This window comes from Hyperoodon ampullatus (genome assembly GCF_949752795.1).
Source record: "Hyperoodon ampullatus genome assembly, chromosome: 3".
In the NCBI taxonomy this organism is placed as follows: Eukaryota; Metazoa; Chordata; class Mammalia; order Artiodactyla; family Ziphiidae; genus Hyperoodon; species Hyperoodon ampullatus.
In genome coordinates, this window is record NC_136916.1 from 36,844,809 (window position 1) to 36,966,704 (window position 121,896).

The following is a 121,896-nucleotide window of genomic DNA, read 5'->3' on the forward strand; positions in this document are numbered from 1 at the left end:
TCTGAGAATCTGGCACTGGATTAATGTGAAATGTCCTAGAAGAGTGTCCTGCAAGAAGGAGTCAGTTAGAGGACATGGAGGGACACAAAAGCTGCATTATTAGCACAAGCAGGCATAACCCTCACCCCAGCTAGGAATGTGATGTGTGCTCATGGTCTGTGAGCAACTAGATTTAGGAGGCAGGGTGTGGAAGCAGCACAGAACCAAGGGTCTGAAGAGCCAGCCTCTGGCTTTGGTGAGGTTATTTACTAGCCAACTGGTTTGGACATGTCAGTTGATCACTCTAGGCTTCAGCCTATCTGAGAAATCAGAAAAAACATCTTTGTCTCTAACACTTTACAAATTTGGGGCTCTCACAGACCCTAGGATCGTCCACATTGAGAGCAAGTGCTTCCACATGGGCACCTTCAAGCTCTGAGAGGATAAAAGCAGGTCGTCGATAGCCTGGCTCCGTCTCTCTCTCTCACTCCTCAGCCCTCCCCAGGCTCCGGCTCCTCCTATGCCAACTTCCTAGTAGTATTTAACAGACAGCTCACTGGCTTATAACATAAATGGTCTTTTTCTTTCACCCTGTTTCTCATATTGTACAGATGTGTCTACCTTATAAGATGTGAGCTCTTGAGGGGCGATCCATGACTTGCTTTGCGGTTCTGCTACCTGCCCCCTACCCCGCGTCCCCCAGCCATGAGCAGGGAATATTTAAATGGTATTGGCAAGAGTCAAGATGACTGACTTTTCATAGTTCCCTTTGTTTCTACCCTATGACTGGGCTTCTTGCACATTCTCCACACCTCCTCTCTCCCTCACTTCAGAATCCACATCATCACCAAGCCCTATCAGCTTTACCTCCCAGATTCCTCTCAACCCTATCTGTCAGCCATCCCATCTCCAACCACCAAGCTCTAGTCCCAGGGGACCACCATCTCTTGTCTGAATTTCTGCAGAGGCCTCCCAACTGACGTTGCAGATTTTTTTTTTTTTTTTTTTCTGGTACGCGGGCCTCTCACTGCTGTGGCCTCTCCCGTTGCGGAGCACAGGCTCCGGACGCACAGGCCCAGCGGCCATGGCCCACGGGCCTAGCCTCTCCGCGGCATGCGGGATCCTCCCGGACATGAACCCGTGTCCCCCGCATCGGCAGGCGGACTCTCAACCACTGCGCCACCAGGGAAGCCCTGACGTTGCAGATTTGATTTGATTTTATATGTTTATTTTTATGTATTTATTTTTGACCACACCTGGCTGCATGCAGAACTTCCCTGACCAGGGATCGAACTGCAGTGGACGCGTGGAAACTTAACCACTGGACCACTAGGGAAGCCCCTCCCAGATTTTTGCTCTGATTTCTTCTCACAGAAGCCAGAATTAGATTTAAAATCCTAAATCTAATCATATCACCCATATGCTTAAAACTGGCAGCTTCCCATTGCTTTTCGGATAAAGGCCTGAAACTTTATCCAGGCCTACAAGGCGCCCCCCTCAGTTTGACACACCCTCCAGCCTCTTCTGATATCACCTTCCCTCTCACTCACTTGCGTTCTCTCTGTTCCTTGATCACAGCAAGGTCGGCACACCTCAGAGCCTTGGTATTAACTGTTCCCTCTGCCCAGAATGTTCCTTGTCCAGATCTTTGCTTAGGCTTCTATTTATCAACCAGGTTTCAGCATAAAACTTACCTCCTAACAGAGGCTTTCCCTGACTATCCATCTAAATTAGTCCTCTTCCCCAACAGCCACTCTCTATCACATTATCCTCTTTTATTTTCATCAAAGGCCTTACACCTTCCTGATCTTTTCTTGTTTATTTATTTGTTTTGGTAAACTTCATGGGGGGGAGGGAGCCATTTCTCCTATTTGCCATTCTTTCCCTGGCACCTAAAACCGTGCCTGCTATGTAGTAGGTGCTCAGTAAATGTTCATTGGATGAATTAATGAAGGCATGCTCACAGGCAAGGAACTCGTGCTAGAAAAGCAGCAGTGTGAGACAAAGCGGGACAGGTGAGGGAGGGTCACACCAAGAAGGCTCTTAGTTGCCAAACTGAGTTTGGATATTATTCTCTGGGGAATGGAGTGCCTGTCACTGATGGTTTTCCAGTAGAGGAGAAGCATGGTCAGCATTTGAGGAAGTTTGATGTGGCAGCCATGTGTAAGTCATATTCAAGAGAGAAAAATTAAAGACATTGCTTCAACCCATGACATAAAGAGCTTAGTGTCTGGCCCATAGTGAGTCTCCCGTAAATGAATGTTATCACCAAGCACTGTGGCAGGCAATGGGAGATACAGAACAAAAAGGCAAGATCAGTAAACCTTTCTACCTCAAAAGAATTCTTCCTAAACCCTAGTGTCACATTCCTTCCCTTCCCTTTTTGTCAAACTTCCATTAATATTAATATATATTATATTCTCAGGGCTGTCATGTCTAGGCTCTTTTAATCAGGCTTCCCACCTCCAGCGTGCCTCTGGCTTAGATTTCGCTTTCCCCCTGTTTCCTGTATTTTGCTGGTACCAAGTCACGTAGCTTCTGCCTCCACACTGCCCCCACCCCCTTAATTGTAGAAGCACCACGTGCTTTCTGTAAAAATTTCCAAAAAATACAGAAGCGCCCAAAGTAAAAAAATGGAAATGCCTTGTCTTTTCCTCATTCCTTCCCACAACCTCACTCCCCGGATTTCAACTCTGTGATAATCTGGCATCCCAAATCTCATTCCTAGCTCCTCTTTTCCATCCTCACTCCAGTATCTGAACTAAAGGGATGGTTTTCCACCTCTTCTCTTTGATTTTTCCCTTCAGTTCAGCTCGAAAAACATTTATTGAGTGCTATGTACAAAGTCCTACACCAGACACTGGAAGTACAAAGACAAAACAGTGAAAGAGGTCCACATTTAAAAAGCTGTTATACTTGGGCAAGTTACTTACTCTCTTTGACACTTACTTCCTTATCCGTAAAATGGGGATAAGCTCAGTACATTCTTTACGGGGTTGGGTGAGGATTAATGAAATGATACATAGAAAACTCTTTGCATATTACCTGGTACATTGTATCTGCTCTATAAATGTCAATGACAACAATGATAATGATGATAATCTTTGCCTTGGAGGAGTTTATAGTTTAATGAGGAAACTTGAATAAGAATTACCTAGGTGAAGAAAGATGGGAAAATATTTTTGGAAAAGCAGAGACAAGCAGTTTAAATGAAATTAAAAGATAGAGGTAGAGAGCTGGAAGAATAAAAAGTAGCAGCTTGGACTTATCCTCTAAGAATATTTCTCAAAACTACCTGCATTAGTCCTACTCAGGGGTGCTTGTTTAAAATGCAGATTTAGTGGCCCCACCTCCAGCAAATTTGGTAAATTCACACAGTGGAAATGTTGAATACATCAGGAGAAATGAACAAGCTACAGTTATAAGCATTAACACAGATAAACCTCAATAACTCAATATTAAGCACAAAAAATAAGACACAGAAAATACATACAGTAAATGTCAAAATACAACAAAGACTAAAACAGGCAAAACCAAATACTATATTGCTTAAGTAATAAGGACACACAAACTGCAGTGAAAAAATGATTTATTAATATAAAATTCAGGGTAGAGGTTAACTGGAATGGGGAAGAAGGGTGCTAAGTTTCTATTTCTTAAGCTGGGTGCTGAGCACACAGAGTTTCTTTTTATTATAATTCTTTAATATGCATTATTTATATACTTTTTATTTACAAGATATTTCACAAGAAAAAAGCAAATAGGAAAACAGAATAGTCTTCCAGAGACTGACCTTTTCCACTTTTCTTTTTTTTTTAAATATTTATTTATTTATTTGGCTGCACCGGGTCTTAATTGCCACATGTGGCCTTGTGAGATCTTTAGTTGCAGCATGTGGGATCTAGTTTCCTGACCAGGGATTGAACCTGGACCCCCTGCATTGGGAGCGCAGAGTCTTAACCACTGGACCACCAGGGAAGTCCCTGACCTTCTCCACTTAAACCTCATAGAGTTGAGTTACACTAAGAAAGAAGAGAAAAAAAAAAAAAAAGACCATCCAAAATGCCTGGGTCTGAACAGACACCAGGCCAATCTCCTCCATTTTTTCTCAATCACACACTCACAATTTCTCACTTTTCCTTCAGCTAAAAAACAAACCCTCCCTGTATGTATATCAATTAGTGCAAACGACCATTCAGAAGATTACAAGCCCACCCTCCTATAAACAGCCAAACTCGTACCGCCTGTCTGAATGGAGGATGCCCTGCTATATTAATAATGCTCTTGTGAACATCCTTTTTTATTCCTCTCAGAAAAAAATGTTTCCACATTTTAGATTATTTTCACAGGGTGTGAACATTTTACAGCTCTCGTTACTTGCTGCCAAATCGTCTTCCGAGTGAATTGTACCAATTTACAATGCTACCAGCAATAAATGACTACCAGTTTCACCACACCCTCATCCTCAAAAAACATTTTTGCTAATTTAATAGATTCTTACATCTTGTTTTAATGTACATTTCTTTATCAGTGAAGTTGAACGTTTTTTCCTGTGTTAGCTTCTTTATTTCTTCTGTTGTTTGTCATTCTTGTATTTAGGGTATAGGAGCAGAATCAAAGAACTCCACTATTTGAGGAAGTTACTTTTTTCCTGCTCCCTTCCCTTCCCCTCCCTGCTTTATTACTTTTTTACTTCATAAATTACACATGTTCATTTTAGAAATATCAGAAAATATAATTAAGCAAACAAGAAAGGTAAAATCACCTATTACCCCACCTTCCAGAGATAATCACTACTGTTTATTGTACATCCTTTTAAACTTTTTCTCTAACAAAGATATTCACAAACATATCACATAACCTTTCTGAGCCTGTTTCCCCATCTATAAAATGAGAATACTTTTCTTCAAGTTGATAATTAAATGAGCTGGTGTATGTGAAAATGATTTATACACTGCAGGATGTTATATAAGTATAAATGCAAGTTGCTGTGCTTATTCCATAAAACACCCTTTATTCTGCCAAACAGAATGGTGACACTTTGTTCCCTGAATGTAGCCTGCCCTCTCCAGAACATTCTTCTCTCTAGAATGACTTTCTGCCTCAATTCTTCAGACTAAACAAGTATTCACTTATTTTTTTTTAATTCAATATGTAAGATATACAAAAGGGGGAATTCCCTGGTGGTCCAGTGGTTAGGACTCAGCACTTTCACTGTCATGGGCCAGGGTTCAATCCCTGGTCGGGGAATTAGGTTCCCACATGCCATGTGGTGTGGTCAGAAAAAAAAAGATATACAAAAGGTATAAAGAGTAGAGCAAGAGCAACCATGTACCTACCACGCAGCTTAAGAAATTTCAAAAAAGAAGGAGAGAAAGAAAGACGATTTTATACTTAAAGTTTACACCAATACACTAAAGTTTCCTGTGAACCCCTCCCCAAATATAGCCCTTCTTTCACTATAACCCATATTCCACTCTCCTGAATTTGGTATTTCTCACTCTTATGCCTTTATATTTATTTATGCTCTCTGTCTCTCTATATATATTTGTATGGAGATATTGATATAGATCCCTAAGCAATGTATAATATTGTTTTGCATAAACTTGTTTATATGGTTTATGAATGAGTATCAAGGTAAGTATCCTGTACCACCCCAAATATTACATTTGTGTTGGTACGTATACTTAATTCATGTTGGTACATATACTTAATTTCCTTGCTTTAATATTCAGTGTATAATCACAGCACAATTCATCTGTTTTCCTGATGATAGCTATTAGGTCATTTCTGGTTTTTGCTGTCACAGGTATTTCTGTGTATTTTGGTATGTCTCCTTGCATACATGTGTAGGAGTTTCTCTGGGTATACATACCTAGAAGTGAAATTCTGAAGTCACAGGGTGAGTGCATCTTTAGCTAGATATTGTCAAATTATTCTCCAAAGTGGTCATACTAATTTCCATTCTCACCAGAAGTATATAAATATTTCCGTTACTATTCTTTCTTGTCAATCCTTAGTTTTGTCAGACTTTTGAATTTTTGCAATCTGATGGGTATGAAATAACATTTCATTGTGGTTTTAACGTGCATTTCCCTGATTAGTAGGGAAGTTGAACAACTTTTACAGGTTTATTGGCTGTTGAGTGAATTCTATGTTCATAAAGTACCCATTCTTTTTTTTTTTTTTTTTTTTTTTTTTTTTTTTTTTTTGCGGTATGTGGGCCTCTCACTGTTGTGGCCTCTCCCATTGCAGAGCACAGGCTCCAGACGCGCAGGCTCAACGGCCATGGCCCACAGGCCCAGCCGCTCTGCGGCATGTGGGATCTTCCCAGACCGGGGCACGAACCCGTATCCCCTGCATCGGCAGGCGGACTCTCAACCACTGCGCCACCAGGGAAGCCCAGTACCCATTCTTTAAATCCCCTTTAAAACATTCCCTCTCCAGGAAATATTTCCACATCTCTTCCATCAAGCAGATGGGTTCTCCTTTGGATCTCTATAACCCTTTCCATATCTTGGGTTTCACCCACTTTTTATTCCATCTTGTACTCTCATTTGTATACTTGTCTAAAGGGCAGAGACTATGTTTAACTCAACTTCATGACCACATTAGTACCTAAGTACAACATTTCATAAATCTTTGTTGAATCAAATCATACTCCTTCCCAGCTTATAAAATCTTAGTTTCCTATTGTCTATAGGGGAGAGTTGAATCTCCTTAGTATAGAATTTAAGACCCTTACGTGGGCTCTGGCAACAACTTTCCTTTCCTGACTCTTCTCCTGGTATGACCCTGCCTTCTGCCCCAGATACTGGGTTCTTTGTCCACAATGAGGTCCCAGTACTCAAATGTTTGGCTTCTCTCCTTGCACTCAGGATGGCAGGTTGATCCCACCTGTTTTAGCTGCCCATCAGATTATAAGAGAAAATCTAGGGATCCTGAAGTTAGAAGCTTGCTTTTATTAATGAGCAGGGATTTTGCCCTGAATCTGTCATTTGTGTACTAAGAGTACATACATTTCTTTATCTAGGTGGCTTGGGTTCAACTGAAGAAAACCCAAAGCACTTAACTTCAGCACCTTAGCCTAGAGTCTAGGCCTGGATGCAGCCCGTCCTACCTCTTCAGAGTCAGAGGCATATCACAAACAGAATATATGAATACATGCCCAACCCACATTGTATTTTCCCAACTGATTCATTTTAATTCAGTAAACACTTATTATTTACCTATTACATCCAGGCTCAGTCCAAGGTGCTAGGGATACAGATATAAACATGACAGTTCTCTCGAGGAGCACATAGAGTAGTTGAAGGAGACAGACATAACAGATACATATTTTCAATACAAAGAAGAATATGGGAGCCACAGAAGGGCTATCTTGAGAGTCAAGGAAGACTTCCTGGAAGAGACGTCACTTAGAGCAATTAGTATATGAATGAGTAGATGAATACAAGGCACGATCTTGAAATTAAACTTTCTTTAAGCTTCACGCATGAATTCTGCCACATAAGACACTCTGATTCATGGGATGTTGCCAGTGATTCCTGAACTGAACAATGTGATTGGTACTTCTGATTTGGAAAGCCCATCTCTGTATTGTGAGGAGGCAGTTCCAACTTGGCCATTTTCCTACCAGACTGGACATGGGTCAGTTAACTGACTGTTGTCTTAGGAAGAAACATGGCTACATATGTGTGTCTCTCTCATTTTTTTTTTTTTTTGTGATAGTTTACATATATTTGGAGTCTCACAGTATTCTACATTGCCCTATTCTGGAAATAAAAATGGTAGTAGAAATGTCCCCAGTTTGCCTGTAATCTTATGAGAGGCCCAGGAAGATTTTTCCATACTCCACTTCTGGAGGAACCCATAGGAAAGTGGAATTCCACAAAGGAGGTGAGCATTCTGCCATCTGAATACCAATCAAAGGGAATGAGGAGTGACAAAGGAAGAGAGTATTTATAATCCCTCTCACCAAAAGGGTCTACCCATTCCCCAACCAAAAATCCGTGGTACCCAAGGAAAGAGAAAGTCATACCCTCTGCAAGGATGGGGTGTCTTTCCAAAGAGGTTCCACCTGATCATTTTTTTTTTAAGATTTTTTGATGTGGACCATTTTTAAAGTCTTTGTTGAATTTGTTACAATATTGCTTCTGTTTTATTTTTGGTTTTTTGGCCACGAGGTATGTGGGATCTTAGCTCCCTGACCAGGGATCGAACCCACACCCCCTGCATTGGAAGGCGACGTCTTAACCACTGCACCGCCGGGGAAGGCCCCACTTGGACTTTTTGAAGCATCATGTGGCTTCAGCTCTTTGAGGAGGCTGCAGTGAAGTGAGTTAGGAAGTAAGCAGGCCACATACACACATGCACATGCACCATACACCATACATTTCCACAATTTCCTGACTTTGTTTACATTGTTTCCCCAACTTGTGCTTTCTCATCCTTTCCACTGGCCTTCCCTGGAAGCCTTGCTTACATGACACCTCTTCTAGGAAATCTTCTTATATCACCTAGTAAAAACCAACTGTTCTCTGATCTGTACTCCCTAATCTGTCTTGATGTCTAAAAGTTCCTTGGGAGTGCTTTGCCATGTCTGGGCATCATGTTCTTGGCAAATGGGACCTCACAAATCTTTCAACTCAGCTCACTAGGTAGCCCCTACCATGAACAAGGATTGGCACATCAGCACACAATAGTGTTCATATACATGGGTTTTTTTAAAATTTTTATTGGAATATAGTTGATTTACAATGTTGTGTTAGTTTCTGCTGTACAGCAAAGTGAATCAGTACACATCTGCATATATCCACTCTTTTTTAGATTCTTTTCCCTTATAGGTCATTACAGAGTATTGAGTAGAGTTACCTGTGCTGTACAGTAGGTTCTTATTAGTTATCTATTTTATATATAGTATATATGGGTTTTGGGTCAAACGCATTTCGAATCCTGCCTATGTCACTAATTAGGTGTGTAATCTTTGGAAAATTAGTTAACCTTTCTGAGTCTCAGTTTCCTCATCCTTAAATTGGAGAATTCTACTATAGTTGACCCTTTAACAACTCCTAGATTAATCTTCATGTAATGTATAGTCAGCCCTCAGTATCTGCAGTTCCTCAGCGTCCAAGGATTCAACCAACCACCAACCATGTAGTTCTATAGTATTTACTATTGAAAAATATCTGCATATAAGTGGACTTGTGCAGTTCAAACCCATGCTGTTCAAGGGCCAACTGTAGTTTCTGACTCACAGGCCAGTTGTGAAGATCAAAAAGGTAGTGCATATCAAACATTTAGAAGTGGACCTGGAGGGCACTCATTACAAGTTAGCTATTGTTACTAGTAACTCATGGTCATCCTTGTAGATGTGTAAGAGGCTTGCCATGAGGGAACCCTGCTCATGCAGGCTTGTCTCAGTATCCAGTCCCATGGAAGAGTCCCGTATTCTTTGCCCCATTTATCTCTCTTTTCTCCATACCTTGATCTGGCTACCTCCTGAGCTCATGGATCCTAATATATCTCTTGATAGGTCCTTGTATTGTCCTTTGTCTATAGCCTTGAGACCGCAGTAATGTCTTGTGGCTTATTTTAACCCCAGCCCGGAAGCCAATGCCAATTCTAGGCCGACTTCCTGGCTTCCTCCTGCAACTTCTGAGCCTGTTGTTGTCAGCTGTCCCTAGACCAGGACCTGGGTGTTCAGAAATGTTTGTTGAAAGGTTTCCAGAGGCAATTAGGCATGTGCAAGAAGTGAATGAACACCTTCTCATTGATATGCTGTCTAAAAACTGTGAGCTGGTGTTGAATGGTGATTCGCCAGAGATTTTAGAACCAGAAAGAAAGACCTAGGCTTGATTCCCAATTCTGAATCTTATGACCTTGGGCAAATAACCTTTTTGTTATATTTTGTTATAAAGTGAGAGTAACTATATCTCTCTCATAGGATTATTGTAAAGATTAAATGAGACAATATAAAGCACCTAGCCTGTTCTAGAACATGGTAAATAGTTAGTAAATGGTTGCAATTATAAACATATAGTTAAAAAATTTTGCTCCTTTCTGAAAAACCGTGAGGTTGAAGAAGTGTCAAAAGTCAAAATACCTGGCAGGAGGTAAGCTCAGACACAAGGTCCAGGATATCTAAATACCTGAAATACAAGGCAAACTAGATTTTCTTCCAATGAAGAGACAAAGGAGAGTTAAACAGTGATAGATAATACAAGGTTTAATGAAGATGAAAACTGGCTTTCAATAGAGACCCACTTCATTGTATTCTATAATTTGCTATGTGTTATCCCCTTTGTTCTGGTGCTAGCCTTAGTTTACTTACCCAAGTTGTTCAGTCTATAGGAATACAGAGAAATGAGATCAGAGATTGCATAGGTCAAATGGAGTACTCGCTTTATTACTGGCTACTTCTGCTCAAAAGACTCATTGAATATATGGAGACAGACTTGTCAGAGAGGAACAGGGTGCCCAACTAGCTCATAATTCTTTTTTCTTTTTTTTTTTTTGCGGTACGCGGGCCTCTCACCGTTGTGGCCTCTCCCGCTGCGGAGCACAGGCTCCGGACGCGCAGGCTCAGGGACCATGGCTCAGCCGCTCCGTGGATCAGGGCACAAACCCGTGTCCCCTGCATTGGCAGGCGGACTCTCAACCACTGCGCCACCAGGGAAGCCCTCATAGTTCTTTTAATGCAAAATTTTATCATCAGCATATTTGGCAATACTACCTTTGAACAACCTTATTCCCCTCTCCATACACCCAAATGTCCTAGGACATATGTATTAGTTTTCTATTGAAGTCTGAGCAAGCTTGACTGGATTTTTTGCTCAAGTCTTATAAGACCAAAGTAAAAATGTTCTCTGAACTGGGCTGTTATCTTGAGGATCTGGGGAAGAATCTGCTCCCAAGCTCATTTAAATTGTTGACAGAATCAAAATTCCTTGCATTTGTAGATCTGAAGTCCTTGTTTCCTTGCTGGCTGTTGGTCAGGGGTCACTCTCAGCTCTCCAAGGCTGCTCTCAGGTCCTTTCAATGTGGCCCCCTCCATCTTTTTTTTTTTTTTTTTTTTTTTTTTTTTTTTGCGGTATGCGGGCCTCTCACTGCTGTGGCCACTCCCGTTGCAGAGCACAGGCTCCGGATGCGCAGGCTCAGCGGCCATGGCTCACGGGCCCAGCCGCTCCGCGGCACGTGGGATCCTCCCAGACCGGGGCACGAACCCGTATCCCCTGCATCGGCAGGCGGACTCTCAACCACTGCGCCACCAGGGAAGCCCCCCCTCCATCTTTAAAACTGGCAATTGCCCATCAAATCCTTCCTGTGCTTTGAGCCTCTTTGACTTCTTCTGCTACCACCTAAAGAAACTCTGCTTTTAAAGGGCTCATGTGATTAACTGGATAATCTCCCTACCTTAAGATCAGCTGATTAGTAACCTTAATTACATCAGCAAGAGCCCTTCAAAACAGTACCTAGATTAGTGTTTGAATGGATAACCAAGGATGGAATCTTGGGCATCATATTAAAATTCTGCCTACCCCAGCATAGCTACAACCTCCTGAAAAGCTATCCCTCAAATTAATTCCTTAACATTTTATCTTTAAGAGTGTTGAGAAGCTATAACCTCAGATTTTCCAGCCTCTTATAAAAGAGGCTATATGTATCCAAAACCCTATATGTATTCATACAAGACAAAGAACCAAAGCAGTCCAAAGTGTTGCCATCTGTCCTAAGGAATCCATCCTTCTGGAGATTTTCTATATGAACCATATAAAAAGCAAATCTTAAAACTCCAACAGTAAGGATGCTACATTTGTTAACTATTCACACGGGGTTTATTTACCCAAATTTCTGTCTTTGAGAAGTTAATGATCTCTCTGGGAAGATTGACAGGTAAATAACTAATTGTAATTCTATGAGTTAAGTGCTATAATAGAGCCATATAAAGGTACACACTTTCTGGAATTGAAGATAATTTTGATTGTGGGGTACACCATCAAATTCCAACAGCTTTTTGGGACATTGAGAATATCTTATCAAATGTATATGTTTTTAAAAACTTGATTGACAGTAGTGTACATTTATCACTGGGATTACTTACTAGCCTCTTCTCTAAATCAAAGTTGGAGCCAAGCTTTCTGTGAAGAGTCTAACTCTATTTGGATCCACTTAGCCATTCCTAAAGCATGAATCTGTCATCGATTCCAGCTCTGAAAATTCTCTGATCTTTTCTGAGAAATTAGTTAAATTAACACATCTACAATGACAATTACGGTACTTTCCCGTCTACTTCTCTACCTGGCAGCTGGCTAGTTTTTTTTTGTTTGTTTGTTTGTTTTCAGTACGCGGGCCTCTCACTGCCGTGGCCTCTCCCACTGCAGAGCACAGGCTCCGGACGCGCAGGCTCAGCGGCCATGGCTCTGCGGCCATGGCTCTGCGGCCATGTCTCACGGGCCCAGCCGCTCCGCGGCATGTGGGATCCTCCCAGACTGGGGAATGAACCCTTGTCCCCTGCATCGGCAGGCGGACTCTCAACCACTGCGCCACCAGGCAAGCCCTGGCTAGTTTCTTTTAATACTGGTTGTAAGACTATCCTGATTTCAGAAGTATTAAAAATGTGAAATGGGACATTTTTTTGGAAGACATATGCTTTCTAAGTGTTATGGGAAATAAATGAGGAAGTGGTTAATTTTGCTTGGGGAGGAGGTGACATTTGAGTTGAGTCTGGGAAGTTGAGTAGGAGTTTCCCAGGCAGATAAGAGGCTAAAAGTTGTCCCAGGCCAAGAGAAATCTCTATTATGGTGCTTATCTGAAGCTATTCTGTTAATATTGCTCCACTCCCATGAATCTGTAAATTCCTTGAGGTCATGAATGAATTCTATCTCCAAAGCAACCCATTAGTTCATTATTTTGCCATTTAATTTTTGTTTATTTATTCATTTCGTATTCACTAACTTTATTCATATATATACTTACTGACAAAATAATATTTTGAGTAGCTCATTTAGAAAATTTGGTAAATATAAAGAAGCAAATAAACAAATCCCATACACAAAGCCACAAATCCATTGTAATTCCCCATTTGGAGAAACCACTGTTACTATACTGGTGTATGTGCTTCAAGCCTTTTTTCTATTTATATGTACATCTATATCTATCTATCTATATTTTTAAAGCAAAAGTGGTATCATAATATATTTATTAGTTCATAATGTTATTTTCACTTAACCATCATATTAAAAATACTGATCATTGTTTGCCTACCCAGTCTCCCATTGAAGGAAATAATGCCAGCTCACAGTTTTCTATTCTTAACTGGCTGATTCCCTGACCCCAGCTAACTGAACTAAAGGATTGGCATCGGATCCAAGGACAGCCCACCTGTAGGTGGTCAGAGACATACTCATTGGGTGGAAAGATGAGCTAATCCAATCAGATGCCCCTGGATTATGAAATTGGGCAACTGATATCCTCAATGGAGGTGATAGTGTAAGGATGCCATGGCCTTCCATCAAATAGAAGCCAGAGTTGTGAGGGAGCACAAAATATTAGAATGGAGGAAGCTGGTTGTCAAAGAGAGGAGGGTAGAGTAGACCTGTGGAGAAGCCGAGAGGCCCAGAGGGACAGAGCCATGCCTTCAGGCTTCTGTTAGTTCTGTTTTCTCTTGCTCCAGTTCTAGTCCATATATAGCTTTATTATAAGTACCTCCCTTCCAGCCTATTTTCCTCTAGAGGTAAAAAAGTGCATCTCTGGAATTCCCTGGCTATCCAGTGGTTAGGAGTCCGTGCTTCCACTATAGGGGGCACAGGTTTGTTCCCTGGTGGGGGAACTAAGATCCCCCATGCCGTGCAGGGCAGCAAAAAAAAAAAAAAAAAAAGAAAAGTGGGTCTCTATTCCTTGTAGCCATTCAAGCCTGACCAGAACCATAAATGATGACTTTTATGGCTGTATAGAATTCCATTGTGTGGAGTTGCCATCACTGAGTAAAAAACAAAGAAACAAAAACAATCCAGTGGCAGGCATTTAAGATATTTCCAAAGAGCATCTTCATCACTAATTTTTGCACACTAAAAAATAACTTCTTTACGATATATTCCAAGAAGTAAAATTTGTTGTTTGAAGGATGGCTGCATAACACAAAGTTGGACTTCAGAAAGATTATACCAGTTTACAGCCAAACCAGCAGTGCATGAGAAAGGTTACTTTTTCACCCCTTTGCCAATAGTATCAATTAAAAAAACAAAAGAAAACATTGCTACTCTGATGTCAGTTATGACCTTAATGTGAATTTCTATGAAACTTGTATTTATTGACCAGGCATGTGGGTTTTGTCATTAGACACACCTGGGTTTGAGTTCCAGCTCTGCCTCCTGCTGTGTGGCTTCAGTTGAATTATGTAGTTCTCCATTTTCTCATCTGTAAATTGGAGATAATAATAGTTCTTTGTTGGATTATTACAAGGCTCAGATTATAAAATAAATACAAAACACAGAGTCCAGTAAAGCCTCAGTACATTTCAGTTATTATAGTTATGAAGAATGACTTAACTTGTGACCATCAGATAAAGCTATTTGAGATATCTGAAACTCAATGGGATATTAGTTTAAATACCTGTTAGAATTGTATGGTTCTAGGAATAAGAAAGAATGCAAGAGCCCATTAGTTTCATAACCTTTATGATTAGAGAGGAAATGCATTTACACATTTGAATTTCATCCATTACAAATGTCTTTAGAATTAAAATTAAAATATGTATATATCTTAAAAGCCAAGAAATATAAAACAAAATCAAAAGGTAAACTGGGTAGTATTTGCAGATTTCTAAGAGTAGTCAGAGGATGAGGTAATGAGTTTTAAAGTCTATAACAGAATTTTAAAAGGGGCTCAAAATATCAGTTGGCATAGTGAGAAGAATGGCTCTGAAAGTCTGTAGCTCCAGAACTTATGTTAGGTAGAAAACCTCTGATCAGGGAATTCGCTGGCAGTCCAGTGGTTAGGACTCAGTGCTCTCACTGGTCAGGGAACTGAGATCCCACAGGCCGCTCAGTGTGGAGTGGTGGTGGGGGAATGACACAAACAAACAAAAAAATGTCTGATCAAAAGTAATCTTAATTAACTAGGCTGAAACTGTCTTTCTTAGCAATTCTGTGTCTTTCAACTCAGAAGCTTTAGAATTAAGCACAAAAAGGCTTTAATGGGGGTAAAAACTATGTGATTAATATGTTGGGGTTTAGAAGAAATATGTGCATATTTCACTTTTTAGGCACTTGCAATGTTTAAGAAAATTTGGCTTATTAGAGTGATGGTCTTATAACTCTTATTTTTTATTTATTTATTTTTTTGCGGTACGTGGGCCTCTCACTGTTGTGGCCTCTCCCGTTGCGGAGCACAGGCTCCGGACGCGCAAGCTCAGCGGCCATGGCTCACGGGCCCAGCCGCTCCGCGACATGTGGGATCTTCCCGGACCGGGGCACGAACCTGTGTCCCCTGCATCAGCAGGCGGACTCTCAACCACTGCGCCACCAGGGAAGCCCATGACTCTTATTTAAAATGTATAATTGAGTTAGTTTTAGACTTAAGGTTTTGAGTTGAAATTTTACTGCTTACACATGGAACTGGGTCATCTAAGAAAACTTTAAATTCATTATATTTGTAAGTATATTTGATTTATAAGGATTACTAAGCTTTGAGAAGATTCCAGGCTAAACAACTGAAGAAATTAAAAAGAAAATCTAATAGATTAAGTTTATAGACAATTTTAAATGTTGGAAGATGTTGAATTAACTAACTTTGTGAATGGGACCAAAAATTATTCTAAGTTTCTGCAAAGTGATTGTTAAAATATGCTAGACTTATAAATAGAATAATAAAATTTGCAAGCTAAACTTAAAAGCTTAAGAAAGAACTAATTTCTGAATTTGTAACAAATTAAATCTTTGACCATTTTTTAATGGGGGTGTTTTGTTTTTACAGGTTTTCAAGTATTTCACTTTACTATTTTGAAGGAAGAATGGATAAACTGAAAATTGCTAGAGCAAACAGCCTGGAGTCAGGTTGTGAAGTGGCTTATTTGGCATGGTAAGGAATGTGGACCATATCCTGAAGGAAATATTAGGAAAAGACTTTGAAAAGGAAGAACACGACCGTATTTGCACTTTAGAAAGAACATGTGGGTGACTGCGGGGAGTTGGTTGGCAGAAGGGAGAACGGAGATGATGTAATCACAGTGGAGACAGACACAAAAGCTAGACACTTCAGTAATAATACCGATTGCATGTAGGCCATGAGGCAAGGAGCCTAGTGTGTCCCAACTGCGAACTGAGCACTATATAAAAACGGGAACAGGGTCAGTGTTCGACACGTTAACTTTAATGTGTCTGCGGAATTCACAGGTTTAAAATGTCCATTACACGGCTGAAAATAATGAGTTGGGGCTTCTAGAAAGTCTGGTCTGAGATATATATTTAGGGCTCTTCAGCAGTTTAAGGTGAGTGTGGATAAAGTTATTCAGAAAGAGTGGGCAAAGAAAAAACAGAAGACGGCTGAGGACAGAATTCCATTGAGTACCAATATTTTAAGGGCAGGCCACAAGTTGCAAGGGGAAGACGCATCCCTAAAAGGGGCAAAGAGTCCTCTAAAAAGAAGAACTTGCAAAGAATAGTGGCAAGGAATCTAAGGGAAGGAAGTTTGGACAAACACAATTCTCCTGCTTTAGCATATCCACTTCTCAAATGCTAGAGGGGTTAAGCAGTTCAACTCTGGCGACTGCTGGCGGATCTGGGAGAAGGCTGAGTCCAGACTGCCAGGCTGTGCGGCCCCTTACGGGAGTTTGGGTCCTGCATGTGTCCCCAAGAACACACTGGGCCACTTCAAAAGAGGACTTCCTTGAGCCCTTTGGTGCAGAAGAGTTTGGCTAGGCAGGCAGGGGAAGGTAAAGTGCCCACGTTTTTTATTTCAAGCTACGGACACTGGCGGTCTTTCGGAAGAGGTGCGGATGGGACGGCCGCCGGCTAGGAAAAGGATCCAGGACCGGGGCGGGTCTCGCCGTCGGGCGGCGCTGACAGCGAGTACAACTGGCGGGCCGGCTCCACCTTCCTTCTTCCGCCTCCTGAGGGCGTTGCGGGCGCAGGGCGGGGCTAGGGGCGGGGTCGGGAGGCCCAGGCCCCGCCTCCTTCCGTCCGCTTAGGTCGGCGCGGCAGGGCGGGGCCGCTGGGGTGGGGTCTGAGGGTGGGGCCTGCGGCGCGGGGCGGGGCCACAGGGACCGGGGCAGCTCGAGCAGTCTGCAGGAGCTGTAGCAGCCGCCGCCCGCGCTTCCAAGGTTTTGCGGCTTCCTGAGCTGAGACCCGGGCTCGGCCGCCATGTCCGCAGCGGATGAGGTTGACGGACTGGGTGTGGCTCGGCCACACTATGGCTGTGAGTGTGGGCTCCGCGGCGCTGGGGTCTCGGGGCGGGCTCGCTGCCTCTGAGGCGCCGTTTTCCCGGGGGCTCGCCGGGCGGGTGGGGCAGGGCGGCTGTGGGCCGCGCGGACCCGGAAGAGCCGGTGCGGCGATTTGGCGGGCGCTGAGGCCCGCAGCCCGCGCCCTCTCTGTCTCCGAGGCGGCAGGGAGAACCCAGGCGGCCTCCCCGCCTTGTCCCGGGCGCGGCGGCTGGAGGGCCCCATCCAGCGCCTCCCGACTCCCAGCTCGACCGAGATTGGGGAGACGGCCTAGGGTGAGGTGGCAGGAGGACGGTGCAGGGCGTGTCCCGGGGACCGGAGACCCGAGACGCGGGCTCTGCTCGGGCTTCCTGGGAAGGTGCTGCCCGAGTGCTGCCTGCGAGGTAGACCCAGGGTCCAGACCTCCCCGGCCCCAGGCTAGCTGAGAGGTGCGGCCCTGGACAAGTCACTTCAGCTTTCTCGGTCTTAGTTCCCTCGTCAGGATCTCAAAAGTGAAAAACAAAAAACAAAAACAAAACCCAATCCTCTGACTTCCTCATTTTCCGAACCTCATTTTCTGTCCCTGTCCTGGGACATCACTGAACTGCAGGCGGGATAGTTACCACTGGCCAAAGGAGCGTCCTTTAGAGTCTTGAGGTTTTCCATTTTATTTTATATTCTCGCGAATAATGTTATGTTTTAGGATAATTTCACTCAACAGTTACATGCGAGGTATTGTGTCACGTTTGTGACATTAAAGATTAGTAAGAGCAGGTCCGCTTTCAAAGAACGTTTTAATCAGAGAGGCGGGCAGGTGTATTATCTAATGATAATGAGGGATAGAAATAAAGATGCCATGTGAACTAACTCGGCTTAAACAGTAATGTGGGTGAGGAGGAGGGGCTTGGGGAAGGCAGTAGGAACACAGATAGGACCTTTGATCAGAGCCTTGCAGGATGCTGTGTAGTTTGACAGGGCAGGGTGGGGCAAGAGACAGGACGTGGAGAGAAGAGCAGGAACTAAGGTATTGAAGAGTAGAAGAGCACTGTGTGTGTGTTGGGAGCTGAGTGGTGTGGAGTGCACAGTGGTGGGAGGGGGAGGAGAGAGAGGGAGAAGAGTTACCAAAAGTAGTTGGGGCTAAATTGGGAAAGGCATTGAATGCCAACTCCAGGAGTTAGGAATATATTCCATATCCTGGGTGCCCACTAAAGGAAGCAGATTGCTTTGAAGTTAATCTTATAGGCTCTTGAGACAGACTGCCTGGGTTTGAATCCAGACCCCACCATTTATTTATTAGCCGTGGGGCAAAGGTCAACCAGCCTCAGCTTCCTCATTTGTAAAACAGGAGTGATAATCACAGGATTGTTGTGGGACTTCCATGAAAGAATGCATGTAAAATGCATAGTACAATTACTGCCACTTAGTTCTCAATGACTGCTGGCTTTAGTGATTCATAAAAGAGTGGGGAAAAAAAGACCATGAACAGCTCTGGATTTAGAGAGAGTCTGGCAGATAGACCAGCACAAATTTGGACCAGAATCTCAAGTCAGTATTTTTCAAGTCACACTGAAATTTAGTACATGTTCATAGTATTGTACTTTTTAACAAAGATTAGGATGAATATAGTTGAAACCCCATGGTTCCTGTCTTAGGAAAGTCATTGTATTGATAGTACCGCCAGCTGTCCACATGTTACCCTGACTCTCTAGGTGACTAGCAGGAATTTGATGCTATGGCATTCTTTTATCGCTCAGGAAGGGTACAGATTCCTGTGCTTACATTCTTTCTTTCATGTTTTAGCGGTCCTGGATAATGAGAGACTTACTGCAGAGGAGATGGATGAAAGGAGACGTCAGAATGTGGCTTATGAGTACCTTTGTCATTTGGAAGAAGCAAAGAGGTAAAGGTTGGCTGGAGAGAAGATTGGGAGAAGGGAGCTGATCTGGTGTCAACACAGATAAAGATCTCTGAGTATGTTGTAGGTGTGACTGTGAGAGGCAGGTAGTTTGAAGGAATAAGTAAGTACAGGTAGGATATTTTTTTCATGGGAGCAAGTAGCCTTGATAGCAGTTCATCATGACACAGTCTGATGGGCACCTACGCATACTGAAAAATTTCCAGATTTGTGATGTTCAGTTTTATGCTTATGGTGCATGTTCTGGGCACAACCAGCTATAGTGAAGAAAAGCAATTTTAAGGTTTGACGTTTTTGGCCTTAATGTTTCACCGGTTCTTCACTGGTTTTGATTTATATATGAATTGGGTCCATTCTCCTCTTGGTAGTGCTCTGGGTATGGATCCATCCATTCGGCAATATTCAAAGTCTGTTTACCAAAGGCAGCGTCCTCTGCATTCTTTGTGAAGTGAATGTACAACTGCTGTTTTCATTTTTCAGATGCTCCAAGACCTTGTGGTCTTATTCTTAGAGTGTCGATTTGCTATCAGTAGTTCATTGCTTTTGTTCTGGTGCTTGTGTTGTTTTGCAAAGTCCCAGGGTAGATAGATGTAATTACAGATCATGTATCCTATAAGTGAGCTTTGGTGGAAAAGGCCAGCAAGGGATAATGCGAGATTTTGTTGTTAAAGTCTAATGAAAATCAAGGATGTTTCAAATGGTGCTAATAAACAAGAGTGTTTTTTGTCTTGTTTTGTCTTTTTAGTTTTGAAAATCTTAAACGCTACAGGAAAGTCCAGAGAACAATACAATAAACATCCATGTACTCCAAACTAGCAAATGTTAGCCCTTCCGATTTTTTCCCTTTTCTCTCAGAAGACACAGTTGGAGTCCCCTTTGTGCACCTCCCTGGTCCCATTCTCCTTTCCATTCCTGGGGCTACCACTAACATGCATTTGGTGCATCTTCTTGAATCCAGGCTTCTTTTCTGAGCTTAAAGCCCTTCCATTAGATTGGGAGAGGGTTGTGAGGGGATTAGTGATGATTTAGGGGGAGAGAATGGTAATAACACTTGTTTTTCTAAATGGAAGGTTAGACCGAAGGAGGTGAATGTGTTAGTAGAAAGGGGGATGTTTCTCATACAAAGTTTGTAAGGATCCCGTGAACAAAAATATTAAGTCCTCTGCTACTTAAATTATGGACTAGATCTAGTTTTGGAAGGTAAACAATTTGAAAGCTGTAGCTGGTGTGAGAGACCATGTTGGGCTCTGTGAAGTCTTGGTGTCTTTGTTGGGGTGATCTAGGGGTGAGAGAAAAGGGCTTCAACCTACCTTCCTCCCCCTGTCAAAAGCTTTCCTGCTTTTAATATTGGGTTTCCGCAGTAAAATTCCCTTTTTTAAAGAGGGTATCTTGGCTAACATCCCCTTGCTACCACTAATGCAGTTTCACTGTTATTATTATGATTATGATTATTTTTAATTTGGCCACTCCACGCGGCTTGTGGGATCTTAGTTCCATGACCAGAGATCAAGCCCATGCCCTCGGCAGTGAAAGCACAGAGTCCTAACCAGTGGACCACCAGGGAATTCCCCAGTTCCACTACTAATCTAGTTCAACCATCTCATTTCAGTGAGGAAACTGAGGCCTGAGTGTCCACGGTCTACTTGTAGTTTTCTTGATTGAAGAATAGTTTTCAGCATTTTATACGATGGTTTTTAACCAGGTGTGTACATTAGAATCATCTGGGGAACTTTAAAAAAAAAAAAAGGCTATCTGGGCCTTACCACAGAGATTCTGATTCAATAGATCTAGGCTGGAAGGTCCAGATACCTGTATATTTTAAATGCTTCTAGCGGTTCTGATGGTCCCCCCGAGTAGAGAAATGAGATTGAAAACATTTTAGAACTCTACCTTATGCTAGGTTATGATAGCCTGAACAGGATGATGTCCTTTATCACATTTCCTTCTTCAAGCACTGCACTACAAGAGCACTTCATTTCCGTCTACTCCAGAGCATATTCTTTTCTGTCAGGTGTTTTTTCCCCAGAATAGAAGAACATCCCATTTCCTTTAAAATCCATCCAGGGACCATGATCCCCTGGGACGTTTTTTAGTTGGGTGCTTGTGCATACTTAGGAAGTGACTAAGGCAGTGAGACATTTGTGATAGTCTTTATTTTCCATGCTTTTGGTTATAAGGGAGAGCATAGTAGCGGCATATTGTCCTACTACACTCTGTGCTTTGGCCTCACATTGAGGAAATGTGCCTGGTTTATTTTATGGAGGCAATCATATAAAATCTGGATGCAGTGATTTTTTTGTTTGTTTTTGTTTAAAGCTTTGATTAGAAAATCAACTTTGGAAGCACCTATTTAGACTTTACAACTAGAGAGGGCTAGGAAAAGAAGCCCGGGAATGTCATACTGAAAAAAGAAGACCGGGGTCCCTCCTGGCCACCTGATGTGGCTGCTGCCACCCCTAAAAAGTGTTCAAGGTGCACCGCAGACAAATCACATGCTCTTCCTTATTAGCTGCAACTTCAGCTCCCAGTTGTGTCTTCTACCCTGGTGAGCTGGGTTGTACCTTGTGTGCTACTGAGGCCCCTCTTTACCCTCTAGCACAAGTCCATTTTGCCTTTTTGGATTGGCCCCATCCTGTTTCCTTCATAACCTCCACCCCTCCCAAGTTGGAGGAGTCCCAAGGTCTGGAATTTACACCCACTCCAAGGCCAGGAAGAAAGATCGCAGAGATCCAAGGGAGAAAAGGTTCCCCTCTTTAGTTCTATTTATAATACTGCTACTCCTCCCACTAAAAGCTCCACCTTATAGCACAGTGGCCCCATTGTGTATCCTAGGGCACTCCATTTTCTCCTGTACCTGTAACAGCTCTTTTGTGGGAAGAGAGGAGAGTGTGTAGAGAGGGAGAGCATATAAATGTGTGCAGACAGGGAGTATAAGTAAGAGTGTATGTAGAGAAATGAGAACGTGTTGTGAATTTGTTTCCCTAAGAGGTTAAGCGGGAAAATTTAGGAGTGATTCTATAAAAGTATGCACTTTGGGAATGCTTGCGAAATAGAAAATATAGAGATTCTGCTTTTCTTTATTGTTTGGAGAGTAGTTTAAATATGGAAATTAAGTTATTGGTCTAATGAAATATCATCTAAGGATTCAGGGTTTTATGCTAAGGGCTGCAGAGCAGACCAAGGACTTTATAAAGCAAGACATCTTAAATTATGTATTTATGCTTAAATGTGGGTTTAGTTTTATCCTTTTGCCTGTTCTGATTGGACTTTACGTTTGTTTTTGCTAAGGAGCAGTTGTATAGTAGAGGTAAATAGCATTTTCACTCAATTGAGAGAGGTGAGGTTTAAGTATGTGAGATATGGTAGGTGCTCAGGTCTTAGACAGGAAGAAGTAACAGAAAGATCAGGGACTTCCCTGGTGGTGCAGTGGTTAAGAATCCTCCTGCCAGTGCAGAGGACACGGGTTCAAGCCCTGGTCCGGGAAGATCCCACATGCTGTGGAACAACTGAGCCCATGCACCACAACTACTGAGCCTGTGCTCTAGAGCCCGCAAGCTACAACTACTGAAGCCCGCGCATCTAGAGCCCGTGCTCCCCAACAAGAGAAGCCACTGCAGTGAGAGGCCCGCGCACTGCAATGAAGAGTAGCCCCTGCTTGCTGCAACTAGAGAAAGCCCAGGAGCAGCAACAAAGAACCAACACAGCCAAAAATAAATAAATAAGTAAATAAATAAAGAGAGAAAGAGAGAAAAGAAAAAAAGAAAGATTAGAAGGTTCAGGTGAAAAGAACCAAGAAGAGAACGTAACAGGCAGGGCAGAAGAGGGCAGTCTGCAGAGGAGGAGAATGTATGAGTAGTCCTAGAAATGGGAGAAAATTGAGTTAGGTTAAAGGTCACAGGAGGAAGGTTAATTCCAGCACTTCCCGAGTTTAACAATTTAGGAATCCTTCTTTCAGAGGCTTGCTGGTATGTCCTTGTGAGCCTGTCATGGGCCACCTTCCTCCTGCTCAGTGTCCATACCCCAGCTCACAGAGCAGGGCACACCCCTCCCCCCACAAGGGGTGGAAAGTGAAGGCTGTGGCTGGCTGGAGACTGTCAAAAACCATGTGATGTTAACAAGAGCTTAACACTAAGTAGAGGCACTTTACCTTCTGTAATTTAGGGGAATTGAAAAAGTATCTTGGAAAGAAATCAGCTCTTGAGAACAAATTCTCTTTTGTGCGTATGCCTTTGTTGTTGGCCTCGAACATTTTCCAGGATGGGCTCATCAGATCTCCTCTCCTCTAAGTGGAATCAGAATTCCAGTAACATCTGGATATATCTAGGCTGGCACACTGTGACCATGAAAAGAGAAATTAAAGACGTTTAACTAGAAGCTTGCCCACTAGCTTCTAGAATTCTCAAATGAAGGAATATCAGTAAGATATTGAGGAGAATCATTTTTAGATTGACCCAAGCTTTCCTTTTGCAGATGAAAAAACTAATCGCTTCATGAGACCCAGTATGATTAAGGGGCCACAAAAAACGTAGCTTTTTAATGGTACTTTGGGACTACAAGCTGGATACATTCATGTATTTATGATTATCAAGGAGAAGTATGGGGTGGGATTTATTCTTAACTCTTAAAATGGTGACATAGATGAAAATCTCTTTTTTTTTAATTTTTGAACTTTATTTTATTTTTTTATACAGCAGGTTCTTATAGTCATCCATTTTATACACATCAGTGTATACATGTCAATCCCAATCTCCCAATTCATCACACCGCCACCACCACCACCCCCTGCCGCTTTCCCCCCTTGGTGTCCATACGTTTGTTCTCTACATCTGTGTCTCAATTTCTGTCCTGCAAACGGGTTCATCTGTACCATTTTTCTGGGTTCCACATATATGCATTAATATACGATATTTGTTTTTCTCTTTCTGACTTACTTCACTCTGTATGACAGTCTCTAGATCCAGCCACGTCTCTACAAATGACCGAATTTCGTTCCTTCTTATGGTTGAGGTATATTCCATTGTATATCTGTACCACATCTTCTTTATCCATTTATCTTTATCCATTCGTCTGTCGATGGGCATTTAGGTGGCTTCATGGCTATTGTAAATAGTGCTGCAATGACCATTGGGGTGCATGTCTCTTTTTGAATTATGGTTTTCTCTGGGTATATGTCCAGTAGTGGGATTGCTGGGTCGTATTGTAGTTCTATTTTTAGTTTTTTAAGGAACCTTAGTGGCTGTATCAATTTACATTCCCACCAACAATGCAAGAGGGTTCCCTTTTCTCCACACCCTCTCCAGCATTTGTTGTTTGTAGATTTTCTGATGATGCCCATTCTAACTGGTGTGAGGTGATACCTCGTTGTATACCTCATTGATTTGCATCTCTCTAATAATTAGTGATGTTGAGCAGCTTTTCATGTGCTTTTCGGCCATCTGTATGTCTTCTTTGGAGAAATGTCTATTTAGGTCTTCTGCCCATTTTTCGATTGGGTTGTTTGTTTTTTTAATATTGAGCTGCATGAGCTGTTTATATATTTTGGAGATTAATCCTTTGTCCGTTGATTCGTTTGCAAATATTTTCTCCCATTCTGAGGGTTGTCTTTTTGTCTTGTTTATGGTTTCCTTTGCTGTGCAAAAGCTTTTAAGTTTCATTAGATTCCATTTGTTTATTTTTGTTTTTATTTCCATTACTCTAAGAAGTGGATCAAAAAAGATCTTGCTGTGATTTATGTCAAAGAGTGTTCTGCCTATGTTTTCCTCTAAGAGTTTTCTGGTGTCTGGTCTTACATTTAGGTCTCTAATCCATTTTGAGTTTATTTTTGTGCATGGTGTTAGGGAGTGTTCTAATTTCATTCTTTTACATGTAGCTGTCCAGTTTTCGCAGCACCACTTATTGAAGAGACTGTCTTTTCTCCATTGTATATCTTTGCCTCCTTTGTCATAGATTAGTTGACCATAGGTGTGTGGGTTTTCTCTGGGCTTTCTATCGTGTTCCATTGATCTATATTTCTGTTTTTGTGCCAGTACCATATTGTCTTGATTACTGTAGCTTTGTAGTATAGTCTGAAGTCAGGGAGTCTGATTCCTCCAGCTCTGTTTTTTTCCCTCAAGACTGCTTTGGCTATTCGGGGTCTTTTGTGTCTCCATACAAATTTTAAGATATTTTGTTCTAGTACTGTAAAAAATGCCATTGGTAATTTGATAGGGATTGCATTGAATCTGTAGATTGCTTTGGGTAGTATAGTCATTTTCACAATATTGATTCTTCCAATCCAAGAACATGGTATATCTCTCCATCTGTTGGTATCATCTTTAATTTCTTTCATCAGTGTCTTATAGTTTTCTGCATACAGGTCTTTTGTCTCCCTAGGTAGGTTTATTCCTAGGTATTTTATTCTTTTTGTTGCAATGGCAAATGGGAGTGTTTCCTTAATTTTTCTTTCAGATTTTTCATCATTAGTGTATAGGAATGCAAGAGATTTCTGTGCATTAATTTTGTATCCTGCAACTTTACCAAATTCATTGATTAGCTCTAGTAGTTTTCTGGTGGCATCTTTAGGATTCTCTATTGTAGTATCATGTCATCTGCAAACAGTGACAGTTTGACTTCTTCTTTTCCAATTGTGTTCCTTGTATTTCTTTTTCTTCTTTGATTGCTGTGGCTAGGACTTCCAAAACTATGTTGAATAATAGAAAATCTCTTTTTTGTGAAACTTAGTGCAACTGCCTTGGACAGACTCTATGGTAAGCAGTGGGTTGTCTTTAAAAGTGATTCAAACCAAGAGTGCTTTTTCATATTATTACAATGTTACAAATGGGGGGATGTGTTCCTAGTAGCCAGGAAAAGCGACTACAGTGTAGCTGAGACACTTAGCAAAATTTACAGTTGAGAAAGGTGGGCAGTTTCTGGTATATATTAGGCAGTCAACTAGTTAGTAGCTGCTGTGATAACTAAGAAAAGTCATATTACTGTAATCTCATAACACTTATAATGAAGTCAAACATTTTAAAAGCCTGAATAAAACGTCATTGAAAATCTTGACTGTTGAGATACGCAAAGTGAAAAGAACGAGGACTTTCAGTTTTGGCAGGTGTAAGTTCTGATTCTGGTTTTGCAAGTTACTTAACCTTAGGGAGTAGAGCCTAAGCTTGTACTTTACAGAATGGAGATACTGTGCATCTTAGGGAGTTGCTGTGAGGGCTAAGTGCCTGGCACAGTGTCTGAAATACAGTAGGCACTTGATAAATGTATTCGTTATCCTGGTCCTTGGGGCAAAAGCAGATTTAATATGAAGATGAAGAGGCATTCATAAACTTTTCTGGGGAATTTTCTGGGCATTTTCAAGGTTCTAAATGTTGGTAGCTCTTAGTTTTTCCACTTCATACTTAAGCTGTTGTCTGAAGGGAAACACCAGAAACAGAGGATACCTCTAGGGATTGGAGGGTATGAGAAGACTTTTCCTTTTTACTTAATGCTTTTCCGTATATTTAAAATGCTTTTTACGATGATCATGAATTTTATAATAAAAAAGGAATGGATTAAGAAAAAGGAGAAACTGAGTATGTAATTTTTAGATAATGATTATCACGAATTTAGATTTTTAAATTGCTGTATTGTCATCTTAATTACTATTTTCAGTGGATACATAATGTCCATAATTTATTTAGGCTTATTCCAAAAGTTGTATTGCTTTGATTTCTGGAAAGAGTAAACATTTTCCCATATATTTCTTTACCATCTTTATTTTATGCAAGTTGTTGATGACGTTTGTCTGTCTTCTAGGGTCATGATGTTGACTTTTGTGAGCTCTCTTATAATATGGGTGTCAACCTGTGGTATTGCTACAAACATTTTCTCTTGATTTTCCATTTTATTCTTTCACTGTATGGAAGTTTTAAATTTTATGCAGTTTAAGTGTTAATCTTTCTCTTGGTAATTTCTTCTATTTAGATAGTTTAATTTCTGTAAGGCCTTGCTAAAATTTGAAGTTTTATATTCTGTTAACTTTCCTATGATACAGTTATTTAATTTTTTAAACATCTAAGTCTTTAAATTTCATGGTGTTTCTAAATTATTCTGATATTACTTAAAAATAATCTTTTACTACCTATTAGCAACTGACATCTAGTATGTCAAATATTAAATTACATAAAGTTCTGTTTCTAGACTTTTTATTCTTTTATGGTGAACTGTATTTCTTTTTGGGTGGCGGGGTAGGGAGTGCTGTACCACGAAGCCTGTGGGATCTTAGTTCCCGGACCAGGGATTGAACCTGGTCCCACGGCAATGAAAGCACTTAAAGCACTCTTAAAGCTTAGAGTCCTAAGCACTGGCCCACCGGGGAATTCCCTTCATTTTTCTTGAAGAAATGTGTGACTTCATTTTCTTGTACTTATTAATGAGAAACAACATTTGAAACTAGCTTGATTTTTACTTCCAGGAAAAGTAACATTTTTATAATACTTTTTCACAATTTGAAACTTGTAAAAATTCTTATTTCTTAAAGTTTCCCCATGTTACATATTAGAGTTGATACCGGTTTAGTAATTTAGCCTGTACTGTGAAGACTCTTCTTGACTTGTATCTTTTTTTTTTAAGGGATTATTAATACTGCTTGACTTTTATTTATTTTTATTTTATTTTTTGACATATCTTTTTTGTTTGTTTATTTTAGCTCTAGGAAATTGTTATATCTTTAATAATTGGTTCTAATTCAGTAGTTCTGTCTTGGGGGTGCCTATTGGTAGGTTAGATCTGCACAGTGTTTTTTAATTTTTTTGCCGTACGCGGGCCTCTCACTGTTGTGGCCTCTCCCGTTGCGGAGCACAGGCTCTGGATGCGCAGGCTCAGCGGCAATGGCTCACGGGCCCAGCCGCGCCGCAGCATGTGGGATCCACGAACCCGCGTCCCCTGCATCGGCAGGCGGACTCTCAACCACTGCGCCACCAGGGAAGACCTGCACAGTGTTTTATGGCTGATCTTCATTTCGTTTAAGTCAGCTTTCTAGATATGTGTCCTACATATATATCTTATGTTTGACTAACTTGATTTTCCTCTTTGGTTCTGTTAATGGTAATTGCTTTGTCCTATTGCAATTTTCAGTTTGGACTATTAACTCCTTTTCCCTCTCTGTTCTTGTTAATAGATCAAACAGTTTCTGATTAGCTCATGAAGAATAGTGTGACACATATAGGATCCTTTTCAGGTGGAAAAAAGGAGCTTGTAGCCAAGAGAGTTGTTTACTTTACCAATTCCCCTTATTTTCATTAAGTCTTGGAGTGGATGTCACTATAGGAAATCTGTGTTAACTGGATTGTCCACCAGTCAAGGTTAGGAAAGTCTGGGTGGGCTAAGTGGACCATTAGTTTGACCTAATCTAGCATATATTTCTTCTAGTCTTAAATGTCAAAGCAACAATTGTTTATATATTTTGATGTTCCTAATTGAAAAACCAGTAAAAATATATTTGAGGGCCTAGGTTGGCATTGTTCTAGGAATGTGATTTTTCTGGCTTTGCATGATGATCTGTCTCTGATTTCTGTATAATTCCTTCAGTTTCACAGTTTAGCAGTGGGGATACCTTTTGGTAGCAGGACCTGTTTTGAACATTTTTAAGCCATGTGGTATTTGATGGACTCAGGGTTGTTTCCAATTGTGGCTGCTAAATAAACCCTTTCACAGGAAGTATTTATGTAAGAAAGTGCTGGTAGGCAAAGTGAGACCATCCGGAAGTGATTCATATGACTGGTGTTGTTTGTTTAATTTGGGACTTGGTTGCCTAGAGACCATATCTTTGAGCAAGCTGAGTGAAGTGCCACATGAATGCAGAGGTCCCATTGCCTACCTGATCAAATCAGGACTGCTGTTTGATTTTTCTTTTGACAGAGCTTCTGGTAATCTCATTGATCCCTGTGCTTTGACAGTGTGTGAATCAAAAAATCTTAAACATATAAATGAAAGATCTGGTTAATGGTTTATGTTGAAGAGAAAGTCTACTTGCTTAAGTTTGAATGTTTAAAAATTTTTTTTCTTATAATTGTACGTTGGGAAGAATTATTTTTCAATAAGGTATTTTATTATATAAACCTCAATACTTCAAATACCTTTACACCAGCTAAGAGGAAGCAAAACAAAACCCCCAAAACCAAAAACCAACCCTGCGATTTACAAGGACATCATGATATACAATATCACCTGTCTGACCCAAGGTCAATGTCCTTCCCCTCTCTCCTCCTTCATCATCATCATCATCATCATCAGTAACATTTATTGAGCACTTATCATGTGCTGGGCACTGTGCTAAGCACTTCATATGCATTGTCTAATTAGCTATTCTTGAAGTCCCATGAGGTGCTTATTCTTATCTACATTTAACAGAAAGGAAAGCAAAGCTCAGAGAGGTTGACTCGCCCATCTCTTAAGTGATAGATCCAGATTTCAGGCTTGGCAAAGACTCCAAAGCCTTTGCTCTTCCCTGGATCAGTCTGTCACTGCAGCACTACTTGTGCTTCTAAAAATAATAACTACAGCAACAGTATCTTCCAGTAATTAAACAGAACGATGATGTACTTTACATACAACATTATGGTGAGATAGGCATTATTTTTATTTTAAAGAAGGAAAAAAATGAGTTAGTGTCACGTGTTTCAAGGTCATGTAACTGTGGAATTCAAGCCCAGGTCTGTGTGACACCATCACTACTGCTGTCAACCTCTACAGGCACTAAAGGGACAGCATTTAAGTCCAAAATTAAGTCACCTAGTTCCCAGACATTAAACAATTGCCTAGATGTCAAGTGGGTGAGGGAATGTGAGCTGTTTCCTGCTTCTAATTGCAGTCTCTTTTACCTGCCACTCTGCCTATATGAGGGCAGTTCTCTGATTTGTCTCATGTATTTTTAAAAAAATATTTATTTATTATTTATTTGGTTGCACTGGGTCTTAGTTGCGGCACGTGGGCTCCTTTAGTTGCGGCATGCAAACTCTTAGTTGAGGCATGTGGGATCTAGTTCCCTGGCCGGGGATCAAACCTGGGCACCCTGCATTGGGAGTGCGGAGTCCCAACCACTGTGCCACCAGGGAAGTCCCATGTCTCATGTATTTTTGTGTCTAACAAATTGTTGGACTCTGTCTTACACTTTTTCTTATTCACTGCAGAGCTAAAGATAGTGATAGACATAAATAAGTAACAGTTAACTGATTGATGAAAAATTTGGGCATGAATGCTTACAAGAAATAGAGTAAACATAAAATCTAAGTGATTTTTATAGGTGTCTAGGAACATAACTGGTCTGTGAAAAATGTGTATATTTAACTTTTTTGACCTAACTCCTGCTCACTAAGAGGCCTCCTGGAGTTGGAAATGGATGCAGTAGAGGTTATATGGTTACATACAGTGACTCTGGGGAGACTAGAGAGTGCCTGGTTGGTTTTCTTCTTTCTGGCACCTATTTTTGATTCAGCTTAGAAAGGCATTCCTTCTTCCCAATTGCTTGTTTTTTCAGTAGTGACCTCATGCAGACAGGAGTGGCATTGGAAATTGCCTTGGATTGTTTGGCAAGAATTGTATTTTTTGGTGTTGTGGGTGGAGGAAAGGCCTGCCTCAAGGCCTTTATTTCTTCCTTATTCTGAATACCTTCCTGTTGACTCATTGGAAATCATAACAAAAAGCAGAAGGAGCATTGGAGAGGCAGCTGCCAGCCCAGGGCTTGGCTTCTGTTGGGGCAGATGTCTGCGGACTGAGAGAACTCTGGCTTTAAGAAAAATTGGGAGACTTTTGTAGTAGAAGGAAATACTATTGTTGTGATAGGTATTTATCCATAAGGTAGAAAGTATCAGCCGGTTGCTAGGGGTCATTAATCAGCAACATAAAAAACTAAGAATATTTTCTTGAATAGGATTAATTAGTCTTCCTTTAAAATTGAAGCAGAGGAACTGAAGTGTAAAAAGAGGGAATGAGGCAAAATTAGAAAAGGAAAAATTGAAAAGGAAAAATACCTATGATCATTAAAAATAGAAAAATGATATAAAAATAAAATTTAAGGGAATTCCTTGGTGGTCCAGTTGTTAGGACTCCAAGCTTTCACTGCTGAGGATTTGGGCTTAATCCCTGATCGGGGAACTAAGATCCCTCAAGCTGAGCGGCGTGGCTGAAAAAAAAATTTTTTTAATAGAAAAAGTCTTGTGGTATAGCAGATCATTTTATTACAAATAACATACATCTCAGATGACCTTTAAAACAGCTAAAAGGAGACAAAAGTTACTTACCACTTACATGACTATTACAACAAAATGTTTTTCTGCCCTGAAGACATATTACTATGTCATTACTTTGGACAGTGCTTTTTAATCATTGCTAGTTTGAAGAGGTAGTGCTAGACAGTGGCTTGACTTTGGGGGTTTTCCTTTAAAAACTTGAGAATTACCCACAAAAATGTGTTTTAGGTGGATTTGGTCTCAACTTTTAAAACTTTTTCTTAATCATTTAAAAATAGGTAATATATGGATATGACACTTAATTCAGAGGCTCTGTGCTAGGATATTCAGTAAAAAAAAAAAAAAAAAAAAAAGAAAAAAGTCTCCCTAGTCCTGTTTCCCAGCCACCCAGATCTTCCCAGATGGAACCACTGTTATGATTGTATATCCTTCCAGAGTCTGTGCATCTAAATACAAATCCCTTTTGTTTCCTCGTATAGAAGTGATAGCACTGTACATTATGCTTTGCATCTTGTAACATATTCCACGTGAATATGTTATAGTGCTTCATTTCTTTTCTTTCACAGTTGCATGGTTTTTCAGTGTATGGGTTTAACCCATCAGTGGATGTTTCCCCCCCAGCCTTTTCTCTTATCAGTAATGTTGTAGTCAGCAACTTTGTATGTCTGTCATCTTGCACTTGTGAGTATTGTAGGATAAATTTCTAAAAGTAGAATTTCTAAGTTAATGGGAATATCTGCATTTAGTTTTGATAAATATTGTCAGTTTGCTCTCTTTGGAGGTTGTACCAGTTTATATGTACATCAATGATACATGAGAGGGCTGCTTTCCCTATGATTTCACTGACCTAGAGTATCATAAGTTTTTTTTTTTCATATTTATGAATTTCATAGGTGAAAATGGTATTTTAATTGTAGTTTCATTTTCATATTATCTTACTCTGAGTGAAGCCAAGCATCTTTACATATGTTTAAAAGCCATTTGTATTTCCTTTTCTGTCAACTGTTTTGGCAGAATCCTTTGCTCATTCCCTGTTGTGTTATTGGTCTTACTGATGTAAGAGCTCTTTTTATACTGAGGAGATTGATCCTTTGGATTTATGTGTAGTAAATAATTATTCCAACTTGTCTTTTGATTTTAAGGAGTTTAAAATAATTCAGAATTTTAAAACATATCTGATTTTACTAATCTTTTATTTTTATTTATTTATTTATTTTATTGGAGTATAACTGCTTTACAATGTTGTGTTAGTTTCTGCTGTACAATGAAGTGAATCAGCTATACGTATACCTATATCCCCTCTCTCGGACCTCCCTCCCACCCCCCCATCCCACCTATCTAAGTTGTCACAGAGCACCAAGCTGAGCTCCCTGTGCTCTACAGCAGGTTCTCACTAGCTACCTATTTTACACATGGTGGTGTATTTATGTCAAACCTAATCTCCCAGTTCATCCCACCCTCCCCTTCCCCACCTATGTCCACATGTCCTTTCTCTACATCTATGTCTCTATTCCTTTTATTTTTAGCTTTTGGGCTTTGTATCATTTTTAGAGAGTCCTATACTGAGACTATACAAAAACATTCCCCCAGGCTTTCTTCTAGTATTTTTAGGTTGTAAAGAATTTTAACATTTGACCCTTTGATCCATTTGGAATTTATTTTGGTGTGAAGAGTGAGGTAGAAATCCTGCTTTATTTTTTTTTCTCTAGTTGGTGTTTGGATAGTATCTTAAATATTGAGCACCAGCAATGGCTCTCTTATGAAATGTGCTCTGGAATTTGCCAAACTCTCTGGTCTATGAACTGAGATTTAATTTTTAATTTTTTTTTTCAGAACAAGGCAGCTTCAACTTCTGAGATTTTTGAAACATATGGCTTAAATATCCTTTTAGAAAAATTAGCTAGAAGTTTCCAGAGTTCTTTCCTCCTCCCTCCCTCCCTCCCTTCCTTCCTTTCTTCCTTCCTTCCTCCCTCCCTCCCTTCCTCCCTCCCTCCCTCCCTCCTTCCCTCCCTTCCTTCCCTTCCTTCCCTTCCTTCCCTTCCTTCCCTTCCTTCCCTTCCTTTTTTGGCTGCCCTGGGCCTTAGCTGTGGCACCACACGGGATCTCCGTTGAGGCATGCAGGATCTCTTTTTTTTTTTTTAGTTGCGGCATGTGGGCTTCTTAGTTGCAGCATGCAGACTCAGTTGCGGCATGCATGCGGGATGTAGTTCCCTGACCAGGGATCCAGCCCAGGCCCCCTGCATTGGGAGTATGGAGTCTTACCCACTGGACCACCAAGGAAGTCCCCAGATTGCTTTCAAACAAGTTGTATTATGTTTAAAAGATTAATAGTGTAATGAAGTTGGCATTGAGAAAACAGGTTTTGGATGAACAACTTTGACATATATACTGTGAAGAGATGAATAGACTTGTCAAACTAAAATAATTTATTCTTTGTGTTAAAGGAGAGTATAGTTTTGAAGAACTTTTGAAAACTGTGTAGCTGACTTCTGTATCACTATTTTTTTTTTTTTTTTTTTTGCGGTACGCGGGCCTCTCACTGCCGTGGCCTCTCCCATCGCGGAGCACAGGCTCCGGACGCACAGGCCCAGCGGCCATGGCCCACGGGCCCAGATGCTCCGCGGCACGTGGGATCCTCCCGGACCGGAGCACGAACCCGCGTCCCCTGCATCGGCAGGCGGACTCTCCACCACTGCGCCACCAGGGAAGCCCCTGTATCACTATTTTTAAAAAAAATAAATTTATTTATTTATTTTTGGCTGCATTGGGTTTTCATTGCTGCACACGGGCTTTCTCTAGTTGCAATGAACAGAGGCTACTCTTCCTTGCATTGTGCAGGCTTCTCATCGCGTGGCTTCTCTTGTTGCGGACGATGGGCTCTAGGTGCATGGGCTTCAGTAGTTGTGGCTCGCAGGCTCTAGGGTGCAGGCTCAGTAGTTGTGACGCATGGGCTTAGTTGCTCCATGGCATGTGGGATCTTCCCAGACCAGGGCTCAAACCCATGTCCCCTGCATTGGCAGGTGGATTCTTAACCACTTTTGAGGCATATTCTATTAATTTCCTCTCATTAAGGAGGAAAGGTTTTGGTGGTCAAATTTGTTTCAGAAATACTGGATTAAACCAAGTTAAATAGATTATTTAGCTGGTGGACTGTTTAGACTATCATGGGCTGTAAATTCTGAATCTCCAAGGGAGAGGATAGTGTAAACAATATTTCTCCAACCTAGTTTGCTATCAGACTCTTTCCTCACAGGTTGTCTTTCTTAGGACTAGTGTTCCAGGGTATACTTGTTTGGGAGCTCTCTCAGAATATTGAATCTGTGGGACTGTTTCAGCTAAAAATTTGAGACTTGTTCATGGTCAGTTCTTAAATTAACTGTTTTATGTTTTATCTGTAGTTTCTTTCCTTTCTCCATTAAGTTCTCATGTTCTTGGTTGATAGAGCTTAAATTAAAGCCATTATTGTATTAATTGGGTAGGTGTAATTGCTGAACTGTCGCCAGTGATCTTTAAGACATTGTGAAGAACAAGAGTGTGTTTTTTTTAAAAAATGGAGGATTGAAAATGTACTAGTTATTAAAAAGGAGAAGATATCACAAATTCTAGTCTAGTGAACTCATTTCTGGCAAAATTCCATAGCATGTATTTTGTCAAATAGATGGCTTATGGTGAGAAACGAAGGGATGCTTGAGAGTCAACCAGGACTCCCTGAGAAAGGCCCTGTCACAGTAACATCATTGCCTTTTGGACAGGGTCACCAGATTGGTGAATCAGAGAAACAGTAATGTCTAGATTTCAGTAAGGCATTTGAAAGTATGTCTTGTGATACTTTCACAGACAGATTGGATAAATGTGGACTAGACTGTAATGTAATTAAGATTTGTAGCCAGTTGAGTAAATCATCTTCAGAAAGAGCTGCTAAATGGTGAGTGACTGCTTAATGGGCAAAGGATTCCTTTTTGGGTGGTGACAATTTTCTGGAATTAGATAGTCATGGTGGTTGCACAACATTGTGAATATACTAAAACCCACTGAATTGCTTACTTTAAAAAGGTTAAAAATGGTGAATTTATGTTACATACATTTTAGCTCAGAAAAAGGAGCTGCTAGATCTTTAATTCAAAGAAAGCTCAGTAGGTCATGTTACAAGTAAAACATTTGTGTTGGGACTTATGCATGCGTCAGTGGTATGTTGATCAAATCTTCAGTTGTGTTGCTGGGATGGTTAATACACTGCATGAAAGATTTTGCTTTCAAAATACCTTGAATCTAATGATGAAATTTAATAGTGAGAAATGTGTCATCCTGCATTGAGGTTCAAAAAATGGAGTGTCTAAATGCAGGATAGAGAGACAAGTAGCGTTAGTAGGGACAGGATTAGTGGGGAAAAAAACAAAATGAAACAAATCTGAGATGTTTATTAACTCACTAATAGAAATGTGGTATATGCAGCAAAGGAAACAATGGTTCCATTGTCCTCTGTACTGATCAGAGGCTACCTGAAGTTGGTTTTCAGTTCTGGAGGGACCTTGCTGGTCTAGAGCAGGGATGATAGATATGTGGTGGGCTTCCTTCACACCCATGGCAGGCACTGCTGATAGATCGGAATCCTTACCTGAGGAACCACTCCAGGCAGTGGGTGTTGGTCCACTAGTTGAGACTTGGTTGTTGCTCCAGGACTAGAGCATGTTGGATGAGCATGTCCAGGATTAAAAAGGGTCTAGAGATTATGATGTATGAGGAATTATTGAACAGATCATTTAATATGGAAACAAGATTTAGAATATATTGAGACTTCCCTGGTGGCACAGTGGTTAAGAACCCGCCTGCCAATGCAGGGGACATGGGTTTGATCCCTGGTCTGGGAAGATCCCATGTGCCGCGGAGCAACTAAGCCCGTGCACCACAAGTACTGAGTCTGCACTCTAGAGCCCACGAGCCACAACTACTTAGCCCGCGAGCCACAACTACTGAAGCCCATGCTCCTAGAGCCCGTGCTCCGCAACAAGAGAAGCCACCACAAAGAGAAGCCTCCACGCAGCAAAGAAGAGTAGCCCCCACTCACCTCAAGGGAGAAAGCCCGTGCGCAGCAATGAAAACCCAACGCAAAATAAAATAAATTAAAATAAATAAATAAATAAAAATTAAAAAAATTTAGAGAGAATATAGAATCATAGAATCTCAGAAGATCAACCTCTCATCCAGTATAGGAATTTATTCAACTGTTAATATTTTGCTGATATTATTTTTAAATTCCTGAAAAATGGTAAAGGGGTTCAATTTATCATATGTGGTACCAGAGGAGCAGAACTAGTCAATGGAAATCTGCTTAATATGAGGAAGAACGTTATAGCAATAAGAGGTTTCCAAAAAAATTGCCCAAAAACTTGCTTTGAGAAAACCCATGTTGCAGATTTTCAAGCATAGACTGTATAACGGTTAATGGAAGATTATGTTCTAACCTAAGTGCTTTCTCAAGTTACTTAAAATAGTTTTTATTTTCATTTCTTCTTATTAAAAGGTATTTTTATTTTGAATGACTTGATAATATTCCATTGCTCTTTTTTTTTTTCTGACATGTCTAAAAAATTCGGGAAAAACACCTCCAATACAATAAAACAGGTAAAAATTTTTTGAGCTCCTCGATTGTTCAGGACCCTCTGGTAGAACTGGAGAAGATGTGAAAGTATAACCCAGTCCTGCCCTTAGGGGACTTATGGATTAATTGGACAGTCAGGGTATAACCTTTTGAAAAGTTACTCAACATCGAAGGATGAAAGATCTAACTAATGTCACAAGGCAATATAGATTGCCAAGGAAATGATGCAAACAGTTAATGTGTGAAAATTTATCTAAGGGAGAGATTATTTTATGGCTGAGTTTTGCAGTATAGTCTGAAATTGTATGGCAGAGAAGGGACAGCATAACTGTATGTATGTTTGTCTTACTCTTTTGTGCTTCTTTAGACAGTCTCTTTAGTGAGACCGTCTTTTTCTACTTGTTGGTGTCCAACAGCAGCTCCTTCCACAGTGCTTTTCACAAAGTAGATGCTCAGGAATATCGTTCCGCTGAATTTGTGAAAAGTTGTGTGGAATGTGGGAGCTGTGGTGGTTAAGAGAATTTCAGTATTGATGGCGATGAGAGTTTAGGGTAATTTCTTTTTCTTTTATTATTTGGCTGTAATTGAGACCAGGACTGTGGTCCTCAAGCAAGAGAGAAAGGACGGTTTGTGTCATTCAGCAGTTTTTTTGTTTTTTGGTTTTTTTTGCGGTACGCGGGCCCCTCACTGCTGCGGCCTCTCCCGTTGCAGAGCACAGGCTCCGGATGCGCAGGCTCAGCGGCCATGGCTCACGGGCCCAGCCGCTCCGCGGCATGTGGGATCTTCCCGGACCGGGGCACAAACCCGTGTCCCCTGCATTGGCAGGCGGACTCTCAACCACTGCGCCACCAGGGAAGCCCTCAGCAGTTATTTATTGAGCACCATGCTTCAAATAGAAATCAGAAAAGGATTCCACCCTTATGTCCTTAAATAACATTAAGAGGTAAAGAGATACAAAGTGCTGTAAGAAAGTCTAGAGGAGGGACTTCCCTGGTGGCACAGTGGTTAAGAATTGGCCTGCCAGTTTAGGGGACACGGGTTCCTGATATGTTCTCACTAACGACTAGATCTGAAAATTAACTTTTTGGCATGTTTTCGCTCTACAGCCTCCTTGTTCCCCTGGGCTCTGACAGCTGCTGCAGTAGGCAGTGACTCAGAGAACTGGTTTTTTGCAAAGAAATATGTGCCTGTCTTCCACCAAGTAGAGGACTCTCACCTGTTTTTTTTTTTTTCTCAAGAGCTGCTCACAACCAGCAGTGACTAGGCTGAGACTTGAGCTCACTTTGAAGTCTTTTTTTTTTCTATTTAGTGTTAAAAGGTCTTTCATGCTTCATGATATATGGTAAAGTAGAGGTGGGTGGGTGTGTAGGTTGAACACAGTAATGTTTCACTAGGCTCTGCTTCTGAATACTTGGTCTGAAAGTAAGTTAATCCTATTCACTCAGGGACTTTTTTTTTTCTTTTTAAATTTCATTGAGGTACCGTTTACATACCATAAAATTCTCTGATTTTCAGTGTATAAGTCAACAATTTTTAGTAAATTTACCAAGTGGTGCAACCATCACCATAGTCTAGTTTCTACCGCTCTAGTAAGATGAGGGACCCTTTTGAAATATGATAACAATTAGACATTTAATATTGGCAAGTAAACTTGACATACCTTGTCCAGTTCAGCAGAGTGAAGTGATTTGTTCAGGGACAGGTCTGTTTTAGGTATCAAGAAACACAGAGGTTAACTAAGTTAACTTAAGACGAAGAAAAAAAAATCCCTTCTGTTTCTCACTATTCCTATCGCTGTTCAGATTGGTTTAATTCATACTCAGAAGTTTCTTTTAAAACAGATACTATCAAGATTTCTCATTTTGCTTGTATGGCTTGGAAGACTAGCCTTTGTCATTTCTTGCCTGGGTTACTGCTGTACTTTCTTTAGTAGTTCTGCACCCCTTAATAGTCCCCCCTCCTAATCCGTTGTGCTTGGAGTGATCTTTTAAATCAGATCTAATCCTTTCCTTCCTGTTTCAAATCCTTCAAAAGGTCTGTACATTCTCTTCCTTTAGCTTGACGTGTTCTCCCCCATGCGCGCGCACACACACACACGTCTTTCAAGGCATAAATGTCATTTTCTCTGGGAAACCAGTTCTCATTCCCCTCCCTCTTCATATGGTGAGGAATGCTTTATTGAATAATAAACATTCTTTTTTCTCAAGACTTGTTTTTGCCACACTGTATTGAAATTACTAGGCTGTTTCCAGTGCCTAGATGGTACTCAAATGTGTTAGCGACTTAGTAAAATCCTATTTACAAGGAAAGATGGCCCAACTTGGGAGGTTTTTAGCAGTGAGTAATGCTGACATTCGGCGGGCGTGGGTGGGGGGACCGGCGTTTGCTCTGCAAACTGGGTGTGGTGCCAGCGGAGCTGCTCCTGGAGGAACTGAATCTCAGTGGTTTGGAGTAGTCAGTTCCGGCATTGGTATGTTCCCCTTCTGTATTGCACAGAGCCGGGAAACCACTGAAGTCATGTGGTCTGCAGGACTTGTTCAACTGGTTTCACAGACCCCTAATTCAGATTCCCACCCTGATTCTTTTCTCCATATGCTCTTGGTCTGGGCTTGTTTTAAGGCTTACCACACTAGAGTTCTCTGAATAGTCATGTCTTTGTCTTGCTGAGTGGTGGAATGGATAGGGCCAAGTATATGCTCTCTTTGACAAATGATATCAATAAGACAAATAGACAGGTATTACGCAAGTTACTGGGTGTCAGGCTCTAGAAGTAGGTTTATTTCTGGGATCTAGCTGTCCCCCACGTGTACACAAACACGTTGCTACCATTATTTAGAGCCTACTAGTGCTTGTATACGTTATCTCAGTCTTCACAACAATCTTATGAGAGTAGGTGCTGTTCCTAATCCTGTTTTACAGACAGGAAACTGAAGCTCAAGAGAGGTTAGTTAGATATGTCATTCTTGCTCATTCTTATTTCCTTCCTTCTTTCTCAAGGAAGAAGTGGGTATGTTCCTTTCCATAGATAACTGCCCATTGTGTTCTTCAGAACCTTCTTTTTTATTCCTTTATTTCTTGTGTCTTTAGTCCCTCTTTCTTATTCTTTTCTTGCAGGGCACAAATATGTGCCTATTCTTCAGTTATTTAAAAAAAGAGACAGAGACATGCCGCCACTTCAGACTAACCCTTTCTTTATCCCCCCTATCTCTCTTCTTCCCTTCTTAGACTTCTTGAAAAAGAACTCTACATTTTCTGTCTCTAGTTCCCTACTTCTAGTGAGTTCTCTAGTTATAATAATCTGATCCTCCTGCCTCATCACTCCACTGAGACTCCCCCCTATTGGGGTCCCAGATGACCTTCTTCCTTATTTGCCATATCCTTTTCTCTTTGCCACCCATCTCTCTGCAGCATTTGAAGTTGGTGACCTCTCCCAGCTTCCTGAAATTTTTTTTCTTCCTTGCTTGCCATCACGTGATTCTCTCATAGTTCTCATTTTACCATAGTAACTGTTCTTTCTCTGTAATATTCGCCTCTTAAAATGTTGGTGTTTTTCCAAGGCACAGTCCTTGAACTTTAAAATTTGTCTCTACAGCCTTTCTCTGGGGAGCTCGTCCACTCCTGTGGTGCCACTTCTCTTTCTTCTCTCTTTTTTTTTTGGCTGCATTGGGTCTTCGTTGCTGCGTGTGGGCTTTCTCGAGTTGCGGCAAGCAGGAGGCTACTTTTCATTGTGGTGCGCAGGCTTCTCATTGCGGTGGCTTCTCTTGTTGCAGAGCACGGGCTCTAGGCATGCGGACTTCAGTAGTTGCAGCACGCGGGCTCAACAGTTGTGGCACATGGGCTCTAGAGCATGCGGGCTTCAGTAGTTGTGGCTGGTGGGCTCAGTAGTTGTGGTGGCTGGCGGGCTCAGTAGTTGTGGTGCCCGGCGGGCTCAGTAGTTGTGGTGCCCGGGCTTAGTTGCTCCGTGGCATGTGGGATCTTCCCGGCCCAGGGATTGGACCCATGTACCCTGCATTGGCAGGCGGATTCTTAACCACTGCGCCACCAGGGAAGTCCTGGTGCCACTTTTCAAATCTGGGTCCCTGGTCAAACCTGGTCTTTCTCCTGAGTTTTTCAGACTTGTATTTCCAACAACCGGTAGGATGTCTCTACCTAAATGTATCATTGACCTTTTAAGCTGAACATATTTCAGGCATGAACTTATCATTCTGGCCTGCTTCTCCTTGTGTTCCCAGCCTTGTTTAATGGCATAATCTTTTATTTAGCCATCCATGCCACAAGTCACCAAATCATCTTTTAAAAATAAAACAACCTTTTTCCTTTTATTGAAGTTTTTGTAAGTTTCCTATAGATGGTATGTGTTGCCAGATTTTCTTGTGGAACAGTGTGAGAACGTTGAGTTTCCCCACATACTGGACAATAATAAGTTACGATCATTCTTTTTTATCTTTGCCAGTCTGCTAGCTGAAAATGGAGTTATTGTTACTTTAATTTGCATTCCTTTGATTAGTAGTGAGATTAAGATTTTTTTCCCATAATTGCTGGCTACTTATATTCTTTTGTGAATTGCCTGTTTATGTTTCTAGTGCATTTTTCTAGGGAAATATTTGTCATTTATTTTAAGCATTAAAAAATATATATATGCATCTAAAGATTATGGGAGGGCTTCCCTGGTGGCGCAGTGGTTAAGAATCCGCCTGCTAATGCAGGCGACATGGGTTCGAGCCCTGGTCCGGGAAGATCCCACATGCCGCAGAGCATCTAAGCCCGCGAGCCACAACTACTGAGCCCAGGTGCCACAAATACTGAAGCCCGCACGCCTAGAGCCCGTGCTCCACAACAAGAGAAGCCACCACAATGAGAAGCCCACGCGCCGCAAGGAAGAGTAGCCCCCGCTCGCCACAACTAGAGAAAGCCCGCGCACAGCAACAAAGACCCAACGCTGCCATAAATAAATAAATAAAGCTTTATTTAAATAAATAAATAAATAAAGATTATGGGAGAGGGCACTTCCCTGGCAGTTCAGTAGTTAGGACTCCACGCTTCCAGTGCAGGAGGGGTGGGGGACAAGTTCAATGCCTGGTCGGGGAACTGAGATCCGCATGCCATGCAGCCAAAAAATTTTTTTAAAACTTAAAAAATGAAGATTATGAGAGATTAGTAGCTCCTTGTTATAGGTTGCAAAGTTTCCCTCCAGCTTATCTTTCAAAATTTTTTTTTTAATTTCCTTGTAGAAGTTTAACTGCTTTTATATAGACAGTTTGTTTCCCCCTTTTCAAAATGATTTCTGCCTCACAGTCTTGTTTGGAAAGGCCTTTCTCATTTCAAGATTATACAACCATTCATTTATATTTTTTTCCTCCTTTCATTCTTTTATGTTTTAAAACCTCTAATCCACTTGATGTTTAAAGTCAGTAGCAAAATGTGAGGTCAGGAGCTAACTTTGTTTTTCTTTTCTTTTCCAATTGTCTGTTAAACCTCATCTTCCTCAGTGCCCTTCTAACCCCCACTCCCAGCCATCTAACAGATTGTCAAATGGGGTCAATTCTTCCTTTGAAATTACTCATCATTTTTCTTTCTGTTTCTGCCATTGCCCTAGTTGAAGACCTTATTATCTCTCACCTGGATTCCTGAAGCAGTTGCCTAATATTTCTCTGTTGAATCTATCTTCCGTGCTGTTGTCCTAGTTATCATACTAAGTGTCAGATCTGACCAAGCTACTCTTCTATTCAAAAACTTTTGTGGAAAAAAAAAGAAAAAAGAAAAGAAAAGAAAACAAACAAACAAAAAACTTTTGTGGTTCCCGTTGCCTGCAGATTAAAATTCTATTGTTCCAGGTACATCTCCCACTCCTCTACCACAATGATTTGTCATTCCCTAAATATGCCATTTGTTTTCATGCCTTTTTGCCCTCTGTTTTATGCTGTTCTCCTTTATCTTAAATGTCTTTATTTCCCATTTTCACCTTTTGAATACAATTTATCTTAAAAGCCTAGTTCAAATATCATCTACTATTGTAGCTAGTAGTTTAAACATCTCTGTTCCCAGAGGGTGATTTCCAGGTAGTTAGCGCATTTTATGCCACTGATAAGTGTTAGAAATGTTTCCTAAATGGATATTTAGCTGTCAGAGTAGATTTTTTTTGGAAAATTGATTTAAAATATGAATAAAACAAAGCTTTATCAAAATACGCTAGATATGAAAGCTATATCAGGACTATTTATAAGAATTATTATGCAATTATATTAAAGGTAGACTTTTATATAAGCACTTTTCACACTAATTGTGTCAACTTCAATGTTTAATATTTTATAGGCCTCTCTCTTGGTCCTTGGTAGAGTGTTGTTAATGAGGTCATGCACTGTGGTTTAGGGTGCTTCAGGAGGCCCAGCTCCAGAACTTGAGCTTTTATTAGTGAGTATTAAGGAGGGTAGTAGCTTTTATTATTTTTGAATAAATTGCTGGAATGTAGCACCTCAGTTTGCACTTTAGAATCACACCATCTTGGGTTCAAGTGTGAGCTCAGCCACTTACTAGATGGGTAATCTTGGACAAGTTACTTTACTTTGAGGAGCCCATAGTTTTCTTATATCAGTAAAATAAGAATAGTAATACTACTTACCTTATGGGGTTTTTGCAAGGATCAAGTGAAATAATGCATGTAAAGTATTTAACTTAATATCTGCCAGGTGGTGTTAGAGATTTTTTTTTTGGCGTTATTTATAGAAAATGAACCATTCGGATATTACTGTTTTCCTGTTTAATAGTTGTGTTTCAGATAAGATGTCACTTAAAAATTTTTTTTTTTTTTAGTAATTTTCATTTGAGCTAGATTTGTTAAAGCAGTTCTAGGGTTAAACTTGAGGAGGAGAAAATGTTGAAAGTTTAATCCCTTTTTGTGGTAGGAAGGACTAACAACTCTATTCTCCGTTTCCTTCATATAAGAGTTTTGTCGCTGAGTTCTATCTGTGGTCGTGGCTGAGAGACCTGATCACAGATTGGGTGTGCTGGTGTCACCACTTGGTATAATATTCTCAGAACTTTTTTTTTTTAAGTGACTTCTTTGTTAAAACATTTGTACTTGAAGAAAAATTTTAAAGCCCCACATTGTTGCCAAAGTGATTTTCTGAAAGAGATCTGATCAGATCACCTCCCACTTAAAATCCTTCAGCATCTCTCATGACAGAAGAAAAGGTTTCTTTCCTTTCTGACAGACAGGCATGACAGACAGGCCTTGCACCATCCAGCCTGCTCCTTTTTTTCATCTTCACCTCCTGCTTTCCCTTCTAGCAATGGCAGTGCTGAACTACTCCGTAACCCACCATTTTTTCTCAGCCCTCCCTGCCTTTGTACATGGTATTTCTTCTGCTTAGAGGCCTTCTCTGCCTTGGCCATTTGGTGAACTCCTCCTCATCATTCTTTAAAACCCATTAATATTTGTGGATGATGTGAAGCTGGAAGAGAAGTTGGTATTTTGGGTAACAGAATTAGGATCCCAAAAGGTGTTGACATTCGGGACAATGGGCTGAATCAAACATGAAGAAACATAGTAGAGATGAGTGCAAATAATGGTTCTAATATGGAGCTGTAGAGATCGGGTTTAGCAGCTGCATGTTTGGGGAAAAAAATACTAAGAATCTCTGTTGAGTGGAAAAGTGTTGTAAAATAATTTAATTGAGGCTTTATCTGTGGTTTTGGAGTGTTCAGAATGAAGGAGTGATATTCCGGTTCCATTTCAGGCCAGTCAGACCACACCTGGAGCATAGTGTTCAGAGATGAATGAGAAAGATGCGAGGGGCAGGGAGTCATGTCTAACACTAGTAGTGATACCAGCTAATGCTCTGAGCGCTTACTCTATTCCAGGCACCGTTCTTAACTCTTTATGTGTGTTATCTCTTTTAATCCTCACAATTGTCCTGTGAGGTAGGTGCTGTTCTTCTCTTTTCATGAAGAGTTCTTGAAGGAACTGGAATCATTTTACTGACAAAAGTGTCAGCATGTGACTCATCATATGAGGGGAAAGGAGGAAAAGCACAAATATTTTTTAAATACCCAGCCAAGCACTGTGCTAAGCACTGTATTTCACGTGTCATCTTATTTAATCCTCAACAACAGCCTTATTTGGAAAATATTGTTATTCCCTTTTAACGAATGAAGAAACTGGGTAAGTGACTTGCTGTCTTGATAAGTAACAGGGACAGGATATAAATCCACATCTTCAAAAGTCCCTGGCCAGTACTGGTCACATTATATTTTAATTCCATATGTTGTCTTGCTCCAGAAGGCAGCTTAGGGTGTCAATGGGGAGCTAACTGCTGGCTTAATAAAAACTTTTTGGCTACTAGAATCCTGAGATGAAATGGGTTAACTTGAATGTGTGATTTCCATGTCAGCATCAGTGTTCAGGGTCAGCTTACATCATGATTTGGCCAAGATGTTTTGGAAGCATTCAGGCATTAAAGTGGGGGAGGGAGTGGAAGGTGAGAGGGGAGTGCAGGAGTTGGGGTAGACTGGAAGAGCTTTAATGAGCCTTCCAACTGTGAAGTTCTGTGACTATTAAGACAGTTTTAAACATGAGAATTGTGTTGACCCGTGACTTTTCTTTTGTGCATAGATTGATTTATTTGTTAGATTTCTGCTTTACTGAGGTATAAATAGCATGTAAAATTATAGGATATTTAAAATAAGTACATTGTGGTGATTTGATGTATGTATACATTGTGAAAGGATGTAGTTAACATATCCATCACCTCACGTGTTTATCCTTTTTTTTTTTTTTTTGGTGAAGACATTTAAGTTCTACTCTCTTAATATATTTTAATTATACAATATAATGTTATCACCTGTAGTCACTGGTTTATGTTAGATCCTCAGACCTTACTCATCTTAAAGCTGAAAGTTTGTATCCTTTTACCAACCTCTCCCTATTTTCTCCACACACTATCTCCTGGCAAGCACTAAAGTTTGACTTTTTTTTTAAGAGTCCACGTTTAAGTGATACCATACAGTACTTGGTTTTCTTTGTCTGGTTTATTTCACTTATCATAATGCCCTCAATGTCCATCCATGTTGTCACAAATGGCAGGATTTCCTTCTTTCTCATGGCTGAGTAATATTTCTTTGTAGACATATACCACAACCTCTTTATCCATTCATCCATTCCTGGGTACTTAGTGTTTCCATATCTTGGCTATTGTGAATAATGCTGCGGTGGACATGAGAGTGCAGATTTATATTCGATATCCTGTTTTCATTTCTTTGGGCTATACAGTTATCCCTCCATATCCGCAGGTTCAGCATCTGTGGAGTCAATCAACTGTGGATTGAAAATATTCAGGGAAAAAATAATTCCAGAAAGTTCCAAAAAGCAAAACTTGAATTTGCTGCTTGGCAGCAATTATTTACATAACATTTACATTATATTGACAACTGTTTACATAACATTTACATTGTATTATGTATTCTAGTAATGTACAGATGATTTAAAGTATACAGGAGAGTGTGCTTAGGTTGTATGCAAATACGATGACATTTTATGTACAGGATTTGAGCATCCTTGGATTTTGGTACCTATCTACGTGCGTCCTGGAACCAATCCCCTGTTGATACCCAGGGATGTCTGTATACCCAGAAGTGGGATTGCTGGATGATATGGCAGTTCTATTTTTAATTTTTTGAAAACCTCCATATTGCCTCTATAGTGGCCACACCAATTTATATTCCCACTGTTGGCTGAAAAAAAATGTACAACCTAAAAGGTGAGAATTACGTTTTATTCGGCAGACTTAATGAGGACTTAAAGCCCAGGAGACAGCCTCTCAGATAGCTCTGAAGGACTCTTCCAAAGAGGTAAGGGAGGAACCAGGATAAATAAGAGTTTTTTTGAAGAAAAAAAAACAAAAAACAAAACCCAAACCAGGTAGTCAGAACATCATAAGATTACTGCTATTAAAACAAAACAAAACAGGGCTTCCCTGGTGGCGCAGTGGTTGAGAATCTGCCTGCCAATGCAGGGGACATGGGTTCGAGCCCTGGTCTGGGAAGATCCCACATGCCGCGGAGCAACTAGGCCCGTGAGCCACAACTACTGAGCCTGCGCGTCTGGAGCCTGTGCTCTGCAACAAGAGAGGCCGCGACAGTGGGAGGCCCGCGCACCGCGATGAAGAGTGGCCCCCGCTCACCGCAGCTAGAGAAAGCCCTCGCACAGAAACGAAGACCCAACACACCCAAAAATAAATAAATAAATAAATTAAAAAACAAAATAAAACAAAACAAAAAACCCAGACATCTCAAGTTAATGAATTAAGTGCTTTTCTACTTACGGGAAGATGCAAGAGTCTGGGCTTATTGAAATTATTCCTTTGATATGCACCTTATGTAGAGCCAGTATCCTTTTTTTCTCTCTCTTGAATCCCCTCAGGGTATACTGTTGAAGCTGGATGTAGAGGTTCATGGCTTGGTGGCAGGCAACCTGTTTTTCTCCATCCTGAATTCCCCTTAGGGTGCACCGTCAGGGGCCGCTGCAGTGGCTGATGGCTTGATGGCCTCAACGTTCTTTGTTTACTGAAATGGCAGAGGACATTCTTTGTCTACACCACCAGTAGTGCACAAGGGTTCCCTTTTCTTCACATCCTCACCAACACTTTCTTTCTCTTGTCTTTTTTTTTTTTTTTTTTTTTTTTTCTCTTGTCTTTTTGATAGTAGCCATTCTAACAGGTGTGAGGTGATAGCTCATTGTGGTTTTGATTTTCATTTCCCTGATGATTTAATGATGTTGAGTATCTTTTCAGGTACCTGTTGGCCGTTTGTATGTCTTCTTTGGAAAACTATTCAGTTCCTCTGTCCATTTAAAAATTGGATTGTTAGGGGTTTTTTTGCCATTGAGTTGCATGAGTTCTCCGTATATTTTGGATTTAACCCCTTATCAGATATATGATTTGCAGATATTTTCTACCATTCCATAGGTTGCCTTTTCATTTTGTTGGTGGTTTCCTTTGCTGTGCAGAGGCTTTTTTAGTTTGATATAATCGTCCTTGTTTATTTTTGCTTTTGATGCCTTTGCTTTAGGTGTCAAATCCAAAAAAGTCATCTCTAAGACTGATGTCAAGGAGCTTACCCCCTGTGTTTTCTTAAAGGAGTTTATGGTTTCAAGTCTTGCATTCAAGTCTTTAATCCATTTTGAGTGGATTTTTGTGCCCAGTGTAAGATAAGAATCAATGCATAGATTTATTCTTAAATGTATTTATAAAGTTAATTTAAATGCTTAAGTTTGATAAGGAAGCTTTGTGTCTGAGTTGAGAATTACTGGTGGTCTTGCAGTTAAACTGAAATATTTAAAACCCTATTAAGAACTTGGAGAGATACCAGCCTTTTTCCTGCATGGGATATCTGAAACTTCGTCCTGTTTAGACAGCCCTGTGGAGCTCAGCTCTGTTAGGCTTTTGGGGTGATGTGGTAAGAGCAATAGTGGTTTAGTGAGAAGGATTCTAAATTAGGAATCAGGGTCCTCTTATCGCACCTTTGTCACTAGCTAGCAGGTAACCTTTGATAGGCCTTACTCTTATTTGTAAAATGAGAGAGTTGTACAAATAGGTACAGCCTTTGGGTAAGCTTTTGAGCAATAACATTTTTTGTTTTGGAGTTTCCAAAGGAATTAATTCTAAATACGGAAGAACATTGTGTACAAAGACGTTCTTGCAGAATTATTTAATGGTTGAAAACATTTAGAAATGATATAAATGTCCAACATAGGTGACTGATTAGCATTTGGTAGAATTTTAATGTAACTCAAAGTCTTGAGAAACTGTATAGTAACATGAAAAATATTCATAAAATGTCGAGAAATGTTTTGTAATTTTCTTTAATGGATATGTGTTATATTGGGGGGAAAACCCCAAAGGGATTTGCCCTAGAAGTGCATTCAGTTCCTTGCTTTCACATTTTGTGATGCTGTGAGTTTGTGGCAGAGGGGGAATCTCAGATGGGCTGTAGAGAACAGGAGAATTTGTTGCATCTTCTCAGAATTATAGTAGAATCCAAACTGACGCTAAGATTAAGAATCTAGTAATATAGCACCCTACTTAATGCTGTTAATTTTTCAAAGCAGTTTGGTCCTAATTTAACTAACTTTATTCTTATAAACAAACCAGGTGATTCTCTGCTGTGGAGCAGAGCTTAGAATGGAGGGTGAGCCACACAGGGAACTGGAGGGCAGTTCTGGGCTTGCGGGGGTTGTTTAGAGACACTTCTGTGTCTCTAGCTCTCGCTCTCTGCTTATTCCTTTTCACCAGATCACAGGTAGCTTTTCTTCAGGCCTGACACTTGTGTGATATTTAGGGTATTCTACTCTGCTATAGAAAGCTTGTGAGTCTTGTCATCAGTCGGGACTGTTTTATAGCAGTTAGACAAGAGAAGACGAAGGTAAAGGATTGTGGGAGGTGTGGCTGTGGTCTCTCCTTTTACTCTGATTTTAATCCAGTGATCTCAGAGGAGAGGAGAACCTAAACAGCCCTGGTAGCTGGCTCTGATTCAAGCCAAAAGCACTACTGTGTTGTTTATCCACAGTCTTCCCCATTTTGAGAGGAAAATAAGTAACTTTTTCTTCATACTATTATGTGGTAAAGGGCTGTTTTGGGCTTAAGATTTATTCTAGGTTTGTCCCTGTTAATGAGAACATAAGTTAGACTGTCCCCTGAGAGCAGGGATTGCCAGGAGCTGTTTGCTGTATTCTTTTTAGCAGTAAAATATTGGATGGACGATTATATGAGATGTGTCCTTAGACTACAACTATTTTCCATACCATTGACCTGTGTTCTTTTCCACATTGCCCTATGGTCTTAGGCTCTTGGAGAAGCATAGTTTGGATTTTGTAGCTGCTACAAATTGATATCTAATTTAGTTACTATGGTAACTCTTCTGGAAAATTCATTCCTTTCTTCTTTTTCCCCTTATGACATTTCAGTTCTACTACCTAAAAGAAAAGCCAGAAGAGAAAACTTAATATCATTGGGTGTAGGAAATAGCCAGAAAATTCTCTGGCCCATTCATCTATCCAGCTAGTATTTATTTAAGTATCTACTATGTGTCAGACAGTATGCTAGCTGCTTTAGAAGTAGAATAGATTTCAAAGTGAGGTTGAGTTAACTATTCTATAGAACTCGAGAAAAACAGGAACATTGTTGCTTTTCCTTTTTTTTTTTTTTTTTCCTTTTTTTTGTGGGAATCTTAGCTCCCGACCACAGATTGAACCTGGCCCTGGCAGTGAAAGCACTGAGTCCTAACTACTGGGCCTCCAGGGAATTCCCTCATTATTTTTTAAAGATTCTGAGTGGTAATCTCAGTTTGAAAAGATAGAATTAATACAAGAAATTTTATTCTGAATTATAAAACTAATAATTTTAAAAGTATGTAAATTCAAGCCCTATTGTATATCTTTTCAGGCAATTTTATTAACGTAAAGAATTATATAGAGGGCTTCCCTGGTGGCACAGTGGTTGAGAGTCTGCCTGCCAATGCAGGGGACACAGGTTCGTGCCCCGGTCGGGGAAGATCCCACATACCGTGGAGCGGCTGGGCCTGTGAGCCATGGCCGCTGAGCCTGCGCGTCCGGAGCCTGTGCTCCGCAACGGGAGAGGCTGCAGCAGTGAGAGGCCCGCGTACCGCAAAAAAAAAAAAAAGAATTATATAGAAACACACATAAATGGGATTATAAATACATTTATATATTATTTGGTCTATTTTTCTATTGGTATGTTAGAATTTTCTTATAAATTTTCATGGGTGTGTGTGTGTATAAAATATGGCATATTTAAATGTGGCTTCCAGTTTTATTTGTCTTTTAATTTAAACTTTAGGTATCAATTAACATTATAAATGTTTCATTCTTATGTTGTCCCATTTGGCAGTAAATCTAGCTTTTACTTCAGTTTGCTGTATCTTTGGATTTTTTCTTTCCCCATTTGGCTTTCCAAAGATTTATTACTAGGGAAGCAGACGAGGCATCATCTAGTGGTCCCCCCCAACCCCCGTAAAGAATGGTAAAGAATTTGGGGATACAGTAGCCTTGTAAAATTTGAGTAGCATACTTATAAGTTAGGGGTTTTCAAACCGGGGTCAATGAAATCCTTGAAATTATATATTAAATTTAATTATGTATACATTTTTGGGGGGAAGGATCTGTAGCTTTCCTTAGATAGTCAAAGGATTCTGTGATTCAAAAAAAAGTTTAAAACCATTGCCCTAAATGACTTTTTTAGTTAACTACATTTCTGTTGGTAGAAAATATATACAAATAAACTTGGCTTTGTTTTATCTTGGGTTCCCTGAAATCTTGTGAGAGGTGTCCGAGGGGGACAATATAGTTTTCCGTTACAACTTCCTTTCCCCTCTAAAAAAACACATAAGAATTCACTTTTACTGCTTCCATTGGAGTTTCCTTAAGTATTTTAGGTGAGATGACTGACTATTTTGGTAACCCCAAAACAACTTTAAAATCTGAACCTAGAAATTCACTATGGATGCTGAATTCTTAAACCAGAAGAGATCCTCAGCTGCAAATGTAAGTTTCTGAACAGTTGAGAGATGGTGGCTTCAGTTACAAAAGGTTTTTCTTAGGAATTCTTAAGGTGCAACTGAAGGAGTAAGGGAGACAGTCTGGGCTGAGGCTCATGGGGCATTTAGGACCTGGGGAGCCAGCTGGCTCTCTTGCTGCAGGAGAGGAAAGTAGGGTGGAGAAGAGGGTGGCGTTTATACTTGGGAATTTTCCTAAGTTCCCTACCTCTGAGATCTGACTGGGCCAGAACAAGGATGTGTGTGAAATTGAGTCTTCAAACACTATTGCTTATGTTCAACTTAAACTTTTCCAAGGAGAATGGAAATTAAGCTTGAAATCTCTGAAGAGGGGAGCGGTTCATACCTTTCCTCTCTTTTCTCATGTCCTCCCTCCTTCTGTGTAGGTGGATGGAAGCATGCCTGGGGGAAGACCTGCCTCCCACCACAGAACTGGAAGAGGGGCTTCGGAATGGGGTCTATCTTGCCAAACTAGGAAACTTCTTCTCCCCTAAAGTGGTGTCACTGAAGAAGATCTATGATCGAGAGCAGACCAGATACAAGGTGAGTCCGTCCTTGCTTGGTGCTTAAATTTCTGTAAACTTGAGAGAGAAGTTTAGCATACTTTATCCTGTGAAAGAGTTACTGAGAAATATATGTAAGTGTGTTCCAACAAAATAAAATACCTGGCAGAGTGGAGAAAATTTAGTGCAAAGTCAAGATACAGTAGTAAAAGAACTTAAGCTGTCCATATTTCTGGCGCAATTCTAATGAGTAATTTGTATCTAGAAATTTTCATGGTCCTTGATGAATTTTTTATTTCTTAGAAGGTAGAGGAAGTAACTAGGGGAATTACTACTTTAAATCTAATTTTAACCAAGCTCTGAGATTTGTTGGCAAATTGAAAGCAATAGCAACTTTGGGGGAAGAAAATCACCCCATGATATTAAAGTTTAAGGTAAAATGGGACAGTGATCCGATTTCAGAAAATTGAGATAAGTGATTGATTCTTGTGGCCCATGACCCTCAAAAAGAAGACTGCTTTAATTAAGTTGGGATGTTGACAAGGACCAAATTCCCGTTGCTCACAGAGTTTCTGTGGGGAGCTTTCCTAAGAGCTCTTATCTGAAAAAAGGATGAGTATAGAAGATAGTGGAAGATTGCAAAACCAAGAGCAAATATGTAAGAGGGGTCAACTGTAAGAATTGGGCAAGAGCTCAGAATGAGTTAAGGATGAAGACAGAATCAAAAGAGTTGGTTTTTTTGTTTGTTTGGCTTTTTAATATTTAAATTAAAAGGAAAACAAGGAAATTATAGGTCTTAAGCCAAAATTAACATCCCAAATAGAAACTTTTCTTCATCAAAAAGCAAAGACTTATATTCTGAGTTTTAAATAAGTGGTTATTCTGAAGACACCTCCTGAGCTGTTCTGCTGACTCTAAAAAATGTGTGCAGAACAGGCAGGCAGAGCAGTCTCCAGCAACAGTAAAGACAATAGCCTACACCTCTAACCATCTTGAGGGTAAACCTTCCTAGAAAACAACAGGTATAGAGGTTAAGAGGGGGATGTTTATATGTGTAGTATGAAAATACCTCATTTTGGGAGTATCTTCTACTTGCCAGACAACACACTGAGTGCTTTATGTACATTTTCTCAGTTAATCTTTCCAACAAGCACAAAGTAGGTGTTAAAGTTGGGGAAACTCAGAATCAATAGGGTGAAGTGACTTACCCAGTGTCACCAATAGATAACCAAGTCAGGAATTGAATCCAACATAATTGAATTCCAAAGACCATGTTCTGCTGAGCACACTGTACACAGGAAGATTCTCCAGATGGTTCTTAACTGAGAAGAGCTGAGATGTGGATTTGGCTTTTGGGGATTAGAATGTGTAATGATACAGACAGACCTTAAGTTTAAGGGGACCATGTAAAGTCTTACAGGGAAACTTTTATTGATACAAAGAGAGTATTTATTTAGTATTTGCTTCAATATTGCCAAACCGTGCCTAATGGTCTTTTATTTGTTCTAGGCAACTGGCCTCCACTTTAGACACACTGATAATGTGATTCAGTGGTTGAATGCCATGGACGAGATTGGATTGCCTAAGGTAATTTATGTGATATTCATAGTTCTGGCTTAGTTCTGGCTGTTTGGCATAACAGTTCTCATTCTACCTGTAAAATTATTCTCAATTGATTCTTTGGCGATATATATATATAGATCTATCTATCTATCTATATTTTAATACTAAAGGGTCACTTCAGTTTGTTTTAGGAAATAGCTTTGTTCTTTTTCTTTTATATTTCTCATCCCTGCTTCACCTCACCCTAGAGAAATTCCCTATGATGTCATTTACCTTTACTACACCAAATTATAAACATTAAAATTCAGGGCTTCCCTGGTGGCGCAGTGGTTGAGAGTCTGCCTGCCGATGCAGGGGATACGGGTTCATGCCCCGGTCCGGGAAGATCCCACGTGCTGCGGAGCGGCTGGACCCGTGAGCCATGGCCGCTGAGCCTGCACGTCCGGAGCCTGTGCTCCTCAACGGGAGAGGCCACGGCAGTGAGAGGCCCGCGTACCGCAAAAAAAAAAAAAATTAACATACCATGAGGGAATTCCCTGGTGGTCCAGTGGTTAGGACTCAGCACTTTCACTGCCAGGGCCTGGGTTCAATCCCTGGTTGGGGAACTAAGATCCTGCAAGCTGAGCAATGTGACCCCCCCCAAAAAAACAAACAAATTCACATACCATGAAATTCACCATTTTAAAGTGTGCAGTTCAGTGGATTTTATTTATTCACAAAGTTGCTACATTCAAGTTTGACTTTAGGAAACATAAGGAAATATTTTAGAAATGTCATCTTCCAGCTTCAGAATAACCAAATTTGTAGGTAATATGAAGGGTTTATTTTATATTTCAAATTGTAGAGGCAGTATAATGAGATTTACTTCTTTTATCTGGTTTTGGAGGTGGCTGTAGGTTTGTTTTTTGTTTTTGTTTTTTTGACAGATTTATTGAGGTATAATTGATTACAGAAAAACCATACATATTTAATGTATACAATTTAATGAGTTTGTCCGAATCAAGGCTCTGGAGTGACACCCTACCGTGGACAGCAGGCAGTAGGCAGAACACGGCAGCAGTCTTTGCTACTGGGGGTGGGGATGAGGGGGAGGAGGAGTTTACCAGTTATGGGGGAATTGACGTCAGTTTGGCTCATCAGTTAGTTACCAGGGAAAGCAGCAGAGGGGCATGTCCCTCATAGCCCCTTGGGCAGAGTTCTTCCCTTTGATAAACTATCATAGTGGAGCCATTCTGATCTAAAGATCACTAACATTTACTGATTAGGCTGTATAATTAAGAGGAAATGTCAGCCATATGAGTAGGGTATAGGTGAAGCAGGGACTGGTTGAGCAGGAGATGTACAGAGAGCAAGAGAATAGCCATCTTGGGTGGCCTGATCATACATCTAGCTACCTAGTCCTACCTTGAATCCGTCGTAGAGGCCCTGGTACAAGTGTCACTGTTAGAGGCATGGACAGCTTTTCCCTGTCCTCTGACCTAAGAATTCTACTTCTAGGAATTTATCCCCACTCCCACCCCACCGGCTCAAAAAAAGAAAGAAAAAATTAGACAAGCACAAAAAATGTATATGTAAGGATTTTTCAGCATTGCATATGATAGGAAAAAAATGATAGCAAACCACATATTCCTTTACTCAGGGTATTAATTGTGTTACAGCCAGTCAAATACTAGTGCTGCCGTTGAAAAGGATGATGTCAGTCTATATATATATAACCGTGATGTGTTAAATGAAAAAAAAAAACAGGCTACGATTATAAGAGCTTGTGTTCTGGCTAAGATGAGATCACTATTTTTGTCTAAAAATAAAGTGAGTATTCTTGGGAAAAATCTGCAAGGAGAAATAGTTTTCATTTCTGTGTGATGGGGTTAAAGGGTGGTTTTTATTTTCTTTATACATTTCTGTGGAGTCTAAATTTCTGTAACCAAAGAAAGATTAAAAAGAAATGAGATGTGGAGTATCAGAAAGTCGCTGAAACCACTTGGAAATGAACACTTGGCATTTAGCAGAGTGCTCAGCTCACTGTTGCATACATACCTGTTGAACTGAGTAAATTCAGAGCTAAGTCTTTGCAGAAGACTAGCTTGTGTCCTCTTTTATTCAGAGCAGAGTGCTGAAGTTCTCTTCCTTGCACTGGTATGTTTGAGAATTAAGCCCCACAAATGTCAGGAAATGCAATACGTCAAGTTCTTACAGCTACTTGGCCTTTCTATGCACCTGTAACTTCCTGTTCCTGTTTTTTATATAGTATGCCCAATGGGCAATAACAATTTAACCTCTTTTGAATGGTACTAAGAGCTTTGTTAATATTTGCTATTGCTAATAGTACTGTTACTACAAAATGCCTTTTTAATAATTTAATTTTATTACCTTTTTTGTTTACTAACAGTAGTGCATTGTCCTGGACCACAATCTCAACAAACTGTTGAGGCTGTCAGGAACAATAGGATTATTATGGCTATTACCCTTGAAATGTCTGCTCTATATGATTTAAGTCCAGAAGACTTCTGAGTAATGTAGACTAAAGATACTTAGCCTAAAAATGTGTTTTTGCTCATAATATAACATGTGATTGATAATTGACAATAGTAGTGTTTATTGGGATATCTTCCCTAATCTCTTTATATGGTACATACAAATTATAGAGACTTAATATGATAATTTTTTGGTTTTTATCCATTTGACTATTATAATTCATGCTCTTGGCCAACTCCTACATGAAACATTTTGTTGTTTGATTTTTAAAATTGTTTTTAATCTGCCTAATAGTCCTCTGTTTTCTTCAATTATTCTGCCTTCTATATCCTAGTGGTGGGCATTCCTTAAGATGCAATTCTTATTTTAGCTACATTCTCTCATTCTCATGGTTTCAGTTGTTTTGAAGACTCTTTGCTATAAGATAAACACAGTTTCTTCAATTGGCTGCTGGACATTTCCCCTTGGATAGCTTTCTATCTCCTAGAGTTTCTCATATGTAAAACTAAACCTACCTTTTCCCCCAAGTGAACCTCCTCTCCTCTGCATAAATGGTACCATGTCATCATGTTCCCAGTCATCCAGTCTCAAAACCTTAGATTTACCTTGGACTCCTAAATGCAGTCATTCCCCAAGCCTTCCTCAGTTATTTGCAATGTCTCTTTTATCTGTTGAAACAACCTCCCAGCCTGCTTTCTCAGCTTCAATCTCTTCACTATTCAGTGTATCCTGTGTCTTGTCTCCAGTCAGATCTTCCTGAGGCTGTTTTTAGCCTTGGCTCCAAAGCTAGGACTTCTCTAAAGCCTGAATATCAAGTTCAAACTTGTCTGACTTTCAAGGTCCTCATAATCTGCCTCTATCCTCCCTCCCAACCTTATTTTCTTTCTATTACTTTCTAAAATGTATTCTGTACTGTTTTTCGGAGGGTGACTGACTTTGACCATGATTTTCACCATTCAGGAGAAGACATTTCAATCTTAGGAAATGAGCATGGGAAGTTTGAAAAATTATCTAAAAAGACCCCCATTTCTCTTGGGGGTGCACAGTTCTTCCTCATCGGGAGCAATAGGTATTGTGGGGAAAAACAAGCATAAAAACAAGTAATTAAACACAATGTGTTAAGTGCTATAATAGAGTTAGATACAAAGGGCTGTGGTACTCTTCTCACCGCCTTTTATTGCTCATCCAGATTCCTCTAATCACTTCATAATCCAGTCTCACTTCTCTAATCCACTACCCCTTTTTTCCTCTAAATTACAGATTGAGTTGTATGGTACCATATTACCATGAGAAAAGGTCTTGAAATTCAAGGTTATTCTCCATCTAAACCTACTCTGTTCCTATCCTACCTCATTTGTTAATTCATCAAACATAGAGAGCTCCCTCCATGACCTTGACTCTGGGCTTAGCATTGAAGATACAGCAGTGAACAACATAGACCTAGTCCTTGCCTTCATGTGGCTTGGAGGAGTCAAACAGATAATTTCAACACACATAGTTGATTAATTGTGGTACATGCTACCAAGGAAAACTCTTCATCTCTCTCATTCCCATATACATCCTCTATTCTACCTACTTTATCTGTGTATCTTTCTACTTCCCCCAAGCATTGTAACACATTTTAATATTTTGTAGTTTTTTCAATGTCTAAATGTAGTGATTTTACACATACCGAAGCACTTAGTAAATGTTCATTGTTGAGCTATTATTACTCAGTCTAGGCCTGCTAGATAGCAACTAAGAAGATTGCAATCCTTCAGAGCCTCATACACTTGCCACTGATTTAAGCTGGACTGGAACTTGAGTTTTGTTTGCCCATGTCTGTGTCTGCAGTAAGTAACTCACTCTCACATACTTAGTAAAATTCAGTGGGTTGACCCAAATAAGTCTTTTCCAAGTAGTGCTTTTCACTGTGTATTGTAGCATTTTGTTCCTTACATTACTTATAATGAAATGTCTGTTCACCCTAATGAGGTTATTTGCCGAATGCTGACAATGTTTTCTAATTGTCCAAAGTTTTACTTGTATTATTCATGATTGGTGAATGATTAAATGAACTCTAGTGGATGGATGCCTTACACTACTTCTTTTATTTCTCTTTAGATTTTTTATCCGGAAACTACAGACATCTATGATCGAAAGAACATGCCAAGATGTATCTACTGTATCCATGCACTTAGGTAATCAGATTTTCTTGGTAGAATAAGCAGTATATAGATACAGAGAATAGATTGGTAGTTGCCAGAGGCGGGGATTTGGGAGTAGGCGAAATGGGTGAAGGTGGTCAAAAGGTACAAACTTTCAGTTATGAAATAGATAAGTCCTGGGGATGTAATGTACAGCATGGTGACTACAGTTAATGATACTGTATTATGTATTTGAAAGTGGCTAAGAGACTAGATCTTAAAAGTTCTCATCACAAGAAAAATAATTTGTAACTATGTGTGGTGATGGAAGTTAACTGGACTTACTATGGTGATCATATCATTATGCTGTACACCTGAAACTAATATAATATGTCAGTCATATCTCAATTAAAAAAAAAAGCAGTTTAGGAGTCACATCTGAATTGAGTGTGTAGCTTGTTGTCCAGGGTATGATGAAAAAGTTTTTGCATTTGCTTCAGAATTTTCAAATAGAATAGAGCACTATGATCTTAACAAAATGGTGAGAAACAGTTGTGTTTTTCTAGGGAGAAAGGATTTATTTATTCCTATAATAACAAAAAATTTTGCTCTAAAAACATATCTTTCATTATTGATCTAGTCTTGCAGTGAACTATGCATTTCTCTTGAGATGTAGTCCCTTTAAATTAAAGTCTCTTAAAAATTATAAAAACTACATACATTTGAAAACTTTTATGGTTTCTCATTTTGTTTCAAGCTGATAAACTGATGTACTAAATACACTGTGTCTTGATACTCTTTGGTAGTACAGTTAAATTTTGGCAACATCTTCATATAATACCAGCAAATATCAAATGGTTGATTGATAATTTATTAAGTTATCTAGGACCTTGACAAGTCATTTGTTCATTAAATAATTTTTATGTCAATGCAAATATAATAAATAGGAACTGAAACAAGGTATAATTTTTATCACAGCCTCGTAGTAAATTTGGAAGATGACTTAATTTCAGGTCCTCAGCTCTTAGAATGAACGAAGTACTAAATTGGAGGGAAGAGGTGATATGTCTGGGTGGAGGATGGGATGGGAGAGGTGTAGGTGCTAGTAGTATAGTATTTCAGAGTGGTGCAAATTTACTTGATGGCCGTAGGCCTAAAGCAGAAGATGATAGAAGTAAGTATGAGAAGGGACATGAGGATGAGATTTTTTTCTTGGGCTGCTCTTCTTATATAGTATCCTGTATACGTACTTAATAAATGTTAATTATATGTATGAATGTATGTATAATATTGACCCACAAGAAACCTATTGTCTCCAGTTTCTGGATCAAATGTTTGCCAGATCCTTGGTATCACTGGAATCAGTGTGAAACCCATAAAAGAGAGAATATAACTGAGGACTAATAGATCTCTTGTGTGGACTAATGAATGCATTAACCTCCTTAGAGGGTTCCCTCACTAGGCTCTCTCCCTTCTGATCCATCTGCCATGGTGCTGTCAGAGCTATCTTTCCAAAACAGCCCTAATAGTATCAGAGGCTTCATAAAATATTTTGATGCTTCCTTTCTAGCCTCACCTCCAGCCATTCTCTCCTGTGTACGTATGTTCTAGTATTTTCAACAAACAGGCTATGTACTCTTGCCTTTGGTTTTGCTGCTTCCTGTGCCTGAAATGCCTTTTTTTTACACTAATTAATTAATTAATTAATTAATTTTTGGCTGCGTTGGGTTTTCGTTGCTGTGCACGGGCTTTCTCTAGTTGCAGCGAGCGGGGGCTACTCTTCGTTGCGGTGCGCAGGCTTCTCATTGCGGTGGCTTCTCGTTGCGGAGCACGGGCTCTAGGTGCTTGGGCTTCTGTAGTTGTGGCATGCAGGCTCTAGAGCGCAGGCTCAGTAGTTGTGGTGCACGGGCTCAGCTGCTCTGCGGCATGTGGGATCTTCGTGGACCAGGGCTCGAACCCGTGTCCCCTGCATTGGCAGGCGGATTCTTAACCACTGCGCCACCAGGGAAGCCCTGAAATGCCTTTTCTCCTTGATTTAACGTATGCTCTTCTCCAGGTGCCACCTCAGAATGCTACCATTAATATGTTCTCTTTCTTTTTCCCTCTCGGGCAGAATTGGCTACTTACCATCTTTGTGCTCCTTTAGCATTTTATAACACTCCTCTTACTCCAAGCATAGTGCTCGTTACATTGTACTCTGGTTACTGTTTGTTCTTATACCTTGCTTTCCTGTGGATTCCTTAGAGACAAGAAGTATTTCCATTGTTCTTTATCCATGTGTCTGTAGTATCAACACTTAGATGCCTAGCATATAATCACAATAAATGTGTGTCAAAATTATACATTATAACAAATCTCCCTCTCCCTCCCCCAGCTCAAGGGGGTACTTTCTGTCCTATAAATGAAAAAGGAAATGGTACTTTGTCTTTATCAAAGGGCTCTTCATGTTTGTCTCTGCTTATCCAATCAAGTTTTAGCTCAGTCCCCACATTCTTGGTGAAGTTTCTCAAATGACCTCAGCTCATTCCTTTTTCTAAACGTCTGTGGTTCTTTTTTTTTTTTTTTTTTTTTTTGGTTTAGTTTTGTGTGTGTGTGTGTATGTGTTTTGTTTTGTTGTTTGTTTGTTATATATTGCTTCTTTCATATCTTTTCTCCCTGTTACATTTATTAGCATCTTAGGGACAGAAGTCATGCCTTACTCTTTTTCCCCCTCCAAGGTACATAGCATAACATTGGACAAACAATGATAAAATGAGAATTTTAAAAAATTGTTTAGGAATAGGTGATATATTGGAGAATTTTCAGAATGTAACAATTTCAGATGCATATGTCTGAGCCCAAATCAGCTTAATTCTGAGTATTGTGATTGGCTTAGTGTTCTGTGAAGTCTGTCTATGTTGATAACCTTGTGAAGGCTGTACCTACAATGGATATCTGAACTTGGCAGGCACAGCAGCTAAGCTGGCATAATTCCTCTCTGCTAGTTCTGTAGCCACTACTCTCTGCAATGTAACCTGAGTCCCAGGCCCTCAAATTCTCTGAAGAGAGATTGAAGAATTAACTGTGCCTTTCTAATGTTGGAGTCAGAATGAGAAAGGGAGGAAGCCTGCTACTGTTTTCCATTTCTGTTCAATATGCAGTTCGTGCTTAGAAAGTATATACACAGCAGTGTGTTCTGGTTGGTGATTTATGATTTCTTTTCTCCCTTACAGTGTTTTTCCTGAAGGGTATGTAGGAAGTGTTGGTAACTGCTTGAGCCTCTTCTTTACCTTTACACAACAGTGTTCAAGGCAGGTTCCTCACTTCACTTACCTGTATTGGGTGAGGCACTGTTTCCCTTTTGGATCAACAGTGATAGAGAAGCATTATCTCCTTGTTTTCTCCCTTCCTGCCATCTTTTTTTATTCTCCCTCAGTCTTGACTGGCATTATTCCAGAGATAGTGACTTTACTTTAGTCAGACTAAATTACTCTTGTAGATTACATTCCACTCTCAGATAAGACCCTTATTCTCCATTATTTCAAATATATTTGTATACTTCCTTTCCATTTCCTCTGATGCTTTATCTTTCTAAGAACTGATTTTGGGATTAAATTGGCCCATAATCCTTTATCCTAAATTCAAAAAAACATGCTGAAAGATCTGAAAAATGAGTTTTGGTTTAGTTCAAACTCCTTTGTTGGCAAGATCTGATCAGTATTAATTGAGATTACTTAGAATGTTTATCTACTTAATATGATTATTCATATGTCTCTCTGCAGAAAAGTAATGTATTTGGTTACGGGTGCTTCCCCAAGTCTTGTTGGGGGTGTTTTATAATGCTGTTTACACTGTAAAACTTTAATAATATCTGAGAAATCCTAAGTTAATATTTGGCCCAAAGAATTTAGGTAAGGGACGTGGGCCTGTACTAGATTCTGTTTCCTAATCAACTGCTGTGTTTAAGGATATTTATTAGTAATCTTTGAGGTTAGCATAGTGATTTCTTTCATAGGTTACTCTACAATCAATAACAGTAATTGGAATCCAGATAGGCTAACACAACCTCCTTTTCCTCATTGCTATAAAGTATATCTTAGATAGGAAAAAAAAAAGAAAGAAAGAAAAAGAAATCTGAGCTCAATTACAGGCTGACTATTATAGGTACCTAACAGCTTATTTGTAAGCAGACATAGGAGACTAGGAACAAAGATTGAAAGTGGTGTTTATTGTTAGGAGTTTTAAGTTTTAGCTGTGAGGTTAAATACTTTGGCTGCTGGATAAGAGGATCCAAGTGGCCATTATGATTCCATTTAAAATTCCAGCATATCCTTAAAATATTCCTAATAATTAAAATGAGATAAAAGAGAGATGATGCCCATCTGCTTTCTGCTTACCACTCCTCTACTTTTTATAGCAGCTAGTGATATCATTGTAACACCTTTAATTTACTGTTGAAAGACATGAAAAGCTAACTCACTGTTTTTGGGCCTGTGAAAGTGACATGCCCAAGCTTTTGTTGAAGTGTGGCAGACACTTTCTTGTTTTAAAGTAGGAATAAAAGAGGAAGAAATTTCTGGAGAAAAATATTTCTACTAATTTAGAATGCAGATGGAACGTTGTGTGGGGAAAGTATATAAGGTAAAACGTGTATAGAAAGTTATTAACTGTTTGGCTTTGGAAACTTTATTGAATAGATGTAAAATCTTTGCAGAGAGGAGCTTCATGTATTTCCATCTTGAGCATTTTATTCTAAAGAAAAGCCCTTAATCATATACATATGATTTATATTTGCACTTATCTGAGAAAGTGATTAGTTATTGTGGATGTATATATTCTAATGTATTTTTAGAACACTTGATTTTTTTTTTTAGATTATGCATTTGGGTTTATTATATGCAGTTTGGGTTCTGATCAGTTCTGTGAATGCAATATGCATGATACATATTTGTATTTGGATAATATTTGGATAATACATATTTGTATTTGGATAACCTAATTATAGGTTATCTGCAAAAACTGTAGACTGCTCTATTGAGTTTCTGTTATTTATTTCTTAGGTATTTTTTTATTTCCTCCCTTATTGATAGGCTGTCAATGTCTTGCTCACATTAATCCCTGTGGAGTGCCCTTCTGATTTCTTCTTCTTTTTCTTTTTTTTAAATAAATAAATAAATAATTTATTTATTTATGGCTGCATTGGGTCTTTGTTGCATCTTCATTGCTGTGCTCGGGCTTTCTCTAATTGCATTGAGCCAGGACTACTCTTCATTGCAGTGCGCGGGCTTCTCATTGCAGTGGCTTCTCTTGTTGCGGAGACGGGCTCTAGGCGTGTGGGTTTCAGTAGTTGTGGCATGCGGGCTTAGTAGTTGTGCCTCGCGGGCTCTAGAACGCAGGCTCAGTAGTTGTGATGCAAAGGCTTAGTTGCTTCATGGCATGTGGGATCTTCCCGGACCAGGGCTCGAACCCGTGTCTCCTGCATTGGCAGGCGGATTCTTAACCACCGCGCCACCAGGGAAGTCCCCTTTCTGATCTCTTCTAATTTATTGATTCTGACCTGCTAGAGCCTTAGAATCCAGTTAATCTAACTCATGTTTACGGACTTCCATCCGTCTGTGAAATATTGATTAATATTTATTAATATATGCCAGGCTCTGGGTAGGCATTGGTAAATAAGACTTTCATTGTCCCTACCTTCATGGAGCTTAGAGTGTAGGAGATTTTTATTTAAAGAGTAAAGATTTATAATATATACTTTATTTAAAACTCTTAAAGTACCTGGATTAAACTTTTCCATCAGTAATATGAATTCAGCTTAAGTAAGATTTGCTGTCTGAATCATTTTTATGAGACTTTTCTAAAATGTCTTGTTACTTAAAACTTATTGATCACAGGAAAGTAAACAGTGAAGAGACTTCACTTACATTCATTATGTTAACATTTATATTAACATCTAATCACACATTGGATTTGTGCTGGAGCTGGGACTTAAACTTGCATCTGCTGATTCCCAGTCCAGTGCTTTTTGCATTACATTATGTGACTTTTTAAGGACCTCCTTTGTTATGTAAAACTAAAAAAAGGCTCTGAGGTAAGGTGTTGTAACTGCAAAGTGGAATATGGTAGAGTACTGGGAGTCTCTGTGTTCAGAGTGTTTCTGTTCTTTATGCTGATTTTCCCCTTTGAACTTAGAGCAGCAGGGAGGTTCATCTGGGAGGCCTGACTCTTTTGCATATTATGTCTTCTAGTTTGTACCTGTTCAAACTAGGCCTGGCTCCTCAGATTCAAGACCTATATGGAAAGGTTGACTTCACAGGTAAGAAGTTACAAACTTGGCAGGAAGTGCTTGATTTATGTGGAAATAGCCTGGAGAGTCAACAGTGCAAATCTTAAAGACATACGGCTTTAAAAACACTGTGCCAACAGAGATTTTAAAAAAGCATGAGTAACCTGCTTCTCCTGCTTCTCCTCTTCTTCCACTAAACTTGGAATTTCAAGCTCTGTTCTCTCAGTTATGACATGGGTATGATTGATAATTCTCAGTTTTCTTATGTGTAAATTAGAAAGAATATTAACATATAGTATGTAAAAAATAATATAATATTAACATGTAACATTAAAGGTTCATGTACAGTGAAAAATCTTTATAACAGTCTTGCCCCTTCCCTTCCAGTGAGCGCCAGTTGTAGGCAAAGGAAGGGGAGCGAGATGATACAAAGATGACAATTTACTAATTTTAAAACTTTAGCTTATTTGGGTGGGTGTTTGCTATAGTCAGATGCTTGAAGAGATGGGGGCTTGGGGAGAAAAAGAACAATGGTAATATTGGTTAGGGGTAAGATAGATTCAAATCTTTTGAACCGGTGATTATTTTGTAGGCCAGGGAGTTTTAAAAATTGTAAATAAAACTTTTATCTGTGATATTTTTCCTTCCAGGGAAATTTTTCCCCAGACTTGGGGCAAGGGCAAAACCTTACATGTTGTTTTCTTTATCATTTGGCTTTCTGCCTTAGAAACGAAATTGTGTAATAGTAGCTAGTGATTTGGATTGTAAAGACAGATAACTGGCTTGTGATTCACTTCTTGTTCAAGCTGCCTTTAAAGCTGCTCCATTCGTAAGTTCATTATAGGGAATGCCATAAGTAGCAGTTTGGGAGAACTAATTTCTATAGAGCCAGTCTCATGTTATAGTTATTTCTGATGCTCTTGATAATACTAATAATACTGTGTCTATTGAGTGCATGTTATGTACCGGGTATCATGTTAAGTGCTTTCCATATATTATCTTATTTAAATCCTTCTAACAATCCTAAGAGGTAGATGTCATTTTATCCAATACATTTTGGAATCTGTTTCCTTTTCTATGTTATGGAAAGGTGCTTAACTCGCTTGTTTGGGTCTTAATTTTTCCCTGTAGAAGAAGAAATCAACAACATGAAGATTGAACTGGAGAAGTATGGGATCCAGATGCCTGCCTTTAGCAAGATCGGGGGCATTCTGGCTAATGAACTGTCAGTGGATGAAGCCGCATGTAAGAAGAGAGAAATTTTGTGGGTTCAAATGGGGTTGTTGCTACTACTTTTAATGATTAATACTATAATGATGGTCTTAGACATTAGGAATTTTGCTAGCAAGTTTAGGTCAGTAGATATAGATTTAAACACTGCTATACAGTTATCTATGCTATCATTATTTGGAAATAAGTGAGTGATTTTGATTAAAATAAAAGTACTAGAAAGTGAATTCTACATTTCAGTGCCTTTTGGAGTTTCTTATTTTCTGATGGTGTTTACGTGATGATTAAGGTGAACATTTCCATAACAAATGCTCAAAGGCTCCTTTCAGAGTCTCTTATGAATATTTCCCTGTTAAGATTTCAGATTCAGCATTCCAGACATGGATCACAGGCAGAGCTGTGGGTTTGTGCATCAGAGGAAAAAGACTGGGCTTAAAGATCTGGGGAGTCCTCTAACCCCTCCATCTATGAAAAGGAGCCTCTTTCTGTGATAGGGGGTTGCAGTGTTTGAATGTGTAACGTATATCCTTTACTTTTTATAACCTCAGTGTTCTGTGTTTTGAATTTTTTTCTTTTTAGTACATGCTGCCGTTATTGCCATTAATGAAGCTATTGACCATAGAATTCCAGCTGACACGTTTGCAGCTTTGAAAAATCCCAATGCCATGCTTGTGAACCTTGAAGAGCCCTTGGCTTCCACTTACCAGGATGTACTTTACCAGGCCAAGCAGGACAAAATGACAAATGCTAAAAACAGGGTAAAAATGGAACATTTGTTCTTTCTAACTGATTTATATTCTTTCACTGTTTGATATGACTCCATTTTAAAAATCAGTTTTATCGAGGTATTAATTTACATATAATAAAATTCAACTGTTTAAAGTGTACAGTTTGATGGGTTTTGACAAATGTATATGGATGTGTAACCACTCCAAAAGTTCCCACGTCTCCCCTTCGCAGTCAGTCTGTACCTCCTCATACTCCCCGCCCCTGACCCCAGCAACTACCAGTCTGTTTTCGATCACTTTAGTTTATTTTTTTAGAATTCTATATAAATGAAATGGAGTTACCCAGTATGTAGTCTTTTGGTATTAGATTCTATTTTGACTTCTACTTCCTTCTTGAGTTTTGTGCAAACCAGTGACAGGTCCTGTGATCTAGTCCCTGGATGTACCTGTTCTGCTCAGGTCTGAGGCAAGGGTGCAGACTCACAAGTGAGCAGGGCAGGGTTCACCAGTGCTTCCTTCTCTTGCCTGACTCTGGAAGAACCCCTGGGCTTGTTATTTACAAGTGGATCTGCTTTTTATGTTTAGTTATGTTTAGTTTTGTGTTTAGTTACAGTTGTGTAGCATTCTGCTGTTCTTTATTAAGGATTTTAAGCCACACCCTTACTTGCTGTTGGTTCTGTAATGGTGGGGGAGGAGCACAAATATATTTCTGTGGTCTTCTTAGAGACCTGAGCTAATTTAGTTACACTTTCTTACTCATCTTCAGACAGAAAGCTCTGAGAGAGAAAGGGACGTTTATGAGGAGCTGCTCACTCAAGCTGAAATTCAAGGCAATATAAATAAAGTCAACAGTAAGTATGTCCCCACATCAGGCACCTAAAAGAATGTTACAAAATAATGTGGCAGCTGTTGATCTTTTCTTGGACCTATGGCATGGTTTAAGTTTGTTTATTTCAGATATTCATGGGTTTGCTTAGGAACTGTTGCTGATTTACTGTCTTTTGTGTTCATACATCTTCTCTTTGGGCTACCATTGTCCTCAGACAGGCCCCCACTCCTCCGTCTACTCATCTATTGTAACTTACAGACTGGATTTTTTGGCTACAGTTTCACTCTTTCACCCTGTGTTAGACACTTAAATCTGAATAGGGATTTCATTTTCCTGTTTTTATTTATTTATTTTTAAATTAAAAAAAACAATTTATTTTTGGCTGCGTTGGGTCTTCGTTGCTGCGCATGGACTTTCTATAGTTGCAGTGAGTAGGGCTACTCTTTGTTGCAGTGCATGGGCTTCTCATTGCGGTGGCTTCTCTTATTGCAGAGCATGGGCTCTAGGCGTATGGGCTTCAGTAGTTGCAGCACACGGGCTTAGTAGTTGTGGCATGCAGGCCCTAGAGTGCGCGGGCTTCAGTAGTTGTGGCGTGCGGGCTCACTAGTTGTGGCTCGCAGGCTCTGGAGCGCAGGCTCAGTAGTTGTGGTGCACAGGCTTAGTTGCTCCGCAGCATGTGGGATCTTCCCGGACCAGGGATCGAACCCGTGTCCCCTGCATTGGCAGGCAGATTCTTAATCACTGCACCACCAGGGAAGTCCCTATTTTCCTATATAGTTTTGTTTTTCCTTTAAAGAGTAATACAAGTTATCCAGAAATAAACAAGAAACAAAAAATTAGACCCCATCACCTAGGATAACCACTCTTGATATTTTTAACATATCCTTCAAAACATATATTTAAACAAAAATGAGACTGTACTGTTCATATTGATTTTTGTGTATGTTACACACTTTTGAAAAACTAATTTCTTAAAAGTGTCATTTTCATTTTGTTACTCTTCTTCAAAAGAACCTGCATTAGTTCCTTATTACTTGCCAGACAAAAGGCAGATCCCTAGCCTGGTGGAGTTCTTTATGTAGTATTTTATGCATATAACTCTCTATAGAAACTCATGTGCCTAATTGTCTCCCATATTCATTGTGTTTATTTCATGACTCATGAAAAATGGCTCTGGAGTTGTTCAGAACTGGGATTTGATCTCTTGCCCTTGTATTAATAGCTGTGGGAATTGGGTACGTGTGGCATAGAATCATTATACGAATGATGAGATGATGTTTGTAAATTGCCTGGTATTTAGTAAGCACTCAGTAAACAATATTATTATCACTTTTTGTTAATCATGTAATCTCGCCATTGTAATGCCCTCATGCCTCATCTCTTACTTAATCCAAATTATACCCATCATTCAAGATTCTGCTCAGTTCTCACCTCAGTGCCCATCCTAGCTCACAATATACTTGCCTTTCAAATCTCCTACAGCATTTATATGCTAAACCACACAAAATTGTTTTTAATTATATATTGTCTTAATTGCTTGCTTTTTGTTTCTGACATATTTATAAACTTAAAGTAGAGTTTACTTCTGAGTTCTGCTTCTTTTCAAATCCTCATAATTCCTAGCATAGGGTTAGACTCACCAAAAGAACTAAAAAACCTTGCTTGATTCAACCAGACTTGATCTTATCTTGATCAAGATAATAATAATGGTAATAGTAATCAGTGTCCTCTTTGTTCCTTTGGAGATCCTAATTTCTCACTTGAACTAATACTCTGAATAACTGGAGAGAATTTATAAGATTTTACCAACTCCGTATGATAGGGAGTTCTAAATCCTGACCAGGAGTCTTTGTATTCTGTTCCATTCTGGCTCATTTAGGATAATAGCTTTCTGAACAGAGTAATAGTTCCATTCACGTATGGGTGATTTGTTGTGCTGTATCTGTATGAATACTACTTACGTCAGCAAGTATAAACCAGAATGCCCTTGTAGTTAGTTCTCTGTGTGAGAAGAAAGTCCAGCACATTTCCTGCTGCATACACCATGTAAAATACTCTTATTTACTAAGGGATTTTTTCTCTACCATGTTGTCTGGGATTTTATAGCCTTATAGCTCTACCTGGCTAATTATATTAGAGTCCGTTATAAACTTATAAGGAGAGAAACATATGTATATATTTCTAAAGTGTTCCATGCATATTGTTCTCACGTGGTCAGAGGAGCAAAATAGTAAAAATTCCCTCAAACAGCTTTCAGTATAGTGAGGAAGGTAAATAGTCAAATGTATCATTTCAGGGCAACTTGGTTAGAACAATACAGTGAGTAATTTCAAGGCAACCAAAGGTGTGTGAAGTACAGTCATAGAATAAAGAAAAGAATGATGACTTTTCCTTGAGGTTTGTATCTGAACCTTCACTGGGATTCTTAGGGTAGGTAAGAAGGTGAGGATAAGGCAGAATTCCCCTTAGGGGGACAAGCTTTTCCTAATAGTAGAGAAAGTCTGAGACAAGGGAAAGTTGTATGGTAGGAAGATAGAGGGACTTTAGGTCCCAGGAATCATCTTAATGTAATAATAGATAAGATTCTTTCCCTAGGGCTTGAGAAGCCATTCACGCTGCCCCAGAAGAAAGCTGCAGGCCAGATAGTTAAAAATGAGAAAAAGTTTTTATTTTTTGTTAAGTAGGATAAGGAAAATTAGAGTTAGGTAATTAAAGCATAGTGAGAGAAAGTGTTTAAATAATGTTGTAAACTTTATAGTATTAGTAAATGTTCATTTAAATATTTACATATTTAAGTAGTAAGTTTACATTTCTAGTAAAAGCATAATTGACTAGATGCCTTTGCAGATGGATAGTCTGAGATTCTGCATTGCATACGTAGAGGAAACCTGGTTGTTACCTATATTGTTTTGTTTTCTGTCCCCCACTACTACAAAAGCTCCCTGAGGATGGAGATAACCTGTCTGCTTTGTTCATGGCTGTGTTTGCAGCAGGTGCATGGTCTGTGTTGTTGAAAAATGCTTGTTTAGTTGGCTAATGGCCACATAGACCTGCAGCCATGATTCAAGGAGCTGCTCACCTCCTCCGTGTGGTGATCAGCAAGCTGAATTGCAGGGGAATGTTGGGAAGAAGGAAACTGTCTCTTAGGAATCTAACCTTTTCATCCTTTCACCTCTTGGTGTTATTTTTTAGTTCTAGTTTGAGACTTTGTTTTCTCTTGCACTGTTTTGTTTCTTTATAAGAGCTTACATTAATTTTCTTTTTGTTTCTTTACTAATGAAAACAGTTAAAATTGATAAGTACTGCTATGCCCCCAATATTTTGATTTTTAGTATTTTATTATTGACTTTTTTTTTTACTACTTTGGTGGTAAAATCAGATGGTCATTCCTGGGTGGGACATGGGAGGGAGGACTCTATATTCTCTTCTAAAATAGGAAAGCTGAAAATAATACAATAATTATGATTTTCCAGTGGCTGTCATTTCTGAAATCAGAAAATACGATATTTTGACTTTCAACTTAATAATACCTTATTTATTTTACAATGTAAAAGTACTTTCAGTTATATGATTTCATTTAATCTTATGAGGAGGGTATCTTTGTTATCATTTCCAGATGAAGGAAAATCTGCATTTTTACTGTCGGATAATAAAGCCCTTGTGTGACGTCAGGTTCTGTGACTAGAAGTAGAGAATATTGAGGTGGTGTAGAGAGCCCCTTCCACTCCATGCAGTCAGACCAGCCTTGATGTCTAGGCACTGCTTTAGGCGGAGTACATTCAGGAGACACCAGGATAATGAAGGGATTCAGAATGATGCTGTATAAGAAATGGTTGGAGGAACTAAAGTTCTTTAGTCAGGAGTAGACAGTCACAGGGAAGGGGGTTGGATGTATTCAAGTATCAACTCTAGGGTGGGAGCTTTAGCAATTTTTTTAAACAGAATTGTCCAGAGGTGTAGTAAATTGCTGTGCGGGATACCTTCTCCTGTATCGTAGTTTAGTCTGGATAATGACTTGGGAGGGAATTTAGGCATGTGTTATTGGTGCCTCTTATATTGCTGCCCATATTGGTGCCAAGCTCTCTGCATCTAGAAGCTTTTAAGTAAGCCTGGGGTGTGGTCCAGGAATCTGTTAAATCTGAACAACCTGGGAACCCCTGGACGTGATGACTTTAAGGTTCTCTTCCAACCCCAAAGTCTAATGCTTCTGTGATACTCCAGAATAAAAGCCATCTAATTATATTTCCCTGATCTGGAACTGGGATTGGTTTTTAGGAAGGAAAAAATATTCTAGGCTATAATGTTAACATAGTTTTTTCTTAAGTGTTTGCCTTTTTTCCTCCTCAGTGTTTGCTGCGTTAACGAATATAGACCTGGCTTTGGAGCAGGGATCTGCACTGGCCTTGTTCAAGATTCTGCAGTCACCAGCGCTGGGCCTTCGAGGACTGCAGCAGCAGAATAGTGACTGGTACCTCAAGCAGCTCCTCAGTGATAGACAGCAGAAGAGAGAGGTAAAAGTACCCTGAGTTGCACCTGCAAGAGTTTATATACATCCTTTTGAATCCCATGCTGTTGTGTCAAGGTATATATGGGGCCTTTTTTTCCCCCTAATATAACTTTTTCTCCTGCAGATGAATTAGGCTGTTTAATATCCTCAGGTAAAGTACACATTGTCTTCAGTTCTCTTTTGCTTTTAGAGTTGTAAATCCTCTTTTAAAATAAACATTGCCCATCCCGGTAGGTGAATCTGACCACCCCTTCACTTGAAGTCCCTTAAATCCCCAACTAAAAGCCATTGGGGAGAACCTGAAATTTTATATTCTTACTTCAGGAATTTCCACTTTTAAAAAACCATACCTGATGAGTTTCCTCTGGCCAACACTGGGAAAGTACTTAATGTGCAGTAAGAGTGGACTGTGTGGGATTGTACTTTATGATTTTCTTTTTTTAGAACAAATATGAGGGAATTTCTTTTTTTTTTTCTTTTTCTAAATAAGGACAAGTATACATTTTACAAATCCTCAGCATTGGCCAGAGAAAGCAGCATTAATGTGCTAATGATTCTACAAACATTTTATCTCAGAACATTTTGATGCTCTTTACAAAATATTTCTTTTTAATGTGCTTATATCAGGAGAGTCACTCTACCCGAGATTTGACAAGGGCATTCGGCTCTCGCTCAGGCTGCCACTTTGGCTGTGTGTAGCCTGAAGCTGTCTCTTATGCCTGTGGCTCTCTGTCCCTAGTGACTGCTGTTGAGATATGAGAACTACAAGGCCCGGAGGCCTAGGCAGGAGTTATCTTTACCTAAGTGTTCTTTGCTTTTCTCAGGGTGGTCAGGCTGAGGCCCTGCAGAAGGAGGAGCTACAGTCTGGAGTGGATGCCGCAAACACTGCTGCCCAGCAGTATCAGAGAAGTAAGAGTCCTCTCAGCTGCGTGTCCACTGAGATCCTGAGTAGGGGAGGAAAGTGGCTTTGTGTCGTTGAGGGACCTGAGGTTAGATTCTGTCACTCCTCACCCCACCCCAAGGCTACTAGCTGCAGTCAACTACCAGGTACCTTTGGTGGCAGAAGGGTTCCTCCAGTTTTAAAAGTAGAACCGGAGTCAACGTAGGCTCACTTTGGCTAGTAAGCTCGTGCTTACGTGGTTGGTTAGGGAAGCATCTGGAGGAGACAGGACTAGGGATTGATTGGCAAGATTTGGATGGTGAGAGACGGGAGAGAACGGTGTTCCTAATATGGGCAACAGGGGAAGAGGAAGTGTGAGCAGAGGGACAGAAGGTGAAAGATGTATTAAGGAACAGTGGCTAGAACAAAATTTTTGTAGATGTTTTAGGCTGAGTTGTGTAAGATAAAGCCTTGGGAAGATTGTGGAAAGCTTTGAATGGCAGCTTAATAAGCTAGTACTTTGCCAGGCTCTCCCCTGTAGGAGAAGGATGTTTTAGGTAGAGCATAGTGGTGGCAGGCAGGATGATTTGGAGTGGAAAGAAAAAAGGGGTGAGGAGAAGAGGAGGCTGCTTTTTAAAGACAGATTTATTGAGATACAGTTCACATACCATGCAATTCACCCTCATACAAAGGAGGCTGTTTTCTAAAGATGAAAGTTCTACTTCAAACGTCATGGCTAATAGCTTATCCACAGAATATAACTTTCTTCTGTGAAAATTGGCATCTGCTTCCCCTCGGGCCTCTCAAAGCCAGCTGCCTTTGTGACCTCCTTGTTTTCTACCCAGGACTGGCAGCAGTGGCAGCGATCAATGCTGCAATCCAGAAGGGTGTTGCCGAGAAGACTGTTATGGAGCTAATGAATCCTGAAGCCCAGCTGCCCCAGGTGTTTCCATTTGCTGCCGATCTTTATCAGAAGGAACTGGCTACCCTGCAGCAACAGAGTCCTGAGGTGAGTTAACTGAACCTGTGCTGTTTGTGAGCAAAACAGAGTGGACGTGAATTTAAAATTTAATATCCACTTCTTGGTGTAGTTAGGTAGAGGGTTTTTGTTTGTTTGTTTTGTTTTACTGGAAACTTAGACTCGTTATGGTTTTATTAAACTTCTGACCTCCCTTTGTATTCCAGAATGTCTTTCCTTACTCTTTCCCCCCTCACTTTCTGTACAGCATAGCCTCACCCATCCTGAGCTGTCTGTTGCAGTGGAGATGTTGTCATCGGTGGCCCTAATCAACAGGGCGCTGGAATCCGGAGACATGAATACAGTGTGGAAACAGTTGAGCAGTTCAGTTACAGGCCTTACCAATATTGAAGACGAAAACTGCCAGAGGTGGGTGCCCAGAATGCTGGGTTGAATCCATTAGGTAGCTGTCACCTCTGTCTTTCGTGTGCCAACACTCTTATTTTCTCTACAGGCCTTGTGACTTCAGTGTGATGGTCTTTTTTTTTTTTTTCTATTTCGATACATTTTATTCTTTACTATGCTGAAGGTTTTGTAGTAAATTACAGATATCATAACATTCCACTCCTAAATTTATAAGTATGCTTATTTAAAACAATGAGGATATTATATAGCCAAAATAACACTCTTATACCCTGAAAAATCAACAGTACTTCTTTAATACTTTCTAAACCTAGTCCATTTTCGTACTTCTTGTTCCAAAACTGTTTGTTTTTTCAGCTGGTTTGTTCAAACCAGGATCCAATCCAGGACCACATGTTAACATCTGATTATTGTGTCCCTTTGGTATCTTTTAATCTAGCTTTGTCCCTTTCTTTATGACACTGACTTATTAAAGAGATGGGGCCAGTTGTCCTATAAGATGTCCCGTCTTCAGTTCTGGTTGCTTCCTAATATTTGGTTTATTCCTGTAAATTGTAAATTAGGTCTAAAGACTTGTCAAGATTCAATTAAATATTTTTGGTGACGTGTGTTTCATATTTTCTCATATCAAGAGGCATATAAAATCTGCTTGTCCCCACCATTAGAGATACTAAGATTGATCCTTGGATTAGGGAGTCATCTCATCCCTCCATTGCATATTTATTTTCCTCCCTTATCACCAGAACATAATATATATTTTTTTAATGTAACTTTTTTTTTTTTTTTTTTGGCTGCCTCGGGTCTTCGTTGCTGCTCGTGGGCTTTTCTCTATTTGTGGCAAGAGGGGGCTACTCTTCGTTGCAGTGCACAGGCTTCTCTTTGAGGTGGTTTCTCTTGTTGCAGAGCGTGGGCTCTAGGCCTGCGGGCTTCAGTAGCTGTGGCTCACAGGCTCTAGAGCGCAGGCTCAGTAGTTGTGGCACACAGGCTTAGTTGCTCCACGGCATGTGGGATCTTCCCGGACCAGGGCTCGAACCCATGACTCCTGCATTGGCAGGCAGATTCTCAACAACTGCACCACCAGGGAAGCCCCAGAATATAATCTTTTTTTGTACCTTTTGCAGCATCATGTCCAGTTCCCCATTAACCATTCATCTAATATTTTTAACCCCAATTGATAATCCTTGCCTAAATCCATATACTTTCAGTAAGAGTTGCTGAATGGTGATTTGTTGATCTGTCATTCCTTCTGTGCTTGTTAGCTGGTGTATGGCCTTGTTTCCTTGTCTTTAGAGGGATTGCTTGAGCTGCTGCCTCTGATTCCAGAGTTGGTCTTACTTAGAATTTAGAATATGTAATATAAATAGGCCGTTAAGAATAAGTGATATCCTTGCATTTTTACACTTTGCTCAAGGTAACTTCTCGGTCCCAAAGCTGACCTCTAGAATACATCAAGCTGTTGGGGTTCCTTAGCTATCTCTGTTCCTTGGATCCTTTGCCCCCATGTCTTCTCATTCCTGTCAACCAAAATAATCCTGAAGGTCCCTTATGTTGCACTTCATTGTCTCTTTTGTTGGGGGAATGGGACAGGTATCTTGATGAGCTGATGAAACTGAAAACTCAAGCACATGCAGAGAATAATGAATTTATTACGTGGAATGACATCCAAGCTTGTGTGGACCACGTGAATCTTGTGGTGCAGGAGGAACATGAGAGTGAGTAATCTACTTCCCGTCCCCCCAGATAATGTCACAGTTACAGATAATGTGATTCCATGAGCTGGTTCTAAACACTACTCCTGGGAGGATTTTTGGAAATTGGAAAAAAAAAAAAATCTATCTATCTCAAAAAGCTACAGTTGTATATTGTTTTCGAAATACCAGGCAACTGCTATAATTAGATAAGTATGTAATAAGAACTAAAATTTTCAGGAGGTGAATTGAACATGATCTGTTATTTTTAAATGCTATTATAAGAAGTGGTTCTGACACTGACTACCTGGAGTTAGGTCATATTGCACAGATTGAGGGCACAGTCCTCCCCAAGACTCCTCTCACTTCAGACACCAGCCTTAATCTCTGGAGTTCCCAGGTCACCACACTTCTGAAAAACTGGCTATATATTCAGGGGTCCCCTCTATCCCCTCAGGTTAAATAATTGGCTAGAATGACTCACAGAACTCAGGAAAGCACTATACTTATGGTTATAGTTTTATTGTAAAGAATACAAATCAGGATGAGTCAAAAGAAGAGACCAGGAGGGCAATGTCTGGTAGGGTCCCAAATTCAAAGCCTCTGTATCATCAGGGTGTGTTGCCCTCCCAGCCCACTGATGAGTATCACAACCAGGGGAGCTCACCTGAGCTTTGGATATCCAGAGTTTTTAGTGGGGCTTCATTCCATACAAATAATGGATTGAATTATGGCCAGCTATTGGCCAAGTAATTGAATTCAATTTCCAGTCTGCTTCTCCTCCCTGGAATAGCTGGGCTGATATTCTGAGATCACATGGCTCAAAGCCCCAATCTTCTAATCACATGGTTGGTCTTTCCAGCGTGACCAGCCCCTATCCCAAAAGTTTCTAGGGGCCCACCAGCAGTCACCTGGTTGGCATAAACTCAGGTGTGGTCCTAGGGGTCCACTATGGATAATGAAGATACTCCTATCACTTGGGAAATTCCAAGGGTTTAGAGCCTCCTTTCCAGAAACCAGGGACAAAGACCAGCCAAATTTTTTATTATACAACAGAGTCTTTACAAAAGTAGTCCAGCTGGCTGAGATACCTGAGGAGTGACTATTTCTAGTTTTAATTAGTGTTTCCTATGAGAAATATTCAGTGATTTAGTGGGAAGAGCCTTGCCTTGGAGTAGGAGGCCCTGAGCTTTGATTCTCCGTCTCTTACTTGTTTGCTGTGTTGTGTTGGAGAGGAGATTCCTAAGGCTCATCTTTTTTTTCCTATAAAAATGTTGAACTAGGTGACTTTTAAAAAAAATTTATTTCTTTTTTTGGCTGTGTTAGGTCTTCGTTGCTGTGTGCGGGCTTTCTCTAGTTGCAGCAAGCGGGGCCTACTCTTCGTTGTGGTGCGTGGGCTTCTCACTGCAGTGGCTTCTCTTATTGCAGAGCGTGGGCTCTAGGGGCATGGGCTTCAGTATTTGTGGCGCACGGGCTCAGTAGTTGTGGCGCAGGGGCTTAATTGCTCTGCGGCATGTGGGATCTTCCTGGACCAGGGTTTGAACCTGTGTCCCCTGCATTGGCAGGCGGATTCTTAACCACTGCGCCACCAGGAAAGTCCCACTAGGTGACTTTTAAGATCCCTTGAACTCTTGACTTTTTGTGAATCAAGAATGGTTTTGATCACACATTGGAGTATACTTGAAAGCTATCCTTTATAAAGCCAGTTTCATCAAAATCCTCATCACTCTCAAGTTAGAGCAAGTAAAAATAAAACAAAAGGACTTGAGATTTCAATAGGAATATGGATATAAGTTTACTTAGATGAAAAAAACCACTAAATTTAAAGGAAAAAGATTTAAATGCTGCTTAATATTATGGATGACAAATTGTAGTTTGAATCATGGTAACTCTTGGATAGAGGATTTATGGTCACTTACCATGTTTAAAGACTGTTTTATTTATATAATTTCTTAATCTAAAAAATAACCTTTTGTCCATTCATATTTAGGGATTTTAGCCATTGGTTTAATTAATGAAGCCCTGGATGAAGGTGATGCCCAAAAGACTCTGCAGGCCCTGCAGATTCCTGCAGCTAAACTCGAGGGGGTCCTTGCAGAAGTGGCCCAACATTACCAAGACACACTGATCAGAGCAAAGAGAGAGAAAGCCCAGGTGAGTGGCACTAAATTGTTCCTTTTTGTTCCGAGAACTTCATCCCTCCTAGAACGGAGATAGAGGTAGGGGTGTTCTCTCAATGACTATTTCCTGGGCACCCTTAGATTCAGAGCACTGGAGGGACACACGATGTAAGTCATAGACTCTGCCCTCCAGAAGCTTATGCTATTTTACACATTTGGTTTTTTTGTTGTCCTTTGTTGTTATAGTTATAGACACATCTCTTATGTCTCTTTAAAGAAATTCTCTATTGAAATACAAGATCCAGAAAAATGTGTCAATTATTTAAGTATACGGTTGTATAAATGTTCAGAAATGAGCATACCTATGTAATTGGTGCTTGGATTATAAAAAGCATTAACAGAAACCCCCTTATATCCCCTTACATCCTTATTCACCTCCCCACTCCCCGCCCCCCAGCACAGTGGTAACCACTATCCTGATTTATTCTAGCACATGTCTTTTGGTAAATATATGTATGCATTTCTATTAGGTATACATTTGGAAGTGGAATTTGTGGGTCATAGGGAATACATATGTTAAGCTTTAGTAGGTAATGCCATAAAGTTTCTTTTTTTAAAATTTAAATAATGGCTTTATTGAGATATAATTCACATACCATACAGCTCACTGTTTTGAAGTGTACAATTCAGTGGTTTTTCATCTATTCACAGAATTGTGCAACCATCACCACAATCAATTTTAGAACATTTTCATCACCCCCAAAAGAAACCTGATACCTGTAGGTAGTCACTCCTCATTTCTCTCAATCTCTCCAGTCCTAGGTAACCATCAGTCTACTTTCTGTCTATGGATTTGTCTATTCTGGACATTTTGTATGAATGGAATCATACAATGTGTGGTCCTTTGTGACTGGCTTCTTTCTCTTAGCTTGGTTTATCCAAGCTGTAGTATGTATTAGTATTTTATTTTTATTGTTGAATAATATTCCATTGTATGGCTGTACCACATTTTATTTATCTATTCATGAGTCGATGGTCATGTTTCCACTTTGTGGCTATTGGGGATAATGCTGCTATGAATCTGTTCTCCAAAGTAATTGTAATACAAACCCATCTTTTAAAAAGTTTGTCTTGCCTCTCAGCTAGTTTGTTGAGGAAATGGACGAGATTTACTCCTTTTTTAGTCCTCCTGCTGAATAGGAAGTTGCCATGTGTTTAGTAGGCCCACAGATATTTGTTCTGTGATGAAAGCATAATGACCATCTGTTTTTCGGAATTGTGATTCATCTCCTTTTAAGTTCTTCCTAACTAACAACAATTGGATAAGGAGGACCACAGCTTTCTTTTCTGACTTAGAAGATCCCTATGGTGAGGTTCTTGCAGCAAGCAGAAGAGCTAAAAGAAATTCTTTTTGGCGGTACGCGGGCCTCTCACCGTTGTGGCCTCTCCCGTTGCGGAGCACAGGCTCCGGACGCGCAGGCTCAGTGGCCATGGCTCACTGGCCCAGCCGCTCCGCGGCATGTGGGATCTTCCCAGACCTGGGCACGAACCTGTGTCCCCTGCATCGGCAGGCGGACTCTCAACCACTGCGCCACCAGGGAAGCCCTAAAAGAAATTCTTAATTCAGGGGGTCAGATTCCTTCTGGGAAGCCAAAAGTAGTAAAACAGATCAGGGCTTTTGTGTTAAGGGAGCTATTGTACACCGACAGCCTTGTGGGCTCTAGAAGTTTGGGTTGTGGGGGAGGAGCTGTGGATAATATAATGTTGATAGATTCCTTTGATTCCATTGTCATGAGAGTAGTTGACATAACTGTGTCCTAAACATATAAGTGTATCAAGTACCAGGTTCCTTTTAAGAGGGTCATTGCTCTGCATGTCAGTTGATCCTGTGGTGAAGGTTGAATCACAACCCCCATTTTGTAGTGAGGAAATCTAGACAAAGGCATTAACTGATTTTACTTACTCAGCGAGAAGCGGTTGGCTGTAGGGAAGCTGTAAATAGAGGTCTTTGATATCAGTTTACTGGATCAGAGCTTCCCAAACTTGACTGATGACTAGAACGCTGGAAAAGTCATTTTAAAAATACAGATTCCTGGGCTTCCCTGGTGGCGCAGTGGTTGAGAGTCTGCCTGCCAATGCAGGGGACACGGGTTCGAGTCCTGGTCTGGGAAGATCCCACATGCCGCGGAGCAACTAGCCCCGTGAGCCACAATTACTGAGCCTGCGCATCTGGAGCCTGTGCTCTGCAAAAAGAGAGGCCGCGACAGTGAGAGGCCCACGCAACGCGATGAGGAGTGGCCCCTGCTTGCCGCAACTAGAGAAAGCCCTTGCACAGAAATGAAGAGCCAACACAGCCATAAATAAATAAATAAACAAATTAAAAAAAAAAAAAAAAATACAGATTCCTAAGCTTTAATTCTATTTCTGCTAATTCAGAATCTCTAACCTGGGGCCTGGCTGCAATGATTCTGTTTAGGCCAGTGGTGGTAGTGTTATTTTTTGCTGCCTTATTAGTCCAAAAGGAGTCTTATATCCGATCCAACTGACAGAGGAATGGGCTTTGAAAGAATAAGCTAGGTCTGAGTCCATGTCTAAAAAAGGAAAGTAGATTGAGGATATAATTTGTACCAGCTCTCACTCATGTGAGGGGCCTTACTGCTCCTTTTGTTCGGGTCATAGGAGTTAAACTTTTATTAGAGGATGTGACTAGAGTTTGAAGCATTTCCTTTTGCTGTGGAATAAATTTTCAGAGTTCATCAAAGGCAGAGGAAGGGGAGAGTTAGAGGAAAATGTGCTTAACACTGCCGTGCTCAGATGGGTAGACTATACTTTAGGTGTAATTGTCTTTTTTTTAAGCCTCAGCTCAGCTTTTAAGTTCCTCTTGGGAGTAGTTTTAAAAATAATCATCTGAGTTCCAAATTTAGCAAACGAAAGATCTTAATTTAAATTTGATCTGTTTTTCTTGAAATATCTTTCTGTCTGGTTTTGGTATCATAGAATGAATGAATTGGGAAGTGTTCCTTCCTCTTTTATGTTTTAGAAGAATTTGTAGAGGATTGATATTAGTTCTTTAAACATTTGATAGAATTCACCAGTGAAGCCATATGGGCCTGAATTTTTGGTTTTGTTTTTGTGGGATATGTTTGGATTACTGATTCTATCTCTATATTTGTTATAGGTCTGTTCAGATTTTCTTCAAGTAAAAACTGCCTCTTTCTCTTTGCCTTTAGGGAATTCCATGATGCATATATCTTCTCTTTACTCAAATCTGCTGAATCCCTCTAGTGACTTTTTCATTTCAGTTATTGTATTTTTCAACTCCATAATTTAATCTGGTTCTTTTTTAAAAAATGTATATTCTCTATTTGGTGAGACATTGTTCTCATACTTTCCTTTAGTTCTTTAGATATGGTTTCCTTTAGTTCTTTTTTTTTTTTTTTTTTTTTTTTGCGGTATGCGGGCCTCTCACTGTTGTGCCCTCTCCCGTTGAGGAGCACAGGCTCCGGACGCACAGGCCCAGCGGCCACGGCTCACGTGCCCAGCCGCTCCGCGGCATGTGGGATCTTCGCGCATGTGGGATCTTCCCGGACCGGGGCACAAACCCGTGTCCCCTGCATCGGCAGGCAGACTCTCAACCACTGCGCCACCAGGGAAGCCCTCCTTTAGTTCTTTGAACATACTTAAGATAGCTGATTTAAGTCTTTGTCTACTAAGTTCAGTTTGGACAGTTTCTGTTGTCTGGTTTTTTTCCTGTTTGGACCATGCTTTCTTGTTTCTTTGCATGTCTTGTAATTTTTGGTTGAAAGCTGGACATTTTAATAATAATGGGTCAACTTTGGAAATCAAATTCTACCCCCTCCTCAGGGTTTATGGTTGTCCCTGTTTGTTTCTGTTGTTGTTTGTTCGGTGATTTTCAATTCTTTCAAGTCTGTATTCTTTGTCATGTGTGTCCACTGAAGTCTCTGCTTGGTTAGCTAGTGGTCAGCTAATGATTAGTCAGAAATTTCCTTAAATGCCTAGAACCTAAAGCTCCCAGCCTTTGCTGAGGGCCTTTGTGTGTGTTGGGGCATGCCCTTGACTCTCAGCCAGGCAGTTTACAATTTTGCTTTCCCTTCACTTCATGCTTGCCCAGAGCCTCAGGGTCAGCCAGAGGTCAGAGCTTACAGCCTTATCAGATCTCTTCTGAGCATGTGCATAGCCCATAATGCACTATGACTTTCTAGATTCCCATCCCAGGAATTTGTCAGAGCTTTTCAAAGCTCTCTGTGAACATCTCATTCTCTAGCTTTTCCTTTTAAGCGTTTTGGTTAACCTATTATTTGCCTCAGTTTTTACCCACTGCCCCAGGCATCTGTGGTGTGAAGCAATTACCTCTGTTTTGGACAAATACCCCTGGGGAAAAGGCTGTTTGCACTGGGCAAGCTCTAAGTCAGGTCAAATAAAGACAGCCTAGCTGTGGTCTTCCAGGGAACTACCTAACATGTCAACTAATGACAGTTCTGTGGGAATAGATAGGGCTTTGAAGGAGGTAGGTGTGTATGGGGTGGGGGCGGAGGGGGGTGGGCAGAGCACAAATGGGAATAGGGCAGTTTAAGTGCCATAGGCCTCACTGTTCTTACTGAGAGTCAACTGTTCTTGAATAAACTGATTGCTGCAAGCCTTTAGTTCGTTTCAATAGTTTTGAAAAAGTTGATTCTGATGACTTTTGTCGGTGTTTTTGTTGCTTTTATGTAGGAGGGGATATTCAGAGGTCCTTCCTCTACTGTTTTCACCATTGTCAGTTCTCTCTTCATTTAAATTTAGTGCCTTTGGAATACTTGCTAAAAGTAGATTACTGGTCACTGTGTAGTATTGTTTGAATGCCAAGACACAGATATCAGGAACTCTCAAGGAACTCATTTTATAATTACAAATATGAATGATTTTTAAGTCTGGCTTCTCCTCCCGCACCCCACAGTCTTAGTGTACACAGACAGGCATACGTGCATGTAGCTAAAAATCAGCTGGTGTGCACTGACATGGCTGTACCAGTTGTTAGAATATTGAATACTTTTTTTCAGTACATTGCTCCTGTCCCAGGCCTCCCAAATGTGTTCCACCCCCAGTTCTAGCTCTTTCCCTGAACTTCCGCTATGAGCAACTAGAGGATTAACACCTAAACCAGCAAAGGGCCATGAGATCTCTGCTCCACTCTGATTGATCAGTGCTTGTGTTGATATATATGTTGTATAGATTCATGTATGTGTGTTTACATGTGTATGTGGTAGGTATGGAGTGGTTTATAGGTATATATAGCATAGTTTACATATGTGATGAGAGATAAAACATTACATTTATGTTACACATATATGTATCTATAATATGTTACGTATATATTATCAATACATATGTGTGTTATTTTATCAATCATGACACATGTATCCATGCCACATATAATAGGAGAGACTTTTAAGGAGGTTTTAAGGGGTGAGAAGTGCCCTTTGCAAGTGTGTGTGTTTGTGGTTTCCGAATATATACACACATATATGTACGGTAGCCATTCTTTCATCTCTTTTCCCTTTCTTTTCTCCGTATCTTGTGGCTTCTCCACCTCTTTTACCTCCAGTCATTGCCCACTTGTTTGGTTCTTATCTCTGGTCCCTATCTCTTTACCTCTTCTAAAATGCAGTCAGTGTGCTTCTAAGTGTCAGTCAGAGTTGTTCGGGGATGTTATTTGCATATACTTTATATAGCATTTTCGCATTAAATCTATTTTATCTCAGTATTCTCCACAATATCTCGTTCAGGGTTTTAACTCTCTACTGAGTGATTTGAGTTAATCTTTAGAGCAAACTTTAACAGGAGGATGTTGGGTTTTGTCATCTTATTCGATCTAATTGGAGCAGAGAGAGCCTGTTCTTTCCTCACACTGCGATGAGTTGGTGTATGTCACTGATCTTGCCTCCTTCAGTCTGGTGAGGGGTATTTCTATATATCATTTTCCCCTGATGTACCTGAGACACTGCTCCATTGTTTTTTTTGTTTTTTTTTCCTCCTCTCACCCCACAGCTCTGTACCTTGTTTTTTAGGGGGAATTATGTATGGACGTGTTTGTTTTAATCCTTCTGCTTAGTCTGCCCGGAGCAGAGAAGATGGAACTCTGAATGGTCAGAAATCATGATAAGCTGCGCCTTTCTCTGGATGCAAGGAAGGTTGTGCCAAGCCCCCAAACTTTGCTTACAGTAGACTCTGCTCAGAGCCAGCTGACGCATGCGTTAGCCTAAAACTGAGCCAGAAGTGGCCTGGTTCTGTGGAAATACTTGCTTTGGGGGTGCAAGGGTCTTTATGCCACTTCTCTTGGAGACTGCACATTCAGCCGTCTAGCTTATGACTTCTCAGTTTAAGTTGTTGCTGACTCATTGTATTGTTTCGTATTGAAACTATTGCTTAGCATTGCCAGTGTTTATTCGTATGACTCTAGGGAATTGTGTGTGGCCATTTTCTATTTTCAGTAACAAGCTGACCAGTGGTAGGAAAGTGCTAAGTTCTGCAGCTATTAGGTGACTTGTTCTTGCATTCTATTTATCGGGTTACTCTTTTCCTTTCCCAAGACTATGAGCTTCTTAAATTGGGATGGTGCCTCTTATGATTGTAAGTTAAATGATCTTTCTAAAACTCTGAATTAGAGAGAAATCTTTCGATTTCAGATGCCTTCCTTTGGCCTTACCCTGTCACCAAGGCGCTTTATAAATTGCAGGGATTTGTGACTGCTTGGCTCTGCTGAGTGAAATATTGTGTATCTCTCCCTAGTAATGCAGGAGGAAAACCAAGCCTCCTCTAAGGTTTTGCACTTCAACTGCTGGGCCTGCAGAAGGCAGTGAAACTTTCCATTTTGCCCCACAGCCCAGACCCTGCCTCACCTGGCAACACAGTTATAGTTACTGATCCCAGCCGCCTCATTGGTGCCTTGGCAAATTATATTTACATCAAGCTGTCTCGATGGATTTTTAAGCTACTATTTATCCCAGTTGCTATTAGCTCAAGCCTCAGGAACAGATACTTTTGTTGGGTCTGTCAAGATTGCCTCAGACATGACTCTCAACCTGGGCACTTTAAAACCTGAGGTGCCTTGTCTAGAAGGAGAAAAAGACTCCACTTCTGTTTCACCTCCGTCCCTAGTATTCAGCTCAAACTACACTATGGACTAGAGAGGCTTTTGTTGGCCATGCTGAGAAAACTAATCACCATTTATTATGTTTCTGTGTGAAAATGTGTTCTTAAGTTTCCAACAACTGATATAACTTTCAAGTTTTAGAATATAAGCTGGTGATAAGATTAAATTGCCTATAGTGACTCCTGGCTTCCCATGTGATAACGTCTTGATAGTCCTAAAAGCAGTAGTCCTAGAGAATAGTAACTCCCTCTGAATATTGTTGGCAAAAGAGGCTTTCTAAAAAGTACTTCTTGTCATGATGCTTATCACAGTATTTAAGTCCCTGGGCCCCTTCCCAGTTGGGACCTTTTGCCCCTTCTAGCAGCTCTTGTCCTCCTGAACAACTTGAATCCATCTTCTTATATCCATCACCTACATCTGTGATATTTCTCTTGTAACCCTTTACTGGTTTTTTGGTGCCTAGCTTCTTCCAGTTGACTATTCCATGTGTCTTGTATGTTGGAAACTTCTTCCTCTATCTCTAATTGAGTCTCAGAAGCCGCCATCATGACATGTACCCTGATTTGATGACTCAAGTATTGTTTTGCTTTTAATGGTTTGTAGGAAACCCAGGATGAGTCAGCTGTGTTATGGTTGGATGAAATTCAAGGTGGAATATGGCAGTCCAACAAAGACACCCAAGAAGCACAGAGGTGTATGTATCAGTTGTTTTATTTCTACTCTGGTGGAAAGTGGGGGTGGCGAGGTGCTCCGTATCTTAGAACTCAGCTTGACCAAGGTAGAAAGATGTAGGGGGAACAGTTGGCTAGTAGGTGAATCTAGACACCTTCTAAACTATTCCAGTAACAGTTCTCTTCTGGGATAGTTGCCTTAGGAATCTTTGCCATTAATGAAGCAGTGGAGAATGGCGATGTTGGAAAAACACTGAGTGCCCTTCGTTCCCCTGATGTCGGCTTATATGGCGTCATCCCTGAATGTGGTGAAACTTACCAGAGTGACCTTGCTGAAGCCAAGAAGAAAAAACTGACAGCAGGTGAGTTTGGGTAAATAAATATGTGCCCTGAGAGTAAGAACTTGAAAATATCACAGGGCAGATGTAGAGCAAAGGGACAAGCTATAGGAAAGGTACTTCGGAAGTATTAGGCTTATTTTAAAGACCCAAGGAGATAATATTCCTATTTTTGAAAATATTCTTTTTCTTCCCCTCGAGGGTGGCTATGTTATTAAAAAGGTCAGTTTTCTGAAAACGTTTATCTTTCATAGGGTGTTAGTAGTTCTGATCACCTAAGCCTGTAGATATTTAAAAGTAGTTTATCTGCAAAAAGGGGAATAAAGATAAGATTTTTCATCCCGTTTCATGGCCCTTTTTAAAAAATTAACTAGAGAGGCTGAACGGCTGCAAGTCTTTTATCAGAACAGTTTTCTGACACATAAGGTCTTACTTAGGTATAGGCTTCGGAAGGAACAGAGGCAGTCAAGGTTGATTTCACCATTTGGACTTCATAGGTGTTTTCTTTTTATACTGTGGATATGAATGAGCTAAATGAGACATTACAAAGTCATAATTTAAGAGGGACTTAGGATCGCTCTTTACTCTCATAGACCCAGAGACAGGTTTTGGAATGGTCTTCATTCAGTTTGTTAACCCTTACCAGAACAATCCTGTGGTATCAGACATGTGAATGTGGGGAGTGTGGCTCTGGGTTTCTTTCATCTTTCCTTTATTTTCTGCCAGGAGATTATAACAGCAAGTGGGTGAAGCACTGGGTGAAAGGTGGCTATTATTATTACCACAATCTGGAGACGCTGAAAGGAGGATGGGATGAACCCCCAGACTTTGTGCAGAATTCTATGCAGCTTTCTCGGGAGGAGATCCAGGTAGGTCTCATTTCTTCACAAAAGAAGAAGCTGAGAGAAAGTACCTGTATTTTAGAGGTAATATTACTAAGGAGGAACAGGGCACATGGTCATAAGCCCTAGACTAAAATTAAGGCTACATAACAAACTACTTTGGAGTAATTTTTCCAGTCAGAGTGCTTAAGGCCTAAATTAGTAAAACATCTGGATTATAGACTTAAGTCAGATGAATTGTGTGCTTTTTAAAGAAAACTGGATGATCCAGCAAAGAACAAAAGAAGTTGCTGTGACTTCTCATTAAATGCAACTACTCTTAATCTTTCCCAGTGTACATTTTTAATCTCTTTTCTGACTATTCCACAGATTCCAACTGTACTGTGTTAGAATATAACCTGCACTTTCACATAAAGTTAGCATTTTTTCTTATAGCAGCTTTTAAAGTGCTTCTTTCCTATCTCATGTCTTTGCTTATGCTGTTCACTCTTACTAGAATTTCCTATTCACCAGTTCCTGAATACCTCCTATATGTACCAGACACTCTTCTAAACATTGGAGGTATAGTCATGAACGACACTGGAGATATAGTCATGAACGAAACAAAGTTCCTGCTGTCGTGAGATGTCCCTCCCCTGCCATCTACATGTGTCAAATTTTATCCTTCCAGGCACACCCATCTCAAAGTGTCACCTCCTCTACAACTCTTATTAAAATTCCTTTTCCTTCCCCTCTCCATCTTCATTTCAAGCCACCCCCCCATAGTCTTTGTATTCATTTAGAATTTAACCAACTTGGATTTGTTTCAGTCGTGTGTGTACTTACCTTATGCCCACTGTTAGTTTTTAAGGTGAGCTACTAAGTTTGCAGTCCTTGTATGTAATGACCACTTACTTTGTCCTTGACGGGCTGTTGAGCACTTCCAGCGTTACCTGGTGCTAAGCTCGTGGTTATCAAACTAGAGTTGTCTAATGTACATGAAAGGAGAGGGAAATATATTGAGGGACGTTGTTCAGTAAGCTCCTGTGGGTCATGATTAGACACATGATTAATACGCACAAAGATTCCTAGAGAGAAGGGACAGTAAAGGACTTTTAAAAGGTTATCTACTTCCATTGGGCAGTTATTCCCAAATCCTGTGTAGAAAAAAATGGAATGTTCACGTATGTAAAAGCTGAAATAGTCCCTTTCTTCAGAACTCACCTATCAGAGGAATGAGTTTCTATCTTGTGTTTATTAAAGTTCTCCTCTGAGGGAAATTATAGTCTCGTACCTTCCCAGTGTTTCATCTTCACTGCTAATGGTTTCACAGGTGATTAAATTTAACTCAGCTCATTGAACTCTCTCTGTTGGGCGTTGAGGGGCTATAAAGATGTATCAGAGTCTCTACTTTCCAGTTTTTAACAATATTGTGGTAAAAACAGCAGGCACAGAACTGAGTACTGCAACGTAAGACAGAGAGAAATAGATGCTGTAATAACAGTAAAATAGAGGAAATGTTAAGGAAGCAGTTAATTCTATCCTGGAGAAAGACAGCATAGATAGCATTTTAGCAGATGAGAAACAGGGAAGTCTATTCTTGACAGAAAGGACAGAGTGGGGAAGGACATCAAGGACTGGAGGAACATGGGCCATTTCAGGGAGGACGAGTGGTCCTTTGACTGGCATACGAAGTGGAGGAGGCAGAGAAGAGAGGCAAGGACCTGACGGGCCATGTGAAGGAAGCCAGGGTGATCTTCCAGCAGAGTGATTTTTAGCTCTTTTTGGGTCATGTACACCTTTGAGAATCTTACTAACCTCCACAGAGACACTCCTTCTTAATGTTTTGTGTATGGACCTAAGATTTTTTTTTTAATAAATTTATTTTATTTATTTTTGGCTACATTGGGTCCTCATTGCTGTGCGCAGGCTTTTTCTAGTTGCGGTGAGTGGGGGCTACTCTTCGTTGCGGTGCGGTGGCTTCTCTTGTGGAGCATGGGCTCTAGGCACGTGGGCTCAGTAGTTGTGGCTCACGGGCTCTAGAGCACAGGCTCGGTAGTTGTGATGCACGGGCTTAGTTGCTCCAACAGCATGTGGGATCTTCCCGGACTAGGGCTCGAACCCGTGTCCCCTGCATTGGCAGGCGGATTCTTAACCACTGCGCCACCAGGGAAGCCCTGGACCTAGGAATTTTTTTTTTTAGCATCTTTATTGGAGTATAATTGCTTTACAATGGTGTGTTAGTTCCTGCTTTATAACAAAGTGAATCAGTTATACATATACGTATGTTCCCATATCTCTTCCCTCTTGCGTCTCCCTCCCTCCCACCCTCCCTATCCCACCCCTCTAGGTGGTCACAAACCACCTAGCTGATCTCCCTGTGCTATGGGGCTACTTCCCACTAGCTATCTATTTACGTTTGGTAGTGTATATATGTCCATGCCACTCTCTCACTTTGTCACAGCTTACCCTTTCCCCTCCCCATATCCTCAAGTCCACGCTCTAGTAGGTCTGTGTCTTTATTCCCGTCTTACCCCAGGTTCTTCATGACCTCTTTTTTTCGTGTGTGTGTGTGTCTTAGATTCCATATATATGTGTTAGCGTACGGTATTTGTTTTTCTCTTTCTGACTTACTTCACTCTGTATGACAGACTCTAGGTCCATCCACCTCACTACAGATAACTCAATTTCATTTCTTTTTATGGCTGAGTAATATTCCATTGTATATATGTGCCACGTCTTCTTTTTTTATTCTTTTGCGGTACGCGGGCCTGTCACTGTTGTGGCCTCTCCCGTTGCAGAGCACAGGCTCCAGATGCGCAGGCTCAGCAGCCATGGCTCACGGGCCCAGCCGCTCTGCGGCATGTGGGATCTTCCCGGACCCGGGCACGAACCCGTGTCCCCTGCATCGGCAGGCGAACTCTCAACCACTGCTCCACCAGGGAAGCCCGTGCCACATCTTCTTTATCCATTCATCTGTTGATGGATACTTAGGTTGCTTCCATGTCCTGGCTATTGTAAATAGAGCTGCAATGAACATTTTGGTACATGACTCTTTTTGAATTATGGTTTTCTCAGGGTATATGCCCAGTAGTGGGATTGCTGGGTCGTATGGTAGTTCTATTTTTAGTTTTTTAAGGAACCTCCTAGTGGCTGTATCAATTTACATTCCCACCAACAGTGCAAGAGTGTTCCCTTTTCTCCACACCCTCTCCAGCATTTATTGTTTCTAGATTTTTTGATGATGACCATTCTGACTGGTGTGAGATGATATCTCATTGTAGTTTTCATTTGCATTTCTCTAATGATTAATGATGTTGAGCATTCTTTCATGTGTTTGTTGGCAATCTGTATATCTTCTTTGGAGAAATGTCTGTTTAGGTCTTCTGCCCATTTTTGGATTGGGTTGTTTGTTTTTTTGTTATTGAGCTGCATGAGCTGCTTGTAAATTTTGGAGATTAATCCTCTGTCAGTTTCTTCATTTGCAAATATTTTCTCCCATTCTGAGGGTTGTCTTTTCGTCTTGTTTATGGTTTCCTTTGCTGTGCAAAAGCTTTTAAGTTTCATTAGGTCCCACGTGTTTATTTTTGTCTTTATTTCCATTTCTCTAGGAGGTGGGTCAAAAAGGATCTTGCTGTGATTTATGTCATAGAGTGTTCTGCCTATGTTTTCCTGTAAGAGTTTGATAGTGTCTGGCCTTACATTTAGGTCTTTAACCCATTTTGAGTTTATTTTTGTGTATGGTGTTAGGGAGTGTTCTACTTTCATTCTTTCACATGTCGCTGTCCAGTTTTCCCAGCACCACTTATTGAAGAGGCTGTCTTTTCTCCACTGTATATTCTTGCCTCCTTTATCAAAGATAAGGTGACCCTATGTGCGTGGGTTTATCTCTGGGCTTTCTCTCCTGTTCCATTGATCTATATTTCTGTTTTTGTGCCAGTACCATACTGTCTTGATTACTGTAGCTTTGTAGTATAGTCTGAAGTCAGGCTCCTGGACCTAAGAATTTTAAACAGAGGAGTGATGTTACCTCACGTTACCTAACCTCCTACCTCCCTGAAAACAAAACAAAACAAAAAACAGTGACCATCAAATTGGTTCTCCCACTCTCCACTTTCCTCCCTTTCAGTGAATCTGTATTTTCACTGAATCCTTCATCATTTTCTTTTCCCAAAAGAAAAGTCCCTTTTCCCAAATTTATCATTTATCTTGTCTCTTGATTTTATTCTCTCCCAGTTCCTTGCAGACCTTGTACTCCACCTCCTCTATTTTTTGGATTATTCTAATATGTAACCTAGATCAGTGCTTTCCAGAATTTAGTGCAGTCTTTAACTGTACACACTGTTGCCCAGGAAAAAAAAAAATCAAGACTCTGATACCAAGGACAGGGGCATATATGGTATATCCATATACCATGGATATTAGGTGGGTAACCAGGTGTTCTCACTAATCATTCTCACCACTCCTGCCCTCATTCAAGCCAGGTCCTCTCCCACTTGGATTATACGATAACAGCATCCTAATTCACCCACTCAGGCTAATCTTTCAGCTACTCTGCTAACAGTGCGGCTTTTCTAAAAATAAATCTGATGGCTTTATTCCTGTTTGAAAGTTTGCTGGTTCTCCAGTGCTTGTAGTAACATTTCAAACACTCTAGGCTACTTCTCAAGACGATTTGTAGTCTGTCCACTCCCCTGCGGGGCCCTCCTCTGTGTCATTCCAGGGCATCTGGGCCTTGGTGTTGTCACCTGTCACTCTGTCTTCTTGTCCGCAATGACCCCAGATCAGCAAGCACAGTTCCTGGCACAGCTAGTGTTAGGTAGGTGAGTAAAGGAAATAACATATGAGGTAAAAGAAGGTGAAGTTTTTGTTTATGACTTTTTGGGGGGTATGAGGACAACTTGGCCTTGAAAAATAGATCTGAAGTCTGCATTCCCATTTCTTGGCTAAAGATCTAGTATAGCCTTGGAAAGCCTTGAGCATTAGTTTGTGTGATACTGTGTAAAAATTTGTGTCCATTCTCACCTATGTTTGTCTTCTCACGTGACCATTGCTTTTTCAGAGTTCCATCTCTGGGGTGACTGCTGCGTATAACCGAGAACAGCTTTGGCTGGCCAACGAAGGCTTGATCACCAAGCTGCAGGCTTGCTGCAGGGGATACTTAGTTCGGCAGGAATTCCGATCCAGAATGAATTTCCTGAAGAAACAAATCCCTGCCATCACCTGCATTCAGGTATTTCAGAGCCTATTATACAGACAGCAAGTGGGCTTCTAGAGCAGGGGTAATAAACAGTCAGCTCCTACGATCGAATGTCTGAGTGTGTCCTCCATCTTCTGACCTCTTAGTCTTGTCCTTCTTCTGACAAGCACTTCCTCTCCTACCATTGGAATCAATGTGTGCTCATTGCTGTTTAGTGTGGTGAGTTGTCCAGCTCAGTGGCAGTTCTTCTTGGGCACCTCATTGTCTTCTAAGACTGTTCCTTTGTGTCAGATTTGAATATTGAGAGAAGCAACTGCGATTTTGTTTCAATGACAGGGAAGCAAAATGTCACAGAAAGAATTCTGGGTTAGGAATTATGGCTCCAGCACTGCCAGGTAGTGGTAAACCTCTTCTCTAAGTTTGTGTCCTCATCTATAAATGGGGATACTAATATTTATCTTACCTTCCTCACCTGATTTGTTGTAAGGAGCCTATGAGAGCATCTGTGCAGATGCACTTTAAGGTGTGAAGTGCTGTGCTCACATCAGGGAGGTGGAAGTTAGCCGGTGTGCTCTCCTGGTGGAGGTACAGCCCAGGCCCCCCTTCCCCTGTCACTGGTGGACGTGATCCTTTTTAAAGCTGCATCATGAATTGCACTTGGATGGTATCTCAAGACAAAATCTTTTAACTTCCTCTGACCCTTGGGAAATAATGTGTCACATGTAATGTTTGATGGTTTCAGTCGCAGTGGCGAGGATACAAGCAGAAGAAGGCGTATCAGGACCGCTTAGCTTACCTGCGCTCCCATAAAGATGAAGTTATAAAGGTGTGTAGCCCAGGCAGGGTTTCTCGACGTGGGGAGTGAGCATGATATGTGTTGAGATGAAGGGCTCTTCTAATTTCCAGGACCCCCTTTTCCTTTTCCACAGATTCAGTCCCTGGCAAGGATGCATCAAGCTAGAAAACGCTACAGAGATCGCCTACAGTATTTCCGAGACCATGTGAGTACCCTTGGGTGACAAGGACCAGTAGAGTTAGTTTTGCTGTGATTGTGGTGGACAGAAGAACAAAGGAATTTCTCTTTTTTTGTTCCTTAGATAAATGACATTATCAAAATCCAGGCTTTTATTCGGGCAAACAAAGCTCGTGATGACTACAAGACTCTCAGTGAGTAACTGTGGCTCAGCAGAGGACAGTTGAGGCAGTGGTTGAGAGCCGTCAGGTTCTGAGTATTCTCCATGGATCTCTTTTCTTGTCCTGCAGGCAAGGCTTGGGGGGTGGGGTGCTGCTTGTGACTTAAGCCCCATTGCTCACCTGTGACTTGATGTCTTGTTGCTTGCTGTATTCGCCTTCCTCATAACAACATAGCAGTAGCATGACCGGGAAGACTGCACTTGGTGGTTGTCTTTGCATATCTCAAAAATAAACAAATATCTTATGTGTGAATAGAGCTTTTTTTTTTTTTAAGACAGTGCTGATGTCTTCCAAGACACAGAACTTTTATTGACGGTTCCATTCTTCGTCTGACACATGCTTTCTTTCTGTCAGTCAATGCTGAGGATCCCCCTATGGTTGTGGTCCGAAAATTTGTCCACCTGCTCGACCAAAGTGACCAGGATTTTCAGGAGGAGCTTGATCTTATGAAGATGAGGGAAGAGGTCATTACCCTCATCCGTTCTAACCAGCAGCTGGAAAATGACCTCAATCTCATGGATATCAAAATTGGACTGCTAGTGAAAAATAAAATTACACTACAGGTATGGTCCAGTGCCAGTAAGGGCCTTGGGGTACATTGTCCTGCTTGGTACCCCTGTCTCTCTCTAGGTGACTTGCAGGGAGGGGGTAGGAGGCTGGCTTTCTTCTCAGCGAACGCCATACATTTTTTTTTTTTAAGTTAAATAGAAATCAAGTGATTTAATCACAAAATTTTAAATAGAGAAAAGTAGATAAAAATCATCCCATAAAAAAAAATCATCCCATAATTCCACCACCCTAACAATCATTTTATATCCTACATTTTTATTTAATATAGAGGATAAGATATTTTCCATATGAAAAGTCGTCATAAATATTATTTTTAGTGGCAGTGTGATAATTTATCAGGAAATAATCTGAGTTACCTCTTTTTCTCTAGACTATTTGACATTTTCAACTTTTATTATTATGGAATAACACTGCAGTTAATGTTTCAATGTATATGTAGCTTTTATTGTGTTTAAGACTTTGTAAGATAGATTCCTAGAAGTTGGTTTCCTGAATCAATGGACATTTTTATAGATGAGGTTCTTTATAGGAAGATGGAAGTAGGAATAGATTTGATTGATGTACTGAAAATAAGGTACAGTGTAGTGATTCTAAAATATTTAAGGGATCTGCCAGTGCAGTAGACCTTCATGAAAGTTTTTAGGTGCTAAAAGACCTTTCCGTAATGCCCAGAGTTTCATCTTTGAAAGCTTTTTGGTTTATGTATATGTGTTTGTTTACAGGATGTGGTTTCCCACAGTAAAAAGCTTACCAAAAAAAATAAGGAACAGTTGTCTGATATGATGATGTTAAATAAACAGAAGGGAGGTCTCAAGGCTTTGAGCAAGGAGAAGAGAGAGAAGTTGGAAGCATATCAACACCTGTTTTATTTACTGCAGGTGAGTGGCTCCTGGAATTAGTATTGTAAAATTTAGTTAATTTACTTTTCTCAAGAAAACCTTATGCATAGATCTCTGTGGAAGTCCTTCTGGTTTCCACTGAGAGATGAGCAAAGGGCTGTCTTGTTTTTCTTTATTACTCAGGTACTTTCTAATCCTTCAAGCTGAAAAATCTTGAATATTTGTGCCAGCCTTCATGTCATCTAGAAATTACTTATCCCTTGCTTTCGTTTCAGACCAACCCCACCTATCTGGCGAAGCTGATTTTTCAGATGCCCCAGAACAAGTCCACCAAGTTCATGGACTCTGTAATCTTCACACTCTACAACTACGCATCCAACCAGCGAGAGGAGTACCTGCTCCTGCGGCTCTTTAAGACAGCACTGCAGGAGGAAATCAAGTACGGACAGATTTCTACAGGGCATACATGGGACCCCTCCCCACTGTCATAGGTGCTCATAGTTTGAGATTCAGGCCTGCCTGTGCCTTTTCTCAATACTGTGACATGTGTGAAATACTTACTCTAAAAGAAGCATTTACCTTTTATAATGTAATAATAGAGATTATGCACTCACACAGACTAATTATACTAAAAATACAAATTAATTATATATTAATTATATATATACTGTACACCAATATGAACTAATAATATATACACAATATAAACTAATATGCTAATTATAAGCTAATATAATAAACACTAATATAAAATGTTGCTGTTTCTGGGGAGGTGATAGAGATTTGCCAAATTAGTTTTAGGAATATTCTGTATTAAGATAGAATTTTTTAAAAGCTGGTCTAAACATGAAGATTTCACAACTTTAGCTAACAAAGGACCTGATCATGTTCCTATGATTGAGTTTGCAACAACAGCAGGAAGGTCCGGTATTCAGATGAGTGTTGGGGAGTGTTTCTAGAGAAAGAGCATGTAACCCTTTCCTTCCAACTATCATATTTCTGTTTTTAGGAGATGGGATCTTTAAGTAGGAAGGATCTTTAGGTTGGTAGATTTGTGATTAGTTTGAATTGAATTTGTATTTTATGTTTTATAGGTCAAAAGTAGATCAGATTCAAGAAATCGTGACAGGAAATCCTACAGTTATTAAGATGGTTGTAAGTTTCAACCGTGGGGCCAGGGGCCAGAATGCGCTGAGACAGATCTTGGCCCCGGTGGTTAAGGAGATTATGGATGACAAATCTCTCAATATCAAAACTGACCCTGTGGATATTTACAAATCTTGGGTTAATCAGATGGAGTCTCAGACAGGAGAGGCAAGGTATGATAACCACAACACCTTTTCTTTCATGTTTTTATTATTTTCTCTCTCTCTTTTTTAAGCAGTTAACATTTCTTTGATTTATAAATTAGTGATTGCTTAAATAGGTTTTCTTTAGAAACCCCTTCTTTAAGTAGTTGACCTGGTAATTTATTCACTTATTTAGCAAATATTTATTGAGTACTTACTAAGTGCCAGACACTGTGTTAGATACACCTACAATAATACGATAACAAATGAGACATACAATAATGAATGAAGAAGACATGCTCCCTGCCCTCTGTTCATAGTTTATTGTGTGGGAGAGATGACACACAGGTACATAGAAATAAAGTTGCAAACTGAGGGGAGTTTCGTGATGTTTTGTAGGGAACTGTAATGGAGAATTTAAGAGGGAGCTAACTTAGAGGGGTTAGGGAGAGCCTCCCTGAGAAGGTGAACCGTCACATGGTGGAGGCCTGAAGGGTACAGTGGGGCCAGCCTTGCTAAGAGCTAGGTGCAGAGTCTTCATGTCTGAATGCTGTCAGGTGGAAGGAGCTTGCGAGAGTCTAGGACCTGGAAGGACACTGGGCATCAGCAGAGATGCAGTTGGATGGGAAGACTCACACAGATCTGAGTGAGATCACTGTGTTTCATTAAAGGGAAGAGGAGCTGGTGTGGGCAAATGATGAGCTGCCCTGGAATACTGAGAGTTGGACTAACTAAATTAACGTAATCCAGGAGAGTTCTGTGCCGGGGCGGTAGTTTTCACCACCAGCGTTAACACATCCAAAGGAAAAATGTGTCAGTAGAATATGGGAAATGCTGGGAAAATACAGTTCAGAGAGCCAAAATGTTTAAAATATTTTTATCCAGCTTGGGTGAGGACAGGGGGGTGAGGAATAGAGATCTGAGCAGTTTAGTCTATGAAGGTTTTTTCCTTTTTGGTGTAGAGTAGGGTTAGATCATACATGAAGTTCTCTGGAGCTTAAGAGGAGTAGCTCTCCATATGATTACTACTCAGAGTTTGATCTGTGGGCCAGTAACTGTAGATCATCAGTGTCGCTAAACACACTGTTTAGTTCAGCTGACATTTTTTTCCGTAGCAAGACTTTCTCAATGAAGGAAGTATCCATTCTGAAGTTGATTACATTCTGGCTCAAGCTCCTTATCCTGTCTTGGACTGATTGGTAGAATGGTCTACATGTTGAATAATGCTGCTTTCCACATACCTGGACACCAGGCAAAGGGGGACATTACCCTGGATAGAGAACAGAACATTCTGCTCACTCCTACAAAGGGCTTATCCCATATTGGGAATCGTGTGGGAACCAACCCTGATTTGGTTCTCTGCTTTGTGTCAGCCTGTCACCCAAGAGTCAGATCATTGCTGGGTGTGATGGAAAATCCATTTTTGTTTTGACCTGCACCAGGCCCAAATCCTGCAATATGGTCAGCCAACTGCAGTAGTTGACTGGGAAGGTTTGACTGAAGCTCAGGGCATCCCTAGATGAGAGCCCCACGGACATAGGCTCAAGGGTACTAAGATATTTCCTCTGCCAGTCCATGAGTCGGTCATTTTTAGATCAAAATTCCAGTAGGTATTTCAAGATTTTTTCTTGTAGGTGCCTATCAGAAACGTGTCTTATTTTGCTTTTCATAAAACGGAAATTGATTTTAACACTTTTTTTTTTAATATGGATAACTGGGAGGTGTAGTGGTATGTGGTGGGAGCCCATGCAGCATGTAAGCATCACGGATCCTTGAGCTTCGGCCACGAAACTCATAACAAACTGGGACGTTGTCCCTCTTGGCAGTGTTCACCTCTAAAATCTTAGAAATTTAATATTCTGTTCTCTGACTACACCCATTTAGTTTAACACTTTCATTCTCTTTGCTCATTGCTACCTTTTTTTAAATGTCGTATACGTATACAGTTATTTTACTGATATAAAAGATGTAAAGTACATAACTTACAAAATATAAATGCCCTTATAAATTCAATACAGCCAATTGTTTCAGACAGAATGCTTTTGTTAATTTTTGCTGAATCCTTATGTTCTTAGTCTACCAGTGTTTGTAATTCAGCCACCATATGACAAATGGAGTTGTGTCCTTATTTGCTTGTATTAGTTTCCTATTGCTCCTGTGATGAATTACCACAAACTTGATGGCTTAAAACAACAGAAATTTATTTTCTCACAGTTTTGGAGGCCAGAAATCCGAAATTGGTATTAAAGGGGTGAAATCAGGGTGTCAGCAGGGCTGTGCTCCCTCCAGAGGCTCTAGTGGAAAATCCATTCCCTGCCTCTTCAGCTTCTGGTGGCTGTTGGCATTCCTGGCCTTGTGGCTGTATCACTCCAGTCTCTGCCTGCCCTCCCCCGTCGCCGCATTGCCTCCTCTTCTGTGTGCACCAAATCTCCCTCCGCCTCTCTCTTTTTTTTTTCTTTGCGGTACGCGGGCCTCACACTGTTGTGGCCTCTCCCGTTGCGGAGCACAGGCTCGGGACGCGCAGGCTCAGTGGCCATTGTTCACAGGCCCAGCCACTCCGCAGCATGTGGGATCTTCCTGGACTGGGGCACGAACCCGTGTCCCCTGCATCGGCAGGCGGACTCCCAACCACTGCGCCACCAGGGAAGCCCCGCCTCTCTCTTATTAGGACGCTTGTGATTGGATTTAAGCCACCAAGATAATCATTACTGCTTTTTGACCTCATTGAAAGTACCACACTGGGACTCCTGCAATTCATTTTTGTCTTTCAGCTCCCTCCTGTCCTTGTTTCCTTCCTGATTAAGCCTAGGCCCAGTGTTCTAGCACATCTACTATTCTCTTGTCAGTTCCTTCTGACTCAGGGCCTTCTCCTGAATGATCTCGTCAGCTCCTCTGGCTTCAGTTCCTATATGTAACTGTCAGCTCCCTCACCAGTACCTAAAGGGTCACCATGTCCCATTGATTGTGTCTCCTTGATATCTCTCAGATCTGTCTCCTTGGTCCCCACTGCTTTCATCCTTGTTCATGCCCTCATCATTTTTTTTTTTGGGGCCATGCCACGTGGCATGCAAGATCCTAGTTCCCCAACCAGGGATCGAACCCACGCCCCCTGCAGTGTAAGCACAGAGTCCTAACCACCTGACCATCAGGGAAGTCCCATGCTCTCATCATTTCTTGATCAGGCTGTAGCACTAGTCTTCTAGCTCTTTCATCTGTGACTGTCCATCTTTAGTTCATTTCTCATGGTGGATCACAGCAATCCTCCTCAAAATTCAGATCTGTCTCTTAATGGCTCTCCATGGCTTCTAGGAAAGTCCAGACTTCTTAGCATCATATACTGGGCCCTCCATGATCTGGCTCCTGTTTACTCTTCCACCCTCATTTCTCCTTCCTCTTCCCTTTCTTTGCATTTGATCTTCCTTCCCAGAAGACCTTTCTTCTCCCTTTTTCCTGAGTTCATATGTCCCTTCCTTATGGAAGTCTTCCTTGATTCCTCCAGTCTGAATAGAAGCCTCTTCTCTGCGGCACTGTAGCACTTCTGGTCAGCTTCTTCTTTGTAGTGCAGTGTGTTTACAGATACTTATTTGTGTGTCTCTTCCACCAGACTGTGAGAGACTCGAGAAGCTTTCATGTCTCCAATACCTTTTATCCCAAGTGCCTGGCACATAGTTCAAGGCACCCAATTCACAGTTGAAAACCTGAGCCCCAATTCTGGCCCCACCATTTACCAGCTCTACGAGCACAACAAAATTACCTATTCTCTCTGGGTCTTTCTGTTTATGAGAGACACAGTCTCGCCTCAGGCTGTTCCTGGCTGTTGGTCTAACATACATGGGGATAATTTCTGCTTTCCCAGCAAACTACCCTATGATGTGACCCCAGAGCAGGCTCTGGCTCATGAAGAAGTCAGGACACGGTTAGACAACTCCATCAGGAACATGCGGGCCGTGACGGACAAGTTCCTGTCAGCCATCATCAGCTCTGTGGACAAAATCCCGTGAGTGCTGTCAGCTGTGACCCTCTGTTGAGCCCAGAATTAGTGGCCTTCTGCTCCCTGGCCCTTCTCACTACTTTTTGTCCACCCCACAGTTACGGGATGCGCTTCATTGCCAAAGTGCTGAAGGACTCTTTACATGAGAAGTTCCCTGATGCTGGTGAAGATGAGCTGCTGAAGGTAAGACTGAAAGCTGGCACATTCTTGCCCTACCAATAATAGCCCTTTGAGGAAAAAGTTCTAAGACTAGGCCTGACCTTAGACTTTCATTAAGGACCTTAACCTAGATTTTGTCAGTAGCTCGCCGTTGATTGTGAGATTTTGAAAGTGTTTTTAAATAGTAAATGATACCTCTTTTAGTTCCTATATAGTTCCTGTGTTGTTTGAATGGCACACAGACCTCAAACAAGTAGAGAAGATGGATTTTCCTGTCTTGAGATACATTTCTTTGAGTCCTATCTTTTCGCTGAAGAATTGCTCCCTCTGCTGGTGGCCAGGTGAATGGTAGCAAGCACAGTTATTTCCACTAAGGCTGTTGCTGATAACTATTTCTTACTCAGCTATGCTCCCTCCCTTTTTTTTTCCTTCTTCTTCTTTTTTTTTTTTTAATCTGAACGCTTTTTTCTTCTCTCCTAGTTCTGTGCTTTCCTACAGTGAGGCCTCGATTCTAGACTTTCTGTTCAGGTGAATTAATTTTATTTTTTTCTGAATGAAACTCTAGGGGAAATGCTGTGACTGTCCTTGAAATCTTCTGTGGAAGAGATGTGTGTTGAGTGACTTTAATTTCAGAGGCATGAGCTTGTGCACCTTTGAAGTCTGCAGCATGAGGATGATGGGGGTTGGACAGGTTATGCTCTGCTAATTAGGTCATGTTTAAGGATTTATTTTAGCTATGTTCATTAGCTTCTTAAAATGAAAGCCCATCAACCTGAAAATGAAAAGTGCATGTGGTTGACAGCAGCCTTATTTGCTGCCATGGTATGTGAACAAAGGATGCCCTAAAATGCTCAATAACAGACTTTAAGTCTGTCATTTTTACCTTCTGAATCTGCTCTTTCATTGTCGTGATTTTCAATTCTGTTCTCATTTTCTTTTTTCTGCATCCAGCCAAGGGATGTTTGGTCATTTTAGTTTCAGGCCTTGAGAGAAAGTGTGTGTGTGTGTGTGTGTGTGTGTGTGTGTGTGTGTGTGTGTGTGTGTGTGTGTGTGTGTGTGTGTGTGTGTGTGTGTTGGTTAATTTTTTCTCACAGGACCACATTTTCTGGTTTTCTTTGCTAGCAAAGTCATTTATGGCTTACTTGGTGGAATGGTTTTTAACACCCATTTCTTTTTCCTCTGTTCCCAGATTATTGGTAACTTGCTTTACTATCGATACATGAATCCAGCCATTGTTGCTCCTGATGCCTTTGACATCATCGACCTGTCAGCAGGAGGCCAGCTTACCACAGACCAGCGCCGAAATCTTGGCTCCATTGCAAAGATGCTTCAGCATGCAGCTTCCAATAAGATGTTTCTGGGAGATAATGCTCACTTAAGCATCATTAACGAGTATCTTTCCCAGTCCTACCAGAAATTCAGGTAAGGGGAAAGGGACAAGGTACTTGACAGATTCTGTGGGCGTGTTTCTAACTCTGAAAGTAAAGACAAGATTAAATACCACACCCAGCATTCCCTGGACTGCAGTGTTGTATACATCTCATGTGCTCAGAGCTCCAGGGGATGATGGAGAGGATGTTTGAGCTATTAAAATGTATTCCTATGAAATAGACTGTACTTAATGTAAAAACAATGGTCTATGTTAGGTACATGTTACTTTGTAACCAGAAAAGAATTGGAGAGTGCTTTTAATATTTGTAAATTAAACATTCAGTTGCGAGTTCAAGTTTGGGACAGTTGTCTTAGAAAGTTGGTTCTGCTAACAACACAGGTGTTTGAGAACTGTTTTAAATTATGGTTGAGCAGTTCTTGTGGGTAGAACTAAAACGAAGTGGAAAGAGAACCAACGTCCCAAGGCTGTCAAGCACAACGAACGTGTGGCAGTTTCTCTACAATTAACTGTCTTGGCTGGCTTCTGTTTGAACTCACTGCCCCAGAGGTTTGTGGGATGTCCTTCGTCAACTTCTCACATGTGTCACTTGTTGGGGCCTGGCTCCTGTGTTTATTTTCAGACGGTTTTTCCAAACTGCTTGTGATGTCCCAGAGCTTCAGGATAAATTTAATGTGGATGAGTACTCTGATTTAGTGACCCTCACCAAACCCGTGATCTACATTTCCATTGGTGAAATCATCAACACCCACACTGTAAGTATTTTTCTTTAATGATTTAATTTCATTGCTCTGTCTTAATTGCCTTCTCCGGCTGCTGCCTACTATCTCTGGAAGCCAGAGATCTCAGTTTGATCTTACTGACATCACATCTGCCTTTTTGTTTATCTTCCTTTGCTTATTATTATTAACTTTCTTGAAGTGATCCCCAGGCCACCTACATCAGAATCATCTGGGCTGGTTATTAAAAATGAAGTTTCCTGAACCCCACCACAGGCCAGCTGAATCAGAATCCCCATGGCTGGGCTTCAGAATCTCCGTTGTGACCCCTGATATAGTGACTTGATAAAATACTGTTTTTACTGGTCCTGCTTTTTACCCTGGCCCTCTGTCTTACTTTTCTAACATGATCTAGAATACCAACTTTTTCCTCTGTGTCACCTTTGAGTGATTTTCCCTTGGGTACTCCTTCCCCCCCCCCCCAATTTTTTATAATTCATTCCTTTCCCCCTTGGGGGCATATAGAACAGGAAGTAAGGAAATAAAATGAAATTTCAGGGATTGTCATTTCTGACGCCGTCACCTGGGGTAATAGCTTCTTAAGGCTTTGCCGAATACCCCTAAAATAATGATAATGTTGATCTGATGCACTTTTTTCTGAATTAAAAGATATTATATATTGGAAACTTTAAGTAAAAGTATGAATGTGAGTCATTTGAACTGGTTGTAGGGAATATTGATGACTTGGATATTGAAGTCTGTGAGTTTCCTTGTTCTCTCTTATATAGGGTACATTTAAATCCTTTATATCTGTAAGGTTGAGAGAGTACCAGTATTTCCTCTTCATATGTCGTAACATATGTCATTCATCACGGGCCAGTGTGTTGCTTTATATATCATATTGTTTATTTGGGTTAGTTTGTTGAGGATTGGTTTTTCAGTTCTTTGAATATGGGAGTTTTGTTATCTAACCTCTTTTGTGTTGTTAGGCATTGTGGATGGGGATGGGGGCTAGTGGGTTGAGGGTGTAAATGGAATTGATCCCTGGATGTTGGATGCAGCTCCTGTTAGATCACCAGGATGCCATTGCCCCGGAGCACAATGATCCAATCCATGAGCTGCTGGATGACCTTGGCGATGTGCCCACCATCGAGTCCCTAATAGGTAAAGTTCCAACTTAACTGCCCAGAAGCTGAGAGGGGAGCTTGGCAGCAGTGCTATAATTGTCACCTCCTCTGTTTCCACACTGTTCAAGCTCTGAATACACATCAGGGAAGAAAACAGATGTGATCCCTATCTGTTAGGAACTGAAGTCCAGTGGAAGAGATCATTTTAAATGCATAGATACATATAATCATGTAACTAGAAATTTATAAGTCCTATAAAGGAAATGAACAGAGTATTTTTTTATATTTATTTATTTATTTATTTGGTTGCACTGGGTCTTATTTGTGGCAGGCAGGCTCCTCAGTTGTGGCAGGCGGGCTCCTCAGTTATGGTATGCGAACTCTCAGTTGCAGCATGCATGTGGGATCTAGTTCCCTGACCAGGGATCGAACCTGGGCCCCCTGCGTTGGGAGCATGGAATGTCAACCACTGTGCCACCAGGGAAGTCCCTGAACAGAGTATTTTGAGAGAGGAATGTTACAGGGTTGAAATGATTTCTCAAACATTTGTGAAGTTATTTTATTATGTATCCTTTGCCTTTATCATTTGGCATAATATTTTATTTCTCAGTAAAAGGTGTCCTCACCACAGTGTACATATAGGCTTATTCAACTACCTTCTTAAACTTGCATTATCTTTTACTTGAATTATTATCTGCTCTCCAATGTCTCCTCTGTTTACGGTATTGATTCTTTCTACCCTCCCAAAACTTTAGGAGAAGGCTCTGGCAGTTTAAATGACCCAAATAAGGAGGCACTCGCTAAGACAGAAGTGTCTCTCACACTGACCAACAAGTTTGATGTGCCTGGAGATGAGAATGCAGAAATGGACGCTCGGACCATCTTACTGAAGTGAGTGTTGGAAGGAGGAGGAATGGAGTAAGTGTAACCCAGTGATCCCCTCTGTCCCTTGGACTCGGTGAGTGAGTCCTCTTGTTCATCCTTAAAATGATCATCTCAGCCATTTAAGCCTCATACATTTCCAGTCACCTCATGTATTTTACTTGACACAGGGCTTACTTGCCTTATTTGCTAATAGGATGCTAAAATGAATGTGTAGCTTGGAAATCCTAACCTTGGTACCCACTCTGTCATAGCTGTGTAAGTAAGCCTGGGACTTTGCATACCTTGCATTAGGGCTGCCCAGTGGGACTCTGTGAGGTAGTGTTTGCTCTGCTCCTGTTGAGGTCCATTCAAAGGAAGTAGAACACCTGCTAATGTTGAAATGCTTCCCACACCTCCTTTTAGCACAAAACATTTGATTGTGGATGTCATCCGGTTCCAGCCGGGAGATACCTTGACTGAAATCCTAGAAACACCAACCACCAGTGAACAGGTAAAGTTTGGGGGTTTACCATATACCACAGTAAGATGCATAGGTGCTCCTGTGATAGGCACGTGACAGGGCTGAGGAGATGGGACATAGGTGGCGAGAGGTGGTCACTGGAAGGTGGGCCTGGATGCGGTAGCGTTTAGGGCTTACTGAGAAAGTTGTTGGTTCCTAAATCCAGAGGTGGTTGTTTCTAGGGCACAAAGCTCACTGGCACTTACGTGCAGTCTGTGTGTGTGCTTTAATTTAACCTGAGGCAGAATCAGCGAGTCTGCCTGGTAATTTATTGAATTCTATATAGTTAGAATTTTGTTAAGTGCCTTGGTAGATAGGAGAAAAGAATAGAATGTGGCTCCTAAGTTCCGTGAACTTAGTCGGAGATGTGTGACATATGCCCCTGAAACAGTTAGAAAACCATTGAAAATTCACTGTGGTTTTGGCCCTAAAAATGCTAGAAATTAAAGCAAGAGGCCAGTGAGGAGCAAAGCATCAGGGAGGTATGGGACTTGAACCAAGCTTACAAAGAACATGCATGTACGACAAGAAGGATGTTCTAGACCAGGGAGTCCCCATGAACAGAGGCACAAGGGAGGGCAGAGCATGATGTGAGCAGACCTACATATCTAGAATGAAGGTGTGGATGAGGGTGAGTAGTGAGAAATTAAACATGAAGACAAATTATGTAGAACCCAAAACTTAGGAATTTGGCACCAGAGAGATAGGAGTAAAGGGCCTTTGTAACCTTTGGGACCATTTGATATTGATTAATTTTGCAGTGCTGTCAGAACAGATGGTAGTTGAGTCATCTATGTGTGTGATAGGGTTCCAGGTCCAATTGGGTGAGGGGTGGCACGGCAGTGGGGAGGGACGGATGGGTCACGTTTAAGGCTTCTGTTTCATGTTTATAAAATGAGAAAAGTAAGTCAAGTCATTCGTTTTCAAATTTTTGAGCATGGGAATCCTTTTCATTAAGTAACAATGTATTTGGAAGCCCAACATATAAAAGAGGTAAAATTAGAGCTACTCTGGCAGCACCGGGGATGGGCCCTTGGAAGCCCACCCTCCAGAACTCGTGGCATCCCTGGGAAACCCTTAAGGCTGCACAGAGGACTATTTGAAAACCAGTTTTAAATGAATTTTCAGCTTTTAGATGCTATGACTAAATACTCATTAGATATGTGTGAGGGGCAGGAAAAGAGGCATAACCAGTAACTGCAACTGGTTTAACTTGGAAGGAAGTTTGAAGTAGGGAAGAAGGAACTGGTCTTTACTGAGAATCTGCTATTAGTTAGGTGCTTTCACCTGTGTTCTTTCCTGTAATCCTTGCACTATCCCTATGAGGTGAGTCTTTTCATCCTCCTTTCACAGATGACAAAACTAAGACCCCTAGAGGTTAAATAACTCACCCAAGATCATTCACTTGTAGTGGCAGAACCAAACTTGAATCAGGTTCTGTCTGACTCCAGTTTATGCTCTTTGCGTTATCTGATGAAGAGTAGTTTTGACATTAGAAGAAAGGGAATATTGGGAAAGGAATTGCTCCAGTTTGGGAAAAATTACAAGTCTGAACTACAAACCTTTCCAAATGTAAACATCCCCAGTACAAACAGTTCAAAATATGGTACCAGAGCCTTAGCCATATGCTGGGATCTATCAGCATAGAGCTGATCATTGACGTTTTGAGAGAGAACACTTACAAAGAAATGACCATGGGCCACTTGGAGGTACCAGCCCATGCTTAGGGAAAGGAAAAGTGTGGAGAAGATGATCAAGGCAACAACTAAGAAAAGGCACTGGATTGGGGATGGGCGGAATGGTAACGAGAATTGGTGGTGAGAGAAGCCAGACTGCGAGGAAAGTGCTGAAAGAATGCAACAGCAAGTGTGGATCATTTGTTGGGTGGGAACATAACAGACAAACGTTGGTTTGTGACTAGGAGAGAGAGCAGATATGAGAAGGGTCTCTTTACTGGAGTTTGCAGCATGTTTGAAAGCAGAGGGAAGGTTTGAGCGTGATTCAGCTGGGACGAGGTAGCAAAAAGGATTAGCAAGAATTTACTGACCACTGGTGTTGCACTGGTGTGGTTATAACGTTCATCAAGCCGGGTTTCAAATAAAATTAAATGATTTCCATGTCCCCAGTGTGATAGGGAAAAAATGAGGGGTTTTGTACCCAGTGGAGTCCAATCTCCTGTCCAGGAAAGAAGCCCTAAGAAGCCAACATCTGACTTCATAGATGTTTCTCTTCTAGATGAAAAGAGAGCTGCCTCTGCTTCATGCAGTTTCTTTGTCAGTTGTCGGGGGTGGGGGTAAGTTTGTTCCCCTCTATTTCCGGAATAGAGTTGTTTGTTTGTTTGTTTTAAATATTTGTTTATTTATTTATTTGCTTGCTTGCATGCGTCGGGTCTTAGTTGTGGCAGGCGGGCTCCTTAGTTGTGGCTCGCAGGCTCCTTTGCTGCATGCATAAACTGGAGTCAGACAGTTGTGGCATGTGAACTCCTAGTTGCGGCATGCACTGTGGGGTCTAGTTCCCTGACCAGGGATCGAACCCAGACCCCCAGCATTGGGAGCGTGGCGTCTTAACCACTGTGCCACCAGGGAAGTCCCCCAGGATAGAGTTTGAGAGCTTTATAAATTCAAGTGTGGTTCAGTGTGGAGACCTTGCCACGAACTTCTTTTTCTTACCATAGGAAGCAGAACACCAGAGGGCCATGCAGAGACGTGCTATCCGTGACGCCAAAACTCCTGACAAGATGAAAAAGTCAAAATCTGCAAAGGAAGACAGCAACCTCACTCTTCAGGAGAAGAAGGAGAAGATCCAGTCAGGCTTGAAGAAGCTAACAGAGCTTGGCACCGTGGACCCAAAGAACAGATACCAGGAACTGATCAACGACATTGCCAGGGTATAGCATTTGGGGGACAGTGATGGCCTGGCCACGTTTAAAGCTGTCTCAGAGGCTTGTGAGGAGACAATAGCTGTTCCGGTGACAACATACCTTCAGTTCAACATACCTTCAGGAGAGGAGATTAGAGTCCTGTCCTCTGGGGAATCGTTTATGACTCTTCCAACATGAGGTCCTAGCCTGCCCTTTGATGGTTTATTCCATGGCCTAAATTAATAGGGAGAAAACCTTAATTAGAGCTTCCTATGTCTCAGTTTGTCTTTGGCCTTAAAGAATTCCTCCAGATCTTTTTAATGATTACTGTGAAATATAAATTGACATCAAGTTGATCATCAAATCCTTGATTTGTGTGAATCTTCTCAAGTAAGGGGCTCTGGCGCAGGCCGAGAACTTTAGGCATCCTCTGCTGTCGCCCTAAAATCACACCATGCACAACTGCAAGCTTGGTAATTGTTATATTAAAGTTATCTTTTTCTCCCTCTCCTGACAACATATTTAAGAGGTTTAAACCAGCTTGCAAGTCGATTATGAGAATGTGGAGGTCTGTAAAAGTAACACATTTCCCTGCCTCATTAAATAGAAAAGGGGAAAAAATTGATGAGATCTGAATTTCTTTGTTAATTTTTGAACATAAAATTGCTAACTTTTTTAGATTCCACATATAAGCAATATCATGATGTTTGCCTTTCTATGTCTGACTTACTTCACTTAGTATGATGGTCTCTAAGTCCATCCATGTTGCTTCAGGTGGCATTATTTCGTTCTTTTTTATGGGTGAGTGGTGTTCCATTGTATATATGTGCCACATCTTTTTTATCCATTCCTCTGTTGATGGACATCTGGGTTGCTTCCATGTCCTGTCTATTGTAGATGGTGCTGCAGTGAACATTGGGGTGCACGTGTCTTTTTGAATTATGGTTTTCTCCAGATATATGGGCAAAAATCTTAAAAAATTTTCGAGATGAGTAAGAAAAAAAGAATTGCTGTCTATTAAAAATGTGTGGTCAAGCAAGGCAAAGTTAAGTGCTGCTGGGTTCTAGTGTTAATGATTCAAGGAGCACATGATATTATTTTTGTAATTTTAATAATTATGTCTCAGGATATTCGGAATCAGCGGAGATACCGACAGAGGAGAAAGGCTGAATTGGTGAAACTGCAGCAGACGTACGCTGCTCTGAACTCTAAGGCCACCTTCTATGGAGAGCAGGTGGACTATTATAAAAGCTACATCAAAACCTGCTTGGATAACTTAGCCAGCAAGGGCAAGTGAGTATTTTTTTTTTGAAGAATCAATGTCAGGGGAAAAAAAAGTAGAGACAACTGAAGTGACATAGGAAAATTTTACTTACAACACACTGGATCTATTTATTGCAATAGTCCTTTATTTTTCTTCTAATTGTTTGTGTAATTTCCTAGTTCCATTTGTTATGGTATGATGTAAATAAATAATGTGTGGAGGATTTCAAGGATGCCTATTTCTAAGCATCCTGTGTTCCAAAATATCTTCTTGGCCCTAGAAATTAAAGAATCTTGGAAAGGGATCATTTAGTGGCCCCCAAACCAGGTTGTGCCTCAAAAATCACTTAAGGAACATCATAATCAATTAGATTCCCTGGCCTCTACACCTCCTGGACACAGGCTCCCAGACCATGATTTTTTTACAGCTGCCAAGGAAGATCTGATGCAGCCTCCTTGTTTCTGGCCACAAACCATTCAGCCTGACCATTTTATAGGGAGGGAAATTGAAAATCCAGTGAGGTGAAGTGATTAAGCACAGGTTCTGCTTATTAGAAGGGTTAGTTTATTATTTACTCCAGACTTTTCATTTTGAGAATTTTCAAACCCCAGAAAGGTTCAGTGAATAGAACAATAAACACCCATATACCTTTCACCTAGATTCACCTGTACTTAACATTTTGCCACATCAGCTTCCCCTCTCTATAGCTTGCTTACTCTTCTGTCTGTGCTTTTCCTCTCCCTCCTTGAAGGCTTCATGGAGTGAGGCAGGGCTGTTGTGAAGTGGTGAAAATCAGGTCCACCTAACCCAGCTTGCAGAGTTGGTGCCTGTGTCCTTTTGAAATGTCCCCATCATTCTTTGAGCACTTCTTGACTTTGTGGCACAAGATGTTTCTGGTTCAATTTGTACTTTTCCCTCCCTGGGCTTGGAATTAGCTATTTCTCCAAGCATCCCTGGTTCCTTTTAATAAAGAATGGTATTTAGAAACCAAAATTTAGGCACTGGTTGTGCTCAGTGCCACAGAATCATTTTTGTTTCAGGCCTTCTAAGCAGACAGAGCTAGGGTCTCATTTCTTTTTTAATGGCTGCATGGTATTCCATTGTATAGATAAATATAACTATGCTTAATCAATTCTCCATTAATAGACATTTACATTGTTTCCAGTTATTATAAAAAGTTCTGCCCCAAATAACCTCTTGTACATACGTCATTTTGCAAATGTAGGCATGTTTTTGAAGATAAATTTCTAGAAATGTAATTGCTGGGTTAAGATTTTTGTGCAGTTGTGATTTTGATAGATATTTCAGTTGCCAGCCATAGGGATTATTACCTTTTACACAACTACCAGCTTTTCTGCCCCAGTTCTTGAGACCCTTCCCTTGAGAGTCCCAGATACCATTCTCATTCATCTGTATTCTTCCCTTGCTTACTCTTCTTACCATTTCTCGCCTTGATTATCCCAACAGCCTTCTGACATCTGTTTCTTTTTCCTTGCTCCCATTCCTCTGTAATTGCTATGCTGGCTTAAATGCTTTTAAAAATTTCGTATTCTAAAATATTTTTATTTTTTCTCTGCACAGCCAAGGGGCTTAGAGCGACTCCCTTGAGATTCAGTACAGTTCCCTCAGGCTGGCGTTAGAAGCCCTCACACTTACTTTAGGTGCTTAGGTTCTGAGAGGGACATAGAAGGATTCAGACACTGTCAAATTCATCGTGTGTTCTCAAATGTATAATTTAAATCAAAGACAAAAGCAATTTAGTAATGTTTCCCTGTTTTGCAGAGATATTGCTTAGGCGAATCCTAGCATTTATTTGCCATTTTAGAATTGATTTGTTACTTATGCTTGTGTATGGGAGATTTGTTTTCTGACCTCATATCCTTGAGTTACCAACAAAGATTCATAGTAGATAGTTACCTATAGAAAGTGACATAATGTGATTTTTACAGGGTCTCCAAAAAGCCTAGGGAAATGAAAGGAAAGAAAAGCAAAAAGATTTCTCTAAAATACACGGCAGCAAGACTACATGAAAAAGGAGTTCTTCTGGAAATTGAGGACCTGCAAGTGAATCAGTGAGTATTTGCTTTTTAACTTTGTTTTATATATTGATTTTTTTATTTCTGCATTTGTCATATCTTTATCTTATTGACTTTATTTCTCTTATCTGGATAATCATTTTTATATTTTATGTGTGTTTATAATTGATTAATTAAAATAAGTAATTAATTAATTATGTGCAGAATTTGGCCTAATACTCAGAGTTAATTTGCCTGTCATAGAAGGGATGTATTTCTTTTCCTTGTTTGTGGAACATTTGTCTCAGGACATCCTACTTTTCCTCTTTAAAGCAGGAAGCCATTCCTTCCATTTTTTTTTTCTGTGCCCAAACCAAGGATAAATAAAGAATAACAAGAAGAGGAGTATACTTTATTCCACTTGAGGCATGAACCAGGGGCTTACCCTCATCTTCTTTTCTGGGAAGCACCAGCTTGCTTTACATGTGGTTGATGGACCTGACCTGATTGACCATCCTCCCTCAGGTCCTGGCCCAGCTGCCATTAAGAAGCATTTTATTGAGTACCTGCTCAGTCAACCCTGTGATCTCAGGCAGCTGAGCTTTCTGTTACTGTGTCTGTTTAAATTTTTTTAATTTTGCTTAAAAAAACTTTTATATTTTTCTGATTCTAAAATAATATGTATTCACTGTTGAACTTTGAAAATGTGGTAAAGCATAAAGAAAAAGAAAAAGCATCTATAATCCAACAAGCCAAAGATAGCCACTGAAATCATTTTAGTATATTTTCTTCTGTGCCTCTATTCACATAAAGATTATCTATGATTACTTACTTACCTTCCTACTTTTTTTTAACATAAATTGGGATGATACTGTTTATAGTCATGTATCCAGCTTTTTCCTCATAACATTGTGAGCATTTTTCACATAGTTTGAAAGTATCCTTTTTAATGACTACATAATATTCCATATTGTAGTTTTAATTTAGCCATTTACCTATTGTAGAACATTTTAAGTTGATTTTACTTTTTACATTATTACACGTGATAACACCTTTATATGTAAATCTTTGATTCTACCTCAGATTATTATTTTTTTTTTAATGATAGATGCCTAAAAATGTAATTTTTGGTCAGAGTATAAAAATATTTTTTTAGGGGGCTTCCCTGGTGGCACAGTGGTTGAGAGTCCGCCTGCCAATGCGGGGGACACGGGTTCGTGCCCCGGTCCAGGAAGATCCCACGTGCCGTGGAGCGGCTGGGCCCATGAGCCATGGCCGCTGAGCCTGTGCTCCACAATGGGAGAGGCCACAGTAGTGAGAAGCCCGCGTACTGCACAAAAAAAATATATATATATTTTTTTATTGTAAAAAACACAAAACATAAAATTTACCATCTTAACTATTTTTTAAGTGTACAGTTCAGTAGTGTTAAGTATATTCACATTGTTGTGCAATCCAGAACCTTTTCATCTTACAAAACTGGAACTATACCCATTAAATAACAACTCCCCATTCCCCTTCCCCCCAGCCCCAGGCAACCAACATTCTCCTCTCTGTTTCTATGAATTTGACTCCCTAGGTGCCTCATATAAGTGGGATCATATAATACTTGTCTTTTTGTGTCTGGCTTCCTTCACTTAGCATGATGTCCTCAGGTTTCATGCATGTTGTGACCTGTGACAGATTTCCTTCCTTTTCAAGGCTGAATAGTTTTCCACTGTGTACATGTACTACATTTTGCTTATTCATTCATCCATTGATGGACATTTGGGTTCCTTCCACTTTCTGCTATCATGAATAATGTTACAATGAACATGGAAGTATAAGTACCTCTTTGAGACCCTGCTTTCAATTCTTTCTGATGTATACCCAGAAGTGGGATTGCTGGATCATATGATAATTCTATTTTTTAGTTTTTAGGAACTGCCATACTGTTTTCCATAGCAGTTGAAAAAAAATTTTAATTCATATATATTGCAAAGTATTTTCTAGCAGTATCTAAAATGTGTATAAAAGTGCTTACTTACCTCACTACTTCTTTGCCATCATTGAGTAATAAAACAGTTTTTGATATTTTTGAATTAATAGATAAAAAGGTAGCATTTTAAAATTTCACACTTTTTAAAATTCTGGTTGAGTTTTTTAGTGTGTGTTTATTTTATTTATTTATTTATTTATTTTTGCGGTACGCGAGCCTATTAACCGTTGTGGCCTCTCCCGTTGCGGAGCACAGGCTCCGGATGCGCAGGCTCATGGCGCACGGGCCCAGCCGCTCCGCGGCATGTGGGATCCTCCCAGACGGGGGCACGAACCCGTGTCCCCTGCATCGGCAGGCAGACTCTCAACCACTGCGCCACCAGGGAAGCCCTATTTGTTTTCTAATATTTATTTATTTTTGGCTGTGTGGGTCTTAGTTGCGGCACGCGGGATCTTTCGTTGCGGCGTGAGGGCTTGTCTCTAGTCGTGGCACGCGGGTTTTCTTTCCCTAGTTGTGACGCAGGGGCTCTAGACCGCGTGGGCTCTGTAGTTTGCGGCATGTGGGCTTGGTTGCCCTGCAGCATGTGGGATCTTAGTTCCCTGACCAGGGATTGAATCTGCTTCATTGGAAGGTGGATTCTTTACCACTGGACCACCAGGGAAGTCCCTGTGTGTGTGTGTTTAAACAGGGCTTATTATCTATGTTTTCTCTGATCATTTTTTCAATTGGGAACCTTGGTCTTTTGGGGTTTTTTTTTAGTTGACCACTTTATGCCATTTTTCAAATCTGTTTTATAATTTATTATCTCCTCCCTTCTTTTTTGTCATTATCTGCCACTACTGCTCAAGTGCCTACTGTTATTTGACTCTTCTTTTTAATTTGCTACCATGGGCTTAGGAAACAGATGACAAACCAAACCAGTTAAATAAAATTATTTATCACATAAAATAAACATCTTTATAAAGGGTCTCCTATTGAGTAAAATGCATGTGTTTTAGTACATGGATTTTGTAACCTCTTAATTAGCTTCTTAGTGGCCCTCTTGCATCCTTCATGGTTCTCAGCTCTGTTCACAATATATCAGTTTGCTCTGTAGTTGAGTTCTGGAAATCTGGGGTGACACACTTTGATCACCTGGGGAACAACATACTCCCACCTTCTGGTGCATTAAAACTTCTGGGGATGTAAGGTGTCCAGAGTCAATGATACCCTAAATATTTTCAGTAATAGCAGTTTATATTTGGTGGTACTCAGTATGTTTGTATCTGTAGCACCTACTCCTTTCAGAAAACCTCCTCTCTTGGTTCTTTTCATTCTGACCATCCTCACTCCACCCCCCCACCCCCCCACCTTTTGTTTACTTACCTCTTCCAGTCCTCAGACACGCATGGATTCAAACATGTATCTTTTCCTCCTCCTTCTAGCCCAATTTCCTCTTTATTTTTTTTAAACATTTTACTTGCAGAACATAATTAGTTCTCTCTTATTTATTTATTTAATTTTGGGGGGGGAGGTGGAGGCTGCATTGGGTCTTTGTTGCGCGTGCGGGCTTTCTCTAGTTGTGGCGAGCAGGGCTACTTTTCATTGCGGTGCGCGGGCTTCTCATTGCAGTGGCTTCTCATTGCGGAGCACGGGCTCTAGGTGAGTGGGCTTCAGTAGTTGTGGCACGCAGGCTCAGTAGTTGTGGCGCACGGGCTTAGTTGCTCCGCGACACGTGGGATCTTCCCGGACCAGGGCTCGAACCCATGTCCCCTGCAAGCGGATTCTTAACCACTGCACCACCAGGGAAGCCCCCAATTTCCTCTTGATTCTCCTTTTATCATTAGGTTTCAGCAGTGGCCACATGGAAGGCCAACAGGATTTCTGACATCAACCCTTCAGAGGCCATTTGTGGCCTTCCTCAATGGTTCCTCTTCCAGTAGAAAGCAAGTGCTGCCAGGAGAGGCTGCCACCCTTCTCTCCAGATCCCAAAGCAGATGGTGCTTAGAGTAGCAATCCCAGGCTGCTTCACCTGCAGAAATACTTTGCACCTTTATTTTGTATGCCTTTTCACTCTTGAAGACTTTATTCATCTCCTTTCTGCATTTCACAGAATATTTTTGCATGAGAACATGAAAATCATACCCTTACGATGTTGTGTTTCAACAGGTTTAAAAATGTTATCTTTGAAATCAGTCCAACAGAAGAAGTTGGAGACTTTGAAGTGAAAGCCAAATTCATGGGAGTTCAGATGGAGACGTTTATGTTACATTATCAGGTGGGTTTGTACCAGGTAAAACCGAAAGCTCTGGGTGTGAGGTAGTTGTGTTCTTGTCAAGGTAGGAGAATGGATGAAAAGGAGACCCATGTGGGGAAAGCTGCCCAGAGTCAGCAGTGAGTGAGCTGAGGAGTTTTGTGTGTCTGATTTGGGCGGTACAGGTTGGAAAGCTTTTGCAGATGTGTAAATCTTCAGAAAGCATATCTGAAGTTTACACTTAAGGTCGCCACTAAATTGAGCTTATACCTTGGACTTGAACAAAATGCTTAGGTACATATCTTGACAGTACAAAATTATAAACCTTCTCAGTAGCTTGAAATCTTATATCTATTTTTTCCCTCTCATTTTGGTTTGATATAGGGGCTTAAAGGTGTACTTCTGACAAGATGTGTGTAAATTGTATCTTTGTAAACTGAATCCCATTTTATTTATTTATATATATTTTGAGGATTTTTTTTTTTAAGAGAAAACAACTTTTTACTGGAATCTGACTTAATAAATAGGGATCACAGAACAAACAACAGTGTGAGCTATATCAGAATGAAAAAAGAAATGATGGACCTGGATTTCCAATCTGAAACTATTATGCAATATAATATTTTTTTTCTTGCCATGCCACATGGCTTGTGGGATCTTAGTTCCCCAACCAGGGATCAAACCCAGGCCCTTGGCAGTTAAAGCACGGAGTCTTAAGCACTGGACCACCAGGCAATTCCCCCGAATCCCATTTTAAATTCAAAAAGAATTCTGCAGTGAATCATTTTGTAACATAACTATCCCTAATTTTTATTTTGAAATCTCTCTCTCTTTTTTTGCATTGAAAAATGTCAGGGCATCAGAAGGATTCCTAGGTAATGTCCAGCCTCTGTTAGTTTTATGAACACAGTGCTTCATCGTTGGTACCCACACAGGGCTGCTCTCCATGAAGCTGGGCAGGGGCCTTTCTCTGAACGTGCATTTGGGCTCTTGCACACATTGATCTCCCTTAAATGGGGGCTCTCCCTCCCCACCCCTTATACTTCCATCATTTAATGAGGACTTTCACGTTGTTACAACCCCTAAAGCTTGCCCCACCAGCAAAGCCACAGTTTTTTTCTCCTTCACTTCCATAGCCTGTAGAGACAACCCCTGTTCACCACAGGCATTGACTTATTTTCCTCTTAACTTCCAAACTGCAGACTCCTTAAGGACAGGTAGTATTTCTTTGTTTCCTTCTCAGTGACCAGTAGACCCTCAAAACACGTTAACTGTACAGATGTGAAATGATTTTGTGACGCACATAGCTAACTCAAGTCCTTACACAGAAAAGATCCTATTATTCCCTCAGTTTCACCAAGTTCACGTAGGCCGCCCAGTCTGCCTCAGGTAGTGTATTCCTCCATGCACAAATTCATTAAGTGCAGAATGACTGCCAGGTGCAAGGTATTATGTGAGGTGCAGGTGATGCACCAGGGTCCTCGTCCTCATAGAGCTGCTAGGATTTTTCCGAAAGATGAATTGGTTGAACTTTTGGGATCCCTTCAAGCCCTTTGACTCTTGCTTTCTCATCACCACTCTTCCAAAGTTTAGGGGTGCGACCACTCAGATTTCCTCAATTTGTTCTGGACAGTAGAGGGTAGTGGGGAAAGCAGAGGCTTTGCAGTCAGATCCAGATTCACCACATCCAGCTCTGTACTGAGCCTCAGAAGCCTCATCTTTAAATTTGAGATAATCATACCTGGTAGGATTTTTGACAGGACTTAAAAAGACACTATCTAACGTGCTTCCACATTGTGGAACACATAGTAAACACGTAAAAAACATTTAGTCCTCTCTTTCCCCTTGCGTTCAGGGTATAAAAGCTTTGTCATTTGAAATAGAAATTAAGACTCTAGTAGATAGTGTTGAGACATTACTGGCCTTATCTTGTTTTCAATTGTTAGTATATTTCATCATGGATTGAAATGCCATCACCTTATCCAGGTGACACATCACTTAGACGAACTAGGCTGCAGGCAGGCAATTCCATAGTTGGGGACTTGTTTCTCACCCCAGTTCATACCTGGCACACAAGGCATGCCTCATTCCTTCTGGATCCCTCCCTACATTGTGTCCTTCCTTTTCTTGTTCCACAGACCTGATTAACTGTCAGAATGTTTTTTTGAACAGGACCTGCTGCAACTACAGTATGAAGGTGTCGCAGTCATGAAATTATTTGATAGAGCGAAGGTAAATGTCAACCTCCTGATCTTCCTTCTCAACAAAAAGTTCTACGGGAAGTAATTGATCGTTTGCTGCCAGCCCAGAAGGATGAAGAAAGAAGTGCCTCTCGGCTACCTTTCTAGGGGTGCTCCTTTACTCATAGGAAGCAAACACCCAGCCCACACCATTGCCTCAATCTGATACACCCCCAGTGCCACGTGTTTAACCCCTCTTGCTCAATGGGACATTTTTTGCCCCTTGTTCATAGGGAAATTGTATTTCAGGCTTAGTCTGACCCTTCTTATTCCTGCATTTTCTTCTGTCCCTTAAGAAAGAGTGGGAACTCCCCTAAATCTCTCATGTTGTTACAGTCTTAGAGGTTGCATTACTATATTGTAAGCTTTCGTGTTTGTTTCCATTAGCAATAGGGATGGTGGGATTTGAATTCTTGTTATTTAGAAGTGGAAGCCATTAGCACCAATAACATACATACATATAAGACACATAATTAAAATGTCAGGTTATCCATAGTTATTAGGTTGTCATTTAAAAGTAAAGTTCCTTATATTTCTGTTACATCAGTAGAATGGAAGGGTACGGGGAGTCATCGGTTCTCTTCCATTCTGTTTTCCTTTATGGGTGGGAGCTAAAAGAAGTCACTGTTCTATGTTCAAAGGAAGCATTTCTAGAAAGAGGGGGATATTGTTTTTAAGTTTCACATTAAATTTGGGCAGTTCTGTTAGTGTAACTCTCTCCTCAGTGGATGGGAGAGGCCCACTGATAAAATTAAGCTATTTAGGTAAATTCGGAATGGTCTGAGCGCCTGCTTATTTGTGTTGGTGCAGAGATTGACTAGATTCAGGCAGACAGTCCACTCTGTTCCTGTGGCAAAGGAATGGGTAAGCCCTAGCGTAGAATGTAATTGTTTTCAAAACTGTTTTATATCTTAAGAGTGTCTTATTAAAGTGTAGATTTATTTCTTAAAATGTGGGTAATAGGAATTTTAAAGATTTATATAATGCTTCAAAAGCCTTTAGAATACTGTAAGAAAAGGGTTTTTTTTAATTGGCTTATCTGTATATCTGAACTCTTAAAACTTTCTTATAGCTAAAACACTAGGATTTATCTGCAGGGTTGCAGAGAGATAATCTTGCCTTAAATAGACAGAAACAAAAACAAACAAAACCAGCCAACTGATGTTATACTTGATATTAAAATCTATTTTTCCCTATTTCTTTTTCTTTTCTTTTGCTGCCCACACTGTGCCTTTATTTCATGAACTCCAGTTTTTTAATTTAGTCACAAACAATCCAATTCTAAACATTGAACTTAAGAAGCTTTCATTCTTAGATTAAGTCATATGCTTTTAAAAAAATCTTTTTATTCAGGAAAATATATTGAAATCATGCTACTGAGCCTCTATTTTCTCTGATGTTTTGGTTCAGTATTCTTTTATCGTAAAACATAAACTAACATTTAAAAATTTACTGATGTATATTTAAAGCCAATAAACTGTTTCATTAATAACAAATCATGTGATGTGTCCCAATTACAAATGTAAGTGTTGGAAATGTGGTTTTCATGATAGACTGTTTACTCAGTCAGGTCCACGGGTGCAAATGTAATAGTTGTAGGAGTCTACACACTCCAGGCAGCCCACAGGCAGCTGAAGAGGTGAGGTGTGGAGTGCCACGGAAGGAGTCTCCACTACCTTGACCTTGTTTTTTGTTGTATTTTGGAAGACAATTTTTTAGTAAATATTTTCCTCAGATTAAAAGAAGATATATAAGTAGCATTGTCTCAAAAACTGGGACCAACCAAACTGTCAACCCTTTTACCTTAAAAGATGGTTCTCATCCCAAATGCATGTCATGCCCCAAAGGCCACATTCCATGACAGACAATGAGCAAAGCTCACAACTCCTTTAACAAAATATGTTTCAGTTATTTGTAAGGATATAGTTCCCTTGACACAACTTCTAATGCAAAATAGCACAAAATACACTTCAAGAATTTTGATGGTAACTATGTAGAATTAAGCGTGTTACCAGCGTTGAGGATGCCCAGACGAGCTCAAGTCATGGCATTGAAACCTTGTAGCTCTTACTAATTTTAATTTATTAGCTATAGCAGTCTCTGTCTCAACTCTCTCCTTCTTTGACGTTCTCTTCAACCAGCCGTCGTGACATTTACCATGAATTTCCTCCCTCAAGAATTTGGACTGCCCATCAGATTGTTGCTGCACACAATTGCCTTTGTATCTTTGTATGAAATAAAAGGCCATTTGTTCGTTTTTGTGTTTCTTTTTCTCAGTGTCATTGTTAGCAGTTCCTGCAAAACAGTGTTAACTAGAGTGAGATTTAATAATTGAAAACCACAACAAAAACAACCCCTTCATAGTCTTTTTGAACGAACAAACACAGGTCAGCTATCTCAAAGCAATTTTTAACTCGTGAGTTTAGCCTTTTTAAATGTAAAATGCTTGAAGTAGCCTCCACATAAAAAGAACTGGGGCGGGGGGGTGGGGAGGTGGAGAACTAACATAATGTCACTTAGTTCTTTTTTTTTTAATCCAAAATTGTTTTTCATCATTATTGGTGGGCACTTCAATGTCAGCTAATGGCTGGAAGTTTCAAATTACAGCAGCATTAAATGTTGTTTTATGACAGTAGCACCCTAGGTCATAGTGTGTCCCTCAGGGGACTTCTGTGTTACATACAAGTCACCAGAAAAGACTAGGGGAAGTTGGATATGGAAAAAGTAAACAGCAGCAAAAGGGAGGAAAAATGGTTTCCTTTTAAGTACGGCCCCGGGGGGCACCCTTACTTAACATACAAATTCATATGGAAGCATCCTGTTGAGTCTTTGTTTTGTTTTTTTTTTTTTTTTGGCTGCGTTGGGTCTTCGTTGCTACGCATGGGCTTTCTCTAGTTGCAGCGAGCAGGGGCTTCTCTTGTTGCGGAGCACGGGCTCCAGGTGCACGGGCTTCCATAGTTGTGGCTCGAGGGCTGTAGAGTGCAGGCTCAGTAGTTGTGGTGCGTGGGCTTAGTTGCTCCACGGCATGTGGGATCTTCCCGGACCGGGGCACGAACTCGTGTCCCCTGCATCGGCAGGCGGACTCTCAAACACTGCACCACCAAGGAAGCCCTAGACACGAGTTTTAAAGAGAAAAAAGATGTCAAGTTTCCAACTGACGAAGGGCTTTGTTCAGGTGCCTTTTAAAATAGGGGGTTCCATTGCAGTGTTCTACTGAGGAATTTCTCCTCATACACAGTGGGGTGCTATCTCAATTAATAATAATAACAAGTATTAAAAAATAAAATAGGGGGTTCCATTGGATACCTTTAAGAGTGAGGTAATTTTTACCTGGAAATTCACAATATGTTGGCAATTACACACTATACAATTTAAACAAAAAATTTGGATGCCTAATTTAAAATGTGTGGAGGGGTGCAGTCTTCTCAGATTCTCTTCGGTTTACACAGGTTTACATGGTGTCTGCAGCACTGCTGAGGCGCCCCAGCTCCTTTCTGTGAGGCCTCACGGTGGCCACTCTCTCCGAGCATCACCCCAGGTGCTATCCACCTTCCTCCTCTTATTTTCCTCTTGTCCTGGTCTCCTTACTTAACATCGTTATACTTGATAAGCAACTTCCTAACTCCCTCGATTTCTTTGCAGGACAATGTAGAGCATATTGTTAACGTGTATTTCAGGTTTCAGTAACACACGTACTCGATGGCATCTCCCCATTTCGGAATGAGGAAACAGGCTCCGAAGGGGTAACTTCCAGAAGGGCCCACTGCCAGGAAAGCCCAGGTTCTTACCACGTCACTCTTCCTCAGAGGCCTGTGGGATCTCCAGCCACCCACACAAACCATCACCTCCAATTTTGCACTTATGTTTACTTTAGAATTATTTCGTTTCCCCCCTTGTTTCATATTGTCACTGATTTTCCAATATAGCCTGGCCATAATTTAAAAACACAACAGGATGGGACTTCCCTGGTGGCGCAGTGGACTTCCCTAGCCGCGGAGCGGCTAGGCCCGTGAGCCCTGGCCGCTGAGCCTGCACGTCCGGAGCTTGTGCTCCGCAGCTGGAGGCCACAGCAGTGAGAGGCCCTAGTACCGCAAAAAAAAAAAAAAAAAGTATCTATTCCACTTACCTCAGAATTTTATTCCAATGTAATATTTTTAAGCTTAAGTCTTTTTTTTTTTTTTTGCGGTATTAAGTCTTTTGACCATCCTGTCATTATATGTAATAAAAATTAAAATGTTTTATTTCCTGTGACCATAAGCCTGTTAACTCAATCCAGAAAAATACTTTGCATCATAATTATTGTTAATGCATTTTTGATCAAAGTAATCTTATATATTATCTTGACAAAGAATTCTAAGACATTTGAAATGCATTTCTTAATAAAGTTCTTAAAGTGAAGGTTTAAAAAACTTATGGGTAAGTATTATTACTTGCTATAATGAGATAGGGCTCATGACCAATTCTATTCCTATTT

At 40.5% G+C, this 121,896-nt stretch overlaps 1 protein-coding gene across 1 annotated transcript; it reads left to right on the forward strand.

Annotated features, from left to right (window-relative positions):
* Positions 1–17,312: 17,312 nt before the first annotated feature.
* On the forward strand, positions 17,313–117,468 carry IQGAP1 (IQ motif containing GTPase activating protein 1; the record flags this gene model as incomplete). The annotated part of the gene is made up of 38 exons (XM_079701085.1): positions 17,313–17,394; positions 19,196–19,295; positions 52,079–52,235; positions 53,705–53,782; positions 58,337–58,413; positions 64,587–64,654; positions 65,756–65,869; positions 66,434–66,612; positions 67,349–67,433; positions 71,759–71,922; positions 72,743–72,827; positions 73,644–73,807; positions 74,025–74,185; positions 75,767–75,891; positions 77,858–78,021; positions 85,744–85,834; positions 86,006–86,173; positions 86,876–87,018; positions 92,033–92,203; positions 92,913–92,996; positions 93,100–93,171; positions 93,268–93,337; positions 93,719–93,927; positions 94,657–94,812; positions 95,049–95,212; positions 95,868–96,092; positions 99,919–100,059; positions 100,152–100,236; positions 101,402–101,634; positions 102,225–102,357; positions 103,383–103,485; positions 104,204–104,339; positions 104,736–104,823; positions 107,507–107,719; positions 108,819–108,985; positions 110,906–111,028; positions 115,098–115,206; positions 117,355–117,468. Exons 1-38 carry the CDS (start codon positions 17,340–17,342, stop codon positions 117,466–117,468), a joined length of 4,974 nt encoding a protein of 1,657 aa, XP_079557211.1. The 5' UTR covers positions 17,313–17,339.
* Between the last annotated feature and the right edge of the window lie 4,428 nt (positions 117,469–121,896).